The sequence below is a fragment of the Chroicocephalus ridibundus genome, chromosome 1, assembly GCF_963924245.1.
Source record: "Chroicocephalus ridibundus chromosome 1, bChrRid1.1, whole genome shotgun sequence".
In the NCBI taxonomy this organism is placed as follows: domain Eukaryota; kingdom Metazoa; phylum Chordata; class Aves; order Charadriiformes; family Laridae; genus Chroicocephalus; species Chroicocephalus ridibundus.
The window spans coordinates 198684455-198828633 of record NC_086284.1 but is presented as its reverse complement, the minus strand read 5'-3'; positions in this window follow the sequence as shown (position 1 = coordinate 198828633).

The window sequence follows — 144179 nt, the reverse complement described above, 5'->3', positions numbered from 1 at the left end:
TCACTACGATGTGTCTGAAATACACAGAAAGTTTTTGTATCTACCCTTTTAACCACGGAAAGTTTTTTTTAAAGTTGATATAAAATTTGTAAATGATAGGGAGAAAGTGCTGAAAAGTTGTCTTCCACCTTTGTAGGTTGCAGCCTCTGCCTTGTGTCAGTGCTACAGCTATAGTATAATCCTGCTTACACTATAGTTGAATCTTTCTCTTCAGAGTTTTATCTTTTGTGTTTATCTCCTACTGTTACCTTCTTCTCAGAAATTCCAATGAGCTTTAAAATCTACTTCCAAAGCAGAACGTGTATGTATGAATGCTGGAAGCAAATTAGAGGCTTACAGTTACATAGGACTAACTTTTTAATACAGGAAGCATTACGTAACCTATGGCCATTAACCAGATATCTAAACTAAACTCAGAGATGAGCTCTCTAGGCTTTTGTCAATAGCATCAGATAGGCTCGCTCAGTGAAAAAAAAAGAAACCCGGTGCCTAATTTATCCATTCTCTGTCTTCCTCTAAAGAAGCCAGTCTCTCTTCACTGCATCACACCTTATCCAGCAAAAATTAGCCTAATCTAGATTACGAATATGTCCCCTTGTGTTTCTTTGATGCAATCCTGGAAATCTTTGCAGTATATACTTAAGTGCTAGTCAAAGGGCAAACTAAGGCTTTGACCAATCAAAATATTGTCTAGGCATCACAAAGATTACAGGTCGGTGTAGGACTCATCTCACCTAACTTGTGGTTGATGGAAAGAACATGTACATCTAAGGAACTATCCACTGCATCTCCAAGTACACGTCTAAAGAGGATAGATTAATTGTACCATAGAAGTGTTGGGGGTTGTTTTGCAGAACCTAAAGATGCTAGAGATTGTAGAGGTCTGAGTTTGCCCAGAGAAGTTGTGGATGCCCCATCCCTGGAAGTGTTCAAGGCCAGGCTGGATGGGGCTTTGAGCAGTCTGGTCTGGTGGGAGGTGTCCCTGCCCGTGGCAGCGGGGTGGGAACTAGATGATCTTTAAAGTCTCTTCCAACTCTAATCATTCTATGATTCTATGAAGTTTGATCAGATGAATATTCCCTATCTTCCCCTATAAAGTACCTTTTTATTAGTATTTTCCCGGGTGCCTGGGAACCTGCAGGTCCCAGTTCCCAAACCCTAAAGATGTGCTAAGTGGACTTTCCAAAGTAGCCAGTGGGCTTTGGTAAAAATTAGCAAATCTCAGCAAAGTGTGACAATAGTTAACCGAATGTTTCTGTTCTAGGTGCTGTGGCATACAAGGAATTACAACTCCATATTCTACTGGAATCATCTGTCTCATGCTATTGCTAAACAGTGTTAAATAATACCAGAAGAAAGGAAAGGGAGACAGTCCTATAAATTAATCACGTCTGTAACCTTCTTTAAGTTTATACTGAATGCTATACTTTATTTCTCTGAATTGGAGCTGGGTTAAAATAAGAGGCAAGTCACAGTCAGGGATTCCAAGGTCACACAAGCAAATCTTCCTGCCGCATGGTGCCTATTATGTTAATTCAGCAACGTTTGTTTTGTTTTGTTTTCTCCCGTTATCAGCACAGTGAATGTGTTCCATTCAAAACTGTTACTATAGGAACTCTATGGTAACATTTAAAAATTTCATTTCTTTTGGATAAAAATATCAGAAAATTGATGGATAAGTTGTTTAGGTAGAACAATAGGACATTTGATATTTAATCTGCAAGCACTTAATAAGAAGTATTCCAAGTAATGGCACAGCGCTATTATCATATCACTTAGTAAAATGGCAGCAAATTATTGTATTATTCACATCTCATTGGGTCCATGCTATTATCACAGAGATGCCTTTAAAGATGACATTTAACATACTTCTTTTACGCAGTAAAGTGGTTAAAAGCACATTCAAATTTTAAAATGTTTCTGATCTCTTGACAGCTCACCGAAGCATTCTGTGGGCCCCCCTGCCTCTACAGTTGTTAACTACAGCTCTAAAACTTCTTATAATTATGAACATTGCAGTCACACTAAATTAGACTGACAGTTGAAATACTGATTACTAAGGACTTATTAAGGACTACTTTGCAACCAATTATGCTGACATTTGACTTGATTTGACAGTTGAATTGAGTGGAAGATTCCTCCAAAACAGTAGAGAAGAATTTAATTTATATCCTCATCATTTTAAGATAATTGTTCAGGACAGATTCATTAATATACCACTACAAAATTTATTTTTATTCCAGCTTGGAGCACCTATGATTCAAATGACAGCCAAATAGTAAAAGCGTGGGGTCTTTAACATGCATGCGTTCCCTCATTTTTTGTGATTTGTTGACTGCAACCATGGTATCTCTGGTGAAGAAAAGACAATTTAATGCAAGCTTCCAGGAATTTTCACTGACCATCAACTCAAGCAAAATGAAAATATGTTGTCAAGTTTTGAAATATTTTTCCTATAAAATGATCAAAATCGTTAAACGAGATTATACCAAATTTCCACTGTTGTAACTTTGCTGTACCATTACATGCAAATTCACTGTCATTACGTTGTTTCCCAGTAATTTCTCAAATGTTCCTGCAATTTAGTGAATTTCACCTGGAAATTCTCTGAAACGCCTACTCCATCTTTTTTTAATGTGCAAGTTAGAATTAGCAGAAAAAAATATTACCCTTTACTTTAAACTCAAATGGTATAATTTCAGAGCAGAATATATAGCACAAAGTTTGGTTTAGTACTAAGGTGACAAACATTGATTCCCAAGAAACCATCTTCTCTAAAAGAAGTGAATGTACACATATGGGAAATGAAGAGAGGAAATTTCAAGAGTCAAATATGGTACGCCAACTAAGTGAGCAAAAAAAAAAAATTAAAAACCAGAACCTTTCATCCACCAAAGAATTAATGAAATATTTTCAGTCTTTTTAAGGCTACTCTAGGATACAAGAAATGTCACCAAACTGTCACAAATTAATAAATTACTGGCAAATGCTTGAGGTACAGTTTATTTATTTTTATTTTCACATGTTGCTTTGTAGAATCCACAACAAAATTCCATAGAGAACAGGAGTTAAGTACGATTCAAAAAGTGATTCTGATTCTTATAACGTACTAACTCCCTTACATGTTTCCAGGACCAGAAAAACATCAGAAGCGAAACGAAGCCTGAGACTGTTGCAGAAATGAACAAAAATCAATATAATTGATACAATAAGCAGAAAAAAAAGCTGTCCAGAGTTTGGACTAGATAGCTAATAGTCTTCAGTTTTAAATCAACTACGATAACTAAAATCAACTGAACTTTCAAAATGCAAAAACAATGAATAAATTTTTCAACATTCAGCAAAAAATTAAAAATAAGATTTGAGAGGGGGAGGAAGGGGTATCATGCACACTAAATAGTTCAGTACTCTACAGAAAAATTCAAGTATGTAGGGCTTCTTCTGTCATAGGGTGGTGCCAAGTACAAATGAAAGATTCAGAAAGTAACATGCTAATATTTATTAGTGATAAATAGGTTTGCTAAAATTTACTTAGCTTACCTGAATTCACACTTAGCTTAAATAAACCCGCTCAAAGACAGACAGCTCTAGATCCACATTGTCTTTCTATTCTACTAAATGTAATACATCTAAGTCCTTCATCTTCCAAGCCCCATAATAAAAATCACTCATATACTTCTAATCATGGGAATTACATTAAGTATACTCAGGATAAGTTCTAAAATAAATTCTCTTTAAATGTTGGCACATGAAACTACATTTTCCACTGTCACTCATTAAGCTGCATGTGCCATATATTATGAAGAAACAAACCACTTTTAGATGAAGTAACTTATTTCAACTCTAAGTTATTTTTATGCCCAGTGACTGATCAGTTGAACAGCTTGCACCTTTCACGTTTCTTGTACATTTATTTTATACTGGATACTTTAATGTCACTTACTTCATATTAACATTTTAGAAGACTCTTATCCTGTGTGTTGAAGCCCTTATGTCCGTTAAGATAACAGCAAAATTTTTTAAAAAGCGGCAAATCCTTCCCCATCAAAGACAGCTAATCACAAATAAATAAATGAGAACACATCTTTTAGTTTCCACTTTTGTGAAAAATTTATTCATATCTCTGCCCCATCTGTACTATAAACATTGCTTGCATTTTTACACCTGGCTCAGCAAAATAGATGCTTTGTAATTTACAGGGATGTTGAGGATATTGATTAGAATCAGTTGAAGGAGACATTCCAGGGGTGATATAGTGTTTCCATCATTACTATATGGATTTCATACTAGTCAGGCTAACTAGCCTCCCTGTGAATTAGCCTATTTGCATGTGTACCAGGAAACATTTTATTATCCAGTTATGTGTTATTTATAGGATTAGATATGTCAGTTAAAAAAGCAGTTAACTGCGAAGTTACACTTAACTGTAAAATGAAGATTTAAGCTTTTTGAATGTGTTTCACAGCTATCATCTATTGAAGCTAATCTCCAAATCCTGATGTATATAGCTGGGTTCCCATGGGAGAAGCTGTGACAATTCCTTTCCATCGATAGTGAGGAAAGCTAGATTTCAAAATCTTGGGTAGATAGCACTCTGGGTGTGTTGTTGCTTTCTTGATCCTAAAGGTCTATCATAAGCAAAACAGATAAAATTGAGAACTGAAAGTGGACAGAATAAGACCCTTTGGTTATGCATTAAGCTCATCAGCCACCCTGCAGTAGGGAAGGTGGGATGTGACTGGTTTTCATTTACCTAATAACAATTTTCCCCTATCTTTGATTAACAATGATTTGGACAAAAGGTGGATAAAAGTCTTTCCAATGACAGCTTATCTTATTTCTTGTATTATTATTAGCTCTTGATGGACTGTTACTCAATGAGGATATGTCTTTACACCTCAAAGAATTATTTGTAAGTGTTTTTGTAGGGAACCTACACAAATTATACTTATTTCCATTCAATTTATGATCAGCAAGTACTATGCATTTATTTCTTTGTCTTTTGCCACTTAAATACCAGCTTAGTTGGTGGCAAAGGTGTCAATAATTGGCCTGGAGAGGAAAGAGAGTCTGTGAATGGAGAAGAAAATTCAAAATTACATATAAAAGCTTTTTGCAGATTGTTTAAGGCATAAAAATAATTTCTCTTCCCTGGCTCATCAGTGGGGCTTGAAAAAAAATACCCAAAACAAAACAATTTGGCTTGTGAACACTGAAAAATCAGCCAGGCATTTCAGGAGTGCTTCCAGCTTCCTCGGATGGTTTAACTGCACGGAACCTATGGTTAGAGGTGAAAATCAGAGAAAATAAGCAATAATTAAAAATGGAAATCTTGTTTGCTCTTCAGAAATGCTGGAATGAAAATTTCAGGTTAAAATACGTTTTGAAACTGTGCAGTGAAAAGCAATATAGCTCCTTTAAAAAGAGAAGAGAAGGAACAAATACCTAGTGATTTAGGGCTACAGAGATGATTAAGTGACATATGAGAGGCTGAGAGAGCTGGGATTTTTCAGCCTAGAGAAAACAAGGCTCAGGGGTATCTTATCCATGTGTATAAAAACCTCATAGGAGACAGCAGAGAAGATGATGCCTGACTATTCTTAGTGGTGAGCAGAGAAAGGACACGAGGGAGTGGGCACAAGCCGATATACAGGAAATTCTACTTAAACATAAGAAAAATATTTTTTACTGTGATAGCGGTCAACAACTGAAACAGATTACCCAGAGAGATTGTGGACTCTTCATCCTTGGAGATATTCAAAACCCAATTGGACAAATCCCTGAGCAAGGTGACCCTGTTTTGAGGATTCTGGCAACCTCAATTCTTCACTGTCTTAGTCTCACTTGCTGGTAAGAGGAATGGCTGTTTATCACAGCTGAAAAAAATTTCCGTGCGCTCATAGAAGGGAAAGAAAAGTGGTGTCAAGTGTGTTTTTCACATAGAAAGAACCAGATCCACAAAGGTATGTGGTGCTTGAATTCAGGCATTTAAAGTAGATACTAAAATTTGGTCAGCTGAATAACTCTGTACTCCTCTGGCTGTGATAACTAGAGACTTGGCTCAATTGGCTGAAAAAATTCATTTGACACATTTGAGATTCCCTGGCTTTCCCAAGACACTGGCAATATGTCGCTTCCTGCAGGTCTGAGTCCCTCCGGATTGTCAGCTGGAGTCTATGTGGGATACTCTAGGTCATCTGAAGCGGTACTTCATGTCCATATTCAGGCAGCCAATGCACAGAGCTAATATCCATTGATTACAGCAAGGTGGAGTCACTGAGGACATAGGAAGACAAGTACATGCAGACTTACAAATTCAGATGTCTTAATTTGTGAACTAAATCTGACACCTATTATGGATTCTAATGGAAAGTAAGCATCTAAATATTTTGTAGAACTGTGCTTAAGCTCCCTAATGTGAGGAATATTTCATGGACCTTTGAATAGCGTCTCTCTCAATAAAACCCTGATTTGACTGACTCCTGTTTCTACTATTTTATAAGTGTTATGTAATTTTAAAAAGAGTCCAAGAACTTCATCTATAATTTCATAGGCAGTAAACAAAATTATCCTGTTGTGTTGTTTGGTTTTTTTTAAGTAACTCAATAAGAGTAGACTATTCTTAACACCCTTAAATAAACTTTTCATGGAAAAAAATTGTTGAAAGCTGTGCAAGTGGTAGAAATCCATAGGCAGGAGGAAGTTTATCATTGAGATAAGTGAAGAATGTCCCAATCACTTCAAAATCTATTGCATCATGTGCAAATACCTATTCGTCTTGAGGAAGCCAGTTTGGAAGTGAAAGTGGATAAATTATGAAGAATGATCACATTCTAGCCGGCAAAAAATGCTTAATCATTTTCCTGTTGTCACTGTATGAGTTTGCTAGTATATCAAGTTGTAGATGACAAATAAGCTATACCTTAGGATGCAGTAGTTACATATCAGTCTATTCCAAGAAGGCACAAAAAAGAGTAAAAGCATCAACAATTTCCTCTAAAATGAGTAGCATTGAGCAGTTAATATAAAATAAGCATTTCTCATTATTTTTGTTGTAAACATTTCTCCATCAAAAGATTTAAAGCCTTCATTGCTATCATATCTGGAAACTTATCAATATTCTATCCTTTTTTCTTGGGTTTTTCCAGGTCTCATACTAAAATTCTGCAGTTAAATAAAAAGAGAAGGATTAAAGAAATTTTTCTCCGTTGAAGCCTACTATCTCTGCTGAATCAGCTAAATCAATTCCACAAAGGTGTACAGGCTTCACAAGTTAACACCACGTAGCAGGGAGCTTTTTCTGCATGATTGGTCGAGCTTTGAAAAATGCAGAAATTGCCTCCACTGAGAAAGATATCCTTTGGTACTAGCAGGTACTCAGCAATTGTACATAATGAAGGTTGCAGATTAATCAATATAGCCAATTAACTTCTTTCACAATCAAATTTAAACACTTTTACTAAGGTCAAACTGCTACAAAGCAGTTTGCCAGGTGTCTTGCCACTCCTTTTGATTGCAGTTGCAAAAAACGCAATTTTCATTTACACAGGAAAATCTCTATTTGAGGCTAGGCACTCACAGCTGTACTCTTTAAAAGCCTTTGCAGCTTCTGACACACGGAGTTTATCAGAGGCCAGCAGGAGAGAGAGAGAATTTCATGGGAGCCTTTCGTCAAAACATCACAGAGCAAGGCACTCAATGGAGAGAGTTGCATATCTTGCATTTCTTTGGCAGAGCCTGTGACACAAATAACACAGCACAGGCTGAGTGACAGGGACATATCTCTTTAGCCTCATCTGCTACAGCCATTTTAGTCAGATGCCAAACCCCCACTGAAAACTGACAAACACAATGTATATTTGGTCCACATGGCATACCACGCATAACTTGAGAAACTTCTCTGTTGAGCTGTCTCACTTAAGTAAAGGGTTGCTTATTTGGTAATGGACATTGTTATAGCCCTACACATATCATGGCTGAATGCTGTGTAATTAATGCACCAGTTGGTATTTGCTGACCACATTATTGCAGTAGCCAGCAATTTAAATGGTAACTGTGAAGTTCAATATGACATTTTTAAGACAACATTAAAGATACAATAGCTTTTCCCAACACCCTCAGCATTTACCTTTCCAAATGCCATCACTTTGTACTGTCTTAAAAAACTTCTAAATCCTCAACACACAGCTGTGATTTTGCTGTTTTAAAATTATCTTTGTATAAGATCAGTATTTTGTGCTAGTATAAACTCATATGGTTTTGCAGTAAATCACGTGTAAAATCATGAAATCCAAGCTAGGTAGAGCATACTATTGCATTATTCTTTGAAGAGATTGCAAGGAGAACTTTAATTCTAGAATTGGGAAGGAAAAAACAGCTACCAGTGTATCAAAGGATAAGATTTTTTCCTTAAGGCCAAGTAATTTAAGAGATATATTTAACTGTGCTAAAAGACATGTTCATGATTATTGCAACTGCATTCATGTATTTAGTATCTGAGCATGCAAACAGTATGTTAGAGCTAGGAGCTCTTGGCACACATAAATACAACTATGAAAGTGCACATGCCCTTTTACAGAACACTTGGCTCCATATAAAAAAATACAGTAAGCATCTAATTGAAATATAAGAGCAACGTAAACTTTGGAGAAACAGATTGCCGTCATTCTCATATAACAGAACACTACCACTTTCTTTTCCTTGGTTCAATGACCTACTTTGTTATGAAGTTATTCCACAGAAACTTTACAGTGTTCAGGAGGAGAACATGCCTCTCTTTGCATACAAGCAAACAGGATGTCCCAGGGCCTTTCAGCACAGTATCTGTGTAGAGATGACTTAAGATTTATATTTTAGAAAAACTTATCCAAGGAAAGATACAGGGAGTGATCATTTTGTGATAGATTTTTTAATCCTTTCTGAAGAAAATACCTTAACACTCTCTTCTTTTAAGATTCTAACTTTATTAAACTAACTCCAAAAGCACTAGGCATAATTGGATTTTCTATGGGGCCTGTATAAAAATCATTACCGATATGCTCAGATGCATTACTGTCCAATAAGTGCCATGCGATTTGATTGGTGTGTCATATACCAAAAAATGTCTTGAATTCATCTTTAAGGGATTAGTTGACTGTTCTATTTGATGGCTCAGCCTACGTGAGCAAAATAATAGAATAAAAATTGGCATGAGTCCTTCATGTTCCTGAAGCCTTAAAATATTTCTATTGTAGAATCTATCTCAGAAAGATACCAATAGCAAGGAAGCTAAGTAGCAGGTGGTTTTGCTTATGAACAAGACATTAAAGATTAGCAACTAAATGTACTGTTTGATGTTCAAGCTGCAATTTGGGGAAAAACAAAAATGTTTGGTGGTGCTGCAGTTTTCATCCAGTAAGTTTATTTTAAAAATAAAGCTTGTTGTGTTACCAGTATATCAGTGTTTAACCCCAGCCAGCAGCTAGATCCATGCAGCCACTCGCTCGCTCACTCCCCCCAGTACAGATGGGAGAGAGAATCGTAAAAGTGAGAAAAAAGATTCATGGATTGAGATAAAGACGGTTTAATAGGTAGAGCAAAAGCTGTGCACACAAGCAAAGCAAAACAAGGAATTCATTCACTGTTCCCATCAGCAGGCAGGTGTTCGGCCATCTCCAGGAGAGCAGGGCTCCATCACGTGTAACCATTACTTGGGAAGACAAATGCCATCACTCCAAACATCCCCTTCTTCCTTCTTCTTCCCATAGTTTATACACTGAGCATGATGTCACAAGGTATGGAATAGCCCTTTGGTCATTTGGGTTCAGCTGTCTCAGCTGTGTCTCCTCCCACTTTCTTGTGCCCTCCCAGCCTACTCGCTGGTGGGGCAGTGTGAGGACCGGAAAAGGCCTTGAGAGCTTAGCAACAACCAAAGCCACCAGTGCACTATCAAAAGTATTTCTCATCCCAAATCCAAAACATAGCAGTATACCAGCTGCTAATAAAAATGTTAACTCTATCACAACTGAAACGACAACACAATAGGAATACCAATTCTCCATAAAAAAGTATAAATGCTCCATGATGAAAAATTATGTAATAAATATAGACGAGGAAAATTTCTTCCATGCTTGAAAAGTTGTTTCTTATTAATTTAATCTGTAAATTAAAATAGTACCAAACCTGCCTCCTGAAGAATGCTGCCACAGAAAAAAAATTTCATATGCCTGCATTATGGATAGTTTATGAGCAGTTTTAATTTGTCATGGGCTGGAAGGGGCAGTAAGAGAGGGCAGTCAGAACTGCCAAAAACGTGAACTAACAGTCTTACTGCAGCAGGATTATGGGCGTATTATTCCCAGTTATTGCCTGGCACATTTTCAGCTACTTCTATGATTTACCATGCTTTTCCTTCTGTGAATCAGAGTGAGAAATGGCACACCATTTTCACTCATCACCAATGCCTCTCATATTATAAATACACAAGATGCAACAGACTCCGCTCTTCTACAGGGTGGCGTAAACAGTGCATTAAAGCATGGTAGCTCTCATTAAACCCCGGTAACTGTCTCTTGATTTAAAGTCACTTGACATGCCCCATTATAAGACCGCATCTTAAGTTGCTTAAAATTTTGACAATTTTTAACCACTGAGTTGGAAAATTTCCCTGCTGAGTGTCTGTTTTGGCACCAAAAAAATCAAATTTCATAACAGTACATCAGATATTTCTTAGAGGAGAAAAATATATTATTTTGCCTATGCTAAAATCTTTGTTAAACTCTGTCTTTGAGTACCTGAGGGTGATTCACATTTTGGATCAACAGTTTGTAATTCACTAAGGCGAGTAACAAATCGTGTTTTCTCCTGTTTCCCTGAAAACGTGCCTTTTTCCCAAGTTTCAACACTGAGAGCGGCCTAGAAGATGTTAGAGTCAAAGGAAAGCAGGTTGAAATCAAATTATGAGTCCAGCGTCTGGAGCACGGAAGAAAACCCAAAAAAATAGGAAGCAGGAGAACAAAGGATAAACAAGACATGAGTGAAAGAAAATAGGAATTGATGGGTGATCTCATAGCTGAGACAGGGTGGCAGGGGAGAGGGAGAAGACACTCAATTTATTATCTGATTAGGCATCCAGAGAAGGACAGGTGGACAAGGGAACTATGAGGAGAAGTGAGGAAATGGAGGTGGGAATAAGAAAGACATTGAAAGAAGTATGTCCCAGACATGCATTACAGCACTCTCTTCCCAGGTGCTTGCAGTCACACCTGGGTTTCCTAGTTTTTCCTCATGACCACACTCTTATGAAGATTTAGGAGTAGATCAAGTGGCAGATACAGCTCAGGGCTATGCTGTGAAAGAAACCTATTTCATTGCCTCTCATCCTATCAGTATGCACCTCTGAGAAAAGTTTGGCTTTATACTTTGTATACAGAGAAGATGTAAAAATACTTAACATCATTTTAAATTTTCTGTAAAAAGTAATAATTGTTTCTAATAGAGTTTTTGACAGAAATCTCCCTGATATATCCCTTTATTGAATGATCTTAAGACCTCAAGACTTGTCTTGTTACTATCTACCTTGTTTCCTGGCAAGAATATGTTTAGAGTTAGTACTTCCGATTAGCTCAAAAGTAATTTAAGTTACCTTATAAGATTTCAGGCATCTAAGATGAGATTAATCCCTTCTAATGTCTCCGCTTACTTTGGTAAACAAAACAGGCCCATTGTCTGACCCTGACACCCACTGGTAAGGTGCAACTTTCTTCCATAGAGCTAAACTCTCTTCTCCTCCCACCATAAGATGGCCTCTCTGGTGTGAACAATCCTCTGCCCTTGAGAGACCAAGCATTTGCAGCCAAGTCTAGCCCATGCTTGACTTTATATTCTGGTTCTGCTCAGTTTATTAGTACAGTCATGGGCAGTGGTGGGACATGAATGACAGTGAGTGGTAACAACCTCACCCAGATTCTTCTAGAAGGGCTATGATGTTTCCTGTTTTGTAGGAATAAATAGGTATCTTTCACATAGGAAGTCATGTACACTTCAAGGGAAATACAGAGGCATGGATACAAAACCGGAGGGCACACACTGCATTCAGGCCTGGCAATCTCAGACACAGCCCCTATGCTCAGCTTTTCATCCATGAAACAGAAAATAGCATCACTTCTCTCAGCACAGATACAGTGAAACAGACTTATTACGGTCTAGCAAACACTACATATCACATTGATAAGCACAACAGGGAACTCCAGAGGGGATTTTCAGTAGTGTGAAATAAATGAGAGGCCAGACATTGAAGAATGAAAACAATATACTGAATAGCTGCTCAGTCAGTGAGCGCTGAGTGAGATTGGGATCTTATGAAAACATAATGTGTTCCTATAATTAAGGACTGTGTAATGTGCACACAGAGAAAGAGCAGCAAAAATATTCAAGACAACCTTATTTCCGGCATTTCCTAACTTTTAAGTCTTTCCTGGCGTCTATTCGTAACAGGCTTCTAACACACATTTTATGTGTAATACTCGCTGCTAATCCAACACTTTCTTAAACTCAAAGAGCTAGAGAAAGAGCTGTAAACCATCTGGAACAGTTGCAAAGTGAGTAACTGCCAAGAAATCTGTTCTGAAGTACATCCTATCCCACTCCAGGTCTGCCCTGCATCGGCTTTAAGGCTGCATGAATACAGAAAGACACATGTCCTAATTATCCAGTAACACTTTATGCTGCCTCCAAAGTTTGGAGTCTTTCCACCTACATCTAAACATCCTTAATAGGTCAGCATTCAACCATTACTATGATGCCTTTAATGAAAACAGTAATAGCATTAACTCCTTTGCCACTTAGGGTCACCAGCAAAGAGTAGGTGAGCCAGGTGTATCAAAAGACACTTCCTAAGATCCTCTAAGATCTAGGTACTGACATAAATATCATACATTTATGACAATTAAGCTATGCTATATTTCCCTTTTACATTGTCATGTGAACTTTTTACTAAGTATTCCCAAAGAGAAATAAAACAGTGAAGGGGATTTTTCTGGTTTATATTAGTAGCTGCACTGAATTCCCAATTTACTGTAAATTATTCATGATTATTCATTTAATATATGATCTTTGAAATTCCGAAGACTGTTAAATATATTTATAAAAGAAGGCTACCTAAGCAGTTCCTTCAGACCACTTCAGATTGCTAGACAAACGTCTTTGACTGATGTATATTATATTGACATGGACAAATTAAAAACAGCATTCATATCTATATATCTCCCATATCCCCCAAAATCCAAAAGCTCAGAGCAGTCTACAGCTGATTGGATACTATATAAATCTGCTTATGAACAGTTAGCTAACTTAAATATAAGTTTTGATCCAGGTTATTCAGACTGATTTAGGGCTCATTCCTTGAGAAATTTCCTACTTGCAAAGCTGTATTAGTGCAACTGAATTTTATGAGCACAGCAAGAGAGCAACCTCTTTCTTAGCCAAGTCACCCTTAACTAGAAACACTCTTTGCTCTGGGAAATGTTTAAGTCATGCAGGGAAGGATTCACTTCATCTAATTTTTTGGTAATTAGGAGTTAAAAATCTCAGCTTGTCACCTTAGGCTAGTCCCATGGTCTATGGGAAGAAGCAGACCCTTTGAAGATTGCTTGTGACTTACACAGGAACACAGGGTATTTCACAAACATATTGCAGGCATCTGTAGTATAACGCGTAACATAATATAATGTAGAGGAGCCACAATGGATCAGCCCAAAAGCACATCTAATCCAACATCCTGCCTGTAAAAGTGGCCAAAATCAGATGCCTAAGGAAGAGTACAAGTAATCACAAATGACACTTGACCTAAGTGACCTCCAGGCCTCTAGCTGCCAAGGGTTCAATGACTTCCTGAGATAGATGTTTTTCTATGTGATTAGTAATTTCCTTTATTTTTTTCCCGATGAACTTCACCAGACTCCCCTTGAACTTCTGTACGCTTTTAGTACACCCGAATCATGTGAAAGGTTTTCCAGAGCTTAGCTAGGCACAGTAAAAAAACACTTTCGTTTGTTCATTCAGAGTTTGCCTCCTTGTAGTTAACTAGATCCTTAGTTCTTGTGTGGGAAGGGGAGGTGATTGATCCCGATACAGATTCTTCACGCCTTTTCTGATTTCACAGATCTCTATCATATTACACATGAATTTGCTCTGCTAAATCTCCAAACTCAGAAAATTAAGGTGTTTGTATTAACACGTATGCTAAGCTTGAACCATGCCTGTTAGCAGCATTTGTGAGCTCAGATGAGTTAACTTTCCAGAACGACCAAAGCAAGCTCTCAGATAGCGAAAAACACACAACAAAAGTATACTCCCAGACTTTGGGGGGAGAATTAAAAATGAGAAGTAGATAAAAAGGAAAAAATATTCTTTGAAGAAAGGATTTTTCTTTTTTACATGAAAGTATTGTTAATATATACAGCTTCATCTACTGGCATATAAGAGAACTGGTCACATTACTCATAAGTCCGTAGATACAAGACAAGAGAATAATTTCTTAGCTGTCCATGTCTCATTGGTCCCTTTATGCCAATTTGAGGACACATGCCTGAAAAGTCTGTTGATGTGAAACTTTTCTGAATGAGACAAAGCTAGCAGAGACCTCTGCATCTCAAAATTTCTACATCCATCATAAAAGATGCATCAAGAGATGGCTGGGAGACTGAAGGCTTGCTGATGAACAAAAACTATGACAGCTTTAGCCTCCAGTAGTAGCAGTTGATGTGGCATATGCTCTTACACCATGCAACGTGATCAGAAAAAACCACACAGGGCTGCATTTGCACCCTTGGCAGATGTCACTATTTTCAGCTGCCAGAACAACTTTTGGCAACCCAAGTGTAAATTAGATTAGCCTTGGAGTTGCTGTAACTCAGGCCAACCCTACCACCAGCCAGAGTGCAAATACAACAAAACACAAAGGTGGCCTAAACCCACACTTGTTCTCATTCATTTGTAATGACTGCATCTCAGCTTGAACTAAAAATCAAGCCCACAGCCTGCCAAGCAGGGGAGAGAAGTGAATTCACTACCAAGAGCTCAAGCCTGCTCTTTTCAAATCCCGAAACTGAGGCTGTTTTTTTGCCAGTGTACACCTTTCCTGCCCATTCTGCATGCTCATTAGCTATCATAACAATAATTGATTTGGATAAGAATAGGACATATGAAGCATTGTGTGTCTGAAAGCTCTCATTTTTCCAAGAAACATGCCTCTTCTTAAGACACGGTAATGCAGTAGCTCTGGCCGTGCATGGCTGTTTTAATATACCTCCGGGAGAACAAGGCTTCCCTGGCAAATCTATCTTTTATAAAAGAGCCTTAGCAAGCCCCTCTTCTTTCACTCAGTGGGAGGAGCGGGGTGCTCGGTGCCACTGAGACCCAAGCATCTCACATGGAGCTCAGACAGCCTGAAAAGTTTTATGGTTACTTTGCTCTCACTTATCACAATGAGCCTTATGAGTCTTATTCTATAGAGGCACTTGGAGATCATTTTGCAAGCTTTAACACTCCGTCAACATGGAAAAAGCCAAATAAAATACTTCTGTTTCAGGTAATAGTCTTAAATTAGAGGAGTCATAACAGACTCTAAGAAGCAGTGTGAGTTCTTCATTCAAGTAAAACAGCTACAGGGTGACCTGATTCACAACAAATCCTGGTTCTCTTACGGCAGAGGAATATATAATTATAAAAAAACCTGGAAGTAGCAAGGATTAAATTACGTTGCCAGAGCAGCTTGTTTCTAAAGGGCTTATTACAGGCATGAACCGCAAACCTGTGATTTTTCTTTTTTCACATGAATTGATGTCATAATGAGGTTTAAATGGAGACTCGGTGTCTACTTTGCCTCCCAAAGGAGAGGGGTTCCCCCTCTACCCTGGGCATAGTGCCTCCTTCTGCTGTGCTACTTAATGCAAATGTAAACAAAAAGGAGAGTCAAACCATGAGAGCTGAATTCATTTCCAACTGGCTGTCACGGGTTTTCACTTTGGTCTCCTCATGGTTCACAAGGGTACCTTTCAAGCCTGGTTTATACAGAAGATGCTTATATGATAAAAGGGTACAACCTAAAGCAGAAATACGGTACAGATTGCGAGGTGGAAACAAATCTGCTTATAGAAGTAATCCATGTGGAACCTCGATTGTAGAAATCTTTAACACTTCTGTTATTGGAACAGCAGAGAATATAGCAGGAAATCTCAAATGAACAGCTATTTTTTCTGCCAGTCCTGAGAACTAATGTTTTATTATAAATCTGTCCTTTCCGACACATATTGCATCCCCTCAGGGCTAGCTCCACTGTGTAGGCAGATTAAGTGGTTGCCTATGGCAGCAAAATGTTAGGCACAGCAAAATGTTTAGAAACTGTTTATTGTGTGACCATAAGCTGGGTGAAGCAGACATTTTCCAGTGTGTTGAGGGCTACAAAAGCCCGGGAGACATCACCAGCTTTCCCGGTTCTTCCACATACAAGTGAGCAATAAAAATGTGCAGAGTTTCACAGCAAGGAAATCAGTTTTGTAAATCACAAGCTCAGCAATAGGGAACAGTGAACCTTGTACCTTTTAATAAATTGATAAAAAGAATATTGAGAAATCCCATGCTGTAATGTACCAATTAGCATGTTTTGTACTCTAACCTTTAACAGAGTCAGAATTGTGTCATCTGTGTGTCAATCTATTAAGAGCCACAGGGTCATCACCTTGAACTTTTAGCCATGGAGTATTCAGGGAGCTGCTGAGTATTTTAGAAGGCATTTGCCAATCCCAAAGTGGAATGAATATAAGTATGAATGTTTATTCATGTTAAGAATCTGACCACAGGGACTTTTACTCACAACACTTCCTTTAAAAGAAAATTGAGTCACCCTTAAGGACACACATTAAAATATTATCTTAGCAGAGCAAATGTTAAACATGGAGAAAGGATGGCCAAAGATGAGAATACAGAATATTCCTCCTGTAATGGCACCTGTTCAGTCTCCAGTGCCATATCTGTTTATCACAACACACTCCACCATTGCTCTTTCTGCTTGGCTTATACCTGCAGTCTGGGCCAGATCTCTGTGGTTGTGGGAGTGCTGAATCAGTCTAAAAATAAACACTAGCCTTCAGCATGGCACCATACTTACCACTCTATCCACAACAGATATTTCTGTGCTAGTGCATACTAAGTATGTTGGTCATGACTTTTAATCAGTAATTAACAGGACGATGGCTGTATCAGCCAGTGCAAGTTACCAGACAGGAGCAAGGGCACTCAGAAGAGCCATGCCATTTAAGAGGGTGATGTGGGACAAGCTTGCCCACCAAACATAGCTGTAAGGTGTAATTAACTGCCATGAATCAGATCTGTGGGCAGTATCATTGCTGAAACTGTAGTTTCTATCATTATGTTCGTGTTAGTTCTCCAGTAGCAGCTGATGTGCCATGGCACAGACACTTATGGCACCACAAGGCTCAGTGCAGGGCCACTGCCTGAGGACTTATCCCAGCTGCTAAGCATGCTGAATGTGTGCCTTTGTGACTACACCAGGGGCACCACGCCGGCCAGCTGGCTTACACCAGCCTGAAGAGGCCAACACAGGCTGCGGGGACTAAACTACAGAAAGACATGCCAGTCTAGAAGCAATTCACACCTCTAGGAGACGGGGAATTTCTAAGCATCTTTCCTTCAGGCTGAAGTAATTAAATGCCCTCTGGTTTTGTTGGGAACTGGAGTCTGAAAGAAGCCACTGACGTAATGAGCCATAGGCAGGGTTGTGCTGTTTGGGCCAGGAGATGTCCCTAGGACAGGAATAGGGCTGTTCTAAGAGAAGAGGGGAGGGCAATTCTAAATACCACCTGCAATAGACAGGCTCCTCAGAAAGTAAGTATCACATGCTGGCTGCTTTCAAACTAATGTCCAGGCCTCTTGGACTTCATGTCTTAAATGGTACAGGTTGATGGCAACCAAAAGAGTTAGGGTGTGGGCTGGTGGGGAAGGTGATCTGTCTGCTTGAAGTAAAGTATAGTTTGAAGTATAAAGCAAGGAAAAGAGCAGTGACTCAAAACAGAGAGCTTTGAAGGGTAGAAAGGCAGACTTGCATTTACTGTCTGTCTGTTTCTTCTGCCTTCTGCAAATCTACTAGATCTTCCAAATCTACTAAATCTTCTAGCAAAACCACTAGAATTGCATTATCAATTAGACCACCCATCAAAAAGTACCAGTAATTCCAAAAGTAACATCTTCAGGCAAAAAGACTAGCAGAGCAAAGCAATGGCACAAGCACGCTTTCCCCTAAAGTTAATTAGGGTTGGCTGATTAGTAGCTCCTGCTTTGCTTGCAGTTTGCAGGCAACCCTTAGCAGGGCTACCAGGGCTGAACTGAACCACAGGATGTGGAAAGCCAGCAGCCTGGTGCACTATCCCACGATGGGACATAATCGCCTGCCCATCCTGTTACACATCGGATGTGGAACCCCGCAGCTGCCGATTTTCCCCACCCTGGCATTTTTTTAGTGAGTTCTCTGCATCCTGTGTGCCTGCTGGCTCCCTGCTGTGCAAAGATTTTAACGTGTGACTCTTGGAATCAATAAACCTACCATAGAAATCACCAGTCAGGTAACAAATGGCAGATTTTCTGTCATTATATAGCAAATTGGTTTATTAAAAAATAATTCCCCCTCCCCTTGACCAGGTCTAACAATCCGTTCTTTTAATGGAATTGTTTTTCCCCTCTCACCATCTTGATTATCGTGTATAAATTACTATTTTGGGCTCAGATGTGCAGGTGCAGTGGTAGGGTTAAAATCTGAAGTTAATCAGTGTTTTGCTATGGTCACCAAAATGGCCAGGATTTCACTCAAGGTTGAAGCCCTGGGAAATTCCAGTAATAACTACATGGATTTGTTCACTGCTTCAAATAAAGTTAAAAGATTTTAGAATATTATACCCAGTGATCAGAAATGCATTGTTTCTCTTCCTATAGATCACTTTCAAAATATTTATTTATCAGCGAATAAAAAATATTAAAAAAAAGAAAGGGATTAAAAAAAAAGAAAATTATATTTTATTATCAATATACTTTGTTTCTATATTCTAACATTTTCTAAATGAAGTTCTGAATTCTTATTTCAGATTTTTTTCCGTCTGGAAGTGTCATAAATCTTAAACAAGTAAAGGTTAAAAAGGGTTAAATAATTCCTACTGACAAAAAAATGTCCTTCAGCTAAAATTAAAGGTTTCAGATCAACTAAATTTAATATTGTAGGTTTTTGCCAAAAAAATTTCGCAATTTCTCTTTCAACACATCTTGGTCTGAAATTTATTCTTGCTGTTGGTTCATTTACTGGACTTAAAAATTATAAATACTTCTATCTCTAATTCTGAGGAGTCACAGATACTGCTTTGGACCTATACATGCTGCTCTGAATGCACCTCTTTGGAGGTAATAGAATCTTTTCTGAATGTCGTTAGCCTTCTCTCCATAAAATTCTCCCCCACAGATGGAAATTTCAGCTATAAAAAATATCGGGTGAAGGAAATTATAGTTTTATGGCCTAACTTTTATGTATCAAGTTCAAATTCACAAAATTGATTTATTTTTATTTTATCCCGCTCCCTTCACAGGATCCAGACCGCATATGCAGGGCACTTTAATTTCTCTCCTTTCTCAGAATCTGAACCCCCCTAGGAACGGTTCCTTTGCGCTCATTATGCATCTCCAGGGTACGCAATTCAAACAAGAGCTACCTTGTGCTAACAGAGTGTTGATTTGCTTGTGCTCACGAAAGCAAGGAGAGTGCTTTTCAGGACGGGAGCAGGGCAAGTGGGTGGGGGGATGCTCAAGTTTTTTAATTAAAATAATCTTTCAATAACATTGTAGAATTGTTGAATGGCTGCATATTTTTCTCTTCCATATTTTAATATTTCTTAGATGCCATTCACTTATGAAAATAGAAGTTTCTTTTCAACACATAACTTCTATGAAAGGGTTGTCTTGAAGGACACCACATTATTTATGGTTGAAAAATATCACTCTCTTCTGCTTTTCCTCAACATTTTTTCCTCACCCACAGCATACTGTGATTCTTAGGACTCAGTCCTTAGTCTCTACTCATGCATAAACATTTGCAGAACTATGGCCTTCAGCCCCAGTCTTGCAAAGATCCAGTCTGTTCCTAAGCCAGTAGATATAAAGTGGCTACTGTTCAGCACACGATTTAGAAAACCTCTAAAATTCTGCAGTGAGGACCGTATTTTTCAATTTCTCTGAAGCATCTCTGTGAAATGCACTGAAGTACTTTAAAGTAGTTCTCACTATGGGATATTTTTCACATTTATAATAATTCATAGTCTCTGTAGAGCATCCCAGCTTTCTGCTGTTCTTTTAAACAGTCATTAGACCACTTCAGAGGTGAATAAAAATTTACTTCTCCTTAATGCTAGTAGGAACACTGAAAAGTATGTTGTCTTTATGACACTTGTTACGGATTATTTCCCCGTATTTCTTCCCTTATTCTTCATTGCTAAAAACCTACAGATTTACTTTCTTAGACTGGATGATAATATCTTCTCCATATATAAAAATACTGTTTTATCTGAATTAAATACACTATTCCTTCATTTGTCAAAAATTTTCTATTTCCATTCCTAGAGGGGGGAACCCAGGGGCCTAATGAATTAGAGTTGCTGGTGAGAGTGGTCAAGGCAGGCAGGGTTGGGGGAATGAACAAATGTGGACCTGGATGGTCAGGGATGAGCCCTGAGAAAGGCTGTGGGAGCTCAGGGATAAATTTATCAGTAAAATTGCAAGCATCAGTCAAGCACTTAGCACTGAAATGATCTGCCAGAATATTCCTTATAATTTGGTATTGCCTGTTTTCAGACGCAGATGAATAATCCTTAGCAGGCAACGGTAGCCATGTTGGCTTCCTGCTTCCGTCTTCCATTCAGCTCTTTGATCACACAAATATTGCTTAGGCTATGGCAAGAAAGATCCTGGTGTAGGAGCCATGATCAGGCTTAATTTTACTATATGTCCTCTCTGATTCCCTTCAGCAGGCTAAAAATGTATTTCAACACCATTGTACAGATAGCATAAAAATAACACTTGAAGAGATTCTGGCAACAGTCCAGATTCCTGGCAAATAATTGCATTTGCAAGTGCATCAAGAAGTAAAGAGTGTCATCAAGGGCTAGGGGTAGACCACCCATCTTCAGGAGGTTCCATCAGCAGCAATGTAGTAACCTAAAAGGCAAGATCAGTAGAGGTAGGGCCATCAAGCAGTCAGCAATTAACAGTAAAGTAGGGTTTTTTTATCCCAATGGCCATCAGTGCAACAGAGAACCACCCCTTGCAAAATAAGAATTGTAAAAAGGCAGAGAATATGGTGATGACCCTAGCAACTACGGAAATCCCTGGATGATTGGTGTATGTGACTCTCTGATGCATGTGAGACACGGGAGGCATCAACCAAGAACATTACAAGAGGTAAATATTGCCTCCTAATTCATAGCGTAGAAGCCATCATTCCTACCCCAAATCTCTCTGCTGGTAAAACTGGAGTAGTACAAGTCAGGAGCTGCCATCTTCTAAATGAAAAAAGCTGTCGTCTTCTCCATGCTAAATTGAGCATCTTAGGATCATAGAATCATAGAATCATAGAATGGTTCAGGTTGGAAGGGACCTTCAAGATCATCCAGTTCCCACCCCCCTGCCATGGGCAAGGACACCTCCCACTAGAGCAGGTTGCTCAAAGCCTCATCCAGCCTGGCCTTGAACACTTCCAGGGATGGGGCATCCGCAACTTCCCTGGGCAACCTGTTCCAGTGTCTCACCACCCTCACAGTAAACAATTTCTTCCTAATATCTAATCTAAATCTACCCTCTTTCAGTTTGAAACCATTACTGGTTTGCCAGGTGCACTCAGCAAAGACCTCCATGAACATTGCCTTTTCACCTCGGCATTCTCCCTTCATTGGTGGTCTTCCTATATTTCCAGAATCACGGTCTGCACAGGCATTGTTTTTCCCATGGCTGCAGGTGTTACACGAAGCCAGAGCCACACACTTTTCAGCCTTGATTGTGTTGTTTCACGGGCAGAGGAACAAAAGCTTAGCAGTACATCTGGCGCTTCTCTTGCTCTTTCTTCTCAGCTGTATCCTTTGTCACTGCCTGCCTTCCTTGAAACAGAGGCAACGCTCCTCCCAGCAAAGCCTGTTCACATGCAATTTCATCACCTGGTTCTGTTACGAAAGAGTGATCCTCACAGACTTCACGGACTCCTGTGGCAGCGTACTGAGGCCTGGAGCTGGGAGCGAGGATGTGGCAAGCTGCAGACGCGGGTGTGCTCTGGACAGCAACGTGCTGCAGATGCAAACGCTTCCTCCTCATGCTGATCTTCCAGACAGCACTTTCAAAGATGGGGCTGCCTGTGGACATGGAGGGTCTGCCCCAGAGCTGTGTGAAGGCATGGGCCTGTGGGGCTCAAGCACATTGTTCGCAAGGGGCCTCCTCACCACTGACTGCCCAAGAGCTTGAGATGTCTGCTACATTCTTTAGCCCGAATGCATGCGTACAGCCTTGCAATTACACGAGCAACGAGTCAACCGAGTGAGCAGAAGTTAGGAGGTAACTCTATCTGGCGTATTGGGCAGCCAGATTATCAGCCAGCGTAAATATCACATCATGCACCCTGGCTAATTCAACAGAAATACATAGCTGTAAAAACATGTGCTCACACCTGACCTAAGCTTGTGGTCGCTAATGCTCAGTCTAGACTCAACAACTGTGTGAGCATGACTTTAGTCATTCCCTACAGAGTGCCAGGGGCAGGTGGGGTGGATTTACTTTCTTTCTTTTTTTTTTCCACATAAACCCAACATGACAGGACTCGGCGAAGTACATCCCCAAGATCATATACATAGGTAGGTTTCCTGAACACAGCTACACAAAGTAGTGGCATGTACTACAGTAGGTTACTTGGAACAAGCTGCGAATCAGCATTACATGGCTTTCAACACATTAAAAAAATGCAAGGTGGAGTAAAATAAACATGTAAGAAATATAAATGGACTCTTTAAGATCCTAGTTTACTGAATCCCCTCAAGTTAATCTCCAGTGTCTGCATCCTAATACTGTTTATAGCACTTAAATTTTGTTAGGATTTTCTCTGATTATTTAAGGACTAATCAAAATTGTAACTTCACTCTGGGAGATTTTGCACTTTCCTCTGATGACTAATGACATCCCAAACAAGTCTGAGTACAGACATTTTTCTCTGCTTTTTTTTCCCCTTAGATGGATTAGTGCTGTCATCAGCAGGTGTGGGGAAAACACAGAAGCCCAAGCACTAAGTATAACAAGTAAGCAGGAAGTGCATTTAAATTAATTTGAAATGCAAAGGTAGTGACTCACCTCCTAAACGGGATTTTGGAATGCTGGAGCATCCTAGTCCCTCACTGGGAAAAGATAACTGATGCCCAGACTGGGGATTGGCTCTCCTGGCCTGATACATGCAGCACTTTCTGAGAACTCTTCACATTTGTGACATGAAGATATATAGATATATTTCTGCTATCTAGCCAAATATAAGGTTCTGCTGTTGTTGTGTATAAATATATATATATTTATAATATATGTATAAAACAACAGCAGAACTGTATTATGCCAGTTCGAACTGTAGAGCTACAGTGCAAACAGCATCTGTGCTTTAATAATATTTACTGTTACCATATTCCTTGTGTGTTCCCGTAGCTTACGCTGGGTCCCATCCACAGTGAGACAATGCAGCATAAACAGCCTTTAAAAGCCCCTTCTATACGTGAGGCGCAGTAGCCTGGCTCTCAGATGATGCTCCTTTCATCGTGAGTTATACTCTTTCTACCTCTTACCTGCCACATTCAATTGTGACCCATTGATTTTGAGTGAATTTAGGGAAGGAAAATTATGTGTGACCTACTTTTTAAACTGATGGTATTTCACCTAACCAGGGGTGCCTGAGCACCGTCACCCTGTGTTTGACTTAGGTGCCTTTGATGAGTCAGTCCCCCGCTGCCCACCCTGCCAGGGGTGTGCTGGGCTCCCCGTCACAAGCAGCAGAGCAGGCGAAAGGGTGAAGTCAGGGGACTCATTAGCTGGTCATTAGCTAAAGATTGTAAATTGATCCACCAAGTCTGAGACAGCCTTTGCCTACTTGTATTAGGTGTGTCTAATTCGCCAAGGCAGCCAAGAGGATTATGTAAATTGAAAATTTACTTACCTTGGCGAGGGATCTCGCCTGCTGCCCATGGGCAGGAGCTGGAGGCGAGCTGCAGGCAGGCAGGCAGGCAGGCAGCAGCGTGGGGTCAGGGCAGAGCCTGGGGGCACCTGGGCAGAGCCAGCCCACCCAGCAACCTGTAGTGTTTTTTCCCAGCACCTACAACGCGTCTTTCAGCTCAGCACCTACAACTCACCTTTCCCACTCATCCCCGCGCTGGTTTGCAGAGCCTGGGCTCTCCCTGAAAACATCCTGCTGCTCGCTGGGTACGTCTCTCTGCTGTGCCCCTTCCTGTGGAGTGCAGGAGCAAACCTCAGCCCCTGTCTCAGCCCAGTTCCTTGCACCCCTGCGGTCCTCAGACACCCACCAGCAGGGACATCCCTCCTGCTGCTAACGTATCTCCGCAGACAGGTTCCAGGTGGAGAGGCTGCAATCCCGCTTCTCCCCATCCCTCCCCATGCCCTCTGTCCCCACCTGAGGTAGGGTCTTCTGACCAAAGCTGGGCTGATGGTCGCACACAGAAGCCTAATGACAGCTAGAGTAACACCCACAAAGGGACTTACGCCTTTGAGGCCGTGCAATGTCCACATTTTCACATGTATTTCTACACAAATAAGAGTTCCAGGGTTTTTCCAGCAGTTTTACATCCATGCCCTTTACCAGTGCCTTGAAAGTAGGAAAAGGTTCGAAAGTAACTGTTCGCTGCCAACGTGATATAGGGGGGCATATGGAAAATGAAAATCAGGGGCTCTTACATTTTGTTTTTTAATCAAAACCTTGCAATTCATCATTTGAAGTATTCTTATAACTACCAAAATATATTCCAAGTGCTTTTCACCACAACCGTTGATCATTATTTAAGCACTGCAAAGTTGATAAAGATTATACCTGCAGTTCCATTGACTGTATCCTGGGGATGTCGGAAATAGGCCTTTGTGGCGCGCACACACAAAAGCACAAGGACATCACAAAAAGCCACTTTCCAGGAGAAATTACAAGCTTTACACAAATCCTTTCAAGTGGTGAAAAATATTTAGACCACTGAACTGCAATAGAAACGAATGCAATATCATCAGAGTTACAAATTATTTTTTATTTTTGTGTTCTTTTTCTGTTTATGTTGTAAAGCCATAATATTTAAGGACTGCAGGCCAAAGTTGTAATAATTCTTTGAAACAGTAGGAAAGATTAAAATACAGAGGAAATAAGACTTCACAAAATATGAAGAAAATTCAGAGAGGATTTACACAGAGGAGCTGGTGTGTGTTCTCCTCTAGCCCTTGTGCAATGTATACATTGTGGTCAGATTCCCTAGTTTAATAAGTTTCACCATCCTTAGTATTTCTCTTTATGCCCTGGATTCTCAGCCAAGTAATTACATGAGAACTGCAGTTATAATTTCTTAAGAAAAAAGGTTTTTTTCTAGTCCTTTGGGATGACTAGTATTTCCCAAAAGAATAAACCACAAATCAACAGAAACACAAACTGTGTAATTTTAAAACAATTCTGCATTTTGTGCAGATGCACTCCTATGCTGACTGCTGTGCAAAACCGTGCTGTTACGTTTATCGCTTCAGCCCATGGTTAATTCAGCCAAAGGGCACAAGAAAGTGTGAGTTATATTGATGTGGGCTCTTTTACAACGTCTGTCAGACCGACTTGCACCTAATTACCAATGTGTGGCTCACACCATTTCGTAGCATCTCTTGTCTAGAGTTGCAGTTTCCCGAGCAGGATTCCTTCCTGAGTTGGAAGGAGATGGAGGAAGGAAAGGATGCTCTGTGGAATGTATCCATATAGATGACAATGCAAAATTGAGGTCTCAGTTCATTAACATTTCATATTGCTAAATTTCCCATTTATTTTCCTTTGTGGTGAAGACTTATTACAAAAGTAACGAATCATAGAGCAAAATATTATTACCACAATCCCATTTCCATTCATATCTGATGCTACTCCATATTTAGAAGACCCCTGTAGAGCTTGGGGTGTTCTCTAACTTTTTCTGAGATCAGTTTGTAGTCATGAATCTATTTCCATTATTCCATTCACTTCAGAGATATAGTCCAAAAGAAACAATGCATAGGTCAAGATTTTTCAAGCAAGTCTCTCACATTCACAGGCATTTCCTTAATATATTTAGGCTCCCAATAAAGAACTTTGTAAAACCTAACATTTCTTTGTCTGAATTTAGCAATTAACAAATAAAAAGTGCTTGAGTCATCAACAGCAAACTGATTATAATGTTGTTGGGTCCACGGTGTGCTTATAATGAAAGTTTAATCTAAATCTATGCTTAGATCAAATAAATAAATCTGATATGCCATGGTCTTGAAGCAACTTTTGTATGGAATCTTTAATATACATTCAGCTCTGAAACAGGCGAATTTTCAACACACTGCATTAATGAAGAATCCTTAAACTGCTGTTTAGTTAATCCTTAATTTCCATGTATGCCATTGAAGATTTTCTTGATTTATGAAATGTTTATTTTAAAATGCATTTATTTTTACCATTATGCAGTACCAAGGCAACTTCACTCATACTGAGTGGGGAGATAGCACCTCTCTGCAGTGAGTTATGTGGTAGCTGCCTTAACCATGCACATTTAATTACCTCACCTGCACTACATCTACTAATCATACTATACTTCAAACTCCTTAGGGCACACACTGTTATTTTCTTCTCATATTTCTCATCGCTTTCAGGTCCCTTTAGTCTTATTTCCGTCTTTTCTAATGTTTACAGCACCTTCCAATTCAGCATCACCTGTGATTTTTCTCAAAGTGCTTTTTATCCTCTCCTCCAGAATGCAAATTAAAATATTCCATACAATCAGTTCTCACACATGTACTTATACAGATATGTAAGCATACATTTCCAGAAAATCATTAGCTCTGTCTTTCTTCTGCAATGTACTACTGCTTACCACTGGTTTGCAAAGGAGAAATTTGTGCTGGGTTTTTTTTTGTTTTGGTTTTGTTTTGTTTTGTTTTTTTAATAACATTGAATTAAGCTATTCATTCTAAGAAACAGCAAGGAAAGCAAAAAACATCATTTTAACTCATTATAAATGACTTTCTGAAAAGAGTGTCTAAAATAAAGACTTAACTAGCATGTAAACACTTTCTGACACCTTCTTCCTGGACTTTGGTATGGAATTATTGCTAGAATGGAATGAAGGGAGAAATAGGAGAAAAACTCATTGTGAATCAGCACTTCCCTTGGTGAAGTTCAGCAGTAATTCTTAAGTAACTGGGTCACTAGTAAATGATGACAACTGCAGTCAGGTCTCTGGTGCTGTAATTAGCAGCTATTTGTGGAGCTCAAAACACTTCAAATCAGATAAACAAACTAAGGACCTAGGTTCTTTCTGTAGAAATAAATAGGAAAAAAGACAGATGTAGCCATATAAATACATGACAAGCAGGGAAAATAGCCATTTTAAAATGCAGAGCAAGTAATATCAATTTGTAAGTTATCTGAAATTCAAATTTTTGTTAAGAGCTTGCTGATTCCAAGAAAAGACAGTTGGCATTTCGATTATAACTGCTTCATTTATTGGCTTAATGCGGTATATAATCTTTCTAAAACAAATACACCAAATTAATAATTACACAAACTCCTGCAATGCTCCCAAAACAGGATTCACTGCAGCTCAGCGTGGTGTGTGTGTATTTTTTTTCCAAGCAATTAAACTGTATCCTTTAAGATCATTAAGGCTCAGGGTCAGACCGGGCTCTTTATTCTTTTAAACAGATGTTTGGGGGATCCTGGATGCCCTTTTTTTTTATCACCTTCTGCTAATTACTATCTGCCTATTCTCTCCACTCCCCGGCTTTCAAGCGGCCGGTGGGCCCCTGAATACCATCTGCTCAAAATTCTGGTCCCTGCCCTCTGTTAGACCTCACTAGACCTTAGTCTTTTTTCTTTTCCATTATGGAGATCATGCATGCATTAGGTGGGTCACGTTCCTTTTGCTATACACAGTGGCACGTGCCAATGCCCTTGAGGAATCAGCTGCAGGGCTAAATTTACAATTGGCTTGCTTCTCCCAAAACAACATTAAGTTTTTGTTCTCCCACTCACAATTCCATACAATTACAGAGATATAACTAATTGTCTGCTTTAGATTATAATGAAATTTTAAAATAGCTTTTTAAAGCAGCAGAGCATAATTAAACGGAGAAAGGCTACCAAAAGAAAAAAAAATCTGCAAACATTTACCATTTTTAACTGTGTACTTTGAATTTAGGCAGATTTCTCAGCTTCCTCTGAACAAAAGCTAAAACATGCCACTCATCTCAGGCACAAGCTACCTCTCTACACCTCTTCATTTCTGTAAATTTTTTATCTAAGAAACAGTAACTATCAAGCTGAAATGAAAAGGAACTTAGTCACGTTAAAGGATCTATGCAGCACTGCTTGTAGCTTCTAACGGTGGCAGAAGGAATTCCCCCTGTAATAAATAGAGTGCCCTCCTCGCTTTGGTTGTCACTGTCACTATACAAATTACTTTGTGTAGCTCATATACGGCAGACTACAGAAACAGATTTAGGGAGATTTGAAAACAAAGAGCAAAGGCTGTTGCTTCCTGTACCGCTGTTATGATTAAACCCTAGAGACCATTTTAAGACTATGTTATAATTTGCACATCTTTTGTATAACATATGAGTCTTTGGAGCGTCCAACGGTTCACAGTTGGTTGACTGTCTTGCTTGAACAATTATAAAAAGGCATTCTCTCCCACAGAAGAGATCAAGTTGAAAGAAGGCTCTGGGGAGGTCTTATAGCCCCTTCCAGTACTTAAAGGGGGCCTACAGGGAAGATGGGGAGGGACTCTTTATCAGGGAGTGGAGTGATAGGATGAGGGGTAATGGTTTTAAACTGAAAGAGGAGAGATTTAGATCAGATATTAGGAAGAAATTCTTTACTGTGAGGGTGGTGAGACACTGGCACAGGTTGCCCAGAGAAGCTGTGGATGTCGCGTCCCTGGAAGTGTTCAAGGCCAGGCTGGATGGGGCTTTGAGCAGCCTGGTCTAGTGGGAGGTGTCCCTGCCCATGGCAGGGGGGTGGGAACTAGATGATCTTTAAGGTCCCTTCCAACCAAAAGCATTCTATGATTCTATGATCAGCCTTCGAAAGCCAGTGGCAGCATGACTTCTAAGGGTCATAAAATCTTCTCTTGCACTCTTACACTCTGACTTATTTTGCAGGATTCATTTATAGAGGAAATGTTTATATTTAAATTGATCTAGTTTCAGCTGTATTATCCCTGTAGCATAGGCTGCTATTACTACCCATGCCAAAATGGATTGCTATTACCAGCAAACTTTCGATCATTTCTGACTGGCAAAAGTCACAGACACTCAAAGCTGATGCTGAGGGAATAAACAATGCTATAAATTGCATAAATGTAATTTAAACACAGCATACTGTATTTGCAGCTCCCCACGGGCCAGTCCACCTCCACCAGACTGATTTTGATAGTTCAAAAAACCTTCCTTAAGCAAAAAGCCCATCTCCTGGAAAAACATTTTTCTTTTTCTTCCAGTCTATGCGTTTCCTCCAAAATATAAAAACAATTTCTATCTTGTGACACAGAAGATCTACTTCTGGACAAACGTAATTTTCAAACTTGTGACATGTTTGTGATGATAAAGTGTAAACACTTTCCTCTGAGCCACAAATGGTTTGAAGTAAGAACCTATTCCAAGCCTATTGATGTCATTTAAAAGACCTGTATTGACTTCAGCAGGCTTTCAGTCAGCGCCTGGTAATCTGTCTCCACATACAGAGGGATAAAATACCCAGGATAAATTGTATGTACACTGCTTTGATTATGAAATGTTTGGAGTTTATGGTCTCAGGAAACATAGTGCTTAAGACAGAAGGTTCAATCAGAGCTTCATTGTTCGCCCTGTATCACTGGGAATTTTCTGGCATGAAACCAAAAACCAGAAACACCACAGACATACAGGTTTTGCTAGTTTTCTTTGTTTTAATCACAAAAAGTTGTCTTGGTTCCAATGCAAAAGTAACAAAATGAATGCCACAGCCTTTTCCCATCTTGGAATAAATGTTCCATTGTGTTATCTTCTCAGTGTTACTCTTCCTATTTTGAATATTAGTAATATGATAGCAGTAGATCAGAATGAATAACTTTATACCTTTTGGAAAACTGATGGAAACATTTTTCACAAAAAAAAGGTTCTGTAATTCCTAATAAAGTGTAGTTTCAGGTAATTTTGCAAACGACTATTTTTATTCACGGAAATTCTTTTGGATGTTTTTGTATTTCAGCTTAATTATTTTGCATATTAGGGTAACACTTAAAAATCATCCATGGTTATGAAAATAAGTTCCATTTTCAGAAGTGACTCAGCATTTCAATAACAATAAGATTCTTTTAGCAGTATTGTCAAAGTCTATACATGACAGGGACTTCTAGAAGAGGATCTAACTCATTTAACATAGACACTTAATTTGTCTTTAAGTTTTAAGTATCTAATGAACCGGATCTTCTGAAACGTTTGTTTCAGTGCCCTCTGTAGAGAATATAGAAACCCTGGCATCTCTGAAGGTCTCCAGGGAGAAGGTCTTATCCTTGTCCTAGGACGACATATTAAAAATCTCTAGGTTCAATGAACCTAAGAAGATCAAAGCAGGGTCCAAAATGATGAAGCCCAGCAAGAGTCAGAGTATATTTACTTAAACTGAGAACTATTTTAAGATTCCCTCAGATGGTTTTATTGTAGTTGAAAGTTGAGGCAAACTGGGAGAGCTTGCTCCTGTCTGCGTTCTCCCTATCCTGAGAGGTTACATAATTTCATTTATACATAGGAGATATTAACTGAAAAGAGCCTATAAGTCTGGGAATTTAGTCCCCTACTCTAACCACTGTTAAACCTGCCAGTCCATGAGAGTTCAAACAAAAGCTAACAAATGCTGAGTCTGCTTTTTCACTCAGCTCTAGCTATGCTCCATATTCGCCTTTAATATTTATGAAGAAAATTGAGAATATATTGCTTCAGAAATGTTTGTGTACCATACAAAGAGAACGAAAGAGCTCAAACACTCTCCTTGGGAATAACATCTTTTCTATAAATGAATGTATTCAAAGCGCTAAAGTATAATAACGTCAATCTGAAGGATGCGTGTGTTTTCATTAAAGATTTACAGCTGAATTTGTAATGAAAATGTAACAATATTCTGAGGACTATTTCCGAATTGTACTGAATTAAAGATCATATTGTAGCTTATTTACCTATTAATTTGATCTATGCTTGTCCTCAATTCTCAGTCAATTAGTTTGAAGGCTCATTCAAGACTTGGACTGTGTCTGAGTACTGATATGTCACGGGTGAATTTCCCATGAATCCGGACCCCTTGTCACATAGTGACTCTTGTCACATAATGAAAAGTTGCGGAGCCTTTTTGGTATTACCTCAACGGAAATGAACAGTCTTCCTATTTATAGCAATTGTGGCAGAGGAAGCCCACAGGAAGAGAAAGAGTCTTCCAAATATTAAGATTTTTAACACTTCACTGGATAAAATGCCAACAAATAAAAGAAAGCAGCTGTGAGAAATGGTCAGAGAAAGGGAAAGTGCTGGTCAATCAAAAATCATCTCATTTTTGTTTCCAGACATATCTTTATACCCATTATTGACTGAGTTCATGTACAAAAAGGGACTCTTGTAAATTAATGTTGAATCCTTATGCAATAACACAAGAAGGCTTTCACCTGCTCCATGGGAAGTTGGGGAACAGCACACATAAGCTATTCTTACACATACAGAGCATACACAGCTACATCAGAGCTAGTCATCATACATTCTTTTTACAGTTGGTGAAGGAAAATTAACATCTTCAGGATGTAGGTCACCTAATATTTATTAAACTGCTAATTCAGGATGAAAATAATGGTTGTAGTTGGCTAAAATGGCTAGGTACCCCTGGCTATCACGGAAGTGTAAGCCTATGTGCTGACGTTAAATGACTACTGGCCACAGCAGAGGATTATCTCAGGTGTCTTCTTGACAAGTCAAATTTCTTATTAACAGGCTTTCCAGAGGTATTCTATGCAGATAATGGGCAAAGCCTCTTTTAACTGTCATATGGCAGGGGAGGAAAAGCTTCCGGGTACGTTTCTGCTCCTGTCAGAGAAGCACTTTAGTGCACAGTCAGCAACCTATGTTCCATTTCTTACTTAGTCTTAGTCGGTACTTTTCACCAAATCTCATTGATTTCTATGTCTTTAAATGGAGCTTTAGAAGACATATGGCTTAAAGGATAGCACCGTTTGGGTTCCCCGTAGAGTAGTAATACAAATTCTGGACACATGGGTTGTTCTTTGATGACTTACTTTATTAGGTTTCCAAATCACGCTGGTGCCCAGAGGGTGTGAAGAGAATTGAAATAGCTTTACACTGCCACAGGAGAGTTGGGAAGGCCCCGTTTTATGAGGCCGAGGTTAACACTAAAATAACATGTGACAGATGGTCACTTTTTGCTACCCATCTTACTTGACCAGTATTTTTGTAGCAGACACAAGCAATCTATTTCTCTTTTCTCAACAGAGAATAAATCCGTAGAAAATGTTTTAACTGACGACTTATTTCAGCTTTACTGTTTCTAACCACAGCTGAGAAGAAAAAAATCATATACTGGCAGGTTGGTAACATTTACCGGAACATTTTCTTCATAAAAAACAGTTGTTGAGTAAAAGAATATTTGTTTCATCTCTAAGAGTTTTCTTTTCTATATTTAAAAACTTAGTCTTTTGAGGAAAATGTTTTACCATTTTTGGTTCTGATGTGTAATGAGTTTTATGGTCTTTAAAATCAAATTGTCTTTTTACTCCGGTATCCTGTTTCTAACCGTAGTCAGCGGCAGATGCACAGGAAAAGATAACGAGAAACTTGATAGGTAGTGAATGCTCCTTCTGCTTATTTACTTTCCCAGTTTCTGGAAATCAGAGGCTTATGAGTTCCTGACACGGATGTTTCATCTAGGCCTCTGTGGCCAAGATTTATTCCATAAATTTGCCTAATCCCCTTTTCAATCCATTTATGTGCTGACTATCACAACATGTTGTGGCAAAAAATTCCACAGTTTAATTGTTTGTTTAGTTTAGACTTGCTGGCTTATAATTGCGTTGAATAGTCTACATATTTTCATGTTACAAGCAACAGTGAATGACCATTCTCTGTTTAGCTACTCCATAGCCCTCACATCACTTAATAGGCTGATCATATTAACCCATGCCCATTTTAGTACATTTCTTTTTATTTCAAATTAGCTTGTGCAATTCTCTGCAACACTTTTTTTCTCTTCTCTTGGAATATTTAATTATTTGAAGTCCTAGTCTGATGGTACTAAAAGCCACAGCCTCATAAGACGAGTGATGAGAGACAGTCACTTCCAAATACATTCTCAATCAGATTCCTTGTATATCTCCTCTGAATTTAGAAGGATGGCATGTTTCTAATTACCTCTTGATAATAAACCTTCCACCCGAGTATACCGCCTATAGTATAGTTTACCCTAAGCCAGTTCCTGGGTAACGTCTGAAACACAAATTCCTATGGTTATGCCTCAGCACTTTCACAGTTTTCTGCCAAGATTGCTTGAATCATTCACATACTTCCAAGCAAACCAATAAAAACAGTCCATAGTTTCTTCATCAAAATTTTTAAGATTTTCCTCTTGATGAAGAGGATTTAAAAATCTCCCTCTGTCAAAGCTACTTCTGGTCCTCTTAGCAAGAAAAGGTTTCCAAATCACGTTTCTTTTCCCATGCCAAGAAATGTCCCATGCCATCCCTCCTCCTTTCACCACAGTTCTTGTTTCCCGGCTCTTCAGTGCTGCCCTTCTCAGCAATCCTTTATTACTCTAAACCTCTTTATTATCCTCAGATTTCTTCTCACTTCCAACCTCCTTCCCCTTTTTCTAGACCTCACCAAAACAAATTTTCCAGGATGGGAAATGCATGATATTCTCCCATACTCCCACAGGTATAACCCTTTACAGCATGTACAGTTCTTGCAACAGTGGTGAAACTTAGGTTATGGTAATCCTCCATTAGCATTTGTATAAGTCTCCATATTCCCACAGCAAAGGTGGGATCGCTATTGATACCTACAGCAAAATTTCCATCACCTCAGGATCTCCTCCTCAGTGAAGTCTATCAATCAATCAGATTTGTTTTCATGTCTTTGAATACTGCTACCCAGTTGTTTTCAGAGTTCAAGGTCTAAGACTTGCTATCAGATTCATTATCTATACTCCCCAAATTTTCTGTAACTAACTGAGTTATATTATGGATGGCCTATACTTTTTGACACCATTAGGGGGGAGAAAAAAAAGAAAGGGAGAAAAGAAGCAGATTTTGGTCCTAGCTGTGAGCTAGTGTATAAAGAGTGCGAATTACAGCAAGTGAAGTGAGTGAAATTATAGATATATATAACAGTGTGCAAATAAACTAGGCGAAATCACTATAAGGTCCTCGGATTTTTAAGAATTTCATTGCAATGAAAACATAATGCCACTTGAAAAGCTAAGACTGTGTCATGTCATGTCATATTCCCCATTCTTTTCCTTTTTATCACAGCGTTTTAAATATTTTTTTTTATTTTCATACAAATGCAGTCTGAATATTTTTATATCACAATAGCTCCTATTATTCCATTATTTTCATGCTGCAGGAATGAAAAAGTCGTAAAAAGTCAACAGGAAATAATTAGTTTCTCTTTGAAAAGGGGAGGGAGAGAAATATTGATATTAGCATGTCAATGTTTGCTATTTTTTATGAAAAAAATCATTTGTTTGGCCGTTACTAGGCTGTATTCGAAGGCATTCAATAGATTTTCTTTTCTACTGACTTTTAAAGTCAATCCTAAACAATAAACGAATGCACGAGAGATCTTATTTTAACAGGAGAACAGTGGACAATACAGAAGAGCAGCTGATGTCCTAGCCCAGCCATGCCAGGTTGCTATTAGCTCAGGTAGCTAATGGGCAACTTAGTTCAGCTGCTCAGAAGGAGACCTCCAGACTCAAACCCTAACAAAAGAAGCTGAGAGTGGAAAGACCTAGAATGGGATTCATCTCAACTGACTTCGTATATCTAACTACAGATGCGGTGGCTTCTGAAACGATCCAGCTATTCCAGACTCCCCCTTATAAGCAGTGAGAATAATGGGCATATTTCAGAGCAATTTTAAACATCCCTTTTAACCTAAGAATTGCAGTCTGGATTCTACTTGATACATTGCCTGGATGTCCCCTGACTAAAATGGGAGTTTGGGTGCATATTGGAGGCACTGATGGATCTCGCCGTCTCTGCTTGCCCTTTTTTTACATGCAAAAGCACAGGGAACAGAGGATAGTAAGCATTTTTGCTGTCGCAGTCTGTGGAATTAAGCATGGCTGAATGTCATTTTAAGTCAATCTATTTCGGACAAAGAAATGACAAAAAGGAGATGTTTTACACCATTCTATTAACTAAATATATGTAATTCTGTAATTAAATTTGGAGTAAAATTTTGACCTGTTTCTGGAAAAGAAAGTAGAAAGAAATGACTCCAGGTCTCAGCATGTTTTCAAAATGTATTTGGAGAACTCAGCTGCGGAAACATCCAGGGGAAAAAAAAAAAAACAAAAAAACAACAAAAAACAAAAACCAAACAAACCACAACGTGGGCAATGCAGGAAAAGGGGACCCAAATGGGTTCATGTACTCAAAAAGAAGCACAGCAGCCCACTCCTTGGTGTGTTAGGTTAGAGAAGTGTGAAGTGCTGTAAAGGCCAAGGGCTGAAGGCTGCAGCTGTATATCATGAGACATTGGGTCTCTCTGATTCAGGTCGGGATGAAGTTCAAAAATCAACCTTGCCCTACTGTGCAATCAGAAAATTCAAGGAACGAAGAATACAACCTGGCTTTAAGGCCTGGCCTGCAGTGATTGTGGCTGGGAATCGTCATACCAGCCCTCCACAGGCTGCGCTGCTGTCCTGGCATATGCAAGGTGTTACTGATCATCGCAATACGCACGCTCCACTCCTGGCGACCTGAGAAATGCCCTGTCATCAGCACTGCACAACAGTTAACATAAAGAAACGCATTTTCACTGATAGATAACAGCTATCAAGCTCAGGAAGCACCAGTGGAGAAAATCGGGATCCATTATGTGCAAATTTGTCTAGCAGAATCAGATTTTTGTTCAGTTGTTTCCAAGACCATCTATTTACTTCACGGTTGCCGAATGCTTGTGAAGGACTTTAATACCTGATTCCATTATGCTATGTATTTTCTTTTTAGTTAGAATTTGTGGTAATAAGATAAATAAAGGAAATTAATACATGACATTTACTGACTTAATGTTGTGGAAAACTGAAGATTTAGTGCCCTTCAAAATAAATGTAGACTTCAGCTTTACCTCAGCAAAATATTAACTCTCATGTCAGTAAGTCTTGATGTTCATTGCTTACTTTAATGGAAGCCAATTTTAGCTTAATCTGGTTTACAAAGAAAACTACATTCCTGCTACAGTTAAATAATTTTATTTCAGCATCATAATAAAAAGCAGCCTTTTTGGAGAATCCAACAGTGCAAATTTTCATGATTATATCTCAGCCCCATGAGAATTGTTTTTTTCTCCTCCTGGAGTCATGTTATTATGGTTATCTCTTCTCATCTTTGTTCTGTTAAAATAAAATGAATCATGCACACTTGTGGTTTCAGAAAAAATGCTTGAAAATATGATTCTTAAGTGCTCAAAACACAAAAGTTAAATAAAATGAGCCTGCAATTTTTTTATGTTTTCAGCTCATAACTTTTAAGCCAGTACCATCATTTTTTAATACTGGAGATTGCAAATGCCCTGTTTTAAAACTGTTTTTAAAAACAACAGTTAGGAGACATGCGGTATTTATCAACATATGATCATAAATGATCTTACAGATTAAAATATTTATTCTGAAGACATATATTTGGGATAAGAATATACATAACAGATTAGACCCTGACAATTTGGAATGTCCAACATACTAGAATTAAAATATTTTTCAAAGGAGTGTGTTATTCAGGTGCACTATTCTTTAACAGTGAAAATGCAGATTTACGTGACACTGACAAAATTCTAAATCTCTGCCATAAAATGTAAGTGAACAAAATCTCGAACACATCGTACAGCCTCTACTCAGAAATATTCTATTATATGTATTAGAAATGTATCTAAGAATACAAGTGACATCTTTGTATTACTAACTGAAATAAAAATAGTGTATGACGTGGCTGTATTCCAACGGACAGCTTCCGAGATATATCAGACTCATTAGCTTTCAGACTGTTGCATGTCATCGACCAAGTTACTATCCTCTGAATGCTCTGCTAAAAACTTTCTGGTTGGGCTCTCCTCGCCAGAAAAATGTTACAGAAAGAGTAAGTTCTGTGTATTAGAGAGAGTTGTCCCAGTATAGGTGAATGAGGGCTAAAACTCTGCCCTCAGTGGCTACTTCACCTCAAGTGAGAGTGCTAGAAGCACCGAACAGAGACATAAGGATGGGTACTAGAATATTTGTTTCAGCCATGAAGAACATTCACCCTTTCAGCCTTATACTGTGACGTAACAGTCAAATTCGATGAATGAAATGTGTCTTGGACAGCACATATCCTCCCCGCATGCATAAGGGATCAAACACCTAGGCTAGGAGTTATGATTTTTTCAAATCAACTTAGTAAATGAGGCATCAGGAAAACCTGGCATTAGAAAGTGAAATTTTGTAGCATAATCAGCTAACAAAGGAAAGTATAATAGTTAATGGAAAGCAGAATATGAAAGCGTAATTAAATCTGGCATGCCTATCGTCAAGTCAAATTATCACTTGGTTATGGAAAAGTGTGGTAGAGAAGCATTTATGAAGGGCATGGTGTAGCCTTAGTCTTCTTTTCAAGTGTTGTATAAAATTACAGCAAGATTGTGTTTTATTTAGACTGGCAGTGTTCCTAGAAAGCAGTAGTTGTGATGCATGGAGCCTGAAATAGTGGCTTTTTATTTGTACTCAAAGCTCTAGAGTATTGTCTGTTCAATCACTTATAGATCAGGCTGCTCAGTAGCTTTCATAAGCACTTGAACAGTGTGAATAAATTGTACTGACAATGCTGACAGCTCCATACCCTGTCTAAGAAAGGCCTGAAAGGCTTTAAACTTTTGCTTTTTCATTCATTGAAGGGTGGTCCTTGTGTACAATACATTGGTCTCCCAACTTTACAAGATTCCCCCCTTCTTCCCACACACACAACTTTTTGGCAAAATGAAATAAGCTTCCTACCATTAGTTTCTAAAGAAAGCATTTTAAATCAATCTGTCTCTAAATATAATTTAGAAGACCAAAGGAAAACTGTGCGAGCACAATAAAGTGTTGTTCTTAATAAATTCCCAGCTGGCAGGCAACCAGTTCCTCTGATATTTCTAACCCTTTCCAAGTTTGCTCCAGACAGAAATAAAAATACAATAGAATTTTCCTAAAATAGTATCCAGGCTACCAGTTCCAGCCAACCTCCATATTCAGACCTTCTTTAAAACAACCGTCTTTCAATTTGGGGTTTCACTTAATTAATATTTAATTCCCCACTAAACTATTTTCCTTCTCCCAAATAGAGATTGCTTGGAGATGAAGTTTCCACAGTTTCTGTGTAGATGACAATTCACAGTGTTAAAGAGGGAGTGACAAACTTAACCATAAAGACGTGGCAGTTGCAAGTTACTGCAATTAAGGAAATAAACACAAAAGTGTTAATGGCTCTGAGACAACTACTCCTTTTCACAAAAATTTTAGCCACTGGCCATTTTGGTACTCCAGAGGCAGATGCAATAGGGACACATGCCATACATTTATCACCAGATTACCTACCTGCCTTCTTTCTTTTCTTACAGACGTGTCTTGATTAGAAACATGTATTTCTGTATCTTTTAGTGAAAGGGACTAGCAGTAGTTTGAAGGTACATAGCATTTTGAAGAGCTTCCAAAGCCCCACAGTACGTAACTGTCACTCCCTCACACTTGATGCCGCAGGAATTCCCAAATTTTGCGCACAGAGGATTACACTCTCAGCTTCCTGGGGGGCAAATAGGTCAATTTAATCTGCATGCAAATTGAGAAAGCTTATTATGCAGGGATCTACCTCTACATTTTCGAAACAAGGAGAACAGTTTTATCAATGTAATTCTATTACAGAAGAAATGTAGGAGCTAATGTCGTTTTACTTACTCATTTTCCCTCCTCTCTTTTACTGCAAAGGACAGCAGAAGTTCATCTCATTGTCTAATTTACTCTTTTGGCCTTAACTTATTGCTACATTGGTGATCGGTACATTGATATTTCTGCTTTCTCCTAAGCTAAGCCTCTAGTATTCTGTGTGAATCTCCGTAACATCTGCCTCTGGGTTCAGGGTTTGCAAGCTTCTGGAAAGTAAATTGGCTTCCTAATTTTTCTGCCAACCAACAGATGATAGAGGTATTGTACCTCTTTGAAAGACCTCACGGCTGCCTATAAACAGAACAGCTAGAACATTTTTCCATGCACTGGAGTGAAAAAGAGGAAAGAATTGCGTCACACTGTGCTTCATCTGTCTTTTCACTGTGTCCACCGGCTTTTTCACCTTATAGCTTCATTGTGAAACTGTGGATGCATACATTGGCTTCCTGCAGTATGTATTTATAACCAGAAACATGTGCATATACATGTGTGTTTGCATGTAGCTCCCAGAACAACAGGTCAGTGGCCATAGGTTACCACCATTTTAATATTAAATACAAGGGAAAAGAAGAAATGAAGCAAAACGTCAGCATCATGAATGCCAGAATGAATTATTGCTGCCAGTTCGCGGACCAATATCTGAATAATTACTCTGCGATAAGAATGAAATACCAAATGTGCAAAGCCAGAGCTCCACATGGTCGTAAAGTGGAAGTGGAAAGAATTGTCAGAGCTGGAGTCTAAGGCCATAGTCTGTTGATTATTGTTCTATTGTGAAAAACAAACAGAAATGTAAGCTTGTACAGCATATGAAAACACACATCAAATTGCTGGCAGCATTTCAGCTTCCAAATGCAGCAAATGTTGAAACATATTCAAATTTCCTTCTCAGTCTTTAAATCCTGCTTTATCTCCTGTCATTTGTGTGACAGGGACTGAAATTTTTGACAGCTGAAATAGGTGCCAGTGCTCTACACCCAGAGTCTGATCCAACGGCAGCTGAATTCAAAGGGCGTCTTTCTCCCAACTTCAGTGGGAGCCGGGTGACACTCGGTATCAAATGAAAACCCAATTATGAGGGGATGAATATCTGAGTAATCATCTCACGAGTGCATTTACCTCAGATAATCCTCTGCTTCCCTCAACTCTCCCTTCAGTCAACAGTGAGAAGCCTGTTGTGAGATGCCAGGAAGCCTGCATCCCACAATGTGGCAGCCCACTCATGAAAGGAAACAGAAATATCGCCTTCATTAAGGCTTTTTGTCTGCTGGTAATTCACTCCTAACCTCTAAGTCATTTGATGTTGCCTCGGAAACTGTCCTCAGTGTACTTAGCAAAACTTCTTCGTAACGGTAAGGCATGAGCTTGTCCCTGTCATGCTCGCACAGGAGCAACCCGACAGCGAGGGGACAGCACACGCGCGGCCGTCCCAGCAGCATCTCCCCTTCAAACACATCCCCACCCTGCTAAAACTCTCCTGAGGGGATTTTAGAGGGAATTTTTTTATTATTTACTACCTGCGTGTTCACATCTTCAGGCTGCCGTGCCTACATTTTTGAGGTAGAAAAAGTCAATTTAATAGGGAAAAAAAAGAAACACCACCCTTTTGGAAAAATTCTGATATTAATGTTTTTCTCAGAGAGAATAATTATGAGAAAGGTGAAATGGTGAGTGGGTTTGTGTGTGGGGGGGTTTATAATAGAGTGGAAAAGTTAAGACATTCTTTAACTCAGAAGTATCAGGCATTTTTTGGTTTAGACTCCAGCGTTGTAACACCACCGTAGATCTGCAATTCCTGATGTGACAGGCTTCCACAGACTCTTCACCACTGCACATGCACAACTCAATGGCAGCTGTGTGCAAACTCTCCTTTTGAACCCAGCAACTCCACAACTTCAACCAGTGCAGGCATAACCCTTAGAAAATTAAAAAAAAAATAATAATATTCAAAAAGTAAAATATATAGGAATTGGACACATAAAAAGAACTTTAAAAATTACAGTTTGGGAAAATCCAAAACATGCTTGTGCAGCTGCCTGGGTGGGCCCTTGGCACCGCAGCTGCTGGGGAAGTGGAGACCCCTGGGCTGCCGGGTCCTCGTTCCCAGATACTGACCCCTCTCAGGGATCTGACACAATTGGCACAGTTTACCAAAAAATTTTTCACTCTACAGAGCAAGCATTGCCCAACCAAAACGTCACCAGAAAAGTTTTGTTCAGTTTTAATCACACGTGATGAGGTGCTGGATGGAAAGACACAAATGTACTTGCCAGAGATATGGGTTCATTCAGAGCCAGGAGACCCGGTACACAGCTCTCTCCTCCCTCCTCAGGCACAACCACGTGGAAAATAAACACAGTGATATTTTAAGAGGTTGTCTTTCATGTAAAGACAACTATTTTGTTAATAGTAATTTTTAAAGCTCAATTATTTTACCAGTAGGAACTTCATAAGAAGGATGAGGCGGGTCTATATTTCTGAGAACTCCATGCTGTTTCAATTGTGTCAGTAAGAAACAGATTATTCCATTCAATTGACACTATAAACTCCCTCACTATTCTTTTAAGGAAGAAATTACTGTTTTATAATTTAATAAACTTTAAATCTCTCTATTTTCATCTCTTCAGAAAGATGATAAGTCCGTAAAGTCTCAGACATTCCTTGTTCAGGAGACAGCAGAAAGCAAAAACTCTAAGGCTCACCAAAAAGAATGCACACTTAAAATCAATAAAGGAGAACGCAGTGAGTACAAGAGATCCATATGCAATATACTGATATGTTGTTGTGGGGGACAGAACTGAGAGAAGCACTGAGAACAAGCAGGCTCTATAGGATGTGGCTTATAGTATTTTGGGTGGTTATCAGCACACGTAAGTAATTGCAATGGTGGAAGGAACTAATTATTCAAAATATTCTCTTCTCAAGCTAGTTAATTTTATGGTTTAAGATGCCACAGTTAATTTCAACAGAATATGTGATGAACCGCTCATCACTGGGCTGTATGTATGACACTTACTATACAGTGATAAGACATGGGATAAGTTAATTAGCAACTACTGACATGACCAAATGACATGCATACTCTGCAGTCATCTCATTTCTATCCCTTCTTTCATCTTTGATATTCCACTTGTGTATGATAATGACAAAGTTATGAAAATGTTGTGACGGTCTGATTGAAGAGACTGGGACAAGGAGACAGAAAGACAGAATATATAATAATGAGGCATGTTAGGTCTCTATTTCCCTTTGTCTTTTAAAATATTTTTACTGAATACTTTCTGGAGTTTTCTTTTAAGACAGAAAACAAAACTTGTCATACAATTCACACACAGATGTGTCAACTTTTTGTGTAACTCCTTGGCTTGTTGTCTCATAACCCCTACGTCAATTACCACACAAGTGTCATCTTTGGATGATTTCCAATTTATGGTTTAATAAAAGAGACCAGTCTTCTTTTCTCTTTTGATCAGGACTTGTTCTGTAAGATATCCAATTCTGAAGAAAAAATGTTTATTATATTCTGCTGATAGCAAACATATATACACAGTTTATTTCCGTGATCATTAACAGAAGTAAAGATTTTTAATTACAAGTCACCCACTGTAAAATATGAGAAAGTGCATAGTCATTTCCAAAACCAAACAGACTGTATTGTGTTTTCTGGTATTTGATGACCTCCTCATAGAACAGAACAAAAATGGAGTGAGTCTGTAATGTTTGTGGTCTCAAAACAGGTGTTAGTTGCAATCATTATCCACCGATGTGTAATGCGCTGAGTATCTGTCTGTAACTTAATTTGCTTATCTCTCTCTGTCATCCGTTTCTTTCTTAAACCTATAGTGGCTGGAGCATTATTTGAAATTGTCACAGAGAAGCACCCCCAAACACCTTTACTTTTATTCTCTCAGATGTCTGGTGGGGAAAATATCTCTGCCAAATAAATTCGTTACGTTGCAGGCACAATAATATGACAAAATACTAATATGCAACAGCAGGTAGAGTAATGTCCTTAAGCCCTCCTTGGCCTGGAGCAAGCTAACTTATTAACGAGATTTATATTTTCTGTCTGATGCAAGTGATCATTTCTTTGATGAGAACTTCTGCTCTGAATACCACCACGTCTGAAAAAAGTCATTACGAATGTGATCCACTGCCAGTGTCAAGACTTTCAACACCCAAAACAGTAAGGTTGTAGCAGTAGTCCTTTCCATTAAAACTAGGCTTTTTTCTCCCCAACTAACCAATATTAAGAAAAATAATCTACAATTCCCTGTACTACGTCCCGTACTGATCTGAGGTTTTCAATTTCATGAGTGAGACAGTCATTTTAAAGTTGCTGAGCAATTACATTCTATTTAAAACAGGATGCCCACTTTTCCTTTATTATTTTCATCATTTTGCAATATCTTTTTCTAACACACTGAAACCAAAGTTTTTAATTTATTTCACTGCTAAACCCAAGGGTATTCTAGAACAGGGATGCACAGAGATTCTCAGGGGGTCATTTTTTGCTGCTTACTCCAGGATTCTGTCCACACAAAATGCAATCTAAGCACGCTACAGTATTCTCACTTAACACTTCTGCATCTATTGTTTTTATAACAAGATCAGCAAGTATATAACAAACCAAAACAAGTTCTTTTTCCAAGTGAGTACATTACAACCACTGAAGAAATATTATTATGGGTCTTTTCTTGAGACACTTTTGCAAATAGAAACTTTGCTTTCACTCTATGAACTGCATTTACATGAACCTACCACAAAGTTGAGATCAGTAACTGGTTCCAGTTGCGCCAAACTTGTGTCTATACCATACCACCTGTTATAAACAATCTTCTGGAGGGGTGATCTCTCTAGTTATGGTGTAAGGTTGGGGTTTTTTTCTGAGTTGATAGAGTTAAAATAAACAGTCAATTGGTGACATTTTTATCAGGAAGCAGAAAACTAGTCTTCAGTGCTGTATAATTCCAACACCCATGTCACGGAACAGACTGTGAGGAGTTAGGATGAGGGTCACTTCAATTAATAATTTAAAATTAGACCTTCAGGCTCAGTTTCATTGTCTACACATAGGTATGTAGCCCCATTTGAAATGCCTAGATCTGGCAGAGATGACACAGTAGCTACAGAAGGCCCGTGCCTTTCTGGTGTGGTGGCTGGCAACCAGACAAGATAGCTTTAGGTATCTCAAATGGCACTGAATGCCTGTGGGTGAGCGACAGAATCAAGTCTTTAGTCCAAGTGAGCCAGCTAGCCTAAAATGGGGGGCAACAGCCTATTTTAGGAATGAGAGAGTTCTCCTGCAAGACTGATTACTCCCTGTTGATAGCAAAGAGAGCTCAAGTGATAGCTTAGACTGGGCAACCAGAATGAGATCCATTTTAGTTAACTGAGCTTTAGTCTACGCTGTCAGCTCACTCTAAAACAGAAACCGACAGGTCAGCTGGTCAGCTGAATTGCTCTCAAGGTTCCCTGGATTGTATTGACTCGGTCTCTATTAAATGTAATGGAGACCTTGACATCTCACCCACATGGAGACACCTGAACATAGGTGCTTTAATGGGCAAGCTCAGTTCCTTTCTTCACCTTTACAGAGCAAAGTCTATCGTACCTCTGTGGTTTACTTTGTCTGCTAGGAAAGCTTTCCATTATTTCATATTTTGTGTACAGAACTGTTCTACATTGTGAACCTCAAATTATTATTCAAACACTTAAACTTGCCGTCATCTTCTTAGCTTTCTCCTGACACTGCTTGGTTTCACATCAGTCCCTTCCAGCCACTCAGCAATTCCATCATCCACAACACCCTGGCTGCATTCTGCAGCATGGTCCTTCTATCTGCAGCATGCTCCTTCTATCTACAGCATGCTCCTTCTATCAGCAGCGCTGTGCAGCACTCCTCCAGCCACAGAGGGACACCTCCTCTGCAGAGGAACTGGAAATTGTTTCTTTCTTTCCTTAGCCTCCACTATGAGGGTTAGTTTTGAAAAGCTAGGTGAAAAAAACATCCGCAAAACTCAATGAAGAGAGGAAAAAACAAATAAAGAAGTTTAGAAATCGTGCAGCTCTGGAAAAACTATGGACAGGAAGTGGTGAATTTGTCATTTTAGTAGGTGAACAAAAGGATACAAAGAGTGGGAGGAATTATTTTTTTTTCCCAGTGGTTTAGTTTGTGTTTCTGACTTTCACACGTTTCGGATACCAAGTACTTAGGTAATTACTATACCCATGAAACAGAAAGATGCATAGCAGCACTCTGATCTGGACCTGGGCCCAATATTTCTGAAAGGCCAAAGCTCACTCACTTTATAAGAAAGGGCAGAACTCATTTTATAGGAAAGCTTAGAGATTTTTACATGCAGAGGCAAGGTCAGTTCGGCTTGAGAATGACTTCACCAGTTCAGGTAGACATAGTCTCTCTAACCTCATTCTTGGAGCTGAGTTGCTTCATCATGATTACTGAGATTCTTGAAAGAAGGGACAGCCGACAAGTCATGTGTAAGTAACTCTCTCTGGGAACCAGAGAACATAATTGAAATAAGAAAGTACTAAGACTCTGAATCATTGATTTTTTTCTTCCCCAACAGGAAACTAATTTGACCTGCTAGTCCCTGCCATCTGCTGCTATTTGGTGGGGAAGTAACATTACGCTTTTTAACCCCTCTTCCACATGGTACAATGTTACTGAATCTTATGACTATGTGTATGGTTTCAACAAAGATTTTTTTTTTGCTGTGAACTCTGAAATCTTAGGTAAATGTATTCAATATATACAGATACACAGGCAGGGAAGACAAGATATGCTGTTACCAGTTTTGTGCCTTTACAAGACGCACTAAATGGCAAAAAAAGTCTGACCACTACCAGCTACTGTGTCCAAGAACAGAGGTGCAGATCCATGAATACAGGATTATAGAGACATAGGAGAGAAGAGCAGATTCTTTAGGTATCAGTATGTCATATCTTACTTCTGAATAGATGTGTGGCATTTTGCGCGTTCAGCTACAGTCGAGCAGAACCGCATTTTGTCCCTTCTTGCTGAAGGTTTCCCTGCTGGGAGAGAACTAAAGCCAGACAGGAATGGGGGACGTACAGCATCACATTCCCAGAGCTCTGCCCAGGAACCGCACAGGAGGAAACGCCTTTGCAAAATCATTATCTCACAAAACTTAACAAAATATGTCTTTGTTTCAAATATATTCTACAAAACAGCAAATCTGTCCTCTCATGGAGAAATGTCACAGAAAAATAAGACACATATGGCCACAGCTGATTTCTGCTTGACTCACATGTAGCTTTCTATATGGAATACTAAGACAAAGGAGGTGCAGCTTCGAACACTTGCTGTTCAGTCTAGTTTAATTTCATATCATATGATCTCTTCTTAACTGGATTTGTTGTGTAATCATTAGAGTTTACGTGTACTGTGTAGTTTCTGCTGCCCTACTTTACTTTATCCTATTTCTTTTCCCCAAATTAATCACATGCAAGTCATGCACTGGCTCATACAGCTAAAAGAAAGAGATGACACTTTTTTTATGAGCATCGTGAGCCTGGGGTAGGATTCACAGAGGGAGCCGAGACGCACTATTTCCTGACCTAATCAGGTGAAGCATCTACTGCATCTACACCTGATTCTCACTGATGTCAGCAATAGGTACAAAGCCAGAGTTAGATATTTTTCTTCCCAAACTGAAAAACACTTTCTATCAACATGGAGAATTGGATTCAATTGCCAAAATATCCAGAAGCCTGGCCTTTCTCTAGAGAACACAAAAATTCTTCAGATTATCCAGTGCTGTAGGAATTGCCAGCTAGTGCCGGTTATTCTCCTGTAGGTTTTATCCCCTGCACCAGACCTTACATATTTCAAACATTAACTGCTTACATAGCTAGAAGCGGAAAAGATTTCTAGTCTACTCTTCCTTAAGAGGAGAAAATGTACAAAACTGCAGTAGGAATAACATTCAGCCTGTACCACAATATGTCCTCAACAACAACTTTAGCAGTGATCTCATCAGAAAAACAGTCAAGCATTTTCTGGAAAGTAACCAAAGATCTGCTGCAAATGAATCAAATATTTCATCTGCTATTTGGTTGCAAGTGTTGAACACATGGTGCTCAAAAGCATTTTTCCTCCATTGGAATGCAATAAAAGCCTCAAACATTTTGATTAAAGCATTGATCCAGTCCACTGTCCCATCTTCACATGTGACTGCATTGCAATCTGTCTAGGTCTCTTTCTAAACTTACTGAGCAGCAGCAAATGAGATAGGCTGTTAAAAATTTATATGTATATATATCTTTCTTGTTGCAGCTACAGTCTCTAAATTCTGACACATGTAAAGGCCAGAAAAATCACTTAATGTACCTGATGGCTCAGTTCTGCCCGAAGGGGAAAGGGTGGTGCCTGGCAATGCGTGCAATGAGGCACGGCTTGCTCCTAGAAGTGTGCTGTAACTCCTTAAAAGTGCATACATACACTTCTCTAAATTCGTAAATAGGGCTCTATATTTGCTACTGTGGTTTCAGAGTCTGCTGCAGAAGTTCGAGACATCTTCTTTGTCCTGGCCCTCATTGCTAAGGGCTCCTCAATTTCCTGCCCCCTTCTGTGGGGACGTAACACCAGTTCTCAGACTCTGAAAAGGACCTAGATTTAGCTCACATTGCAAAGTATATCACATGGCAAAGTGCGAAGTACTAATCCCCAGGTCATATCCAAATTCCCTTCCTCTTACATTGTTCCAGTTGTAGCACAAGGTCAATAAGCCACCACGCTTCATAACTGGGCTCACAGGTAGGACAATGTCACTGACACAGTCGGCTTACTGCTTTGCAGTCTGTTTTGTAGACAACAAGCAGAGAACAGAAGCAATACCTACATGCAAAATGCCCAGCGCCAGTTGTACTCTCCACCCAGAGGGCAAGAAAGAGGGGAGGGTGTCAGCAGCCTGTTCCACCCTGCACTGTAATCCTGTGCTTGCTAAGGTGTGGAGAATTGCAAGGTTACGCAAGGTTAAAGTCAGTGGCCAAGTTCTCCATTTTCGTGTGATTAGGCTACCCTTAAACAAGTTCTTTGAGCAGGCTGAGAGTACTGCACAGAAGAAGAAGGGGATGGATTCACTTGAAGTTCTCTATGCTAATATTTGGCACTGAATGCAGTGAAGAATAAAGTTTATTTAAGGGTAGTAGGAGGAACCATGGGAGGACTTCAGCCTAAAATAATAGACCACAGCAACTTACTGCTTCGAATTTCAAAAGGTGTAATGGCTTGAAGGTGACTGAATTGAGCCTTTGACATAATATTCTCTTTGTCCACTTAAACCCATGGAAAGTCTAATAGTTCAATTTTATAGTTCAGTAGTTTTAAATTAAAAAATACTTTAGCTTTTTGTTCAATAACATTAACATAAAATCCTGGCAGCACTGCAAAATTAGCATCCACAGTAATCGGCAGCTTAAGCCAGCTACTTAGAATGCCTCTGCACAACATTATTGCTTCCTCCATTTAAGATTATATTTTCCAGATTCTTTGCATAAAAAGGCATGGCAGTCCTGCTATCAGCTTGCTTAGGCAGAGATGTTATTGCAAATACACTGTCAATACTTTCCTCTCAGAAGGGATACTGGAACTAATTGTACTAACTGAACACAACAGTATATATCAAATGACCGAAATTGAAAACATTTCTCTGTATTTTGTAGGTACTTATGTTTGAAACAAAATAACACCCCCAAGTATTTGTGGTTAGAAATATCTGATTACTGTTAACCTGTTGAATGATTTTCATGTTCAGCTGGCAAGTTCCATTAGAAGTTTTAATTACATTGGGCAACTTAATATTCGTTGTCGATTTTATAGGTGAAATCAGAAGGAATAGCTGTTGCCAAGGTTACCTGAAAAAGTCCAGAATAAAGACCCCTTCCCAGCTGCTTTTAATTTTGATATCCATACATATTATCTGTCTGGAGGGGAGGGGAGTTGTCACTGGGTCTGGGGTTTGTGTCTGTGGTTCTTTTTTCATGAGGGCAACAGGGAGGAAGAGATTAACTTCAGCAAGTAATTACTGAAGTGCAAAGGACTGACAGAGCTAAATTTTCACCATTTTATTGACAAGTTCTAGCCTTTCCCTCTTTGGATCACAGATCCACAAGAATTGTGGTGTTTGTGAATTGTCTGAGATGTTTTAAAGAAAACGTTAAAGATTTCTCCAGGTTAAAATTCTTTAAAATTTTCACAAGAGAAGCTGTAGAAGCAGACACAAAAGAAACTAGAGATTGTAAGAACTACACTGTGGTTCTTGGAGGTGTTTCAGCCAAGGTCAGCCATAAATAAGATTTTCTTTCTCATGTTAGGAAAAAACATAGCTCAATTAGACAGTTATATTGGACATCTTATTAAAATGCTTTAACTGAAAGGGGATGAACCAGACAGAAATATTTTTGATCATTTACAATAATATCCGTAAACACTTGTCCAGGATATTTGTATGTAGTAGCACCTACTTGTGTAGTTGGCCTGAGCTTTTTCTGGCAACACACTGCTTATTATACATCAACAGTCAGAAAATGGTGATTTTCAGAAACATATTTGATGTTATACCACAAATATTCATTGCTGTTCCAAGCACTCAAAGAGTAACGCTTCCATATGAAGCAGGTTCAGTTCCCAGGTAGAAAAGATGTCATTCCAAACCAGGAAGTCTGTTCCCTCCACAGCTGCAGTCTTTTCAGTCATGTCTCACATATTTCTCCCCTCTTTCACACTTTTCATAAGATATAAAAATGCCTGGTTTTACACATAACCCTGGCTCAGCTCTCTTGGTTTATTAGACATCGGCCTTTGTTGCTACAGGCATGCTGGAATTGCCACAGGGTCAGCCCAGCATTTGACAGACCTGGATGGGAACCATTCATCCCCTCCCAGCTCCCAGCTCAAGGCGGTGGGATGCCAATACAACAGAGTCAGGGAAAGTCAGACACAGACATCTGTGAGAAACATATCATAGCTTGCCAGCTTCCCAAGACTTTTTCTTTGAACTGCACAAAGCTTTAGAATTACAAAATGGCCTTGCTGCACGAAAACCCAGGGCTTGGCATGTCAGAATCAAGCCTTAAAAAAATTCTTATGTATAAATATGTGGGAAAAGATATCAGTTCCTCTTTCCAGGGAGAGCTGCTATACCTTGCTTTCAGCAGTTGCACCTACTGGCGGTCAAGGAACTCACAAGTTGCTGTCTGGAGAAGCTGGTTTTCTCGTTGAGGCAATATCAATAGAAGTGATATTGCAAAACTTATCTGGTCCTGCCAATCTACCAGCATGTGAAAAACCTGGGCTTAATCCCACACGACAAATATAGCTTCAGAATTGCCTATATTGGGGTCGGAAAAGCATATAGGGTCTGCAGTGCACTGACTAGTCTGTCAATGAGAACTTTCAATAGCGTGTTTGACAGATAAAAATTAAGACTTAACAGACAAAAGGGGAGCCTGGTCCTGAAAACAAACACCTTTTTTATTTCTGTGAAGAAAAGATTCTCCCACGTAAGGCAGTTCACGTGAGAAGAGAATTGCAGAAACCAGCAGCCCGGTGTTCTGATGGCAAAAAAGCTGTATCTTATTTCATCCGAATTCAGCAACATCGTTAAAGCATTGATTCCAGACATCTATAATTGCTGGTCATAGCTACATTTTACCATGAATTTCCAGAATCATGCCTGCATGCACTAAGAAACAGTATCTCCCATTGTTAATCTTCGTTACTCTTCCTTTCCATGTACTATTCACAGATGCATGTTTTTTTCTTTTCTCGCTTTCAGTTATATTTCACCACCTTTTCGTGGCAATAAGTACAGATTGTTTATCCGGAGCCTTGGTCTTGCATACTCCTGTATGGTGGCTCCACACTTCTTACATATTCCCGTAGAATGACGCTATTTAATATGGAAAATACATTTTAACTCTTAGGAGTGGAGAATGCAGTACTCTGCCAGGAAGGGCCAGGTGGCAATCCATCACCAAAAAAAGTAACACATCATTATGCATTGCTCAAGTAAACCAATATACTTGTTCTTAAAATCAAAGGGAATATGGTTTCATTTAATACTTATATAGGCAAGGATACAAAGATATAAAGGAGCACACTGTTTGTAAGGAATGTATCTAAACTCCATGCAGAAAATACAGATTAAATATATATCCTGGAAAGGCAACATCAAAATGGCTTGTTTTTAAATACGGCTGTATGATGTTCTTTGATTAGCCAAAAATTAACTTCAGGAAGCTTCCGGGGATTGACATGCTGGAGGGAAGGGATGCTATCCAGAGGGACCTGGACAGGCTTGAGAGGTGGGCCCATGCAAACCTCATGAAGTTCAACAAGACCAAGTGCAAGGCCCTGCACTGACGTCACAGCAATGCCACGCACAAATACAGGTTAGGTGGAGAATGGATTGAGAGCAGCCCTGAGGAGAATGACTTGGGGGTGTTGGTGGACAAGAAGCTCAACATGAGCTGGCAATGCACACTCACAGCCCATAAAGCCAACTGTTTTCTGGGCTGCATCAAAAGAAGTGTGGCCAGCAGGTCCATGGAGGTGATTCTGCCCCTCTACTCTGCTTTGGTGAGACACCACCTGGAGTACTGCGCCCAGCTCTGGGGCCCCCAACATAAGAAGAACATGGACCTGTTGGAACGGGTCCAGAGGAGGACCAGGAAGGTGATTAGAGGGCTGGAGCACCTCTCCTACAAAGACAGGCTGAGAGAGTTGGGGTTGTTCAGCCTGGAGAAGAGAAGGCTCCAGGGAGACCTTATAGCCGTCTACCAGTACTTAAAGGGGGCCTAGAGGAAAGATGGGCTGGGACTCTTTATCATGGAGTGTAGTGATAGGATGAGGGGTAATAGATTTAAACTGAAAGAGGGGAGATTTAGATGAGGTATTAGGAAGAAATTCTTTACTGTGAGGGTGGTGAGACACCAGCACAGGTTGCCCAGGGAAGCTGTGGATGTCCCATCCCTGGAAGTGTTCAAGGCCAGGCTGGATGGGGCTTTGAGCAACCATGGCAGGAGGGTTGAAACTAGATGATCTCGAAGGTCCTTTCCAACCCAAACCATTCTATGATTCTATGATGCTATACTTCTCATCATTTTCTTGCATTAAAGTTAATTCCCCTAAGATAATGACAGTGTTTAATTGAAAGACTGTCAAATTTAAAAGACCAAACTATTCTGCTGTCTGTCAAATGTGTCAGTGTTTACCTACTTCTGTAGCTTCTCACTAAAATTTATTGTGGGATATGAGTGAATATATTCCATGCTTGTGAGAGTAAAGAAAATAGGTTCATTTTCTGAATTCAGTGATTAATTGATTCCTTTAGGGAAAGCAAATATATTTATCACCTTTAGGCTGCAAGACTCCTACAAGAAATTGTCGTATCATTATAATGGATCAGAGAATGTACTGTGCTCTGATTCTGAACATCAGGACAAGGCGAGAGAGTCAAGATTGATCTATGACTGGCAGGTAAAGGATAATGAAGAGCTAGAAGTGCACTCCTACCCGTTCACCTTAGTGGCACACTCTCACTGTTCCCTTCTCTCTACATTATTTGGAGCGTGCACTTTGCAGTGCTTGAGCACCAACAGTTTCAGTGAGTAAACAACAAAATGGGAGGATGCAGCTTAGATCTGGGCCCAGTTTTTGAAGCCCATCCCTGTAAAAGATTGATCAATGCAAAAGAGAACCCTTATTTTTCAAAAAATTTCAGGGAAAAAATAAAAATCAAAGCAAAACCCTTGGCATTTCAACAGAAGTCGTTATAACTGACCAGAAGAAAATGTTTCTCTATATACCCTTAATGAATGCAGTTAGTTTATAGAAATTCCCAGCATTTGGAATTTCAGCAATATTCAAAAAACATCAAGGAAATTAAAGCCAGACAGATGTTTCACACATATATTTGATAAAAAAAAAACTCTCTTACTTTGACATTGCAAATGTCAATTTGCATTCACCATGTCAAATGCACAACGTTGTGTGAACATACATGTAGGCACATGAAGTGGGAGTCATCTGACCCTTCCTAGACATCTGAGGAGTGGGTGTCTAAATGCTTCACCTTACATTCCCCTGCAGTTTCCAGACAAAAATAGCTAAATACCCTCCACCTCCCAGGGGCAATTTATTACAACTAAAATGCTTATCTAAGACAAATCAGGTGGATCGTCCACCACGGGTAGCCACATCTCTCCATTTGTTACAAAAGGAGCATAGGGTGACCCATTAAGCCTTTTCCTGCAGCTTTCAACAACTAAAGGTGACTGAGGTGAAACCCACTCACAAAGTTTTATAATATAGACATTTTTCCTTACAGAAATGCAGATCTGAGAACAGGCATGAACTGGAAAGCATCAATCACGTGGCTGACAGCCATGCTTCCACAACTGCTTTCCAGGGCCCTGCTCAGCTTCACACAACCAAGCTTTTTAACTGCTGAATGGAAAACAGTTAAACTGTTATTTATTGGAACAGACTGATATAATGTGATCATAAAACACTCCACACAAGGAAAATTCCTTATTTGTCTCTTGAATTTAAACAAATTAAAGGAACACGCAAAACTAATAGTTTTGAACTTGAGTCCCCATTATGGAAAATGTCCCTATTTGAAAGAATATTTAAACAGATGTTTAATATTAGGTCTGTGCTTAAATCCTATTGAGATCAATGGGATTTAAATGCATGCTTAAATTTAGTCTTGTGCGTAGGGTCTTCCTGAATAGGAATTGATTCAGCATGTACTGAAGAGCTTCCCTGAGCTGTGGCCTGAGAGATTAACTTAAATATGTTTTCAGCTGCCCAACCACAGGCACCCTAGTGGGAAAATTTAGTCATAACCTTTATCTTGGTCTAGCTTAATGCATGTTGTTTATCGCCTTGCTGGTCTCACACTGTTCATCTAGAACTATATTTCAGGAATCTGTTGGGGTTTGGGTTTTCTTTTTAATAACTGTGGTCACTTTTTTCCTTCAGCCAAAGTATCACAGGAATGAAATTGATTCCAAGTGAGGGGCAACTCCACCATTTTCTCCACTGCAGTTTCACACAGCCTTTTTATGCTGAATAGAAGTGTCACACTTTGCTTAGCTTTGCTTTTCTCATCTATGCTCCAAGGAACCGCATTCGCTTTCTTTCTCCAGGCAATCTGTGTTGCTATTTTGGCATCTAGGTTTTTAAGGTTTTATTTGATTATTATAACATGGATATCAGTAGCATTCAATCACTATGGCAATCTGTTGCTTTTATTTACTTGCCCACTTTATACTCAACATCATGGCAACTCAAAAAAGAGGGATGCATCACCATTTAAATCTTTTAAGCCCTGGATCAAGGACCCTAAATGCTGAGAGCAAAAAATACAAAACCAGAAATTTTACTATTAGAGACATTCATCTACACAAGAACAATGCTCTGTGGTCTACATTAACTTTTTCTACTTCAGGCTTACTTCCTAGAAATCCAGTGGGTTTTTTTTAAAATGTTCAATATCGAGAGATAGCCCAGCAGTTAAATTTGTTGAAAACAAGACATAAGTGCTGTTAAATTTGTTATCATCTTAAAAAAAAGAAACAAAAACCTAAAACAAAAATCCTTTAAGTATACGATTCTCTATTACAAGTAAATGAGATTATTAAGCAGTATTCTCGATGTCACACCTAACTACTTCAGTGACAAGTCTATTTTTTTTGTCCTAGTTGTTCCCATAAGTGATGGTGAGATACAACCAAAAATATTTCTGATGCATCATAACCACAATTGCTTACTAAACTGAGAAGCCCAGTCAAATGAAATCTATACCACCTCTTTGAAAGCTTCAGGGTTTGCATGTTAACCAATGGCAGCAGAACCTAACTGCAAAGCTTTCATTGGGGATGGCATAAAATATTACCCAGGATAATTGTGAGTTAAGGTTTAATTTCTGAAAATAAGCTCAGCAAGTGTTTGAGTCCCATATAAGTAACTAGTATTTGATGTAAACACATTTTTAAGAACACGCTTGAAATATTTTCATTAATTTGTATCAGAACATTGTCATCGGATTCAAAGCCAGCCCAGATCCATCCCTTCCAGCATGGTCACTGGAGTTTGAATTGGGATGTTAGACTGTGTCTTTTACCCGTGCTAAACTCATTAGCATAGTAAAAATCATGAAGAAACTAAATATTCAGAGAGGGCTTTATAGATATAAGAACTATTTAAGTTAAGCACAGGAAACAGCATCTGAGTCTCTATGGGATGATTACAAACCTAGTGAAGTAATGTATCTAAAGACTAAGCAGTTTTATTTATAAAGTAATTGCCATTTTTCAAAGCATCTTAAAACCTCAGTGCATGCTAGGCCTTTGAGTAATCAGTTCATGGTATTTACCTAGCCTTATTGCAACAATATCTCCCATTGGGCCCCCACTAAGCCCCTGGTGTTTAGCAGATCCTTTATATTTTACTTAATGTTATAAAAGCGTTCTATAATATAAGGGTTCTGAATTATTTACTGGAAAATGGCGTACACCACATTATGCATTGATCTTAATTCTTTTAATGGCACAGATACAAGAAAGTAATATGAATACACTACAACTATATGAGTTCCAGAATGTTTCTAGGGCAGGCATAGTTCTGTTTTTGTTGCAAGATAATTCGTGTAAATTTTACAAGCTAGATATGAAAATCACTGATATTCCACCACAACTATTATATGGTTAAGCTACTAACACATGACAGTCATTTTCATTGGAATGTATCCAAGTGCCTTTTATAAACAGAGATTACATCTCTTTCCCTAATCTTTTATACTGCAAATCTTCACAGAACTGAAAGGGTGACTGAATTCATGCAGAACATATAGTAGCAAGGTGAACCATAAGATATGTGAGCCACATTTTTACTTGATGAATAGATAGGATTCATGTAATAGAAAATTTAAACTGCTAAAAAAATCCAATAATGTAACCACTGAAGATGATGGAGTTGAAAGCCTGTTCCTTCAATGACATTTAAACTAAAGCTAAGATGATATAAGACTGCATATTTATCAGGCTACCTTGTATATTTTAAATTTATGTCATGTGCTGTATTCACAAAAAGTACTAATAAAAATAAAGTAACTGTAATGAAATCCAAACATAATCCTTTTCTAAAAAATCAAAAGAGAAGCAAACGAAAAATTGGAAAATAATTTTATATTTTAATTACATTGTTCTCAGCAATCATCTTAAATTTCTTCCTGCACAGTTAAAATAAATTAAAACACTATCACCCTCATGGCCTTCTGGTTCAGCCAGCCAGGCTTGAGTGCATTTCTGCCTTTAATTAAGTATGGATAGATAATGTCCTTTGTTCTTTTTCTGATGTGTTTGACACCTGCTGTCTTTGTAATCAGGGAAAAGAGTCAGGAAGTTCCAGCAGAGAGGCTTTTAGTCAGAAGCAACACCTGGGTCCCCGTCTACGCCTTCACATCACGTAACACCGTCCTGCACTGATAACACAAGAGACGAAAAGCTGAACAAGTGGGGAGCTTTCAGCTCCAGTTATAACATAGACTCAATGGGCTGCCATTGAAATCAATGCCAAAACTCAAGCCATACGCTAACCCCTTTATTTGCTAAATTGATGGAAAAACTACCTGCCCTCCTCCCCTTCCCACCCACCCCACCCCCCCCCCCCCCATTTATTTTTGGGTCAATTTATGAGGGAAATGCTGCTGTATTCCAGTTAAAGCTAGAAGCTAGGGCCAAATCTACTGGGTTTTGTAGCCAGGTCTGTCACAGCTCCTTACAATGTAATCCTGGCCAAAATCACCATTTCTGTAGACTGTCTTCACTTCAAAGTTATCTTGAGTTATAGTAGTCCCTGCATCAAGTTTCTTACAAGCAGTAAATGCCTTAGCTTGGCAAGGTAATGCGTTTAACACAAGCTTGCTCTCCACGGAGGGTATGGGCTAAAACTCATGCTAACATGCCAGATCTTTAAGAGGTTATTTCTGCTTGATCAGTTTTTAGTGAAACCCCGCATTCACCATGCAAATTCGGGCTGGCTGCACAAGTCGGAGCCACGGGGCACAGGGAAATAACCTATAGAGCAAATCAGCATATGGCATCTGAAACAAGCTGTGGGACTTACCCTGCAGGCCTCAGAGGTTCCATACAGTAGTGGCTGTAGTCCCACTATGAAGACTGGTGGTATTTCACACTGTTTTCATTCAGACTAATTTCACTTGAGAGGAACTATTCACTTGTAAGTAAATTCAAGCTAGCTACAGTAAAGGTACACCTAACAACTACATTAAACTCCAGTACAAAGAAGCACAAGTAAAAGGGATGATGATGAGGAGACGGTCCCTTCCAGAATCAGTAACTTCAGTTAGAAGTTCATTTCACTTCATAAAATTTTGCATTTCCTCATTTTCCCTTTTGTTCCTGTCCACCCGGCCTGTACCCATATAAGCACATAAAAACTTTTGTTGTCCTCTGTCATAGATTTACTGAGACAGCAGATCTGAGTCCTCGGTGCTGCAGCAGGTCTTGTCCTTCATTAAAGGACATCGCAAGCTCAAAATCAGCCCTGGGCCTTCAGCCTCCAATTCAGTTATTCCGTTTTCCCAGTTCAGTCCCACTCCTCCACAGTGGTCACTCCCCAGCTTTTAGAGACTGACAGCAGAGATTTCCCCATCTTCCCATTAGCATCTGGGCACTTTGTAAGGAGAATAACAGTTAGTGGGCTGAGCCGCTCAAGACTGCTGGGCTCTTTCTAGTACTTCCCTCCTGCGTTTTCCTTCTTTCCCTTCAACGTGCTACCTGATTTTGAGCATCCTTGATTAGCTGCTCGACTGCCATGAAACAGGCAAGTGATGCAGGCAGCAGATCAGAGGACAGGTAGGACTGCAGCTGAGCGGGAGAGATAAAGTTTCTTCTCTTATCAAGGCCCTGTGCAAAATCCCACCCTTCACAAAACCTCTATGAGCTGGCAACCGTGACTTCTTCATGCAGTGTGGCTGCGGTTTGATTATTGCTTAGAAAACATTCAGAGGAAATTGTCTTAGGAAAGACACCGCTCCACAGAAGCGGCGACATCCGCGCCCAGCCTGCAGTTTGCCGTTGTGCTTTGCTGGGTTTAGACCCATGTGCACTCTCACACCCGAAAAAAGATTTTCTCTCTCCACACCGTGTTTTGAGATTTGTAGTAAAAGTTTTCAGATCTCCTCAGGGTGAGAGCATAGTAAAAAAGAAAGGCTGGTGGTGAGAATAAATTAGAGTCACAGCTCTGAACCGGGTAGAACAGGGTCTGAGCGCTGGCCTCCAGGTACAAATGTTAAAAGCAGCAGGTGGAGGCATAACACTGACCACACGCAGGTACTGAGGAACCAGAAAACATAGCTGGCTTGGAGAAGGGGTTAACAGCCTTTCCCCTGTAACCTTAATTTGTGAACAACACCCTAAAATGTTGTTAGAACACAGCATTTTTCAACATATTTTACATGTATTATCTAATTAGTCCTTTCGGTGTTGAAAGCGTTACAGCATTATTATCTCCTTTTCTTCAGAACTGAAGAGAATGAAGCAGAGGAGGTTAATAACTTATAGGAAATGACAGTGAAATAACACGGTACAGTTAGGTTTAGAATTATTATGTTTCCACTTCATGCTCCTGTGCCCCAATCTGTAAATCATGGTTTTCCTGGTAAAAGTTGAAAAAAAAATGTAAAATATAGGTATAATAAAATTATATTATTTCTCTAAATTGGCATTTTCAGATTTAATGCATGAACAAATGAACTATGATTGTGCATGCACTGTAAATAGAGGGTTATCACTGCCTACTTGGATTTTCAAACAAATTGATTATTCTTTAAATATAACATTTTATTTTTTTATTGTTGGTGATTAAAAGAATCCTCTGCTTGTGCATCCTCTTTCAGCTCTAGATGCACCAGCATCATTTTCAGTGTGTAAAATTCTCCAGCTATTCCACTTTGAAATGTATTCTCTGCTTTTCATAGCTTTCTGGATTACCCCAAGTGAAATTATGTCAACTTTAGAAAACTGCTGTAATGCTACAATGCCACCATCTGGTTACAGTCAAGGATCTGATCTTGCAGGTGGTGAAGGCTCTGAGCCTCAAAGAATTCAGCAAGACACCACTGACAATATAGGCTGGATATGGAACAGATGTATGCACCAAATTGGTCTTGTTTATCGAGGGATTTTGATTATCCAGAGATTGAGAGTAGTATTAAAGAGAGAGTAAAGCATCTGCTTTTCCTGTCTTTCTCTTTATTTGCCACATCAGTTCTGCCTAAGAGGCTCTGAATCCTGAATAAATCATACGTATATGTGTGATTGCGCATAGCATTTAAAGAGCAGTTCACATCCTTCTGGTGCCCCCGAAGCCTTCCTCTGGGAGCCCCAGGGAGCCGTGCTGGGTGGGGGGCAGGGACTGGCACCCCATGGCCTCCACTCCCCACCTCGGGGGCAGACCTGCCTCCGGGCAGGACAAGCAGACCCCGTCCCTAAGCTCCCAAAATCCTACACTAAAAGCTCACATTTACTGAGGAAATTCTGAATATTTCAACTATTGTAAACTTCCTTTTGAAATCATATCATGGGAAGTAATGTCTCGGAGCAAAATATAGCGTTTTCTTGCTTTGGAAACATCTGAGCAAGTGGGAAAGAGCAGAAGCTGGTATGGGAGCATGAAACGAAAGAAAACCAAGATAAATATGAAACTACACAATCTTTGAATATCAGTCACGGCCAAAAGAAGTGTCTATTTCAGTGTCTAAACCTGACTAGCTGGAATCTGATTTTACATATGTTGACTGCAAGCAGCACTGCAACATTTCTGCTCACTTCTTGCTCTATCGTAAAATGCTAGTTGGCGGGGAATGTTAAGCAGCCACATTTTACTTCTTGCAGCAGAGAGAAAAGGCATTAAACGGGTTTGGAAACGTATATTATAATTTGTTTCTGCACTACTATTCTGAGTGCTGGTCTTAAATCAAAACCATTTGGGGCTACTAAACTGATTTCTGATGAATGCAAGCAAAATGTGAGATAAAATGGAATAAGCAGCAGGAGCAAGTCATAAGTCAAATGGCAGCCTCTCATTGCAACTCGTTTTCATGGCTAAATGAAACAAAACAGTAATGTTAAGAGCATAAAGGCAAATGAAAGAGTTAACAGTGGTGTCTCAGAAAAATAAGTTTTTAAAATACATTTTGGAAGATTAAGTCATAAAACCATCTGCTCTTGAGAACCATCAAGGCAGAATTATTTGTTTTCTGTGTTTTTACTGGAGCGGGAATCAGTCTAAAGAGCAGAGTATGAAGGGCCTGGCACGTGGTATAAGAGGACCGGGAAATTACATCCAACAGAAAGTTAAGAGCAGAAGATGGAGGAGGTGGGGAGGGATCGTATTTTTCTATCAAATTTAACAAAGGACAGAGAAGAAGTTTGTTCCATACCATATCTAAAAAAACATTCTTGTTCCTGGGGTATAGGTGATCTTGCTATAATTTGATGTATAATACAAAATTATCAAAACATAGGCTCGCACCTAAAATATTAAACACCATATGGCAAATTTCTTCTAGGACCCTTGTTGTGTGAGCTAGAATTGTAGCAATTGCTAAAATTCTGTACTTAACATAAAAATAGTAAGAAACCTAGCAATGACCCAGAAGAAAGCATAAAGCTGTGGATAATGTTGTGTTTTAGAATGAATTTGAGCACAACTAAGAGGTAAGGAGTTGTCTTGACATGTTTTAAAAGTGTAATTTATTGCTGCTTTTTACCTTATGCAAATACGAACATCTCAGACACAAAGGTGTAAAAACACAGCTTTTTGAATGCGGCACAGTCTCCACTGTGTACATGAGAATATTGGGCCAATAATTTCTTGAACAAATACATGTGTTGAAGTCATATCTGTTGCCTTACCAAAACATGTGATCTGTTCAGCTTTTTTTGCTGTTGCAGAAACCATATTATTCCCACTCCATCACAACGGGACCTACTTGCACAGGCCATGTGGACCCAGTGATTTGCAAGACCACTGGGCAGGTGGTACATCAGCTGCCCAGAGCATCTGTACAGAAATATCTCTGCTTTGGGAAGGAGATTGGCTGGGAAAGAGGTCATTGATTAGCCATGAGGTTTGTTCTCAATAGTGCATTTCTTTTGAGCAATTTGAGAATGGACTCTGATGAAGTGCTCTGGCACAAGCCCAACTTGGACCCATCTTTTGAGATTGCTCCACCACATGACCTGCCTGCTTCCATATACAGCCCCACACCTCCACAGGGAATCCTTACCTCTGTAAGTCTTTTGTTTTAGTGTGTGCATTTTAACAGAAAGTAAACTCAGAATTTATAAAAAAATATTCTTAATTTTGCTTGAAGAAATGTTGTTGATATGATTGTTTCCACACTCAGCATTTCTGGGCAAACAACGTAATTGCCTGACACAGACACACTGCACTATATGAGATACTCTACTTTTCAGAGGGGCACAGGTATCCCATAGGCCCCAATGGCTTCCACCAGCAGCTTGTGGCTAACTTAGGGTATCTTAAACAGAAACCTATCTTTAAACAACTGAATAAAGCCCTGAGTATTTCAGAACAAAAATCTCTAGTGTTCAACCACAGGAAATTAGTGTGTTCAGAAAATGGAATGGCCTAATTGTTTCATTAAAAAAAAATAAAATCATCAAAACTAACATTTTTAAGCTGTACAAAGTTTGGGGAGTTTAATTGGGACATGAAGCCAAACTGCTGGAGTAGAAGATTCCTTTCACATCGTTCTTGAACCGAGTGCAGTCGTAAAAGAGAAAGACACCAAATCCAGCTACTAGCAATAATTGCAAATGATTACTATTTACAGAGTATTCATCAGCATACACTTCATCAAGACTGTTACCACAGCTTTCACTTGGAATAAGAGATTGAATCATGGTATTTCTGATGACACAAATCTAGTTTCAAGTCCTTATCATCTGCAAACAAATGCCTTCTTTTCTGTTTTCTGGGTTTCTACATTCTGCTAAATATTTGTTTTATAGGCTATTTTCTGTTGCATTCATTCACTCTCACACTATGGTTTTCTTTTATATTTCTAGTGTCTTTCTCTGCAGATCTCTTTGTATTTCCTAGCTGACACTAGTTTTTCTAATGCCTCTTAGGCTGGTACTTAAAGAGTTTTACTGTCAAAAATTTTATATCCTGCTTCTATCGTTATGATCTTTGTTAAACAACAGCCTGGCCCTGAAAATCCTTGCTAAACAATAGTCCTCATGTATACGCCTCCTAAAATCAACTATATGATTAAAGACTCCATAGAGGAACTACATCCTCCTAAGGAAAAAATACTTAGTGCTGACTTCATGGTACCCACTAGACTTTCTCCCATCATAAATCATTGCCACTAATCATTATATATTTTACTTTAAAATGGCTTTAAATAAGAGGTAATGTGAAGATATTCAAATCTCTCTTGATTTCTATTAATGTCGGAAGCAGTGTTTTATGAGATATTCTTAAATGATTCAGCACAGCCTAAATAATGCAGCTACATTTTCACACCAAATAAGCCTATATACTTCCACATATGTTGTAATACATATGTTAATGTACTGGTAGTCCTGTCATCCCCTCTAAATGGAGTACGTAGGATAGAAGCACCATTCTAGGGTTTGCTTGCTGAACCAGGGAAAAAATAGCAATCCAGTGATGGAGATTTGCAGGAGACAAAAAAAAATAATGAGATTCAATGTAAGATGAGCCTCTGGCTACAGGCAGATGCCCGAGGAATAGCCATCGGAAAGGGAAGCAGGCAGCAGGTAGCTGAAATCAGGACCAATAAAAGCTGGGAGCTGAACAGCAACACTGGGGAAGAGCAAGCAGAGGCAAGAGGCAAATAAGACTTATCAATGGAGGGCTCTTCCAGGCAAAAGAGGGATCTGGTATGAGCAGGAGGCCAGAAATTCTGGTACTGAACAGCAGCTGAGTGGTACCTTAAAACGTCTGGTCCCTTTGAGCAGGGATCCATGAAATCATACCCTTCACACCTTTCTGGAGCTGTTATGTACGGAAGGGCTAAGACAAAAAGAACTGAGATCACAGGACATTCATCTAGCCAGCTCACCCATTAAAGGCTTCACAAAAGCAGTCCAAGAGCAGGAATGAGAAGCCACATAGGACTAAGTTATTGATACTCTATGTGCTAATTTATAAACTACCCTCTATTGTTGTACTCCTCACTGATTTTCGACCCTCTTTCCACCAGTCAGCTCTCCAGTGAAGAGCTTTTCTATACTTCCTAATTCCTCCAAGCCAGTTTTTCTCAGCTTGTAGTTTGCAGACTGATGGCATTCAGAAAGTCAGAATAGCAGTCCACAAACAACTGAATGTACTCAGGTACCAACCTCATATGCATGGAAACATGTGAGCAAACACAAAACAAAAGGAAATCAAGTAAAGAAATGATATTTCAAGTCTTAGCCAACTTTTATTTCATGGTAAATTAAAACATCTGTGGTAAAGGATTTTGCCTGTGCAATCTACATCTCCTAAAGGTCAGCTGAAAAATTCTAATCCTTTATGGAAAAAAAAATAATGATTTTTTTTTTTTCTTTTTGGTTGTTGCCACAAAAAAATATCAGTAATTTCTTCTTTCTCTTTTGGAAGGCTAACTTCTGAAACTGCTCATAGACCTCTATTTTATACAAATTTATAAATATAGATTAATTCAAATGTTCTAGCCCTGGACAAAGTTCCCGTTTATTTATTCCTCTATTTTCAAACTCAGCCCAAATCCTTTCTTTTGTTTTGTCAGGATAGGCCCCTGCATCAGTACAGAAAAACATGAGGATTAGAGGCTTATTACTCAGAGCAAAACCTCTCTTCTTCCATAAAGTCAGAGCAATCTCTTTTGTTAAAAAAGGGGCTGTCTTGTGGAATAACATCTTCCGATGCCATTTAACTGCAACTACATATTTCCTATTCTGCGAGCACATACTGCTAGAGTAGTTAACAGAATTTCTGTCCACTACAAGACAATAAAGATAGCAGACGTGGAGTCACAAGACCCAGGGACCTCTACCGATTAAAGGTCAAAATCTGTCTCACTTCACAGAATGCAGCATTTGAGCGTGAGGTCTTGTATATATTTGTCATCTTGTTCAGTCAGAAAGATATGACAACAAATAGCTGGTCAAAAGCTGTCAGGGTCAAACTAAGCTTGATAGAGTGCCCTAGGTCACCTCTGTGATTCCAATAGCAGAAATCGCCCGGGTGTCAGTTTGTATTGTAGTCAAATAGTACACGGCACACAATAGAACTGTATTCCTCCACTAATTGCTTCTTTGACCTTCTTGTTAAACAAACATTTTGATTAGAAATATGTACCGTGCTATCATGTTCCACGGCAATGTAACAGCTGCCTCGTAATAGATTTGTAGTATTGAACGTTTTCTCACCTCACACCCAGAGAAATCGCAATTAAGGTTGTATCGGAGTATTAGATTTTGATTGAAGTAAGTGAAAATACAAGAAGATAATAAAGCATTCTACATAAAGGAGGGCATACTCCAGATAATTTTGGCATTTCAGTGTCTTGTTAAAATAGGAACACATTTAAATTTTTTTACAGTTTTCAAGGAGGGTTTTTTAACACTGATTTGGCAAAAAGAGGGATAATTGGGTAAACATTTCAACACTTTCTAGCCAAACGGTTATTTCTCACTTCTAGGAAAAACTGAAACTCCCCTGCACAATTTTTAGCATGTCCATAGAAATGGATACTGAATAAAGTCACTTGCTACTGCTTTGGAATTCTAAGGTGCGATTTAGTCATTATTCCAGTGAACGTGACTGCAGAGAAAGCTTGGACTTGTAAGGCGTCCTGAGGTTGTCCAAGCAGACTCGGTGAAACCCAAAGGGGGGCTGCAGAGCGCTAAATCCTCATCTCCAGCAGACTGGTTCCACAGCAAGTTAGAAACAATCAAAGCTTTCATGCTCCTCTATTCCAAATTTTCTCTTTAACAGACCTTTCATTGTCTCTATTTTTACACACATACCCCTCTTACTTTCTCTTTTTTCTGCTTCGCAGTTTTCTTCTGTTTTCCTTTTTATATCATTTTGCTCTAAAGCAGTAGACTTCTTTTCATCCAGTTTACAAGTTTCCACCCATCTCTTTCCCTTTTCTACTCCCCAGCTAGCATTAGCCTACTTAGAGTACAAAAATTTTTAAGTAATAACGCTACACTTTTTTTTAATGGGAAAATAAGCCTTTGTCTTTCTGTGCATGCAATAGCAAACGGATGTTAATGCATGAAACCGAAGACTTTTAATACAAATTTTGTCTTTACTCACCTTTTGCAAAAAAAGAACATCAATTTTGGCATAATTGTGTCAGATGGTAAGATTTGCAATTTAAAATCAGTCTTTTAAGTTCCTTCATTTATTAGCAACTATACTGACAAGAAACGCATTTGAGCAACACACATGTTATGAAAGCATTTGACAGCAAGCAAGAAGGACTGAAGCTCTTTTACCCTGAAATTTCTCATGTTTTTTACTTATTTTTCTGTTACTCCACAATTTTTCTTTAAAATTTATTACCAGCTGCATTTTATCGAGGTGGTCACATTTCGCTTGGTTGTGCCGTTGTGAGTATTTTTGAGAGCATCTGTTCAGCAGAATACACGTGTCATTTTGCACTCGTATGTAAGTGGACAGTGGCAGAAAATACATTTACATCTGGAGTGGCAGGAATAAGAAGCCTGGCAGAGGTTCTCCCCACTGCAGCCTACATGCAGGTAATGTGTTTGGCTCCCAGGTGCAAACCTCCGGTGGTGTGTACCCATGGAAGGAAGCTCCAAATTCCTGTGGTTATAACTATGGCAGCACCCTGGTGGGACTGGCCTGCGGCCAGGGACAGTTGTTCTGCAGGCCACCCTAGCCCTGGGAAGAGGTGCAAAAAGCCGCTAGACATTGCTGAAAGCCCTGAAGCGTTGTGCTTTTGTGGTCCAAGTGTGCAACTCTCTGTTCGCTATGGTGACCTCATTATTCCGTGTACAGTGAGGAAAATATTTTAGCAACTCTGTTTCAGAACCACTGGGGAACATTTTATTAATTTCCTTTGTGCAAAATGTTTACCTCTGTGCCTTCATAAATTGCTTTCCTGGCCCCAGGAACCTTTGCAATTTTAATGAAGGAGATCTATCTATCTATCTATGTTCTTGCATTGTCTTTTTACAGATCCCAAAGAAGAAAAATTAAGAATCACTAAGCAGTTTGATTATTTCCCTTTGCAAAAAGCTTATGCTATTGGGATGTTCTTTTGGTTGCTGTTTTACAAATTATAAACACTGAAAGTAAAGCTGTGGATAATAGCCCTTGTTATTGCTGCCTGTATATGAGCATCATCCTCATTTTCTTAATCCTGATGTTAAATGAACTTTGAGATAGGAAAAGGTAGAAATTATTTAAATTAAAACAAAAACAAAAGCAAACAAAACAAAAAAAGACACAGAGCAAAGTCTTGATTCTGAAAGAGATTTTCAGACATATTTAACTTTAAATATCTGATTAGTAAAATCACATTGAAACCATGTATTTGCTATAAATAGAAATCTGATGTACCTCAAAATCATCTTATTATACTAAGATAAGCACTAAATCAATCATCCACATGTTTTTCATTTGAGCTTTGTTCTTGGACACGAATTATTCCACCATTTCAGAAGTAGCCAGTGCAATTAAGAAACACTTTAAGGTGTATAAATTTTCTATTTAGTGGAAAAAATATAGGTCGATTAGAAGGTAAGGTGACAAACAGAAGAAGTGATTGCCCAGGCCTTGCTTCAGGCAGCGCTAACATGATGTTGTGTGTCCGTGTACCTGGCATAAGGCTCCCTTTAGGGCACCTCTGGACTGCCACAGCGGGAATAAGTAACAGCAACGATGGTAGGGGAGGTAGTACAGGACAAGGGGGAACTGACGGGAGCTGCTGGTTCAGAAATACACAGGCAAGATCCACTGTGATTAATGAAGGTACCTGGAGGTACATAAAAGTGCAGTTAAATTGTAGGTAACAATCCCAGCATGGCTTACAGAGGGAAGCGGTAAACTGAAGCTCTCCCTCGTGTCTCCCTGTCTGCCTCAGCCTGATCCAGGGTAACCAGTGCACACATCCATGTTCTCCATTTGCTGTTTATTCAGCAGACTCTTAAAAGGACATAAGATGGAGCCACTTGGCCATATGACAGCACAAGTAACTGGAGAGACCAGGGGGAGCTTGGACCATTTGTAGGATAAAGGATTATGCAGAGCGGTAACACCCCAGGATTAGGAGAGATTCCTATTAATTCAATAGAAACTGAAATCATTATGTTGCAAAGTAGATAGGCTCTAAGGAGCTTATTTTTTACCCTTGTCCAGCAACTTTTAGCCACCCGTGGTTACTCAAGATAAAACACTAGAATTAAGGTGTCTATAATTTAAGTACGGGCATAATCTTATGCTCAAATTACTGGTGAAATCTTATCAGGTTCCTGCCTCTTCTACTTACACTTTCTTAAAGAAAGGTCACAGAAGCTGTCTTGGTTAAAGGCAAAGTCTTCTTCACAAGGAAAGTGTGCAGAAATATACTAGATGTAAGAGCTTTCTGTCCTGATATTATTAATATTTTACTTTGTGTTTTAATTAAATAACCGGGATCACTCATATTTTCAAACTTTCAAGTTCTGGCCAGTGAAGATATATTCACAAGAGGTAGTGTCCTGGAGAAATCACTGTATCTGAGAATTATCCTTATTAGAGAAGTAGAGTTGGCTTGTTAATACTAAAATATATCGCGGTGGGAACAATACACTGAAGAGCCATTGTTTTAATGGTCTTTAATCCTGCCCATTTGTCAATACACTGAAGTTACTTAATGAACTGCCTTTTTTTAAATATCATTCCAATACAAAATATAACACGCGACACATAAAATGAAATTCACTCTTACGTAGATTAAAAGAAAGTTAGCATAACCTTTTGACACGCGGCTCGTTAAGAATTTACAACCGTTGCTCAAATAATGAAATCACTGGGTTTGCACTACCCCTGTCTAAGGTACAGTGTTTTGCAAAAAGTAAAAAGAATATCTCATAGAACTGTAGAATAAGGAAGAGGATATATTACCCCACAGCAGTGAAATCAAAAAATATTATCTACCCAGAGCCTTTGTACACAGGATGATTTCTAAAGAAATGAAACGTTATCTGTCTTAGTATTTTTAAAACCTATAGGTCAGCTCTTGTGCTCTAGAACCGGTATGAGTCTTTCACTTAGTTTGGATGCAAATTTGGTTGCTGTCTTAGGTAAAATTCAACATTCCTTTGAAAAGAAGACAATTAAATCTGCTTGCATTTTCACAATTCAAGCAATGGCAGTGTCACAATAATAAATGCCAAAATAATAATTTCCATTAAAAACAAAGTAGTTGTAACACTAAAGCTGTAATAGGAAACAGCAGCAGCCTTTATTTGATAAAATGTCTCTCATTGGCTTCCCAGCCAGGTCTCACAGTTCAGCCGTTATTCTCTATTTTCTCTTGTTTTCTTGCACCAGTTCCAGTCCACTGTTTCGCTTCCCAAACAGTTTCTTCATCCCAGTTCTACCATCTTTTCCACACCTTTCTATACCGGAGTTACGCCTCACTCCACACCACAACCAAATCGATGCAGCCACTAATAGAATCTAGGCAGTAATCCTGGCATTTATAGCCAACACATGTGACCAGCTGATTGACTGTATCCATCCATGAAAAGCAAACATCTCTCTAGTCAACTGATTCTAACACAGGAATAAGATACTTATTTCACATTAGTCACTTCCAAGTCACTGGGGCATCTCAGTCAAGCCAGCCGGTTTCCTCAGTCAAAACCAGACAGCAAAACAAATTTCGTGCAATCACTAGATTTTAGGTGGATAAACAGGAACATATTATTTGCCTATAGAGGCCAGGTGCTGTATATTTCATATGAACAGGAAGAAAAATTACTTTTTAATATTTAACCAAATATTTTTAATGCCTTTTTACTGAAGATGATATTTATTACAAATATTTTCTGCTCCATTATTGTCCACATTTGCATATGCTATGAAGGAATAAAATTGTTGCGGGTGAAGTTACAACCTAATGTTCTTCCTCTTGGCAATCTGCGCAAATGTGTTTTACAACAAAAGTTGTTGCACGGTCCATGCCTTCCCCCCACTCCCCCTCACCTGGAGCCTGAGATGGGGAGGAAAAAAGGCACTTTATTTTGCAGGTCCCCAAACCTGCGCCTTCCACTGAGGCCATCTATCAGATCTCCAAAGCTAGAGTGAGCTGAATTTGAAAAAAATTGATCTTTCAGAATTAAGAAATTATTCATAGCTTATTGGCGGACTACAGAAGTATCTTCTTCCGCATATTGATGTGCTTTTTCATATTAATAATAGCTCGCTAAGCCCCTCAGTGAAACACACCTTGTCAATCAATAGTTCTGTACTGCATGTAAAAAGTAGGTTTACAGGATATTTAATGCAATGAAAATAGGCTTAACTAACATTCAATTAATTATTTTGCCCATCAATTATGCTTATCGGTATTTAATGCATGTAGTAATAATCTATGAATACATTCATTCTTTAACAGAAGAAACAATATGGGTTTAATTAAACTACAGAACAGCTCACTGCTTTACATATTTTCTTTCCACTCCTCTGGTAAATGAATGTTAATTAGTATATGAAAGTATAGGATATCATAACATCGACCTTTAATCCATTTTCAGAAATGAATATTGGTCCGTGGCAAGATCAGCTGCAGTGGAATTCGTGTAAATCATCTGAACTAGTGAACAAAATCAGTTCATTAATCCTTCCTGACAGGTTAATTTCATTTCATTTCTAAGTTGTCAAGTTAGAACATGGAACAAATAATCAAAAACCTTTAAATCAAATATACCAAATCACGACTAATTGAATATGCTTCGAGTATGTCAATAACTAGATTCATTTTTCAAAATCTAATAGGAAAGCTTGTTAAACTATAAAAATACATGCCCTGCTAAGTCTGGGAGGGCAGGAAAAACGTTGGCCCAGCAATTTCATGTTTTTGTTAACTGTATTCCCTGAATGTGTGACACAACATTCATAATGCAAATACATATACGTCTCATACACACACCTTTCATATGCACATAGTGTGTGTATATCAAACAGCCATGCAAAGCATTAAAGCAAAATACATTTTTTCCATTAATTTCACGTTCTAAATAATTACACTGTTTTATAGAATCACACATTTCTGCCCAGACCATTAATTTGTCTAGAATTTGGAATGTCTTTCCAATGAAATGGGACTGGCTTTCAAATTATACTGAAGATTAATGACTATTAGTAAATTGAATAGGGCAAAAATTTCCAAGTATTTGATCTCCATTCTTAGATCTGATGTAAAAATTCTTTTTCCACTTAATCACTGGTGGCAAGAGAAGTTTAAGAGAATTCGATCAAAGGCCTGCTCAAGACATTTGCCCAATATTCCCAACTTTGCTTATACTACGTCAGATTTACTAGTGTTAGTAATGATGTCAGTCCTACTGCTGGATGAGAGTTGTCAAATATCACATGGAAACACTGGGTAGAGCAGTTTTAAATAAAGACTCACAAATCTAGGAGTCTACACGAGGTCCTGTCAGTTGAGAAACAGAGCTTTATTCTGCCACCCACACACTGTCCTGCAGCCAGGAAATATGGTACTGTAACAGCTCATACACTGCAAAAAGTTGTTCTGCTTCTTCTAGTTGTGAAGCAGTTAAGTTACTACAGTCTGGACCCTGTTGTCACCACCCCAGCTCCATTCACCCTGCTCAGGTGCTACAGGACAGCACCCTTCAATGAGGGCACGGCCAGACATGGGTTCACCTGTGGCACCTGGTTGCACCCCCTGGCAGAGCTGCTCTGTTGCTGCAGCTCCTCAACAGATATAGCCCGTATATCTTTATTCTTTACTGTGAGGGTGGTGAGACACTAGAACAGGTTGCCCAGGGAAGTTGTGGATGCCTCATCCCTGGAGGGGATTCAAGGCCAGGCTGGATGGGGCTTTGAGCAACCTGGTCTAGTGGGAGGTGTCCCTGCCCATGGCAGGGGGGTGGGAACTAGATGATCTTGAAGGTCCCTTCCAACCCAAAACATTCTGTGATTCTATGATCTTAAATGCATTATTAACTTCATCTCCATAAATTAAATTATTTAAATTTAACAGTTTGTATTACTAGCAGAAGTGTGTCAACCTGCTGTGGTCTTGTTTTACTTGGATTCACAACAAATTCTTGGACCCATATATAGAGTGTGCTCCTTTTTTTTGCAAATCACATCACAAATTTGAATGTGATCAGGCATCTAGGGTACCCCAAGACATTGATTAACGACAGGGCACATGGGACTGGCAGGTATGACATGGGACCTATAGAAATCCTTCTGGATCCTTCTGGAGTGGCAAATGGAAGCCAGGCAAGATACCGTAAGTAATCCCAGTCCGCTCTAGATATCTATTTTTGTGGTAAAGTAATGCAGTACCAAGTGTCTATTTCAGCATGACCTGAATCTCTTTTAGGGTCCATTGATTATCTGTCCAGAGACTACAGTGAGAGCTCAGATATCCAGCCCACGTGTAAATGCCATGTAGACTCCTACTATTTCATGCCTTCATCTGGAGCAGAATCCTACCCTTTGCATCTGTCATACTTACATTGACATAAACTGTGAAATAGTAAAGCCAAGAATATAGCCATCAGTGACTTTTCCCCTTGAGCTCCAGTAGACATAGCAGACACAGGCCTGAACTGGAGTCTGCGTAGGTGAAAACCTCCTTGGTTCCATTCGTCTCTGCTCCCTGTCTCCAGAGACTCATTCAAGTGTGTCTACACGACAGCATTTTAATGAGTTTAAATGAGGCTGCAGACTTTTCTTGGGCTTTGTATACAGGAGTCTGTTTCATGGCAACTCAATTATTAATCAGTGCTACTTTGCAATTAACCAAATAATCTCAGATATCACAGTAAAATTAATGAGCTCATTTCAGATTGTATTTTCTTTTATGGCAAACCAGACAGTTACATTTCTGTTTCTCTAATTACTTATGTTTTTAAATCAAAATAAATCTTAAAAATCACTTGTCAAACTGCGTTATTCCAGGAAGCTGACTGACTGACTTTTTTGATATTTCTGTTTTCTGAACTTTTTTTACTTTCTTTCTTACCAAAAGAATTTATTCACAGCATCCATTTTAGGCAGCTACAAGAACTCTGAAATACTTTAATGGCCAATCTATTTTGTGTTGCTCTGCAACTGCTTTAGATTTCACTTCATCTTATTTCCATCTTCCTTCATTTGTATCATAAAAATGGCAATATATTATGTAAATAAATTGAGGGCAATGAGTTAAGATTATTCTATATTTTCTTCAAAAGAAAACTGTAACTAAGGAACTATACATAGGCTTTATTTCAGCTTGCATTCCACGACTAAAAAGCAGACATTTAAGTTAGACATCTAAGTGGATCACCCTCAGCTTCTCATGCAGCAAAAAGGTGTAAGTTTGGCTTAGGTACTATAGCTTCTTGTAAGGTAGGCAATCTTACGTAGTTTACATGACTCCCAGGCACCTATGTGGTGATCTTAATAGCTCTCAGCTCTTCTGACCACAGTGGCAAGGGTTGTGCTGGTTGGAAGGCACCTCAGGAGGTCAGAGAAAGTCACTCAGGGCATTATCCACTATGGTCTTGAAAACCCCTCAGGGTGAAGAGAGACTGCATGGCCTCTCTGGGCAGCGTCTTCCAGTGCTTAACTCCTGTCATGATGAGAAAGTTTCTCCTTATAGTCTGAACCTCTCTTTGTTTCACCCCGTGCCTGTTGTCTTTCGTCCATGCCCCACAGTGAAAGGCCTGCATCCATCTTCTGGATAACCTCCCCTTAAGCAGTGGAAAATGCTGTTCGGGTGCCCCAAAACTGCGTCTTCTCCAAGCTGAACAGCCTCATCTCACTCAGCCCCTCCTCACAGAACAAGAGCTCCAGCCACCAAACATTTTGGTGGCCCTACACTGAATTCACTTGAGTTGATCAATAGATGTCTAGTGCCTTTGTAATGCCTTTGTGGATCCACACTGAGCTGGCAGATCATACAAATCTGAGACAGAGCTATAGGTAGAATTTAGATTGCTTTGATCTCACTTCTGGACCTTAAAAACACAGGAATATACTCCCTTCCAAATACTACTGCATAATAAATCAATTAAAAAATAAGTTTTTACACATTGCAGGTGGAGTTATTTATGTCATATTCTACATTTTAGAGCTGAAAAGCTGAATCTGAGTTTCCAGAAAGTTCTAAATCGAAAATCTCAGAAAAAATAGATGATGTCAAGTAATCACTCAGTTTTCATTTCACTTGTGTATAAGTTTCACAGCTCTGCTACAAATAATTTTTAAGTGGAACAGATACTTGAAGCATTTTCATTATTTTTAGTTAAATAACAGTTATTTACCCAAAACAAACTTAATGTCTTCCTTCATATGAAAACTCAGCAACATAACCATAGCACAATCCTTGCAATCTGTCAAACAGAAAAATGCTGGAAATCGTCAGCTGAAAAGTTCCTTTCTTCCCTATACATTCATGTTTCTACTAGAAACCATCTTTGGTTTCTAAAGCTGCAGCTTTCACTTCCATTTAATTAATATCTTTAGCTAATATCTGGTACCAAAAATGTCTGCAACATTAAGAGCTATTCTTAGTCCTTAATCCAACTCATGTCTATAACGATTAAATCTTCATTCTGAACTGGAGAATTTGAGACTTTCATTTATGTTTAGTCTTAAAGGTTTTTAATTTCATCTGAAAACATAATATATATCTATACAACTACATTTTTGTCTTGAAAAATAAAAACATAAATTATAGATAACTTTCAATATTTTTGAGTGCATAGTAAGATGTGGAATTTACAAGGTATGCATAAATATTTCCAGAAATAGGACTAAAAGAAACCGGGTGTGGTTTGAAACCAAGTCCTTGAGTTCTAATATATCTAAATATTTAAGCATCTAATATATGTGGATTTAAAGACATTTTTTAAATTGAGGAATTAATTATATGGTCTTAATCACGTACAAAGCTTCTAATCAGTGATATGTAAATGCTTACTATTTGAAAATAATTTTGTACCTTTGTCTTCCAGGAGCACATTAGTATATTTGCATAGTTATGGAAATGGTAATTGTAAATTGATTATTCATTTTAAGAGAATGAACAATACAATAGTACCATATTTGAATCATAAATCCAGGCATGCATTAATCAAGAATATGCACGGATTTTCAAGGATTTACATTAACTGCTCATCTTCCTGCTTGCTTATGTATGATGTATCAGATTACAAAGCAATAAAGGCATGTATGAGGCTTGCAAGTGGTTGAAGTCAATAACATCTACCCATGGCCCTATAAATTAAGTTGCTCAAACTTCAGTGATATTCCAATGGGAACTTGAAACAAGTTAAAAAACTTGAAACAAGTTTTTAAGACAAACTCAGTTTAAAATTACCACCTCTACATAGTAAGTGTTACGGGGTCTGTGTTCTTTTCCCATACACATCCAGTCAGTGACGACTACTGCTGGTGAGACAGCACACATTCTGGGGGCTACTGTGTAGGTGCAGTGTATTTCCCACGCCATGGTGGCTGGCTGGGTGCTGGTATAGCGCACCACCACAATTAACACAGCAGGGACCTAAGGCTCAGGATGTGTTAGAGGTTTATAAAGGTCTGGTGGGGATGAATCCTGCGACCTCCAGTGTCACAAATATCCTTGTTTCTACCTTTCAGATATTTAGATGTCTCCCTCTGAATTTCTTGTAATAATAAGTTTTTCTTCTGGAAACATTACAGCTTTCTTACAATGTTTATACACTAAAGTTTCCAAAGTATATTTTAATATTTAAATCCAGCATCTGAAATACAATATACATGCATAAATGTATGCATATACACATGAAATACCAACACAGAGGTGAGCATAAGAATATATGTTTAATAATGTTAGATTACAGAAACTTCTTTTCTTCAAATGAGAATTTTATCTAACTGACCAGATTTAGGGTTAATGACATTTCATTTTCATGGCTTCACTTCAAGAGTATCGGGTGTATTACAGTACATTCCTGATGGAGTGTGTTATCTTTTCAACTTGTTGCAATTTGCAGAGCACAGGGTACCTTTTGATTGAAAACTGCACGAAGGCATTCAAGCAAAAAGTTTGTCAAGTCAAATATCAAAAATAGCATTTTGTCTCCCAAAATGAATAAAGGCATATCATCAGCAATCTGCTCTTGCAGAACCTTACTGAAGGTAGTAGTTCGTACTACAGTGAAATTAAGAATACATTTCCAAACTGTGCTCGTTCTAAATGTATGTATATTTATATGATAATCACCATAAAATTCAAAGGAAAAACCCCAAAGTTCAGAATTCATGACTCTTAATTAAAAATCCTTGTGAGGAAAAAATGTTTTAATGAACTAATAAGTACATGATAGTTATAAATATGTATATGACAGTTATAAATAAGACCAGGTTTTGCCTGAATAAAGCTTCCATAATCTCTTTAGAAAGAAATTAATGCCAAATCAAGCTCACATTACACATTGTCATATTAGAAGTTATAGTTTATAAGGAGGTAACAGATTTTCTCAGTATTATGAATTATGTTATTTATGTCTCTAATTTCTCTTTTATGTTTGGAAACCTTTTTGTTTCTTCAACTCTGAAATTCTTAGCCTAAAAAGAGAGAAAATTTTAGGACCTTTTAGCTGTTTAGCCATAAAAAGGAGTGATAAAGGGATGAAAACCCAAACGGGATCTTTTGTGTTTGGGTAATCAACTGTAAGTATCTATAGGCAAAATATTGGAATACCCTGAGCTTGCACAATCTAATGAAGAGATCTTGTTACAAGATATCCATCCAACATCAGAGGTACAAACAGCAGCACAAAGAAACCAGTTCCATTCTCATTCAGCTCTACCCTGGCTGAATTCAGACTTCAGTGGAATTACAGCTCTTCCCAGTGTTTATGATGCCCATACTTTTGACGGCAGTCTAAGCAATTCTGTACCTCTAACGTTTGATGAGTTCAGCACGCATTTCCTGCAGTGAAGTCTAGTGACTTGAATTCAAATTTTTCAGTGAAACACTGGTGCAAAAACAATGCTATCAGTCCTTGACATGCTGAGGACAGCATTGTATCATGTGCCATTGTACCTGTGAGCTCTGTCTATGGCTGAGTAAATAACAGGACACGATGCTGCTGAAGCATCTTTGAGGAAGCAAAGTCTTGCTTCTAGTATCTATATGGAAAAATTAATCAATAGTTCACACAACACTCAGCGTTCAGAGAGTAATACAGGCTTTCTTCATCAGTAAGAAACCCTTAATTATGGAGGAGCAAAGACTCACAGTGCATACTGAGAAGGGTCAGAGGCAGACAGGCTGGACTGGTTCACACAACACTTATTTCATCTCCCTATGCCAAGGCAATGCTTCTACTAAATGGAACTTCCAATAAATGACATTGCAGATACTAGAATGTAGTCAGATATTCTGTATGAAAAGTATTTAATTTATAAACATTTTTTCTGATGCTTTCCTGAGTAAGTGGCAGAACAGAACAACATCTTCCAATAATATGCACTATTGTTTGTGTAAATCAATTTTGGTATAAGAGTCAAGGGAACTATTTTCAGTAAATTATTTATTCAGCTAATGTATCTCCTTTTTGTTCATGAACAAGCTGATTTTTGCAAATCTGCTTCACTTAGGTATTTATGCAGCCTCTGTTACAATAGTATCAGAGCGAGTCACAGTCTTCTAACACATATTTATCATCATAACACACTAATCTACAAAGCACTACATTTGAAATGGTCTTAATACATTATCAGTATTACCAGTACGTAGTATCCCCAGTGGTGGACAACAACCCCGTTTTACCAGATGCCATACAAACACAGCATAATGCAACAGTCAAAGATGTATTTTAGGTTGAGCTGAGCCATTCACAGTCTCCCTTTGCACCGTACTGACTAGGTGCTAAATTCTGTTCCCCAGACATGAGAGTACAGCTCCATCTAGATGGTCTAAGTTATTCTGCTTGGCCTCTAGCAGCCACTCCACAAGAGTGCAGCTTCTCTCATGTAACATCTGGACATGTCTTAGGTGGTTCAAATGTCAGTAGGCACCTGTGATCTGGTCTCCATTGACTGTAATGGGAGTTTTAACACCTTGGTCACACATAGGCTCCTACAGATATCATAGAATAGTTTGGGTTGGAAGGCACCTTTTAAGGTCACCTTGCCCAACCTCACCTGCAATAAGCAGGGACATCTCTAGCTAGATCAGGTTGATCAGAGCCCTGTCCAACCTGACCTTGAATGTTCCCAGGGATAGGGCATCTACCACATCTCTGGGCAACCTGTGCCAGTGTTTCACCATACTTATGGTAAAAAAATGTCTTCCTTATATCTAGCCTAAACCCTCCCTCTTCTAGTTTAATGACATTACCCCTAGTCCTATCACAACAGGCCCTCCTAAAAAGTTTGTTCCCATCCTTCCTGTAGGCCCCCTTTAAGTCCTAAAAGGCTGCTATAAGGTCTCCCCAGAGCATTCTCCAGGCTGAACAACCCCAGCTGTCTCAGTCTTTCCTCACAGGAGAGGTGCTCCACCCCTCTGATCATTTTTGTGGCCCTCCTTGTAACCCACTCCAAAGGCCCATGTCTTTCCTGCGCTGAGAGCTCCAGATGCAGCTATGCATGTAGGACATAGTATGCATGTGGCATTTTAATCATAAACCCTCTATCCTAAGCAGGTTTGGGGCACATTTCCATACAGATGGCTATCAAATTACTGTCCTTGGACAAGTGTTGGTTTTTTTATATTTGCCTGTTTAAGAAAATGCTGAGTTTTTATTGTCTGGAAATTAGCCATTAAAATGGAGACATCCAAAATCAAACCTTTAATCTATAACTGTGTTATCTCCTACTCACATTGAGCAACTGGTTATCTAAATCACATTATTTCCATTTAAGCCAGACTAATATAGAGGCCTTACACAAATGAGATAAAGGCTCACTCCAGTTTCCTTCTTTCCCAATCAATTAACATATTTTAGACTGATGAAGACATTTTCAAATTTTATATGGCTGCATTTCAGATACATTTGAAATATTAACATCCGAATTTTCATCTAATTTAAGGTAATTAAGTAAATAAGAAAAAAAAAAATCATTTCTGAATGCTTAGCCAATTCTAAAGTTGGATTTTTTTTCCGAATCTGTTTTTATTAGCCTAAGCCTGCCTGAGTGCTAGTAATCATAAGAGAGCATAGGTCAAGTTACAGCGGATGACAAACAGAGAGTGAAAGAAATCCTGGGTCTTGGACATATTACAAGAGGCAAAAAGGGCTTTGGGAAAGTCTCTAAAGTTTTACAAGGGCAAGTCCCATTGAAATCCATGAGAAATTTCTCCCTCAATCCTTTTGAGTTTTTTCTGACTCTGTACCCAGGGTTGCAGTCAATAGACACAAATTTTTATTCACAATTTGTGCAAAAGTGCAAAACAATCAAACAAAGGAATAAATTTGAAGACTGTGAAGAATCAATGTTAGAAAATGCCTTGTTAGCAAAACATCATGAAATAAGGAAAACCCAACCTGAAGTTGTTAATAACAAATAACAGTGATGGACAGAATAAAATGTATAATTTTGTATCTGCAAGAATCCCAAATAAAGTGCAAGCTCACTTAACACTTTTCTATATATTTCTATGGAGTTTATGCTTCCCTTGAACTATAATTTTGTGCCATGTCCACGGGAATGATCTGTCCTTTCCCACTTCAGTTTTAGATGTGGTCACCATGTGTTGGACATAAATCAAATGTCCCACCATTTGCAGGACTTCAGGAAGATACAATGCACCCTGTAGGCCAGAGGTCTTCAAAGCTCATGTTCAAAAATGGAAAAAATAAGTTGGGAAAACAGCTTTCAAGAAGAGCTGTGAAGAGTGTGCTGGTCTTAAACTGGCTCAGCTTAACTCCACTTCAGAATACATGCTCTTAAATTGTTGACAAAGAAAACAGTCCAGGAAGAGTCACTGCTTTATTCATAGATGGCTAGTGGATGCTGGTAGTGGATTTTGTTATGAATAGCTGAGGGTTAATAGTGTGCATCTTTCAAGATCATAACCAGTGAAAAGAAAATAAGGACATTACTAAGAGATAAAATAGTAGGGAAATGTAATATCTTTTGTACAAAGATTCCACTGACAACCATTAGCATTATTATCTGTGCCAACCAGGAAATGACTATCATTTTAGATACTGTTTGACAGCCCTGATTTATTCCTGGAGAACTCGACTTCATTCTCACCAATTAACATAGTAGATCCATAACCAGCCTTAGACATGCCACGTTTATTCACAGGGGATTATCTATAAGCCATTTATTCCACGTGTCTGTCCATTCAAAGTAGCTGTATTTTCTGCAAGATTACAGCCTCTCAACATTATTCTAAAAACAGTCATCAAATAGTAAAGCCATTCTCCCCTGCTGAAAAACTTGTAGAAAAGACGACAACATCATTTATTCAGCAAATGTACCTTTCAACAGCTACAAACATATTTTCTATACAGCAGATATTTTCAGATCTCTTAAGGGAAGCCATTTCCCTTCTCTCCTTCTCTCTCTGTCCCTCTCTCTTCTCCCTCCCCTCCCAAAACAAGCACCCACACACCCACATACCCCAAGAGCAACACCAAAGGAATTTATGAATAGAACAGAAAAATTTGAATCACTGCAATTAACAATACTGATTTGTATTTATAACATCTTTCACCCCAAAGAAGTCTGTGGTATTTTAAAAGACCTCGTTCTATATTAATAAATTATCTCACCTAACAAGCCCTGCTGTGACATCGTTCTTGGCAGACACATAACAGGATTCAGCAATATTATTCATCTTTTATAATACAAAGTGAAGAACATGATAGTCTATCTGCTTGAAACTTTAGGTAGATAGATTTTACATAGCTTCATTGGCGTTTGGGGAAGTCATTTATAAGATCGTAAGATATTCAGTGCCCACAGTCCTTTGCTGTGGCATAATAACTCCAAAACACCTTCAACAATGGTCCTGTATATCCTGGCCCCTTAAAACTGCCTATAGAGCAAAGAATGATTCCCTACATTGCTCCCTGTGTAGCAGACTTTTCCTGACAATTCATATAGACCTGTTTCATCAAAATTTGATAACATTGTCTACGAAGTTTCCCCAGGGAAACCCTCTCCAGTTATCATGAGTTAGTAAGTGTCACCTCTGGACCATGGGGCTGATCACCCTTGCAGGGTAGGCCCGAGAGGAGCCAGGTGAGGGGCTCTTGATGAAGTTCTTGGGATTCCCTCTCCTGTAGTTGTTCCTCTGGGCTTCTTTGTGTTCATGAAGATGAGCCTGTAATCACGTAATCTAGCATGCAGGGATGGAGTAATTTATCTTGGTTGATCCAAGGAGCTTTGTTAGAACTAAGGTTTATTTTATTTTTCAGTTACTGTTATTTTTAAGTAAATACAAATGTCATTTTGAAACAGAGTCTGAATACAGTGGTTCTTTGACATGGGAAACCTGAATGCAGGCCAGGGTAATTTGCATGTACTAAGGCCCTGTGGACCCAAAACTGAGTAACAACTTTCTTCATAGAAACCAAGGCAGAGCTAGCAAGGCTTTACCGTGCATGATTACATGGCTCATGAATTATTTGGTTCTTTCTTCATACTAGGCTATCATACTGCCATTACAAGCACAATACAGTCCCATTTCTGCCTCACATATTACTATCGCATGACGATCACCTTACATACACCTATAGATGCTATATTTTCATGCAAAGTAGCCATTTGACTCCCTTCATACTCAAACAATTAATATTCTTGCTCTGCTACTCTTGTAGTTGTATCCAATGTGTGTGCAGAAGAAGGACTAGTTTGGTTACTGTATTCATATATCAACAGAGAGAAAAAAGTTACTTACCTGTCTGCATGTAATTATTTACAGTATGTTATTAACATGCCACTTCCATGTAAAGGAAGGGGTAGAACAACACAACCCTGTGTCCTTTCACATCCAAAGAGATGAGGATAGCGCACCTGACTACACCACAAAAAAGGGCAGAGGGTTGTTGAACCCATATAGATAGAAGATCTCAAAGATCTGCGTTTATAAATAAGCAAGGAACTTCTCTTTATTCTTCAAGCACTTGCTTTTATGTTCCGTTCTCGTTACTAAAAAGGCACTTGTTAAAAGACTGCAGGCATGTGCTCACAGACTAATTGGGAAAGCAATTGCAATGCACTCGTTCCGAATCAAGCATCCAAACAGGCTGTCCTAACACCTTCTTCATATTTATTAAATGTCCCTATCAGAGAAACTACTGCATTTATAGATTAAATCCATTAGTGGAAAGGGAACATGGAAATAACTAGAAGGAAACTCCTGAAAATCCACTACAGCCAGAGGATTTGCACTTAAGTTTCATTGAGGTGGTACTTTCAGAGCACTTGCTGACTTTTTCAATGCAGCCAGTGGGGAGCAGGCAAAGCAGAGCCCTTGAAGGCCTCCAGAGGAAGATTCTCGAAGTTATTCCTGTCTGGGACCACAATCACCAAAAAAGTCATTATTAAAATTAATATTCCCTTACAATTTTTTCACATGTATGCTGAAAAATCCCCTGACAAATAGGAAGAGAGATAAGAACCAGTCAAGCTGTTTTCCTAAAAGGCTGATGAAGAGAGGGGAAAGAAAAAGAGGAAAACACTCTTATTTTTTTAAAAAATAAATGTCTATGTGACACTCACAGCAAGGGGTGAAAGAAATGATGACAGAAGAATAACTAAATCAAGCTGTTCTTACTTGAGATACTATAAAATTATTACTAAATACATTGCTTAAAGTTAAAGGTAGGGGTGAGATAGATTGTTCCAGTCATAAATCTCAAAATGCCAGGTGTCTGATTGGTTTTAATTATTTTTTTTAGAGGTAAATCAAAAGTATCTCTGTTTCAACTCCCTTTCTATTTGGAAAGGGTCATTTAGGAGCCTATATATAGCAGCACAATATATATATTGTGATTCCATGAGATAAACAAGTCTGGAGAGGTGTCTTAGTTTTGGACCTGAGCTACATGCAACCACAATGCCACTACAGTTCCAAAGATATTTTAATTTACAGATGACAAATTCTGTAATTGTTCAGCTTTTATCACCATCACACCTGACCATGAATCATGACCTCACTTAAAATATTACCTTAAAATATAATCACAACCTGACTTCAATTGCTACTAAAATCTGTATTGAAAGAGTTAGATCACTTAAAAACTTTCAGCTTTCAGGGTAACTGCAGGTACTGCAGTGTTTAAGAGTGCACCATGGCACACTAATTGAGCTCTACAGCTGCTTATGCCTAGTTATTAAAATACATAATAAATCCATTAGGAAAATACCGAGGCTTCTTGACAAAATTATAAACGTCACTTATACAACACTATATTATAAAAATGACAAAAGATTATTAAAGAAAATTGTTCAGTGAAAAAAATTGAACTTCCCTGTTGAAGTTATGATTCCTTCAAGTCAGACTCCAGAGCAGACAAAATAATTGCTGACACGTGTTTCTGGCATAACAAATAGATGTTGAGTTTTTAGCAAGTTTGTTTCTAGCAGCTTCAGCAAAGCGTTGAAGTGTAATAGGTTAACCTTAGTCTTTTTACAAATAAAAGCTTATATTTAACAATATCTTATATATAACAATAGTAAAAGCTAATATTTTCAAATTATCAAAGAAGATTGCTAACAAAACCAGTAAAAAGACTCCTAAGTACATCAAAATGCCACTCTAAACAGGAAGGCATTTTAGTTTGTCCTAAGAGCAACCCCGTTGACTTAAACAGGACTACTTAGTCACATGGTGCAGAATTATTTAAGAAAATCTAAATACATTGCATCTAAATTTTCAGCGGCATTTTGAGCAGGAATTAATAAATAAATCACAACGATTTTACCAGGACTGAGGTTTGCTCCTAACTCATTGATTCTCTTAAAAGTATTAAAACCATCTTCAGCTAGTGAATCCAGGCGGTCCTAATAGGTTATGCTGAGGGGTGAAAATCACTGAAATAGATTTCCCACTGCACTCCCGCTTCTTTAACAGGTCTCTCAGTAAATAGTGATGTACAGAACAACTCCCTGTTTGCTTACTCAACTCTCCTGCCTTTAGTGGCCAGCGGAAAGAAGCACGTCTATGCACCTTACGTAAACTCTGTTGGTCGTGGCCATGTGATTAGCAGAATACTGATAGGATCGCTTCTGTGTGTCAGTTGGGATCAAAGAAGGGAAGAGGACTGACACAACAATGGGCACACTCCACCTGTTCGCTAGTAACCTGGGATCACAGTGGAAACTGCGCATACTGACAAGCCTTGGAGTACTCATGTATGTCCTCCAACATGTCCTGTCTCTGGCCCTGGGCTATACAGGGCAGCATTCCCCAAAACAGACATCTGCCTCATATCTTGCCACCACTATCGAGATTTCAAAGGTTGCAGCAAAATGACTCTACATATGGATATGTAGAGTCTGTTCCACAGAAGTTCAATGCGAATGGAAGAATCCACGAATCTGCATTTCTTTATTGTATGGCTGCACAAACCTGCACTCGAAGTTACACTCAGAGCAGTGATCTCATGAAGGAAGACGGTCAGGGAGCCTGTGTAAAAAAAAATAAAATAAAACAATTGCAAATTTACCAGTCAGAGCAACCAAACTTGAGGTTAAATCAAAGATGTAATCGTCTGCAAAAGTGTGAATGGAGCAGTAGCTGGTAGCTTTTCTGATACCAGCAACTGGAGCATGTCAAAATCACGTAGGCAATGTTCCTTGAAACCCACCAAACTGAGATTACGTGCCTTCAGGTAATATGAAAGAGCCAGCATACATAGTACCTAACCCAATCCTCCTGGATAGACTGTAAAAATACAAACTATACTTTTCTCTTCAGAAAAAAAATATTAGAAAGGCTTGTATAAACCTCTATCTAAATTCTGACCCAGAGCTCTCTTATGTATGAATGTTAGATGTATTATACATGTGTGGTTTAGGGAAAAGCAAAACTGCCATTATTTCTTGGACTAAGAGATGTGCACTAAAAGGTATACCTTTTTCCACATGGAATACAGTTAAATTTTGGAACCCTTTGTCACAGGGTGGCTGAAAATACAAGGAGACTCCTCATCATTTAACAAATTGAGAGAAAACAGCACTATCAGCTGTTATTAAGCACAATGTTTCAGACTCAGCCCAGGGAGATCCTACACTGCCGCTGGACCAGAATCTGAGTCAGGGCCCCTCGGCTACTTTTTATACAGACATTGCTCAACATGAAAACCTGTAAAAAATTTTCATAGAAATCAAGCACATTTTAAAACTACTTTAGTTTCAGGGACATCTACCTGCAAAAGTTCTTCAGGAAGTGCAAGTAAGAAAAATCACCAAAAACACAAAAGAAAAGATTGTAAAAGTTTGCATACATTCTGCTAAGGGATTTTTTTAATCTAATAAAAGCGACTCCTGAGTGGGCACTGGTTTGTTGTTAACTGACATTTGACACAGTAGTTCATCTGACATTTGTACTTTCATTCATGATATCTTTACCCCATGCAATACGTAGAGAAAATTGGGACTGGAGCATTTAAAAGGCGTATTTTATTCTTTTTGGCTTACAAAAATGGTTCTCCATTCCTTGCTGTAAGTTTTGTTTTTTTTTTTTAATTTATCTCTTCCTAGAAGTTTGAGGAGGTGAAAATAATTATAGCCCTTTCCTGACTGACTTGGAAGCATTACACAACTAACCATAATTTCAGCTCTATTCCACCATTCTATTGTGTCCATTGCTTTGGAGGGCTGCTTTTAAAACCCAGTGAAAACATCTGATTTCTGATGCCTTTCTCCTGATTTATGAGGCAACTCAAACTTTTCCTGAGTTTTATGTGTTCAAAATAACCCATCAGACAAACTTATGCTAATGTTTTTAATTGATTAATTATACCTGTATCATCTTAGTACAATTAAACATGCAAATCTCTTCTTGAGTGATCTAGTACTAAGAAAAAAAAACCTTTACAACAGTCACAGGTGCATAAGAAAATATAGGACGTTGGTGTGCTGATGACTTTTCATTTCAGGAATAAGATAGTATCTTCAATGAAATTGTCTTATGAAAATGGATTAAAGACAATTTTGTAAACCAGCTCTCCTAAGAATAAAAGTGTATTATAAAGCCAAAGGTCATTAGCTGAAAAAAAAAAAGGTTTAAACTAAACAACAGTTATCATTTTTTTAGGCATTGTGAAGTTTTTTCAGTAAAGCTCCTTGCCTTTAAAATTCTCCAAGACTTCACATAAACCTAGACAAAGGCAAAAGTTTGCATTTCATGAGGCTGGCGTGATAGGGATTTGACAGAAGGAAAATAATTTCAGATCATTTGAATTATTTCAATTAAATATCTCTTCCTTAAAATGAGTGCATTCGTATGTGATAAAATTCTGTAACAGTTAACATTTTTGAATATGCTATAAAACACTAAGAACGCCTGAGCCAACAGGTCTACAGCAAATGTAGCATTGACTCACAGCTTGGTTAAAATTAGAGTTATAATATTGAGATAAATAGAAAGTTATAGTTGTAAGAGAAGTCTAGCAGTAGCCTGGTCCTCAACTTAGAGACATTGCTTAAACACCCTGGCATATCCCAAATGCAGAAGTGCCCCAAGAACTATGACAGTTCAACTCACTTTTCCACATCAATACTTTACTAGAGAGCAGTGAGAAAGTATGAGTACTATGAGCATTTCTCTAAGCAAAGCAAGGCAGAACAATTTCATTCCTCACAGCAGTCTGGAAACTGTTTTAGAAAAAAATTCCACAAAATGCTTATTTGATAAAATTCTCTATTTATGTTTGCTATATTCGTTATACCACTGTGGCATAATTATACACACCCAGACTACTTTGTTATGACACTACTGACCACTGTGCTAATAAGAGATAGCAAACAATCCGTTTACTCTCAAACTGATTTTGAGCAAGTTACAGTAATTTGGTGTTATAAATCATGTTGTGATGTTCTGAATGCATAAAACCCATGCACTTCAGAAGACAGCCTACACTTTACCTAAGTTACAGTTGATTGACTCAGTAACTATAAAATGGAAATGTACATCATGCAGAGCTGTAGGTGAATCAGTGCATCTTTTTCTAAGGGAAAGATCCCAAAATACTACAGCAGAGATAAAGTACATTGCGAGAACTTATACTGACATACTCTTTTCGACGGGAAACAAGCTAGCTAAATTCTGGGTGAAGAGTAAAGCATGCCTGTGGTTGTCCCCTTCCACAGGTATACAGAGACCTGCTCTCTGCAAACAACGTTCATCAAAAAGTTGCAGTCACTCATCAAAAAAGAAGACAGCCCAGCAGAACAATTATTTTAAACTATTTAAGCTAGCCTAGTTCATTTTTCTTGGAAAAGGTTAGGGAGTGCTCACGAGCAGTGCACAGAGCAGATCTAAGAGGGCAATCATCTTTGACAGCAAAACAAGGAGCTGAGGGCAGTAACCTTTACCACCAGCAAGGCCAGATGGTATGTCCATGCTACAAGGCTACAGAAACCTCTAGTGCTCCAGGAATGCAAACTTTCAATGAGGACAAATTTTGAGCAGTCAGGAGGAAAAAAAAAACCAAATACCACCAATGCTACTGGCAAGCAATAGTCATAATTCATCCTAGCATGAAAAAGGCAGATGGTTCAACTAACAAGAAAAATCAATAGTATTTGTCATACTTAATGTTGACATTTTTTAAACTTCTCTATATTTGCAGGGCAAAGGCCAGCCAAGCCATGCATATTTCATCTGCTGGAAGATATGATGACCTTACCATCTTGCCCTTTTTCAACCCTGACCTTTTAAGACTACAGTGAAGAATCGTCATTAAAGAAGGAATATATATTCACGTGAACCATAAACTAATTTTGACTCCAATTTGTTACCTAACTCTTCCATTTAAGGAGTAATAAGATTTTGGCTCAGTTTCCATCACCTAAAAAGCAGCTTTATGTTCGCTTCTTTGTGTGTGAATTTGCTAACCTGTCAATCTAGATTGTACGCCATCAGAACTCCAACGTTATTCCTAGAAAGTAGGAGCATTCCCTAGTGTTTACCCTGGCCGCATCAGGGCTGGAAATTCCAGATGAGGAAGCTGTACAGAGCACTGGAGATTCTCAGGAAGAACATGCTTACCTGATATGATTCATCATGAATAAGGCAAGGTAATAATAAGGTAGTCTCCTTTTGAGATTAATTTTTTCAGTGGTTGTATCAGTATATGGGCTTGCTACCAGAACACACAGCAGTTGTGTGTCTCCGTTGCCAAATGAATTACAACTTAGTTTTGGTGCAAGTGATCATGAAATAGTATTCTTCAACAGTTGCTAACAGACTTAGTCCTTTCACTTCAGTTACTACTTCTCCATATTTTATTTGCAATACATGACATGAGCTACTCATTTGCTCACTCCATTTTCCCTCTGTTCTTGCAATCACCTCTCTCTCATTCAACCAGTCACTTCTGCTTTCCTTAATTTTCCTTCTCTGGGTTGCTTTCTCCACTAATTTTGCCCAGCAGCTGACCACTTAGCCTCCCCTCCCCCTTTAATGGGTTCTTATTTAGAACTTTTATTTAAGGGGTGCAAACCAAAATATTGCCTTCAGTTTGCCTCTCCATTTGTCTCCAACAGCACCTTCCTACGATCTGTTGGGAATTCTGCATTTCGTTTCAGATACGCGCAGCACAAAGCAAGGTTTTGTGATACCTGTTTACGTGTGGGTTTTGGTAGCTGGGGACCGGTTCTACTAGGTGCACAATGCTGTTTGCTCACGTTAATCTCAGAGTGATCTGAAACTCTCAGCATCCAAAGGCTCTGGTACTGAAACGACAGGAGCCTCTGGAAAAAGGCAAAAACAAAATCCTGCTCCCCACTGAAGTCAATAAGAGTTTTGCTTCTTTCTTAAACTAAAGCTCACTCAGAGTCTTTATTTGCTGAGAAAGTCTCATCTACTGTATAAATAGTGACATGAAGGCAGAGCATGATTTACACCACTGTTGACTTTTACATAACCATAGTTACTAAACTACAGAATTCAGTGAAGAGACTTACATAGAAAATAAGCTGCTTTATTACCAAATTCTTACTCAATAAGAGATTTAACATGCTTACACTAAGTATCCCTTTAGGACTAACCTACTAACTCACATTTTAGCAATTTGAAAAGACTTAGTACCATATTGTGGCAGCCAGGTAGCTGAAACATTATTAAATGCTTTTCTGAAACGAACATAATACCTATTTGTACTAGTGTAAGTCTTTTTGACTTATTGATTGGATTCATAATATATCCAAATTGCCCCAGTTTTGGTGTGGTTTTTTTTTCTGTATGGCATATACTGAAAAATGAATTCATATACTTTATTCTCTAAAAATAGACATTGTCAAATTTATGAAAGTGATTATTCCTATAACAATTACTGAAACAAAAAACTAATTGACCATGACTTAAGGTCATTTATAATACGTTCCCTCTATGAACCATGCATGAATCTGACTCCTTAATTTTTCTTGTCTGTTGGCCATTCTCTGCATTTGCCACCAGAAAGCTGTTTTAAAATAAGGTATTAACCATGGAAAGTTCATGTAACAATCAATTTATTTACAATGATTTCCTTATTACAAACAAGGACTCACACAAGTGAATAACATTGTAGCCACTGTAAATTAGTTAATCTATCCTTCGACTACTCAGGAATGCATATAATAAGAAGTGACTCTGTCTTTCTGTATGTCGATTTCTCGGATTACCATTTTATTCAGTGTTTTAGAGCACACAGTAATAATAAAAATGCATTAGGCATGATTCATTTCCAATACTGTCATCTACATTTTAATAAGTCTCAAAATTACAGAGAAGAAAAATGACAAAGACTTATGATAGTTAATACAAATTCCAATCTATACACTTCATTTTAAACAATATTCTAGGCTGTTAACTAAGGGCAAAAAGGGTTTGTAATAAAAAGATCCCCTTCTTTCTGAAAAGAACCAAGGCAAAGAAAGACTGGTGCTATGTGAAATATACATGATGATGGACATAAAGCATACTTGTTCACACACAGTCAGAAAGCTTTCTCAATGCTTAGTAAAATCTCCAAAGATAATCCAAAAAAATCAGCATTGGTAAAATCAGTTTATTGATATCAAAGGTATAACCCTCTCACTTAATGTTATTAAAAAGGTTTAAGAGAGAGACTGATCCCTCGGGAGGCTGGACTCCCTCCTAGGTTGGATGTCTTAAGCCCGGTAGGATGAATCATCCTGGAGAGGTATCAATTACATCTCCACTGGCTACTGAAGGACCTGAGACAGCAAGCTTAGGTGAGGAGCTGACTCTCAGAGAGCACATTAGGAGAAATTAATGTCTCCCATCAAAGGTTTATCTGCATTGCAGATGAGGCTGAATTTGAATACAAGAAGACGTATTTGCTCCAAGTTTAAGTTTACTAGCACAAGATAGCAGTAATGAAAAGTTGCCAGCACAGGCTTCAGCCAGAGAGATACCCTTGCTGGCTGCTGGCCTGCATTCAAGGCAAGGTACCACATGATCACTATGCTGATGAGATTAAAGTCAGAGCAGGGGTTTTTATCTGTCGTATAATTATACCTCTGTTAGTTCCAAAGACTTGCCTGAAGCCTAGAGGTGACCTTTTCACCTCAGATTAGCACACACACAAAAAAATTTTCACAGAAACAGTGGCAACTGTTTCTACCTCTTAGACATGGAAAATGACAACCTACAGAAAATCCTGTATTTTAATATTTAGTTTTACCCATACAGGGATAAAAAAAAAAATCAGAATAAATCAACATTACCTAGTGGCTAGGTGGCATAAGCCTGACCAATATAGTGGCCTTATGCAATGGAGTGGCTGCATCAATGGACAAGGGAAGAGCTATGGATGCCATCTACTTGGACTTTTGCAAGGCCCTTGACACACTCCTCCACAACATTCTTCATGTTAAATTGGAGAGATACAGGTTTGAAGGATGGACTGTTAGATGGATAAGGAACTGGGTGGATAGACTATAAAGAGTTATAGTCAATGGCTAAATGTCCAAGTGGAAACCAGTAACAAGTGGTGTCCTTCAAGGGTCCATAAGGGGACCAATACTATTTAATATCTTCATTGATGACATAAATGGTGGGATTCAGTGCACCCTCAGCAAGTTTGGAGATGACACCAACCTGAGTGGTGCAGTCAGTTCACTTGAGGGAAGGGATGTCATCCAAAGGGACCTTGACAGGCTTCAGGAGTGGACCTGTGCAAACAGCATGAAGTTCAACAAGGCCAAGTACGAGGTCCTGCACCTGGATCGGGGCAATCCCCAACATCAATAGATTGAAGGAGGAATGAATTGAGAGCAGCCCTGCTGAGAAGGACCTGGGGATACTGATGAATGAACAATTGGCAATGTGCACTTGCAGCCCAGAAAGCCAACCGTACCCTGGGCTGCATCAAAACAAGCATGGCCAGCAGCTCGAGGGAGGTGATTCTCTACTCTACTCTGCCCTTATGAGGCTCCACCTGGAGTACTGCATCCATCTCTGGGCTCCCCAGTACAGGAAAAGCATAGACCTGTTAGAGCAGTTCCAGAGGAGGGCCATGAAAATGGCCAGGGGCTGGAACATCTCTCCTATGAAGAAAGTCAGAGAGACCTGTGGTTGTTCAGCCTGAAGAGGAGAAGGCTCCAGGGAGACCTTACTGCAGCCTTTCAATATATAAAGGGGGTTTATGAAAAAAAAACAGAGAAAGACTTTTTACCAGGGCCTGTAGGGACAGGACAAGGGGCAATGGTTTTTAACTGAGAGAAGGTATGTTTAGACTGGACATAAGGAAGAAATCTTTTACAATGAGAGTGGTGAAACACTGGCACATGTTGCCCAGAGAAGCTGTGGATGCCCCAGCATTGGAAGTGTTCAAGGTCAGGTTGGGTGGGGCTTTGAGCAACCTGATCTAGCAAAAGATGTGCCTGCCCAGGGGGGTTGTACTAGGTGATCTTTAGAGATCCCTTCCAACCCAAACCATTCTCCAATCCCATGAAAAGGAAAATCTGTAAAACATTGTTTGGACTAGCTCCGCTAGGGAAATAAAATAATTTTATTGACAAATTCCCGCTTATAATTAACATAAGATACAAAATTAGCGAAGGAAAACTGTGTATGAAATAACAGTGGATGAAGCTGATGCCTATTTAGACTTAGCTCCTGAAACAATACAGCTATGATACATTTACATTCCCCTTAACATATTTTGTTGCATTTTGGGAGTAGATGGGATCATTCAAGTCTGCTGTAATGGCCCTGTAGATATCACTTTGATGGGTAAGAAGTCAGTAAATAGGAGCTAACCAGAGAAGTCTGCAGCTGGAATATAGACAAAAAATTTTGCTATATGTTTTTCCTCTGTCCTCAAGCTAAGAATCATGTTTTCTTGCAGTTTGACACAAGTAAATAATTTGTTTCAAGGAAGTGAAGCAGCCCATTTGTATGTGCTTCGTTTCTATCCCTCTTATTTTAAATCACCCTGAGTTACTCTCTGCTGATTTCTTTTCAGTCAGAATTTCTTATCTGTCTAATCTCTGACTGGCATGTATGTAGGTCAAAGAAATTATACTCCTTTGTTAAGCAAGCTAGGCTGAAACAAGGGAAGCCATCTCCCTGTTACACAGCCTTAAGCAAAAATAAGCCATTCAAGCTGAAAAAATTCCTGAAGAAAAGCCTAAAAAGGAGATGAGGACACTGATTATGCACATAGGAAGCAAAAAGCAACCAGAAAACCCAAGAAATGCTCGAGCATAATTTCATAGAATGAGCTTGTGAAAGGAGAGAAATAAAGTATCATGATTCAGAGCTCACGCTGTGATTGAGATTTCTGACTAAAAATAATTTTCTCTTTGTTCCTACCGCCTCAGCAGAAAGATAACTCCGAGTGCACTCTTTGTTTAGCAACAGGATTTTACTAAGAAATGTTGCACCCAGAGCGTGTCCGTTACCTTTCAGGGTGGTGCAAGGAGGGTAGGCTTGGAGGTTGATTTGCTGCTATCCACTGGTTCTGGGCCGTTATGTCCACACTACGTATTAACCAGAAAAGACGCTTACTCCAGTTGTTGATCCTAGATGCACCCTATGCATGGGCAGAGAGCCAAGCACTCTCCAGAGGACCTCACCTCCTCACTGGAAGTGGGGTGCTCTAGATGGTGCCCTGTTGCATGACATCCTCTCTCCAGAACAAAAACTGGTGGGTGCTTGAGTATCTACCACAAAACACAAAGTATATACAATAGAAACTACCAGATGGGCACATCACCAGATTCATTTTCATGCCTACACATTTCTAAACTCAGATCTTTTGTTGAATTGCTGCAGGTTAGATTGCTGGTGGAAGACCTCACTTTATGTCATCAAGGAGTTTCCTGTAAAAACATTAAAAAAAAAATCTGCCTGACAACCCCAGCGATACTGTGGATCTATGATTCTGTAAGTATGTAATCTGATATAGTTGTGTCCTCACTTTCTTCTTTCTGTGATGTATCTGTGCTATTCCTTCTTGATTACCACTGCTTCAGGTGCAGGCACCCAGGCGCCAACAGCGGGGGCTGCGGGGCCTCTGTGAGGAGTGGACAGGGCTGCCCCAAGCCAGACACAGACGGTTCCAGCCGGCTCCAACCCACCCACCCCAGGGCACAGTTGAGCCCCTCAGCCAAGGTGGTGACATCCTGGAGACAACGTATTTAAAACAGGGTAAAATGCTGCATGGTAGTGAGAGGTGAGGTGAAAAAGTGCAAGAAACAGCCCTGTGACACCAAGGTTGGAGAAGGAGGGAGGTGCTCCAGGTGCCGGGGCAGAGAGATTCCCCTGCAGCTGTGGAGGAAACCACAGTGGGGCAGGTATCCACATTGCAGCCCATGGAGAGGCCACAGTGGGGCAGGTATCCACATTGCAGCCCATGGAGAGGCCACAGTGGGGCAGGTATCCACACTGCAGCCCACGGAGAGGCCCCACACCAGAGAGGGTGGATATTTGCTGCAGACCCACACTAGAGCAGAGAAAAATGTGAGTGGGAAGTAGTAACAGAGAGGAGCTGTTATGGATTGACCACAACTCCCATTGCCCACCCACCCTGTGCCACTCAAGGAGGGGAGGAGGTTGAGGAGTCAGGAGCAAAGGAGTGAGATTGAGCCTGTGAAAAAAATCGGAGAGGGGAGGGAAGGTGTTTTAATTTGTCTTTGTTTGTCACCATCCAAATCTATTTTAAATGGCAATTAATTAAATTGCTTTTCCCCACTTCAGGTCTGTTTTGTTGTGAGAGTTATTGGTGAGTGATTTCCTTGTCTTTATCTCGACCCACGAGCTCTTCCATCTGAATTTCTACCTCTGTCCTTTTGAAGAGGGGGAATGAGAGCGCAGATGGGTGGACATCTGGCAGCCAGCCAAGGTCAAACCACTACAATCAGGCAGTCTCTTAAATCGAAACAATACCTTGAGAAACCATCTATCTATGTAATTCGAATTATTAATCAGTCTTACACACTTCCTCATATATGACATTGTCCATCTGCTTTGATTAGAGGTTCCTATTGCTTCAAATACCTTTTTCCATAAAAAGACCTCAATGGCTTTTTAAATTAGCTTAAAACAAAGACAATGAAAACAACAATCATATTTTTTTGAAAGTGTTTTCTAAGGTGTGCACTGCAATACCTTGACCTTTCATCTTGCTTTACTTATAGCTTAAAACCAAAATTTAGGCAGTAACTGTTTCAAATAGCCTTTAGTAATCCTGTAATGTATTTTTATAATTCTAAAAGCTTTTTTAGTAACACAATTACTCTGTTATCCAATTACTGAATTCAGAATAACAATGAGGCATTTTCAGAGTACAATTCTTACACCCTGGATAGATTCAGTTTCTTAGAAAGCACTGTTTTCTTTCAAAAGAGAGCTGCTGGAGCAGTGATGCTGCTTCAGTTATAAGGAGCAGTCCTTGGAGCAAGGCCTACTGCTCTTCAACCATAGAGGACTTTACAGACAACCAATTTAAAAGCCAGGTGCTCTTTGGCACAAGCACTCACTTTCTTCCTCTTCTTTTCTTATTCTCACATGAATCTTACCTTCTGTTTTTTAAAACACTTTCTTAACTCCAAGAAGAGAGGTGGAGGCTGCAAGCTCTGAGAACAGATTGAAGCACGACATTTAGAGTTGATTCCTGAAAGACAGGAAAGTAGGTTTTGAACGCTTCAGGGCAAAAAAGATCAAACATGAATTTCCCACTTTCTGCTTGGGTATTTTGAGGACAGAGTATTGTATAAAAAAGTTCTACCATGCAGGTCATTGGTGGCTATGCTATGAACCTAAAATGACTGCGTTTTGAACTGTATGATTTTTTGAAATAAATCCTCATTCTCTTGATTGGGATTTATATTCCAAATAACTGCACTTCCTGTATTTCCAGTTCTGGTAAACTGCAGTGGAGCAGCTCTTGGGTTTCCAAAAATGAGGAATCGGAAATATAGAGAGAATTCTGTCTCTCAGATTCCATTTCATGTGAGGCTTATATAAATGTACATTTCCACATTGTAGATTTATGCTATGCCAATACAAAACTTTAGACTCTCTATAGACGCTTTAGTGTACATTTTTCTATGGAATTACAGACATACCAAGATGCCAGACTCATGAAGTATTGCAAAAGCTGCTTTGATCTCTACTGATAGAATATTTACTGCTCTGTTCCACATACCATACCAAAGTGCAAAATCAGTAAAGCCACAGTAATGGCACTTAACACTATAATGATACATGAATTTTTTTAAAAACGGCAAACCACGTAGCAATGCTATATGCTATAAAACTACAGACTGCTATATGTAATTCTGGAAAAATACCATTAACATCATTCCACTTTTGAATGCTACAATTTCATCATGGAATCAAGGAATTTCCAAAATTAATCTTGCCTCTTTTCAAAAACATCGATTTGATGCCTTTTCCAGATTCTGTTCCATAATGTTCGCATTTCTAATCTCCATGTAAGTGAGCAGATGTGTACTGGGCTGGTGCTCAAATACCCTGCAGAGGGAGAACTGGATAAATATGTTCTTGAAAGTTAATTTATTACTCTTCTGTTGCTTCTAAAGATCAAGAGTTTGAGTGAACATCTTGACAAATGAAACAGATGGACAGCTCCACAGAGTAAATATTTCCCAGAGGAATGTCCCTTGCTTTCCAGCTTACTCCACAGTTTCAAACCAGTGTTCATTCAGCCAAGTGATGCCTATTAAATGCCATACAAATAAATGATAATACAGAATTTTGGGAGCATGTATGAGCAGTCAGTTACCTTTAAATACTAACAGAAGTCGACCAAGAATTTACATTTAATATGTACAGCTTCATGCTTTGTTTTCTGAGTGAAAAATAGGGCAAATATTGCTTTGTTGATTACATTGTGCACACAGGTTGCACAATATCAAAAGATCCAATGGTCTTTATTATTTACATGCATTGAAATGCCTAATTATTCAGCTGTATTTATCTAGATGCTTCTATACGCCTCTATATGCAAAGAAATAATGATATTTGTTTCAATGTGCAGCTACACTAAAAATACTGAAAGCGCCTTTTCTCTCTCACACGAATAGCATATAAATTTACTGAAAATACTTTAAATGGGGCTGTGGAGATATGAAAAATCTCCAGATTCTTCCAGAAGGATAACCATTCTTTAAAAGTTGCATACATCAAAAATGGACTAATACTTAAATCCATCTTCAGCTAGAACTGCCTATAACTTTTCTATAGTAAAATGAAAGCTTGAGATCTCAGCTAGCTGATACATACATCCCACTCTGCCAAGTCCCAAATTATTCTGAACGGATTACCATTTGCACAAGCACTCGAAAATACAGCAAAGCAGCAAAGTCTCTGCCCCAAAATCTATGGTATGCATGAAAGAGTCTGAGACAATGAAGTGTTAACATCCTTAATTATAGTTAGTTGTAGTTAGATGTAACTCAAGCGACCCTAAGGGAGCAGTTTAAGTTGTTTTCTTGTAGTAATACATATAGATCTTATTAAAATGATTGTGAATTACTTATAAAATTAATATGCATGAACTCCTAAAGATTTAGTTGAGTAATAAAAATGATCAATAAATTACTGACCTATGTATGTAACTTACTTTCTCATCACAAAGCAAAGAAGAAACTGTTATCTACGCTACCTGAGGCAAATATGGTCAGTCATCTCGGTCAAGTATTAAACGAAGGGTAAATTCCATAAAATTGATTAAACTTGTACCAATATATTTTGGTACTGAGGTATACTTTATAAACTGAATTTCACCACTCTATTTATTTGTATATCCACCTACTTGGTTAGCATTCTTGGATGAAAGGAGTGATTTAAAACCTAACACAAAATCATTGATAATATTTCAAAGATATACAATAGTCTATATTAAGCAACTTTTTCCACACAACATGCGGAAAGACTGGGCCAATGAACAGAGTGCAAGACAGGTGTTTTACCATGCACATCTTCAACCTACCAGCAACTCAGCATGCCAATGAAGAAGTGGCAAGTGCAGAGTCTAGTTGGAGGCCGGTAAATGGCAGTGTTCCCCAGGGGTCAGTACTGGGTCAAGCCTTATTCAACATATTCATCAATGACCTGAATGAGGGGACAGAGTGTACCCTCAGCAAGTTTGCTGGTGACACAAAACTGGGAGGAGTGGCTGACACACCAGAAGGCTGTGCTGCCATACAGAGAGACCTGGACAGGCTGGAGAGTTGGGCAGAGAGAAACCTGATGAAGTTCAACAAGGGCAAACGTAGGGTCATAGAATCATAGAATGGTTAGAGTTGGAAGGGACCTTAAAGATCATCTAGTTCCCACCTCACTTCCATGGGTGGGGACACCACCCACTAGATCAGGTTGCCCAAAGCCCCATCCAGCCTGGCCTTGAACACTTCCAGGGATGGGGCATCCACAGCTTCTCTGGGCAATCTGTTTCAGTGTCTCTCCCTCACAGTAAAGAATTTCTTCCTAATATCTCATCTAAATCTCTCCTCTTTCAGTTTAAAACCATTACCCCTCATCCTATCACTACGCTCCCTGATAAAGAGTCCCTCCCCATCTTCCCTGTAGGCCCCCTTTAAGTACTGGAAGGCTACTATACGGTCTCCCCAGAGAGCCTTCTCTTATGCTATAAGGGCTCTTATAGCATAGAGAGGCATAGAGAAGAGAAGGCTCTTCTCTTCTCCAGGCTGAAGAATCCCAACTCTCTCAGCCTGTCTTCGTAGGAGAGGTGCTCCAGCCCTCTGATCATCTTTGTGGCCCTCCTCTGGACTTGATCCAACAGGTCCATGTCTTTCTTATGCTGGAGAACCCAGAGGTGGATGCAGTACTCCAGGTGGGAGAGCAGACCTGCACCTAGGGAGGAATAACTTCATGCACCAGTACAGATGAAGGGTTGACCTGCTGGAAAGCAGCTCTGCAGAGAGGGACCTGGGAGTCCTGGTGGTCAACAAGTTGGCCTTGAGCCAGAAATGTGCCCTTGTGGCCAAGAAGGCCAATAGTCTCCTGGGCTACATTAAAAAGAGCGTGGCCAGCAGGCCGAGGGAAGTCATTCTCCCCCTCTACTCTGCCCTAGTGAGGCCACGTCTGGAGCACTGTGTCCAGTTCTGGGCTCCCCAGTTAAAGAAAGATAAGGAACTACTGAAGAGAGTCCAGAGAAAGGCTACAGAGATGATCAAGGGACTGGAGCGCCTCTCTTATGAGGAAAGGCTGAGACACCTGGATCTGTTTAGCCTGGAGAAAAGATGACATGAGGAAAAACTTCTTTGCTTTGAGGGTGATAGAGCACCGCAACAAGCTGCCCAGAAAGGTTGTGGACTCTCCTTCTCTGAAGATATTCAGAACCCACCTGGATGTGTGCTCTAGGTGAACCTGCTTTGGCAGGGGTGTTGGACTAGATGATCTCCGAAGGTCCCTTCCAACCCTTACCATTCTGTGATTTTGTGAAGTGTCACAGCACCTCCAGGCTATTTTCTTCTGACGTATACACTGAGAGAGACAGCCTGGCAGATGGCCGACAAATGTTAAAAATCCAGCAGGAAAATCATGCAGGAGCATCAAGTGCTTATATTTATTGTCCTGCCCAGTACATGGTATAAGGCGAACTCAGGTAACTACTCCTTCACTTCCGTACAGTCCCACAAAGGACAATGAGTAGGGAATTCCTTCATTTCATGCACACATCACGCTTCCATGAATTCATGCACATGCTCCAGCTAGACTGCCACAGCAGAAAATCCACAGGAATCTGCAAAGGACTCTTCTCCTTGAGAAAATCTAACAATCTCCACACAGTTCCAAAGTAGACACTTCCTCACAACCTAAATTTTGCCCTCTCTGCCTCACCAGAAATTGAGTACAGGGGGTAAATACAACCAATGTATGCAATCCCCTTCTGTGATTTCCTGTTGTGGTGTCCTGGGTCGAAATGGTTTGTGTCACTTTGCCAGAAAAGATCAAAGGCTTTAGTCCACTCCTGCTTTGCCTCCATTTGTCAGAGGGGTGGTTTTACATAATCTAACATATCTTTCCTCAACGAGTTATTCCAACTGGGATTTATCCAACTGGGACAACAGGCACTGGAATGCCCCACTCCATACAGCAGCTCCAAATAACTCAATTTCAAACTGCTGTTTGGGTTTACTCTCTAAAACAAGACGCAATCCTAGACAGGTCTCACAATAACACGGAATATTCAATATGCACCCATGAAATCTTAAATGAAGGAAAAAGATCAATTGACCAGAAAACCTGACTGCAGCTCACCACATGCATTTGTAGAAAAAGAAATAAAATAGAATAGACTAAGCTCTTAAAAATAAAAGATGAGGGGGGAGTGAACTTGCCAGGTACTTTCTCCCTCTTAATTTTTGTCTGGTCCCAATCTGCTGTACTGAGGAGAATGCATAGGTATGGGAAAATCATTCTGCTGGGTTCTCCTTCCACCCCCCTTCCTTCTCATTTTGGTGATAAAATTCAAAAGCTAATAAAATCAGACAGATTATAGCAGCATTGATGAATGGCCATGTCTGGATTTCCTGTCTGGAGACCAGAGCAGGCAGTGTCTGAAAAAGAAGACAAGGCAGTCACTGCATAGAGAGAAAAGGAATATCCAGCAGATGGATTATGTCTGGCTGCTCCCATTATTAATACTGATCTGTATCAGGCAGTGATGAATACATAGAAGCACTCAGAAATACTAATGGTTTCACCCTTTAAGTACTAATTTCTACGCTTCTATCCTATTTAACATTAAAAATGCTCTCTGATCTTGTCATTGATGGAAATGGTTATAATGAAGAGGCAGGGCTCTTGGGAAGAAAGAATATACTAGATTTAATGAAAAATATTAAAATCAGCTTTAGAGGTAGAGAAACCATAAACTACAGTCACAGAATATCAGAGAAAACTCTCTCCCCCTAAACAATTTATATTCTTATTTAAATGCAATTTGTAAATCCTAAATCTAAGGATATTTTCAGTTATCAAGATTCTGGACAAAATACATTCTGAGGTATTAAAAAAACTAAGGAAGACAGGACATATTAAGTAACATAAAGACAGTAATATAATCAATTAAAGAGCATTCAGGCTGCACTGAATTTAAGATTAGTGTTACAAAATCTCTAAACCTCCGTTTCCTTAGATCTTTTACTCTTTCAGAAGTCTCCCTAAAAAAGTCAATGTGTATGCAGTGACTGCCAAACAGGGCAAAAAAAAAATCTCACCCTAAGGCCTGAAAGTGCCTAAATACCCACTAAATCAAAGTGGGAATGGAGGCAGCTCACAAGTCTGGAGGGGACAGCTGAAAAAGACCAACCAGGCTGTAGCACCTACCAGTAGTATTTACCCAGGATGAAGCAGTTGAGGTCATTTGGATTGGGAAGATTCAGGTGTTGACTCTCAGACCGCACAGTTCTTTTTGATTATTCTCCCAGGAGCTATTTGGGGTATTAATCTGAGACAGGGCAACAGGATCGGCTCTGGCCTAGCTGAAAACATTTTCTTGTGATCTCCAGCTGCTTCATGACACTCAAGCAATTTTCTCTTTTGGCATGAAAAAAAGCTGGGTGACATTTCCTCCTGAGACACACTGGGATCTGTGCGATATGTATTTAGGTACTAGCTCAGGTTTTTAAGACCTAGTTGTTGAAAAAGAGTTGCTAAAAGAGAATACAAGCTTGACTTGATGGCTAAGGAGAGTGGGAAAAATGTAAACAACCACAAATGTAATGGAGGTGGCATCTATCAGCCAAGATAGAAATTAAGTAACATAACTGAGAGTGACAACAAAATTTCACATAGTGGCTTGGTCTGAGGATTGTAGGCACCAGGTTCCCAGCCATCAAGTGGTTGAAATCTGTAGATCTGCATTGTCATGTGCCACACCATCTATTTGTATTAACCAAGAAACTTCTCCTGGTCTGACCCTTCCTTATGAAATGCCCCACAGACAGATGTATAAGGAGGGAAGGAAAAAAAGGAAGGAAAAAAAAAAAAAGTCATTTGTCCTCCCTCCTCTTTTTCCAGGAAATACAGGTAAGCTTTTGGTCTGGGTCGTGCGATAGAAGCAAGGAGAGCAGAAACTCCCATAGATGGTCTGGTTCCTGCCTATGCCACCAATACAGTGTTCCCTGACTCCTTTCTCTGAGTCTGAGCTCTGATCCCTCAGCTGAAAGTGTTTATAAACTTAGTTGTGGGCTAACAGAGGACATAAAATTGTGGAGGTGGGTCACTAACTTTATAAATCCTGCCAGCTGAAGCATTTCTTTCTTTTTTTCTAGCCAGCAGATAGTTCTGTTGCACTTTGACTTCCTTTGTTTAGGAAAACAGGCATGGTCTTATAAATCTGTATTTCAAATGCAGGATAGTCTTCTAGCCTATTTTATTCCCAAATAATCTTATGGACTATTTTATTTAGAGCAACGTCCTCAACCTTATTTAGAGTACCTGCTCAAGTACTGTTTTGAACACAGCGTCACTAACTCAGTGCCCCAAGAGCCCTCTAAGAAAGCCTACTCCAACCACAAAGTACAACTTTTCAACACAAATTTTCCCTGAAGTGAGACTTCATTCTCTTGAAATACAAATAAAATTTACTTTTTCTTCCTTTTGTCTGTCATTTACCACTTCTAACCTCAGATTTCAATCACACCAGAGAAGCTGTGGTTCCATGCCTAAAACCAAGGACAAAAAATGAATAGTTTTGGTTATTTTCATTACTCTGCCAGTGACTTTGTGTGTAACAACAGTAAATTAGTGTCTGCTCTCTTATTCTTTCTTTTTTCTGTGAAGTAGAGGTAGTAATACACACTTATTTTTCAATGTTTAGCTGCAAGCTTATGTTATACGAGCTTTTATAAAATGCTTTGATGTTTCTGGGAAAAAAAAAATCAGTGTGTAAATGCCATCTCCATGTACATAGATATTTGACTGCATCATTCTTTCCTTCCTTTTCTTTCACCCCTAAAAATAAGAGTTTTATTTTTCTTTCATTAGCAAAACTTCATTTTTACAATGAAGTCTTTATTATTACACATACAAACTCCCAAAGAGACTGACTATCATTTTAAGAAACTTTGTCTCCTTTCCAACAACCCACATAAAACTTTCTTTAATTTTTCATTTTTGAGGAAAAAAAAAAAAAGGAAGAATATCATAGAACCTTTCAGTGGGCTTTCAGGATACCCAGAGCTCTTTTCAATTTCCTGAAAAAGGAATTAAACATTGCAAGCCTTTTTCTCATATGAACAGTCTTTAGTCACGCAAGATGTTGTACACAATCATTGGAGAAAGCTTTGATACTCTTATTAATACTGGGTAATACTTAACTAATAGGTTACTTAACTAATAGTATTACTCAATACAGGATTCTGAGAAAGTTAGACTATTAGAGTCAGAACTATTTATGTAGCCTTTCCAGGATAATTTATCTGAAACTGCTTTTAAGTCTAGGCAGAAACAAAATCAAAACAATGCACATTATTAATTCCAGAGGAGAAAAAAACCCCATAAATACTTGTTTTTACATTTCTGTTTTCCTGCCTTGTAGATACTATCACAATATCATTGCATACACAGGTTTTATCTTCAGCATTTCATCCTGATTTTAAAAGCATTGGACTTGATGTATCAATAAATTTCGAACCACTACATTAGAAAATTGAGGGTTTCTTTATACATTTGAGTACGAAATCAAGTTATTGAAATAACTTGAATAACTTGGGAAGGGAGGCCATATTTTAAAAAAGATAGCACAAGCCATTAGTTAACATAAGTATTTTAAAAACAGCTCTACCAATGTGGATGGAATTTGTTTTAAAAGCCTTGAAAAGCCCATGATTTATGATCTCTGTCAAGAGGCATTATGCATTTTTACAGTTCCTATTCAGCTCAGCATATTTCTAATCTCATAATGTAGTATGGAAATTAACTGCTTGGATTTCTCCATTTTGCATTTCTATTTGCAATCCAACACATTCCTTTAGGAACATGAAGTTCCATATGTCTCCCTTCATTAAGTCAACAGTGAAGCAGGATATGTTTGTCTAAAGCCTTTACAGTTGTCTTCTATTTCTAGATGTTATTGTACTATTGGGTAGTATATAATCTCTGAAGAATGAGGCCTCTAAACAGTTATTTCAGGTGTGTACACCATTAAAACCAGTAACTATACTAAATACTCAGGAAGGTCAAGGCAAAAGCTAAAGGAACTTCTGCAGGCTTTGGGAGTTTCAGTTATAAATCAACAGCAAATACATAAAGGTACTTCTTATCTGCAGCTTATGCTAATATATCAATAACATCCTTCTTGTTGTAGCTGAAACCTAGGGTTGAAGTTCCGATTTTTCTCAAGTCAATATCAAGCCTCCTGACAGCTTTACACAGAACTGCGATTAGCAGAACCCACTAATTCCAGCATTTCAGAGAGGTCTGATATTTAAGTACCTGTACAGTTAGTAACCTGTAACAGCCACCCATACATACTTAGCAAGGAATAACGATGAGCTGGTTAATCACAGGGAGGAGTTTTATGGAAGTATTTTGTAGCTCCTACAAATAGTTCAATTTTGGCAGATATTTGCCTGCTTATCAATTTCATGCTTGCACACAAAGACAGTTACAGAGAGTTTCAATATGGAGCTGCTTATGGTGTTAACATCGGCCTTCACCATAGGCTTCACACCAAAGGAAGATTTGGAAAGTGTGTTCTTTGTAAATTCCTTCTGCACTACCTAGTTTGTTTCAGATGGTTTTTTACTGTTTCAGCTGCTGCAATCAGACATGGTTCCTGGTTTTTTTGGAGGATCCTAATGTTTGTTTCAGTACTATTGCATAGCTCACCATGACAGTGTTTGCTACAGGTGAGGCATGTGGCTTGTGGCCATTCTCACGCTTCCCAAGAATGTTAAAAGGAACAAGTCCACCACAACCAAGGAAATAAAGCAAATATTTTTTAAACAATACTTCCTAAAAGTTTCTTTTAAATTCTGTAAACTGTGCTTTTAATTTTCAGACCTCTCCTCAAACAGGAATGCTTTGTCCAAGTCTGGAATGCATCTGCGATACTTTTCTCCGGAAGGCAACCACCCGTGCAGTATGTCAGGCACTCTGGTTTGGCTTTGACAAGGTTAAAGAGGGGCAGGAATCCAACTGGAATGAAAGCTGAAATCAGACTTGGTTGAAGTTGCCTGCTGGGAAGAATGCTGTGGGTGAAGAAAGACCACCCTCACAAGATGGTAATCACAACACGACATTAGCTAAACACAATAGTTATGCAGGGTGATAGTGCTGCTGCCATCCTAACAATGGCAAATCCAATTACTTCTATGGAGCTCTCATTAGGACTTAGGATAATAGAAACAAGTGCATGCTTTCAATGCACTTTCACAGAGCATAGACTGTAGTTTAAGCCAGTTTATCAGCCTGAATAATGAGGATCCTCACTGTAGTCAGCACTGTACTTACCATTTTTCTACATGGTCCTTTCCACTGTGTCAGCCTTAAAGGCATCCTTGTTTCTTTTTTCCTTCTTTTCCAGCAAAGAATTTTCTCTCCTTGTTGCTACATCAATCATTCAATTTATAAAAGATCCTCCAAAAATTAAACTCTCCCCCAAACTCAAAAGTCAATGAAACTTGAACACATCCACTTAACTAAAGTGCTGATCTTAACTGTGCCAAGAGCAACAGTGGTACCCAAAACAGCAGGTAAGAATCAAACTGAAAAGAGGAGGAGGTAGCTCACAGCATCATTTGTGGCTCAAACACAGTCTCCTCTCAGCTCTGCTGTGATTCACAGAAGCCATCGACATTTGGTTACGCGGCATTTCCAGCCTTTACCCACTAATGGAAGAGGTGCATTTAGCAGCTCCATTGTCTGGTTTGTCGCTTTTGGGTTTAAATGCAAGATTCATACCTCACAGAAATGACCTATAATAAAATCAGACAACCTATATTAGCATAGCTTTCAAGATGTCTTCCTAAGTGACCCTAAGTCAGGAAATGATAACACAAGACTTTGCGAGGACAGTCAGGCAAGCTGGGAGTCGCGAAGGAAATGGTGGAGAAGGGTTGGATTTCTGCATCATTAGAAGTTCCTATCAGCAAAATTACAAATGCTGTCACCACAGAGATCCAGCATGCACAGAATAGTGAAAAGAGCGCAAGGGAAAACACAGACTCCTCAGAAGGTCAGTTCAATCAGCAGTGAGAAGGCCAGATAAAGGCTTCCCTGCCTTTCCCCACCCACAGGGAGAGCTCTAATTCTGGAGTGTAATAGTCTTCCCCCCACTCCATACCTAGTCACAGGGCTCTTCGGCTTTCTGTGGTTCACTGCGAAGGCATGGAGGCCTGACAATGGGACACTCTTGTCCCTGAAGATAAGGGACAATAAAGAGCAGCTAAATCATAAACAATATCCTCCATCCATGGCTTGTTGCCAAGATACACATGGAAAACTCCTGGTCTCCCAAAAGAACAGAGCGAAGGCAGCAAGGGAGAAGCAGTCCTGCCTGAGAAACCTGTTTATTACGTATCGGGTTATTATTTCATTGGACAGGCCACGACTAAGGGATAGTGACTTTGTCACTGGAGCACAAGGAGGAGGGAGCACAATGGGGCAAATGAACAACAGACTTCAAAATATGTGCTGTTAATGCAAAGAAGATAATGAGCTCATCATATAATGTAAGCATTTCTGGAAAAGGATCCCTGTTAACAGATGTTCTTCTTTTTCTAATTTAGGATTGCTAGTTTTCAATCAGTCAACGCAGTTGAAGCTGGGAAAGTAAGCTATATGAAACCTTAATAATTGTATAATAGTTATAACCAATGGTGTTTCCACCTTTCCTTCCTCCTTTGTCTTACTTTAAGGAAATAAAGTACACGCACATGAACAGCTGTACCTGCAAGTCGTTACATTTCATTTGTGTTGCCTCTATTCACAGGGTCCTTGCTTACAAGATAGAATTGGACAGGTTTACTCTGTTAGAATTTTATAGGCAATATAAATTTTTAAGTCTTGCCTCTACCGTAAGCCCTGCCTTGAAAATGCAATCTGCATTAACAGGATTTCGCAGGAAGGAACATCTAAATCAATAAGGTGAACCCAAAACACACCGGGTTTTGTGCATTCATTTTTGGATAAGTAACTGGAGAGCACAGCAAAGCTTTTTTTGCATGCCAGCCTCTTTTATCTTCAAACAGATCCACAAATGGATTATTTATAGATGTGACAGCAGCCCTCTGAGTAAAGCATAAAGGGCAGAGATTACAAAAGATTGATTTCCACAGCTCGTTACTGCCATAAACCTATAACCCAAGCAGATGCACAGGGGAGAATTCTCTTCCTTAGGTCAGCTGTTTATTTCTGGCACATGCTTACAAATCTCTGGGGAGGACTAAAAGGACATCCATATACTACAGTTTGAAAGGGCCAGTAAAGAAGTCTCGTGGCTGTAGTTTCCTCCAATGTTTGCCTCCATTTCATGAATCCTTGTGGTTAACCCAGAGAAGAGTTACATTTCTACCTGTAGTGTGAGCCATGTGCACACTTGTATGTGCAAACACCACCACAAGCCTTGTATTCGGTGTCTGCTCTACTGAATTCACAAACTTCATGAAAATCAGCAGAATGAATTTACAGATGGATTTCAGGTTATCGCCCAATTCAGTTCGGTGAGCAGAACACAGACAGGAGATTTTCCTGTTTCAGTTCCATGAACAGTGAAAATACATAACACAAACCACCCCTTAATCGAAAATAATATAGGTTTGGACATAATTTCAACTGCTCGCATCGTATAAATTCTTTTATGAACCTGGGACAGTGAAGTATACAGGCTAGGGTCAACTAAATGACAGTCAACAGTGCTGCGTCCTGCTGTAACTGTACGTGCAATGGAACCACCTCATGATTATATCAGTTCAAGTCCTCATTTTCATTTTTTTAGAATTTCTCATCTTTCCTATTTGAAGAAGAGCTATAAATACACTTCTGATAAGACAAGCATCCATTCTGCCCATTTTAATTGATTCAACTTTCCAAACAGGTTCAATTCCTCCCTTTGCCCATTTGTTCCTTAGAAGTCAAGAAAGCTAAGGGTAAACAACAGCAAACTAAGCTCCTGGCCGTTCATAAGATAATTCTTCTACAGAATCAAAATAAATATCACTAAGTGTTCAGACTGTTCTGTCAGCTGACAAAAAGATATTTCAATTCCCTTTTAAAAATGAATCCTAAACAGGCTGCTTTGTTCTTGCATTTGTGACAGTTTTCTTCAGTCTGCTCAGTTCAGGCATAGATCCCAGAATGCATAAGGTATGGTTTTCATTCATTGTATCCTAAACATAGGAAGAAATCAATACATTCAGCTTTCCCCTTCTGAGCTAAAGAAGCAGTGCCTAATTGGTACAAGCAGTCTTCTGTCAGTCTGCTGCAGAACCATCACTCTGCAATGCTACAAACACCTCAAACGCAACCCACTCAGCAACACAAGCAATTATATTGAAAGTTAGTAGATATTCTTCCACCTCCACTTTGAATACAAATCACAGCTTCTCATTTAGCAACTAGCCTCTTGAGACACACACACGGGGCGGGGCGGGGGGGAGGGGGGGAAGCCCATAATGGCAGCTGGTTTTGTGGCCAAAACTCTGCAGCACGCATTCCTATGGAGAGCATCAATCCAGTATCAGCAGGGCTCTTCTGCTTCACACAGAGGCCAATTCTTAGTTATAAGTGTTTTCAGAACAAAACCAGTCAGGATGCTCTACTAAATATAATGATCTAGGCCCTACTGCATTCTGGCCCGTATTTCTTGTGCTGAGACAGCACCTCATTATTATTTCTTTTTTTTCTTAAGAAAAAGTTTGTAGACTTTGAGGGGGAGTAGGGAGACGGAAAAGAGGAAGGGACTGTGATATCACCCCAATCTGCCGATATGTGACAGCTGTGAATTTAACTCTCCTCTTCGTGTAGTAAGTAGGCATTCAGCAGTTGTGGACATTAAGCCCTCCACAGTCACTTTCTTAGCCTAAAAATTCATGACAGCTGCTACTATTAAGCAAGGTACCTTCAGTAGACATGCTTAATACAGTGTCTAGGTGGCTTTGATCAAAGATATTTGTATTTCAAGTGACTAAAGGTACCCAGTGTGAAGAAAAGCATTAGCATCTTGATTTCCATGGCCATGTGCCTTAACATGTATTAACTGGGTGAAATTAACTACTGGCCCTCCCCAAAATTTATCAACCAGTTAACATGTAGTAACATACTAACTTCTGCTTGTGGCCTAGATATCTACAGGCTGGATAATAGTCTTCCCCCTTCCCTGTTTCCTTCCATTCCTGCCTTATCTGTGTCTGGAGACGCAGCTAATAGGACCTTGAAAGGATAAAAGCAAAAAGTGCGCTCAGGGCAACGGGTAGCTGGTTCATTCCTAAACGATAACTGAGTCCGGAAATCCAAGTCATATTATGGCAGAAAAGGGCCACTGGTTTATAAGAAAACTTGGATCCCACATCAATAAAAAAACAGTAAGGCACTGTTCCCAACTTTTACATTGGTACTTTCTTTTCTGACATTGTCTATAAAGGGAATATTTAAAAAAATATAATTCATATTTTAAGAATTCATTGGCCTGAATTGAATTGATAAAAAATACTTAGAATTGTCTTTAAAAATACATTAGATTGTATTATTGTGGTGACAGTTAGATACTAAAGGCAAAACTATTGTTAATTCCAAATACTCCGTCTAATGGAAACCTTTCAAAGATTACTATATGCATAAAAATACGGTGAGTCAAATTGCTCAAGTAATTTCTCCATGTCAGACTTCCTAAATAAGCTCTTGTACAAAGATATAATGAATTTTAATTGCATACAGAAAATGTCTGAAACCTAACCACGGGTATAACATGCTGTGCCAGCTATTTTAGACCTGCTTTTTTGTCCCTTGCATTTCATTTTGATCACCCTGTTAAGAATATGCTCATATGCACAAAGAGAATCATTTTTCTTTTAAAATATTAATTAAAAGATTAACACACACCTTCAGATCTCCCATAAGGGCAGTGCTCCAATATCTGGATAGCTTTTGATGAGGTGAGCATGAGAAACCCAAAAACTATTCTTCTCTGTGGTCGTATTTTCAGTGTTAATAAGAAAACTTAGCATCCAGTGAAGCACTAGCCTCAAAACCTGCTACAAAGTACCACATAGACTAGGTTGAGGTACAGAAATAGCCTGTTAGAGAAATGCAGAGAAATGGCTAGAAATCAGGACTGCTCTGTTGGACATCCCAAGTCTTTCAGAGTAACTCCTTTGCTGAGTAGTCAAATCAGGAAGAGATTGCTATATACTGCTGCCACTCCACACCAATCCCATATTTTACCATGGGCTCATTGTTTCTACAGGAAAAATTAAACAAATCCACATAATTTCAATTGATTGGATATGCAAAATGCCCCATTTGTCTCAAGAGGTATTAGGCAAACGTTTTGGAGCAAGACTCCCAGTTCGCGGCAACTGTAACTTTATATGTCCACCTTCAAAATGCCCAAGTAGCCGAGCTCTGCCAGTCTTGCTATGCCAACTCAATGGACAATGCTAAATATGCACTTTTTAGTTTTATTTGTGGCTTCTCTTTTGAAACATATACCCATTTCACAACATCCCCAGGGCCATCCGGTATCAGGTTGCTTTTCTAGGCATATCTGTCCAACCCCAAAGTATTACCTGGCTTGAGCTTCAGAGGCTAGGAAAGCTTACAGACAGAAAAAGCCAAATCAGATGTTAGACAATAGAGAAAGACATAAATAAGTTTTTAGATATATTATATTACACTTCTTACACTGCTGTCAGGACTAATTCCTTTTCCCCTCATTTCTCTAAGCCAATGTTTTTGGGTTGTTTAGGGGTTTTTTTGCAAAAAAAAAAAATTAGTCTTTTTAAAAAGACATTTTAAACTGCAGCAAAAACAAAGAAGTCATTGAACTCTCTTTTTTTTCTTTATGCATTACAATTACAGGAAAAACATAATATCGCTTTGGGTCAATCTTCTGTGAAAATTCAGAGAGTATTAAATAGCCTTACTTTCAGCATACATCATTTTAAATTGCATAAGCAACAGATAGAAACAAAGGGTTCTTTTATCCATTCTAGTGTGTGTGTTTTTTAAGTGTTTTCTCATTGTAGAACCCCTAAAATTGAGGCTTTATGTAAGAAATTACACAAAACAGCAGATAGTTAAATTCACCACAGGAAAGAAAGACAAGAAGAAATAAATATGATAATAGGATGATTTAAAACAGCATGATCTCTTGATTGCAGTCTAAATATTAATACCTCTGTGTTTACTGTCCTAGTGGATGGAGAGAAAGAGAGGAGTCAGGATGCCAGACTGCAGCAGGCGCTCCTGGTGCTTAGCTCCCAGGGAGTAGGGCCACTACTAATGAGCTGTGGACCGGATTTGATTTGCCCATTCCTGCCATACAGTAAGGAAGAGGACTTAATTAATGACAAATTATCACTTATCTGATAATGCAGACGGCTCCTTGCCGTACTCTGAAAATTACTTTTATAGTCTTAAGTTTCTCTTACTGTTGTGGAAGGTGAGAGGTGTTATATATTGGCAAAAAAAAAAAAAAAAAAAAAAAAACACAACCATAAAATCTTGGTTTTAATCTTATTCTATAGTAGAAAGCAAAAAATAGCAGGGAAAAAAAAAGTTGGTTTAGCAGGTAGATTTTTGGCTGAATTCAGATTTTCATTTAGTTTCAGCTACAAAGGTTCCCTTCTTTATGCTATGCTATATGAAATTCCTATTTCGCTGTTAAAGCAGTCTGGTAAACTAGTAATTAGAGCTATAGCCTTAAATGTCCTTTGAATTTTGTACATTCAGTCAGCACCCATCCCAAATTGCACTTTGATCTTTGATGCAAATGTAAGAAGCAGCCTCACGTCCTCCCTTGAGGAGCATAGTCCTGTCACTTTAACTTTGTGGTTGATGCTGCCTGGGGTTAATATGGTATTGCTCCCAGATGCAATAAAGGAAGAGGCCATGTTTTGCTGAGAACAAGAATTAGACTCACAGTCCCTCCAAATGCTTGAATTCTAAATGTCTTATTTGGTATGTCAAATATTTTCTTTTGCAATTTATTATAAAAAGAAAATTATTTGAATATTTTTTATTGTCTGCAGGTAAAATGCAATAACTCACTCTGCCACCGAGTCCCTTTTCCTTGGCTTTATGGATGACTTATTTTGAAGAAATCCCTTAGAGAACATTTTGTAAGACAACAATTGTAAATTAAAGCACAATTATAATTTATATTGAGTCATTCTGGTCTTTTATGGTCTGACTCTTTATTAGAGCTACTATTAGCAACTCCCTGCAGAGCCTCTCTTTGTAATCAAAATGACAACTCATATCATCAGTGGTAAACATTGTTTGAAATGTAATACAACACTTCTTTGACAGAGGCACAGGCAATTTTAAATTTACAGCCTAAGCCTATGCTATCAAAATCACTGGAAAAGCTCATCAAATTCAGAGGGCTTCTGATTAGGACAAGAGTCATGTAAATAAGTAAATGTTTCAAGTGGTATTTTTATACTGATAAGAAAATCAAATCATTCCTTTGTGGATTGACTGTTCTGGGGGGTGATCCTGCTTTCAAGTGCTGCTGATGCACTTCCAATAAGTCCTTCACACAAAACACACAGGCAACCCCAGGAGCATCCCTTCTCCTCCAGTATCACATGAGTGATCATACCTGGGTTTCTACTTGCTCTTCCGTGATGTCTCTAGCCCATGATTCCAGTGCTTCTTGCCGCACAGAGGAACTAATATCGTCACAGGTGAAATTTTTCACTCTGTCAGCTTAGACTTGCTTGTACCCTGGTGGCCGTGGCATTCTTTTGTGAAGTGGGAGTCCAGAACACCTTTCTCTTTAACAAAAGTTATGGATTCAGACCTAGGTTTCCACTGCTAAGCGCTCTAGCCATTATGTTAGTCTAAAGGGATGGTCAGTGTTTCTTTACTATGAACTGAACTCAGCATCCTTGCTGTTTAATTCATTTACTTAATAAATCAAGTCCTCGCAAGGACTTATGCTTAGTTTACACGCTTCTCTTCCTGCCTCCCAGATACGGCAGACCTTGGATGGGCACTTCATATTTCTGAACAGTGACATGACAGACAGTGAACAGCCCATGTGGCAACTTTGGCCCTTAGTCACTTGTGGGTTCAAACACTCCCCGTGTGCCTGCTCTCATCTCAGTCCCTAATACATTCTAGTACCTTCTGTCGATGGCCACAAGTGCTGCTGTTTAGTGCTTTCTGCACAAGTGCTTTGTATCTGTCAGACAAATGCAAAAGTGATTAGTCCGTAGATACTGTGCACTTGATTTTTAATACAAATGCCTGCAACTAGCAAGGCATTTCCAATTCCAATTTCTATAACTACGTAGCTAGATCACACGCATCTGCAAGAATGTCAATTTCTCCCCAGTGACCTGAAGAAAGTAGTTTCATAGCTCAGTAAAACACATTAAAATGTGAGTACAAAGTGAAAACAAAAGGGGGAAAAAAAAAAAGGCAAGAAGGACCACTGTTATGAAATCTGTGGGGGATTTTATTTTTTCTCCTTTTGGAAGTCAACCCTTACTGTTCACAATTATTTTGTTCCTTACAAGCAAGGGGCTCCAATAAATGGAATTATATTTTCCCTGAACATAGTGCCTCGGTTCTAAAGGTAACAATTTTGTGTATAATTTTAATAATTTGAATTGTATGAACTATGTATCTTTTTAAAATACACACATTTAATACAAATGACGAAATTACAGTATTCTTGTATATGGTGTTAAAAAAGAATTTACTGAAAAGCATTTATACATTTTGTCTCACAATTATATAATTCTTCTACTAACCCTGTTGCCTACATCTTCACATTTTCAAGAGGTGTGAATTTGACAGATCATATGTCAGCTCAGAAAAAGTATACTAAAACTTGCAAAAGGTTGGATGCCATTCTGGCTACACCGATTAAAGACTGACACATATTTGGAACATGCCAGTTCAAGATTGAAGATGACAACAAAGGAAAGTATGAAGACATGGAAGTTGTGATTGATGGGTGGTGCATTATTCTAAATTAATACTTAAACTGGGAGCTGACATAGTGGAGCAAAACAAAAAATTTTGTATTTTGTGTGATACACTGCCTCTCACAATAGCATATAGTGCAAGTTCAGAGAAAAATACACGCTATTTATAGCAAACACATAAAATATCATCTTAACTCTTTATAAATACCTCCTTTATAACGCAAATCATACAAGCAAATGGCGTCTTGATTTTTATAGTTAATTATGTATTACCATTTACCCTGTCAGACCTAACCATATGAATCTGACAGCTTTAGTATCTCTGTAACCTCGGCAGAGTTATCTGCAACTCAGTGACTGCTGTATTTTAAGGGTGCCAAAACCCAAATATCTCATTCTTCACTTCCATACATACTCATTTCATTTTACCCCAGTGTCTCTAACTTCCCTCCTAGCACTATCTCTTCATCTTTATTTCCCAACATCCACCCCCTTGCCCACATCCCCTATATTTCTATATCACCTATTTTCAGTTTTCCTTCTCCAGCATTTTGACATCAGCACCAGGCTGCCTAACCCAGGCTTGTCAGGCAGTTTCTGATGCAGGGCTGGGGCGAGCTGGGAGGACACGTGCGCTGGCAAGGGGACTTCATGTGTCAGTGACCATCTGGGCAATCGGACCACCTTCCCATACCATCTATTTTTCCTTGCATCCTCAGATCTTTTCCTCAAGGCCAAGAGACCTGACCAGCAGGCTACAAATTTTGCAACCTTCCTCTTGGATTTCTAGCTGCTATGTAGAAGTGCCTGATAGGACAGATCCACACTGCGTATCGGCAGTTGGCCATGTCTGGTATGCAAAAGTCAGTATTAATGTGCTTATAAGCATCTTTATAAGCTTATAATTTCTCTCCTTTACAGAAGGAGAGAAATTTACCCACCAACAGAAACTACTAATGCCTCCAGCCCCTTAGGACACTTCTATCTGCAGTGTCCTGTGACATTTTAAGTTATGCTCTGTCTCCAGTGCCAGTGTTGGTCTTTCTAAGAGAGAATACGTCTCCCTAAAACAGTCTAAGGTCTCTTAGTCAAGTCTAAAACAGAAGAACCCAAGGCTTTAACTTAGAGAATTCACTATGGATCATAATGCTTACATCCCATTTCTTCTCTGAGAAACACCCGTTATTTCATATTTCGGAACACAAAAGTTCTATTAGAAGTAAGAACCTAAAACTTCACAAAGAAAGGAACAGACATGAAAAATACATGTGCTTTGGCCTGTCTGTGCAAATGTTAATCAGAAAGTAATAAGTAATGTTTTGTGTGTGTTTCTTTACTATTACATCACATGTTCAGTGCTGAGGCTACGTGTTTTCAAGGGGAATACAGACCACTACAAAATCAGAACAGCGTATTCTTTTTGCAATGCAAAAACTGTGAAATTAATTCCCAACCACGCAGGTAGTACAACCACTTCCCTTGATAAATGGAAATGAGCATTAACGCGTGATGAAGTATACTTCCATAAAAGACAGAAAATCTGATAGCCAATTTATCTGTTTTGGTAAGGTCTGTTTTAATATTCCACTATTATTATCTAATGTAGGAATTTTATGAGGGGAGTGAAAAAGTAACTGTTAAGATTCACTTACACTGTGAATTACAGTGATTACACTGCAATGAGGTGCAATGTAGATGCCCCCAGTTTTACGTGCAATTGTTTGAATACCATCGTAAGTCTAACCATAGGTTTGGAGAGAATTATATAAGCCATTTATTTCTCTGATGAGTACATATCACTGAATTAAAAAAATTGCAGAGTGAAGTCACTACCAAAAATGTAGTTCTGCCCTTTATCTACCCTGACCGCATATTTCCTCCTTTCCTTGCATCAGTGCTAGTACCCACATGCCCATCAAGCCTCCTCACCCAGCTGGGAACTAACTTATTTTTATTTTGCACTATCAGTTTCAGTTAGATCAGCAGTTTTATTCAGGTAACCATAGGGTGCCAAAAGCCAATGCCGATACAAAGGTGGAGTTGAAAATATGCTACCAAGGACGGAGCGGAGGGTCTTATCACCCCTTTGGGCAGCATCATGACCTGAGTATTCAAACTAAGCTCATGATACTGCAGGTTAGCCACAGGTACACACAGGGTGCTTCTTGTGTCCACAGACAACGAGTATTAGCTTTGATGCCCTCTCATACAAGACAGCGTGTAACAGACACACCTTTTGAGGAACCGCCAAGCAAGGTAACAGATTTTAAAGCCACCAGGGAAATTCCTCAGAGCAGCATTCTGCCTGCAAGGAAACTGTTGTGAAACCCCCTCTGCTTTTGGAAGCCGAGCTCTTTCCTGCAGAGCAGTCATGGGTGTCCCAGCCCCAGCATCAGAATTGGAGAGTCACAATCACAAGTGTAAGCCTGTATTTTGAGCACTGGAAAATGAAGGGGTTTCCTCTACTTTCAAATTCTTTCTCCAAGAAAGAATCAAAGCAACTCTTTAGCAGTATAACATACATTACTACCATGGTTCCTATCTATTCTCTACCAATCATAATTTCAGTAAAACCCCTATATGTAAGACAAAAACTTTTACAACTCTTTTTTTAGTCATCTCCTACAATCTAGTTCTTCCAAGACTGTCTTTTTTTCATTCTGTAAGTGACATTTACAGCAATTCTTCATAAACCCCTGAGAATTGGATTCCTTGCTCCTGGAATCGAATAAAATATGTGCACAGCCTGTCAGCAGGTCACATGTATCCTGCCAACCTACATCTAATAGATTTTTCACTTTTCATCAGTGGATTTCAAGACAGTATGTAGTCTGCCAAATTTACTAAAAAGCTTGCTACAGTATCGCACTTTCAAAATGTGCAATCTGTCAAAGCCACAGCTCAAAATGTCTGCTACGATGAGAGTCTTTGAAAAATCTGCGACGGTGTTGGCATTCATTCAGAAAATAATGAGTATATCAACAGAGAAGGAGGGGAAAAGAAAAAAGTTGCTGGGGGGAGGGGGAAGAAGTGGTGAGGAAAGAAGATGAATCCTAAATGTAGTTTGTTAGCATCTGAAGAAACTCCAGGAATTCTTCATGCAAGCGTAATCCCGTTTCATACAAATTCCTCCAGGATGACAGCCTGTTAATAGATAAATAGTCTATGAGTGCTATATTTAATAACACTGATGAAAAGATAATTTATCATAGATTTGACCACAACTGTACATAGCAAACCTCAATATTGATTCAAACACTGAATACATTTAGCAAACAGTAGAAGACAGCAAAACTGCTTGCACTGCTACTGAATTTTATGAGATGTTATATATGGAGAGTATCATAAGAGACAGCTGGACACAGTGGGGTTTAATTTATTAACTGAAATATGAAGGAAACAAGTAATTTCAGGAGACTTGCAAGTAAAGAAAAACTTCGGTTTTAAGATAAACAACAACACTAGCAACAAAATATCCAAGGACCGTGAAATGCAACTCTGAGAACTTGCCTTGTCTGTTTTCCTTCACTCTGTATTTTAGAAAATCCACAGTTACATTTAAAGAAGATAAAAAGAGGCAAAAAGAGGGTGAAAAAGACCATTTAGAAAACAAGAAAATATTGCATATTAAAGACAAGTTCTTGTGTACCTACTTGAACAGCTGACAACACTACAGAAGAGCTGCTTTTCTCCATGACACGTATCTACAAAAACAGGGGGTTGCGGGAAGACCCTTGAATACAGGAAGTAAAACAATCCTTAACCACACATAGCATTAACACATCTGAATCCAATCACTTCTAAAAGCAAACAAGGAACTTGATAGTAAGAATGTTGAACAACAACAAAATCCAAAATCACACCAAAAGAAAAATCCCACAAAAAAAAAATCCCAAACAAACAAAAACCCAAAGAAAATCCTCCACCTTGAAGAGAGCCTGTGCAGAGTTTGCTGCAACCAAGGCAGCTACTGAGCTGATTGAAGCCAACCAAACAGGCTTACAATGGGCAGAAGACAACTAGGGTAAACTCTACTTGTGCACTAAGTGCTTGTGAACTAAATTGCATTGCCAATTTGAGTTTTGTCTATTAAAAAGTTAAATATCCATTTTCTATTCTAATAAAATCTGGATTTGTTGTTTATTTTAAGACCCTTAGGTCTTATTTGGGAGTCTCACCTGCAATATACCAAACCAACTCTTGAAAGGCATCTTTACTGAATTCATTGTTATATTGAAATTGCTCCTAATTTAGAGAATAAAAGTACTTCAGTCCATTTTTCATGCAAAAGGAGAAAAAAAATTGAATTGAAATTATGGTTTTATGTTTAATTTTCATGTTCCTAAAAGCACTACACAGTGTCCCAGGTGACTTTGGCGATGGAAGCCATAGTCTTTGGTTGCCTTTAAGAGACAGAATTCAGAAGTGGCTTAACATTTTTTAAAAAATACTAAAAATATTATGGGTCTTAATACTTAGTGTTTTGAAACATCTTTAATTAGTCCCTCTTTCTTTTCCCCTTCTTGCTTCCATTCAAATATCTTTAACAGGGGTTTCACATCCATAACTTTTGTTTGCATAAGCGTTGCAGAAGAGTCCAGTAGAGGTGATGAAGTTGAATAAGTACTTCATAATTTAGCATTATGGCCATAAACTCAGATTCTGTTCTGTAGGCTTCAGAACAGTGATTTCTTTCCTAATTTAAGTATGGTAACAATGTAGAAAAATTGGAGAGTTTGTCCTGTCATCTGTTAAACAAATGCAGACAGAATACACTAAAAATATGTAATTTTAATGTAGTCAGCATCATGGAGCAACATCACAGCCAGGTCTCTTGAAGCTACTTCAAACATTCTTATTTTCCAGTCAAGCTTGTCTATAAGGTCCCTCTGTTTTCCCCATGTTTCTCCTGCAAAGGAAGTTAGGAAGTGCGTGGTCTTCAGTTCTTCTTTCACCTGCATTGCAGTTTTCTCTTGGCAAACTTTGAAATCACATTTAAATGTTTACAGGTTCTGCCCTGTGGGATCTTCAGAAGGCATCTCTGAATTTTGTTAAATTATGCCCTCAGCATAAGTATTGCAAAATTATTTCAATATGGGGGGAGGGGATGGGGAGGAGAGAGGGAGAAATCATGCATCAGCTTAACATGATTTTGAATTTTGTTCCTCCTTCTCTGTGGAAGACCATCAAAACCAGAAGCCTTGATGATCCAACCTGCGTCCTGCTTCCAGGCTTATACGTTGTTCTATGTTACATTTTTTTTAACTGATCGCCGCCCACTCAAAATGCAGAGACTTCAGATTGCAATTAAGATACTATGGTCTCAAACTTTCTTACAAGCATCACAGGGGTACAATAGTTCACTAATCAGTCAAAGCTGCAAAGATTCAAGCAACTTTTGTGTGTGAAAAATGTCAGCAGTTTTTGTTAACTTTATTAAGTCAGGACCGTTCAAAAGTTTGCAGATTTAGGCTCAGCAGCTGCAACCTTAAAGCATATGTCTGCATTAAATGTTTGAGGTTTGACCAGGACTGAGCTTTCAAAGGGAATTTCCTAATCATCTCCATTTACCAGTCTCTGAATCACAGTACACAGCAGTCCCAGTGTCTAAACTCCACTTTCACATAAAATGGGGTTTGCCTGTTTTTGAGACCTCATAAGCTTCCATACTGATGTGACCAACTGTGCTCCATCGCAGCCTTTCCCACTCTTAAATGGTTTGTTCTCACTTGAGATTTTCCTACTTGTCTATAAGAGGGCCAACATGTATGTTGGTGTTCTTTGCAAGACAACCTCTCTGTGTTTTACCTTTAAAGCTCTAGAAAAGGAGGTTCAATTTGAGAATCACCTCTTATCTTGGAATGTGGATTATAAAAAAAACCAAAACAACCCCAACAAATCATGAAAACAAACAATCAAAAACTAGGAAAAGCAGACTTAGGTCTTGTTCTTTGGAAGACAAAGACCACATCAAGCCTTAAGCAATTCTGGGCTTGCCAGAGGACTGGAGACTGGGTCTGCTGCTTTCCTTTTTCCCAGAAGAGGAATCCCATCCAAATTAATTTTTGATGATGTATAAGATTAGGGGAGAAAAATATACACTTCAGATTACAAAGTCACCTCTCTAAGGCGATCTTTTGTTCCACTGGCTAACCCCTTAGTTTTAGTAAAACTATTTGGTTGCATACTGTGGAAGCAGAGAAATGTAGCTGAGCTGGCCCAGTTCCATCATAAGGAGTTAACAGAAGTGGGATTGTATCTGGGTCCCAGTCTGGGAGGGACAGAAGTGCTTTTGTTTCATTGCAGTGGAATCCTGCAGGAAGGTTAAATAGCAGACAGAACCAAACAACAGAGAAGTGATAATGCTACATAGGCTGCAACCCGTGCAATCCACAAAGATGTACGTACACACCATGGAGATTATTAACATTCTCCAATTTTAGGCACCTAATTTAACCACCTACTCTCACTTTCAGCCAACAGGAAGAGAAAGAAGGCTTTTTCCAGGGAGAAAAAAGAGATTCCTTGATCTAAACTGCCCCTGGAGCTGAATCCCTCTTGCTCACTTTCTGCACTGACTACAGAGACCAGACAGCTACGTTAGGTACTGAGAAATTTGCTGATGTAAATATCCAGGAGTGTGCCTTTTCCAGCTTCATAGATGCTGAGGATTTTGAAGGCAAGGGGTCTGTTTTATAACTAAACTAATCATTCTCTGCTGGCTTGTCAGATAAGTCAGTCCTATGAAGTTTTACAGAACAGACAGTTGTTTTGAAAGCTAGGATCACCCCAAAAATTAGGAGACTGAAGGCTTTTAGGAATGCCATTTTATTTCTCCTTTCTTTTTCTGAAAGACAGACCGTACATAGTTTCTTGAGGAAAAACACTTCTAATTAAAAAAAAGGGGTTGAGCTCTTTGGTTGCAACAGCCTCAGCCACAGACTGCGCAGGGTTTTAAGAGAATGGTAATTACAGTAGAATGATTAATTCAGAATTCAATTGAGGTAACTTCACTGTTTTGTAAGTGCCTACAAACAAACTGAAGTTCTTCGTGTTTTCTGAGGATTCAAAGGAAATGTTTACATATAACGATTACAAAAAGTGATATGGTGAAATTACTGAAAGATTGAAATATTTGTGGAAGTTCTGCAATGTTCGTTCAGCTCTAATGGAAAACTCCCAAACATTTCTAAAGTTGCACTTTACTGAACAGTCTAAATTATGTAATTGAATAAATAAGAGATCTTTAAACTGATTATGCAATGCATATAGTAAGAAATGACCTTGCTGTACATGCAGAAAATATTCTAAGCTACTATTACGGCCTACTACATGCATTCACCATTTTCTTCTTAATTTCTTAAATAAGTATTTATCTATTAGACCAAAACAAATTCTTCTTAGCTGAATGAGCTTCATACATTATGAGAAGTAGAAACATCAAATACGCAGCACATCACAAGACCACTGGTGCACTTCATCAAGTTATCTATATCAGACAAAAGATCATACTGTTGCTTGAGCCCCAGCTGTGCAGTAGGACGTGATGGGATAAGTATGACTACGGAGAAAGCCCACTCCTAATTAACTGTACCTCATTCTCTGGAAAAAAATATTTAACTAAACATTTTATTTCTTCAAAGCAGGAGAATTTCACAGAAGCATCAGGAATGAAGAGAGGGAGATACACCAAAACAGGCTGTGGCAGATCCATCTCCCTTGCCTGGACTGCCCAAGAGAGGAGGCAAGACCCTGCCAAGCCGAAAACCCACCATGCCTACACACACACACACATATGTTACGTGCATAGTGTTACGCTGCACATCAGTTTCAAGTGATAACCTTGTTATTATTAAATAGATAGGTAATAGATATTGCACTACTGTATTTGCCTACATTTCACTTTCAGTGTAATTTTTTTTCCTAATATCCAGCCTAACCCCCCCCCAGGCCCAACTTGAGGATGTTTCCTCTTGTCCTATCGCCTGTTACGTGAGAGAAGAGACTGACCCCCACTTCGCTACAACCTCCTTTCAGGTAGTTGTAGAGAGTGATAAGGTCTCCCCTCAGCCTCCTTTTCTCCAGGCTAAACAACCCCATCTCCTGCAGCTGCTCCTCATAAGACTTGTTCTCCAGATGCCTCACCAGCTTCGTTGCCCTTCTCTGGACATGCTCCAGCACCTCAATGTTTTTTCTGTGGTTAGTGACCCAAAACTGGACACAGTACTTGAGGTGGGACCTCACCAGTGCCAAATACAGGGCAACAATCACTTCCCTGGTTCTACTCACCACACTGTTCCTGATACAAGCCAGGATGTTGTCGGCCTTCTTGGCCATCTGGGCACGCTGCTGGCTCATATTCAGCCAGCAGTCGACCAACATGAATGCTTTATTTTTCAGTATAAACATTTTGTCAACTGCTTCCTTTCTCACTTACGCACACAGTCATGAAGTTCACCCCGTATTGCCCCAAAACACACACACCTCACAAGCCACCTGGCCTGTATATTCCCCTTATCTACTCGCGGTTCATTTCACTTATTATACTATCTATTGACACAAGTTTCAGTGCAGTGGTTCCACCGGGCACCCTCACGTCCCCTACTCGCTCGCAGGGCTCAGCGCCAGCAGTCACAGCAAACAACCCGGCACAGCAAGCGACTGGCTGGCAGCTCCCGGACGCACTTCCCTGGGGCAAATCCTGCGGGATGGGAGCTGGCGCCTCTCCCCAGCTCCCAACAAACGCTAGAAGCAACAACCTCCTTCCCAGCCTACAAGCCTCACTTCTAGCACTACAATATTACATTATAGGGTTTACAATATTTTCCCTTCAGGGGACTTTTTAGACTTAGATATGCCAGGAATTTCATTAAAACGCAACATTGACTTAGCAACTCAAGTCTAAGGCAGTTTTCCCCGGAAAAAACTGGCAGGATGGATTCCAGGCTGCTCTTCCTGTTACACACCACCATAGAGATTCCTACACACACCACTGACTTACAAGGATGCTTTAAACTTGTGTTACTCTTCCCACTCAAACAAGATGTCAGTTTTAACATCTGCTGGTAATACAGAAGTATTTTGATGATTCAGAGTGTGGCGGCTGACTCACAAGTCGCTTTGCGCTGCTGAATCCAATGCACATTGCCAGAGAGGACAAAAGTCTTGAGAACTGGAAGAAAAGGTTCCCCTCTGGGAAATGCTTAAGTTAGGAAAAAGCTTACTTGAGTAATTTCTTTTTTTTTTTTTTAATGAATATGTTGTTAATAAACATTCCCTTTGTCAAGGAGCCATGAAGGCTGATGGATTCTTCGGGTTCAGGCACTGGGAGTGGCGAGGGCTCCCCAGGAGACCTGGCCGGGCAGGGCCGGGCAGCCAGGGCCTGTCCCACCCCAGCCAGGAGCAGGGCAGCCAGGGGCAGCCCCAGCCCCGGCCACCTCCATGGGCACGGGACACACTGGTGCCAGGCCATGGGTGGGCCCTGGCTTAGCAGGGCCCATGGCCGGGCAGGGCAGGGCTGTGGGGAGCTGGGACCAGCCCTGCTGTGGCTTCCCTGGGGCAGGGGCTGATGGCCCCGGTGGGCCGACATGGGGTCCTGGGCTGTGGTCAGGGTAGGAGAAGTCCCAAGGGGCTAAAATGGAGCCCCGGGCCATGGGCAGAGGAGTGCATGTATGTAACAGCTCACAGGAGGGAAAAAGGAGGAATCGGCCCTTCAAGACTACACAGCAACTCAAACTCTCTTAAAAAAGTTTACCCAAAAATTACTGACAGTGCCACATATCTGGCTGCCCAGAGTCTCCATTGTATAGACATCAGGTAACAGCAGCAAAGGACTTTCGGAATACAGAACCACAACACATAATATGCTGAAATTGGAAGCACTGCCCAAGAACCTGAATTTTGCATGGAAAAGCAACGTACACGGATTTGGAGTGATATTATATGTGCATACATAGTTGATTCAACAAACCTTGTTTTTCAATGGACAAAAATCTTCTACACAGTGTTGATATTAGCTCAAATATGTTGATATTAGCCTCAGAGTGCCTCAAAAAATATGCAGCTTCACAGATTACCCCCCCAAAAAAAACTTCATTTGAAGAGCATTACCCATCTATGCAATATTCCATGAACTTTCAGAAGCATTTCCCAGGTCTTGTTGGAGTACAGACACAAACCCTTAGGATTAAAAAAAGGGTTAAGGGGCTTGAATGGTAGTACATCAGCAACATTGTAGCAAGGGTGTCACTGTTCTGAATTACTAAAAATATTGAAGGGGTTTCCTAATATTGTTTTCCTGATACACCAGAAAGCCTGCTGTGATGGAAGACAATGTTTCCTCAGCTAAGACACATGTTTTGTGGTTTCCCAGCTCTGAGTCCTTACTGTCTGTCCTTGGCAAACCCCATGCGATGACAGGAAAATTGAACTCTGCCATCAATTAACATTCAGAATAGATGAGCACGTGCCCTGGTAAATATTATTAATATGAAGAAAATCTTAAAAACAATTGCTTGCACTCGAAGGGAAAACGTAAACATCAGTCCAGACATTTCGTGCTTGAAAGTTTGTCTACATAAAAATCAGGACACTCATTTTCAGAAAAATGGAGTGGTTTGTTTCAGGAAGGGTCAATTTAAAATTAAAATACTTTTCCTTCTCTTAAAACTTAGTGAAAAATGTGATATGAAATATAATAAGTTCTTTTATTGTCTTTCCCTAAAATAGAACGATAGGAAAGAGGAAGACATTAACATCTATATAAAATATAAACCATTAACTGTAAACTAAGAAACAGATAAAAAAATGCACAAACAATAGCAAGCAGAGACGACTCACCGTTAAGTTGGACACAGCACATGATTCACAGAAATGGACACAGGGATAGGATAAAAAAAATTCTGATTTCTGTTCACTCAGTTGGAAAAGTTGGGCATAATATTCACATTTAAGATCCACCTTTCTCTCTTTCTCCTTTAATAAAATCTGAAGCTGAGAACTTGACCCTATTTTAACATAGATCACAACTATCCAAAACCAATACACGTGAAGGGGCAGAAGAGATTCTGAAATTCCTTCTTCTCTAGCAAAGTCTTTGAAACAAACAGGTACGTTTACTCAATTTTTTAATGTAGAATTACTTAGCGAAGAACAATCTCTATGCCAATTATGCAGACCTTTCACAAACTTAATTAGATATTTTAAACTAGCAAGGGGTATCTCCATTTAACATTTATCCTCCAAAGTTCTGCCATCTCTGCAGAATACATGTTTCAAAACAGTGACAATGTCACGTTGCCATTCACAAATCCCACCGTTCATAACTGCAGCAAATCTTTGGCCAAATACATCCCCAAGTGTTTTCAGTTAACCAGGACTCTACATGCCAACAACATGTACATTCACAACAATAATATGAACAAAATGCAGATATTTTTGCTTTAGAATTATTTCTACTGCTTAAATGTAAAAAAGAAAAAGCTCCATTGTAAATATCAGCAGTTAAACACACAGCATCTATTTGATTTTATCAAATATTTTTCTCTCTTTACTCAACAAAAAATGGTCACCCTCTTTAGTCAATGCATCATATCTAGTCTAAGAATTTCCAACAAATATAAATATTTCTGAGAGAAACAGGTGCACAGATTCTCTTTTAGCAACATTTATTTACACCAGAAATGAATCGATGCAGATTAAACCTACAGTTCATCTTAAAGTATTTGGACAAACTATTGCCAAGATATTCCACATTATTTTCTCATTTATTTTAATTCATTCTTCTAAGCTCAAAACATGTGAAATAACCCATAATCTTACATTCTTAGTGACTTCATTTCTTAATGACTTCATAAAACATCATCAATATAAAGCATATGGAATAAAAGACTAAGCATATATCAATGCTGCATTAAAGGAGAAGGGAAAAGTGCACTTTCAAACATTTCTACTTTGACATTCTGGCCTACCAGCCATTTAGCCTATAAATAAGTGGATTTACTCTTTTATAGACTCTATTCTTTCCTTCAAAAATGGACTGATTCATCATTGTTATTGTCAAAAACACTATGTTCATTGGCTATGAGTGTCTTTCTGCGGAGACACGTCAACTCAAAAAAAAAAAAAAAAGCCAGGCAAGTAGACCACTAAAAATCCCAAATTCAGATATAAAAGTGTAACACTAATTTTAGTTGAATTGGTGTTGGGTTTTGTTTTTGACTGTTCCTTACCTCAATACAGAACCACAGTTGTAAATACACTTATTCTGAAAATATTTGATGCACTCATGCAGACTAACAGTTCTTGGAAACTTGGAAGTAGCATACCTTTGTGCTCACGCTTTAGATTTTCCTTGAAGGAGATGTGCAAAGCTCATAACTGATACAAATAAAATACATACACACACACAAAAAAAAAAAAAAAAACTAAAGGTGATTTAGGTAATTTATATATCAGGTGGACTTCATTAATCAATACTATCTCCTTCAATTATGCAAATACTACATGCTTAAATCTGACCTGCTGTTGTATAACATACTTAGCTATTGTAGGTGCGAAGTTAAACATTTCTGAAGGAAAACAGTTTTACTATCTACTACTAGTTTCACAAAATTTTTAGGAATCAGCTCTGGTTTTGACAACATTAGATGCACAGCAGCTGGAGCAGCAGGTGATCCGAGCCCTTTGAATGTAACACCTACAAATATACAGGTGATTTATACAGGTTTCCACTAAATATTTTCAATTGCTAAGTTCACAAAAGGAGATTTTGACTGTGATCAAAGGTTTGACTTAGTTTTAATGATTACTTCCTCGTTAAACGTTAAATATATTCAGTAGCCATTATGCCGAAAGACCCCTTTCAGCAATTATGCCTTCCTTTTACCAAGAGCTGATACATAGGCAAAAGGCTCAGTTTGAAACAGGCATGACACTAATAATTGGGAAGACATAAAAGCAAAGGGAAAAACACAAAAGCTGAAAATTAGCCTTTTGCAGGAAAATAAGGGAAGGTTTGTGGACCTAAAAAGAAATATGTGTAGCACCCATGCATTCAAGCAGACGGCAGCTATTTATTAGTAACCCACGAGATTGTGGTTTCCACATTGAACTTGCAGCTGATTTATCCTTAAAAGCATCTACAATATCACTAATTCCCCTGTGCAATGAAGCACACTTCTCTGCTGTGATAAGAGGGATGTCACTGTACCCTTCTCTCTCTGTAAATACCTTGTGTGTACGGCAGTTCAGATGACCGAGGGTTTCAGAGTGAGATTTACAAAAGGAAGTTAGGCCACAGGAGCCCTAGCATATTCTAATATTGTTATGGAACACAAAAGCTGCGGACAGCAAGCTGTAACGTGAGGCAGCTGGAGTGAGACTGACTTTAAAAGTATATTCTTACCCAAACCTATTCCCTTGAAATTTCAGAACAGAAGAACATGTATACATTCATTCTGGCTGCTTGACTGATGAAAGGTTTTTCAAGACAGAAAAATCTTGCTTTATATGAAGCTTTGTGTAACAGAGTTGTGCTGGTCAGATAATTCAGAGCAAGTGGAATAAGCTTGCTTGATGGGATTGCTGTGTGTGTGGAGGTCACCCGTTGAGGAAAAACAAAAAGCCAAACCGTGAGTCAGCCTCAAAGGATGCTGAAAAAGAAGAGGCTCCTGCAGACTGGTTTTGCATTTTTATCCCCTAAACAAAGCTTTTTCTAAAGGAGGCAGTGTGATTCCTCAGCCTTTTTGGTGGCAAAAGAAAAGATAAGAAATAAAAATAAGCTGGGAAAACAGCTGAGTTTCCCAAGGCACTGCAAACATCATGTAATTTTTGGCATTTACAGAGATGAGCTAACTTCTTTAAAAACATACATATATTAAGGTTGCTTCACAGATGACCAGTTCTCAATTCCTTTGTGTAACCATGCCAATGAAATTCTCAGCTAGTTGGATTAAAGACTCTGAAAACTATAACTCATTGAAAGACAGATTGTGCCATGTTCTGAACCAGTGTTTTGGGTTTCCAAACCTTTCCTACATGTCTTTTCAATTTCTAGCTGTTGGGCTTCTAGCAGTCATTGAGCACAGGTGTGGAAACTAAAATCACCCAGTGAGGATCAGGAAACCTTTCTAAACACTAACCGCAATGTGTGGGAAAAGGGAATAGAGAGAAGAATGGAGGGAAATAGGCATTAACAGCATTCAGTTGTCCCCATGCTGGAGAAGAAAATGGGATTGCCTGGATTCCAGCACCTCCAGAAGTTATGGATGAGAAATACGTGGCATCAGCTATGGTTAAAAGCTTGACAAATGTTACAAAATGGGCTGTGATATTCTATTAAACACAAGGAGCAGCAAGTTACTGACTGAGGTACTGAGAAACATTTAAAGCTCTAGTAGGCAACAACAGGGCAAGTGCAGGAACGAAATTGTGAACAGAACATTCAGCATCTCCACTGTCCCCCAGTGCTCTCCTTACACTTACAAATCTCTCAAAAATCTGGGAGATTTTTGATCCTTCCTCTTCTGAGTTCTTCCACAGATGGGCTAATGCAATTTCTTGGGCAAAGAAATTATAAAATTAGAAAAAAGCTAAATACAAACCAAAGATACAGTTGGTTCAAAATTTCTTCATAATCTCCTCTGTAACACACCAGTGAAATATAGCAGTAGAAACAGACTGTTTTTCTGGGGACAGCATCAGTGAGATCAGTCCTTGGACCATTTGCTCAAATCCTGAGAGGTGCTGCAATAAAAAAAAAACTGAGATGCATTCAGCATATTGCAGACAATTTGGCTACTGACAAGAAGATTAATAACTTAAACAAATACAGTTAAAAAGAAGACAGAAATCAGGCTTAATCTTGCTGACAGTGACACAACTTACTCTTTATTCTGAATCGCTTTTTGATGATTCAGAAGTTAAGCTCCCTCCTGAGCGTGTATGCTCAGTTGCTTTGATGGAGCATTCCCAAATCGCTGCACAGGGCTACTTGCCCGAGTCCTTCTAGCCAGATTAGGAACAGCTGTCAGATTCCTCTGCTTATAAAGATGGGGCATGCGCTTTTCAGTTGTTCACCGAGTGCTGTTGCTCCTTCGCCATGGCCACCTCAATGTTCCATATTCCTTTCCTCCTGGTGTATGCCGAGCCCCACAGCCAATGCTTCTGACTTGCTGAGGGTGTTGTTACTGCTCAGGTAGACAGAGAACTCCCTTTGACTTCAGTGATTACAATTCACTGTACACTCATGTTTTTCAGTTGCTGTAAAACGCAAATGGTGAGCTCTTATTTGCTCTAAATGTGACAGAGAATAAGTCAAGTCATCAATGCTTCACGTGTTGAAGCTACATACTTTCAACAAAGCTGGCTGAGGATGGCACTGTCAAGGGAAAAATTGATTGTATGGTTGTGTTTCCTCAGCAATTTAAAGATACAAGTGAATCCACTTGTTACTTTCAACACTCCTCAAAATTCTACCAACTGTGCAAACAATATGTCTAATGGCACTAGACTAGCAGAGCCTGCTTGAAATTAGATATGTGCTCTGAATAAGAATATCATCAGGATGCCTGTAACAAAAACTCCCCTGAAACTACAACATGGCGTGAAGCACAATATGTCCCCTGTTATCCCCAGTGGAATCAGAGCACCCGTGAACCCAGATCCACAACAGCATCAGCTCCAAGGAACCTGAACCCAGTCCATGTTTTGTAAGAATTCACAACCTGGGAGCTAAACCAAAACTGAATATCCCAACACACTCATTCTGACCTTATGATATACTGTTACATGAGAGGTTAATAGTTCATGTAATTATAGATTGTATGCGTAGATTAAGATGCCAGGCTGTAGAGCAACATCTACTTTGAGCAGGATTGTGACTTGGATTACATTTCTCTGGGGAAAAGAAGCATTACACATTACTGCAAGCGGAATATTTAGGGCATAAATAGAGCACCCATTTACTCTGATAAGACACAGGTGGGGACACCTTCACTCCCCAGGGCAGGGAAATAGTTGACTGTTGGTAAGCATAAATCACAGACCATATATATCTTGCAGCACTACAGAAAAATATGGAAGAGAAATAATGAAGAAAATACCTACATTAGTAAGTAGAAAACGCTAATAAATGGGATCCCACCTCTCCCAAAATTAGAGGGATCTTCCTCCAGCACAACATGCATGCTGTGTGAAACTGCATGGACAATCCACCCTTCCTGGAATCTGTATCATTCCCACAAGCAAACAGAAAAGAGCAAGTCGGTTACCCATACAAATGGGGCATGACATTGCAACAGACTAAGGGTTAAAATTCAGTCCTCTCTATATTGGAGAAGAAGCGACACTCACCTGAAGCCCTGTGCCTCAAATTATTTCTAATGAGATGGCACATGCTGCTAACCGTGGCTCAGAAATCCCCTTTAACCCTCATGGTCTGACAAATGTAGAGTGAGCTGTGGTCTTAACGTACCCCAAGTAGGAAAACTGGATACAAGGCATTTCTCAGATGTTTTGCTTTCTCTAAAGAGTGTCCTCACAACCGAGCCTGAGGTTACAATGAAGCGAGTAGCACGCCCCAACCCTGCTGTTGAAACAGTTGTTCCATAAAGAACAGATGGACATGTTTAGCTTGGAGAAGAGGAGGCTGAGGGGAGACCTCATTGCCCTCTACAACTACCTGAAAGGAGGTTGGAGAGAGGTGGGTCTTGGCCTCTTCTCCCAGGTGAATAATGACAGGACCAGAGGAAAAGGTCTGAAGTTGCGGCAGGGGAGGTTTAGATTAGATGTTAGGAAGAATTACTTTACTGAAAGAGTGGTCAGGCACTGGAACAGCCTGCCCAGGGAGGTGGCTGAGTCACCATCCCTAGAGATATTTAAGAAACATGTAGATTTGGCACTTTAGGGCATGCTCTAGTGACAGAGATTCTAGGGGGGGTTTTGTGTGCGTATGGTTGGACTTGATGATCTCAAAGGTCCCTTCCAACCATGAAGATTCTATGATTCTATGATTTGGAAGTCCAGAAGAAGAGATCAAGGAGGACCCTAATGGTACAGAACTGTTGTTCACCTGCTCTAAAAGAATATGAGGTTCTGTCATTCCTTCCCAGCATAGCAGCTTTTACTGGAACCATTACTGGGTAAAATTGCAGTATCGGCAGCAGGGAATATCAGCTATTGGCTGAGCTTTTTGGAAAGAAATAGGTTAATCACCTTTGAACATCAGCGGGAATGCGACCTAATCACAAGCTGTGAGAAACCATCCTGATACAGCCACTAAGCCCAGAGAACAACTGCAGCACTAGAAATGGAAAATAAGGTGCTGTGAAGTCACGGTTGATGGCAGACATGCTAAGCAAGGCTTGTTTCCTAGACCAGTGACACAGATCTCTCAGTGAAAGAAAAGACTGAGAAAATCATAAACTATATATATCATCATGCCATCTCTGATGGGAGACTCCGCGTCACTTGACAAAAGTCTCAAGGTCGCAGTTAGAGTTAGTCTGGGTTAGACTGATCACAAAAAGCCAATGCCAGGGAATGTTACACCCTGCTGCCAGGTGACTATTGGTCTCTAGGTGCAGTGAAAGCTGTGCCTTATTTGAAGAGAATCCATGGAGATTTAAGAACCCCAGTAGCACAGACAGAAGTTCCAAAACTTCTAAGAAAACTCTGACGTGCTTATACCTAGTAAGAGAGCCAGGAAAGCCAGGATTCACGTCATCCTACATATGCAGCAAGGTGCTGTTACTGGAGTGCAAATTTGGAAGAACATAGGTCCCTAGTTTTTCATAAAAGAATCTGAATTCCCTACAAAGAGGTGCCTCTGAGAAGGCACGCTCTTAAATCTGGCAATAAAGCTGTCTTCATAAAGTAAAACACAAACCATGAGGTTTTATCCATGGTTTAAAATACCACGTATTTCCAAGGATGTGCTCCTGAAAGAAATAGAAACAACCATGATCATCCATGGTGAAAAGCTTTAGTAGGTTAATTCCTGTCTCTCTTTCCAATGAGGAATATATTTGATGATATTTGGGCTGAATTTTGAAATGCTTATCACGCTTCTCCAAATATGAGATTCACATTTTCTCATGCTGTGCACTGGATGTCTGTTTGAAAGAGAGAGGCAAGAAATATTTATCAGAGTGAATTCATAATATGGACATGTTATTCCAAAACCTGCAAGGAGAACAAATATATTACTATAGAATTAAATGCGCTACCCTAATCAGCAAGCCACTTCAAATTAAGTCTAAGAATATCTGTACTTTCAGTCATCTCCTGACTTTTCAGTTGTTTAAAAACAAGTACTATCTTTTATGATGTCTGCATTTTTAAACTAAAATTGAGTTTTAAATATTTAAACAACAGCTCAACAACATTGATATGAGCTGATGTGGAGGAATATTCACATTTGGGAACTGCCATCATTGTGTCAATAATAGTTTAAAACACCGGAGAACTTGTCTTGCAAGACATAAATCTTTAATCAACCTATGAACAGTTTGTTATACATTAATTCATATTGAAAATGGCATTCCTATGTCAAAACCACACAAAGACAGGCCTACCACCACATGGAAAGCATCTGCACATAATCCAGGTTACCATTGTTTAGCAACAGCCTGATAAGCTAGAGGTCCACTAAAATGTGTGTAAGAGTCATTTCTTTTCATCACATCCTAGTTCTGTCAGACTGACTTTATGACATGAAGAAAATGTAACAAGATTATGCAGCACAGCTGGACAGCCCTTCCAGGCTTCCAAACAAAACACTGTGTAAAAGTTGTTGTCAAACACACCTGTCCATTCCATTTGCTTATATGTCAGTGCCCAGTCAGTCTCTACAAAGCTCCTACTTTGTAGAGCACCTTGAGACACAAAGCTGCTTTAGACAGACGGTTTCTATTTCACATGAAGTTGATAAGATGATAAAAGCGCCTTTCCTTTAAGGAGGTTTGTAGCTATTAAAGCAGTGAACAAAGACAGTACTTGGTCTGAATTTGCTCAAGATCACATACCGGGAAATAAAGAACCGCAAGTCACATTCATGTGCAAATGCCCACATTAGTCTTTGTAGTTTTGAGGATTACTCCTGCTTTCTTTTACTTTTCCCCATTATAATTACTTCTCATTCAAAACGGTAAGTATTCCTGCCAATTTTACTTGATCTCTCATCAGTCTCTGATGTGGAGGTGCTGCTGATATGCCTGCAGGACCTGCTAAGGCTGAGTGAGATTACTTTAAAACAGCCTGTTCACTCCTGTTTGGTTTCTATCAGAAGGCTGGGATGGGCACTTATGTCTGTTCCCTAAAGGCTTCCGTGAGTGCAGTTTTACATCTTTGACGATGAGGTTTTACATCTTTCGCTCTAGTTCTCTCACAGGTGAACATCCTTGAAGGAACCATCAAGCAAAGTATTTGGGCTTTAGTACTTGCAATACAAGAGGAGGCAGATTCGAGGAAATAAATAATGAGCCCCTCCTCCCTATATCACACACACTAACAGTGCAGTGTTACGAGTATTTGAAAGATATGGGACATTTGGAGTTAAGATTATTTAGAGGATACAGGGCTCCTACACTTCCTAGGAGCAGTTAAAACTCTTGTCTCCCACCTCCCAGGGAGAGCTTGAACCACTCCAAGGTACACTTGAGTGCTGTTCTAAGTCTCTCCTATTAGAGTAAATCCACTTTACATGAAATATCCATCAGGGTAAAGAGAGAAAAAACAGGCAAGACAGCTAAATTCCTATCCTTTACCCACCAAAAGGTTTCGTATGCAATGCTAAACATCATGAAGAAGAGTATTTGAAAGAAATCCACTCTGGAGTAACACATACAATAGTGGTTAGTGAACTGTATTGTGAGGTACAGGTTCAAATCCCTTTGAATTGCAAGAGAACTGAATCTTGGTTTCTCACCTCTTCAAAAATTCCAGTCCAGAATGGCTGGGTAGGAAGAAGTAAGAAAAGAGTGATTTTTCTGTCTGTCTGCTTAGTAAATAATGCATGTCACTTCTTCATGCTTTTACCACAAATTTGCCAAAATACAGGTCAAACCTTGTCTTTTTCTTTCAAACTCAATGTTTTGATAAGTTTAGGACTAAATTTGCTGATAGTTTTGACAACTGAAATAAAACCCAAAAATATTTCTCCTGGTTTCATTTATCGTTTAAAAAAAAGAGCATGCAATGGTTAGATATCTCAAGTTTTATTTCTACAAAAATACATACGAAGGCAAGGATACTGGACACATGCATTACAGAAGATTCTCACTTTTACTCCCTCCCCAGCCCTCCTTGAATCTCTGAAGCATTGAGTCTCTTCTTCCTTTGCTGCCTAACAGTTTGGGACCCATTTCACCAACCATTTTTGCCAGGAAGACCTACTGATGCACTCCAGCACCCACAAGTGTATTTATCTTGGCCCCAGCCTGCTCCACTTTTCTGCCACAGCTAAAAGAGTAAGTTTCCAGCCCATCACAGCCCTGGAGTGCAGAAGACATGGAAGTTAAAGCTCATTCCTGCTCCTCAGTTCACAGTTCTGCTATAGGACTGGGGCAGAAACAGCCCCAGAGTGAGTTTAAAATGAAGCAAGCAGGCTCCAGGAATCCCATCATTTCACCTTTCGTAATTAAAGCCTCCCCCACCTATTAACCCCAATCTAGATAGACTTCACAAGAAACAACTGTGTGCTGTGCAATATGCATCATTGAAGAGCAGATGCCAGAAGAAAGACTTCCAGAACACATTTTTTTAGTGTGTGAAGATTTCCTCTTTCATCAATCAAACTGTTACATTCTACAACTTGTTTTTCCTTTGCAGAGTGCTCTCTGCAAGGCACCAAAGAGAAGGCTCCTCATGCTGGGTTGAAATTCAACCTTAGTATGGCGGGTGGCAACAGTATTTGTCATCATGATGATCCAGGTAAAATCCAGATTACTTTCCAGAATTCCTTTGCCCTCCCTGGCTGGGGGCGGGCTGAGCAGGGAAGGGTCTCACACCCAGCTCCCACCACCATGCGCTGATATATTGGCCAGCTGGCAAGGGGTATATAATAACTGTTTGGGTACTGCTGCCTCTCAGCTCAGGGGGAAATCAGTGAAACAGCTTCAGAAACTCTTCTGCCCTCTGACGGCTCCTCCTGCTGTCAGTGGAGCAGGGACCATCCCCACAGACTATGTACTACAGCCAAGGCATGCAGGGAGGTAGCCCATTTCTTTATCAGCTATTTAGGACCAGGGTGAAGACGGACACTGAACTGAGAATAAGAAATCTCATTTTTCTTATGCTTGTCTCTCCCAGCTGCTGGCAACCAGACAGTTTTGAGGAGGAAACCACTAGATTTAAATATTTTGCAACTTTGGTAGTATTATTACCTTTTTGTATGCGTAGTTTCACAGGATTGTTAACAAACACAACAATAAGCTCCATCGTTTAACTCCGTATCGAGCACCCATATCAGGAAGGTTGCCCTACATGTTTTGAAGTGTGCATCGCTTTAAAGCTAGTTGACTGCTAGCCACCTTTTCATTCTGTATAGGGGTCAGAGGTATCTGCAGTCTTTGTACTCCCAAATGCAAGATAATCTCTAAAATCTATTTTCCCATCTTACATTTCTTTTGTTCAGAACAGTGACAAATAGACTGCAATAAGATTTAGTACTTACTGTGAGTGCTACATACGTTATGTGAAAGAAACAGGTTTAGCCTGGATCTGTGACTTCCATAATTTTATTTCATTGTTCTTGTCTTTGCCAAGGCCCCTAAACAATGTAATTTGATTTCATATCATTCGAGTGACTACCAATATTACATGATTAATATAAACGAACAATGTCTGAGGGAAAAAATAAGACCAGATGAGCATAAACACCAGAGGATGATTCATTCTTGGTGTAATTTCTGTGTCAATGGAAAATGCACCAGGGATAAATTTGACCCTGTGACGCAGAACTTCCAGGAAACATGAAGCTATTGTAACTAGAGATCTCTGCTGACGTATGAATTGAAAAGCAAAATAGAAATGAGGCAAATTCAGCATGGGCATAAAAGGAGTGAAGCCAGCTCTATTAATTACCCAACTGAAAGAAAATAAAAGCCGGGATCAAAATAACCTAATGTACAGAAAGAAAAGGATGAAAACATCAGGCAAGAACAACAGCACGATGACAGATTTAAGAAGCGGCACATAGTAAATAGGATGACTAAAACGGAAAAAGAAAGTGTTTTCCATGACATTCAGCACAGAAGACGAATCTTTGACTTCTGAGAAACTCAGTTCAGAGTGTTCAATGAACTACATCTTTCAATAAACATCCTTTATTTGCATTAATAACCAGAGTAATACAGCTTTTGCCAACACCACGCTCATACATAAAATTGTGAAGAGATGGCTTTTGATCTGATGAAATTAGGGTAAAGGTGATCTATTCCTACATAATTGGTACTGTCACTTTCATCACTTCACAAGGGGCACAAGTACCAGCTCATCTCAGGAGATGCCCCACACTTTCAATTTAAACTCTTATTAGTGTAAAATATAGGTGGTAGAGTAGGGTGCAGAAGAGCAAAGGTCAATACACATTTTATTACAAATAAAACCATCTCATTGGCACGTTTCTTTTCCTAAATTTGATAAGAGTGTCAGAATCATCATGAACCCTGCTGTCCCAATCTTCTGCCCTGGGGGAGCTATGGGAACATGTCACATCTCCCTCCTTTCCTGCCTGCCCTCCCTGCCTGGGTTTGCTGCCTGTGGAGGATGGGAGAAGGGGGCTACCTACATCTTACTGCAGTGTAGAGTCGGACACAGTCAAGACATGCACTTGGTGCCCAGGACTGCCTGTAGCAATTATCCATTAATGTGCACAGATTCTACTGTGAAGAGAAGATAATTCAGGTCAGAGAACAGTGGTGAAATTTTGTTTGTGGTTATTTTTAAGAAACTGGCATATTTTATTACAATATCTAAGGTTGTTCCTAAACCAAGTGGCTAATTAATCGTGTCACCAACTATACTATAAACCCTTACGTTCCATGCAAGCTGTGACAAGTCAAAGTGTAGATTCTTTTTTCTGATAGTTTATTAAAGGCAAGAAATGGTATCTTTAAAATCCCATGTTGACAAGTTCTCCAAGAGTAGTGAGGAGAGGTTTAGGCTCACTTCCAGTCATGTATTTCTTCTCCTGAGAATTAACAATCAAAAAGGGATGGGACAGAGAAGAAGGAAAATAAACTCAGATCTTCAAATGGCCTCTCTCATCCTCATGACAAGGCAATTAAGTTATGGGTTGAGAATTTACCCTTGTTAAAACATGAACCTGTCCTTTCTGGTGAATGCTGAGTGCATACAAATGATCTCGCCAAGCTGTATCCCTAAAAAAACTACACCATGTAATCATGAGCATAGCCACTGTGTGAACTTCACAAGCGCAAATTAAATTTCCACAGACAGACAATCCCAAAGACACAACCGAGATGCAATTTGATTTCTCTGCGTTCTCCAGAATGGGACTAAGTCTTATCATTTTTGACAAGTGAGCTTTTTTCAGTTGTATTATTTAAAATAGTGTCATCAGAGGGAAGCAGTGCTTCGTGATAGCCCTGTAGCAGACTAATAGTTACTAGATTGCCAGTCTGTAATCTGAAATCATTACCAGCCCAATCATGACTATCTTTTGGCCCATAAAAAACTACTCCAAATAGACATATTTGAGGAAGATTTTGGCAATTATGAACCTATGCCTTTCAAAGTACTAAAATTGCAGTTGCTGCGAGTTACTTCTCAAATAAAAGATTTTCTAAAAGATAAGTAAAACAAAGACACGTACAGATAATCCTTACTGAAATTTTTATCAGGGAAATATTTCCATCTAAAACAATTAATAGTGTTCTTGCTTGGCTTTACTGTCATGAATTATCTATCTGTTATGGCTGTCTGAACTACAAAAGAGATCACAGTGTTTAACAAGTAATGTTTATCTCTCTTCATTTTCCATTATCACATTACCCTTACCTAATTTCTAAAATATTAATAAATAAGGAAAAGAAGATGCTATTCTTGTCAGTCAATCCAAAATAGGACATTTTTGTCCAACAGAAAAACATACCATCTGTGTGTTACTAGTTTGGTTGGTTTGTTTTCTGGATTATGTTTTGCAAGGATGACTCGAGGTGTAACAGGCAGGGATTTAGTAAAAACCATTTTCTAAATAAATAAAAGTGAATTATTTCCCTGTGGCAACCATGCTGAAGAATATCACACAAAGAATCCCACATAGTTTGATGCTTCTTTTTACATGATAAATGATGACCATCTGCCCAGGCAAGGATCAGTAGTACAACTTCTCTTACAAAGTAAAGCAAGGTCAGAAGTTTATGCATCGATGTTTATGTGTCTGAGATGGCAAATAGCAGCCTCAATGTATTACAAGTACATCAGTTTGAATCTCTGACCCAGACTCAAAAATTTGGTGCAGATGATGCTATTTACTGCTTGAACCACATGAGCCAATTTCTATAACAATGACTTGATCCTGAAATCTGTCTTCATGTAGACTCTCAAAATTTCCAATGAGGTACTTGTGAAAACATGAACTATTAACTTCAGCAGCTAAGAATTTAAAGAGTATTGCCCTTCTGAAGACTTCTATCATTGATACGACTAACTAACCAACAAATAATGATCCTTTCTATTTAATAATCCCTAAAAACAGCAGCTGAAAAACAGGGGAACTGGATAGGAAAACTGAGTCAGGTGGTTGGGTAAGAGATAGACATAAAGTGACAATTTTAGGACTAGAAGGAGTTAGAGGATGAGTACAGGCACATATTTTTCATTCAGAAGGGGAACAGAGATAGGAAACAATTTTCCCATCAACTTCCCTAATCTTCCTTCCCTTGTCTGGTTTCCCATGATCTAAGAGAGAGAAGGAGAGGAGGGGGAAAGCTGAGCAGAAGAGAAAGGGGAAAACATGTTGCTAATTCCTTCCCCTGCTCCTTCCCACCCATGACAGGCAAGACCACAGGAAGACTGAACAAACCACAGCAGGTACAAAGGATCAGGCCAGAAGGACCAAGAGAGAGGTATCATGGGGCTACAAGGGATCACCAGATCCCTTATTATTTCTAGGCCCTGAGAAACTCCTTAGCCACCCAGTCTGCATATGAACATCGTCAAAATGTTTGGATGTGTCTCTGCCACTGCTAAATATTCAAGGTAAAAACTATCCTTTCCTTTTGTAACAATTTTGTACAGATCCTTCCATATTTGAGTCCTGGCTTCCAATTTCCCAGTACAGGACAATATCAATAGCTTCCCTACTTCTGCTTGCTCCAGAAAATCCTACAAGCATAGGGATAACTTCTCTGACTGACTGTTATAATTTTCTTCCTTTTTTGTATACATAACTGGAAATATTTTTCCCACAGTGAATTAACTTGCAGTTTTCTAATCTTCCTGTGGTCAGAGAAGAATGTCTTTCATGATTTGTGTCAATTTCTGAACCAAGAAAAACATAATTTGATCTTTGCTTTTAATTGAGATGTAGTGTTACCACCTTCTGGTTTGGATATAGATTAGCCTGTTACATTGATAAGGGCTTGAAGTAGTGAACTTCAAGTGAACATCAAGTAGTGAACTTGAAGTAGTGATTTAGAGTCCAGTGGTCTGATTTAATAACGTAAATCAGCACAGCAACATTGCTGCCTTTTTGTATAATCTCTTTCTCCCCCATCCTCACTCCAACGCACTGTCATTGCTAGATATGTTCAAGGCATTTGGCGTCCCCAAGAAGAGAAAATATCTTTCCACCATGTCTTACCCACATCTTCAGCTCAATAATATTAAACTTCATAACTGGGCTATGTCGATCACAGCTGGAGCAGAAGGAACCTAGAGGATTTGAGGAGCTATTGCTCTGGGTCTAAATAGCACTGTTCTTGTCTCTGAACCACCAGGTATTTTTTTTGTCTGAGGTCTCCTTGCTTTTAGTTACCACATCACATAACCAAGCTTCTCTTGCCTGAGATTATAGTATAAACCTATAATGCAAGAGTCTGTCCTACACTTTATATCCCTGACATCTAGCAAAGGTTTCTACAGAGTACTTACTAACTCTCTATTAACTCTATCCAGATACACCTGCTACATCACTTCGCAGGAGATGTGCTTCGAGAGATGGGATGCACAGCAAGCAGAAGATAATGGAATGGTCACATTAAATTTAACAACAAAAGCACCTCTCAATTATAAAGCAATAACCCATATTTTCAATACAATTTTATCTCCATTAAAAATAACTATCAGTCTGTGTAATCATTATATGAGTAGTGCTATATGTGTAGCTATGAAGCTACCCAAAGGGCTATTTTTTCTGTATCTTGACTAATGTATTTTGCCTACTTCTAATATTCCTAGCATATTATCTTGCCAACAGAAATATGGACATACTGTTCCATACAGCTATGTATGAATTAGTGACCTTCTTAAGAAGTTAGCGATATATTAGCCCCAGCTCCTGTGGTTTTGTCATCTAAAGAAATTTATGCCACACTAGTCACCTTACCAAGAAAAATATAACATAGAGAAATTGAGGGAGAAAATCAAGGCAAATGTGATGAGAAAGAGTAGGGATATTGGTAGAAATCATAAAAATATGAGCATTATTTTTCTAAGAAAACAGGTGAATAAGAGGCTATGGGATTAAAGAATACAAAGAACAAGACTAAGAGATTCATTTTCTCTGTGTCAAAGCACAAAAGTAAGAGGATATTCAATCAAAACAGAGTATCATCTCACATGATATTTACTCAAACTCTGGAACTACATTTCCAAATGTCATAAGCATCAGAACAGCAGCAATATGGAAAAGGAGATTACATGTTCAGAGGTATCAGAAGAAAATATGGAACAGAGCTAACAGCATTTCAGAGGAGATTAGTCTTCATGTTTCAGGGTGTAGTAGAAAAAGTGTCTTAACTTTTCTGAGGTATCTGAGCTGCCACTTTCAGAGTAAGACTGAATGGCTGATCAGGCCACTTAGCTAGACTGCCGTGTTAGATTAACTCCTAGACTAGTCTTTACCTGCAGAGTAGAAATGTTGAGACTGAGCTAAATTATCTTTTTCCTGTAAAAAGCCAGCCAAAACCTACAAATGCCTTCACTTTTCCTCCCCAGTGTTATATCTGTCTACTATCCGCACAGTGAGAGATTGCATTTTCCTTCCATTTGAATTGTTGCAAAAATTCTGTTAAAAAGGAAAGTTAAAAGGACAAAAAGACTTTGAAAGATCAAAACCACACGTGTACACATATGGAAGAAAGATGCCTACCTTCACCTTCTGAAACTGGATTTATGTTAGACTCATAACTTATGTAGGAACCCAGGAAGAGCTATGTATGCAAGATATGGGACATAAAATGCAGTGCTTTTCATCTCAGATCCATTTGGTCTGAGAAAATCAGCCTTGCATTATCATCACAAAGAGCTGGAGGGACATCTAGTGGACTTGAGTACAAGTAGGAAGGCCTTTGTGCTATCATTTTACCGCACTGCTCCACATCAGAGGTGTTAATGTTGGTCTTTCCACTAAATGAGCATATGAAGTGCCAGAACAGTACTAAAATCCAAGCCGTGCAAAACAGGCAGCCAGCCATAAAACATACTGTCATCAATTCTAGATCTGTAGCCCGATTCTCATATCCAAACTGAGGTGCAATTTAAAGCCAATCTACAGTTTACTGGCACTATTAGATCAGAACTACATGTTTAAAATACAGACCTGAGGCATTTTAACTATAAATATGTATAGCACACATTCTGCCAGTATTCCAAAAGGTGTTTATGGTTTAACATCTATGAAAATCCCTTTACAGGCTGCAGGCAAGAGATCATTCCATTTTAAACATCACCTTTAAGACTAACAGAGAACTATCTTCCAACTTTACCCTAATCTTATTGGCTTCAAGAGGAGTAAGGCATTTTGGAAAGCAGAATGAGAGATTCCACAGCATGGATTTTATAGAAACTTTATTCTTATCCAAGCTATGAATATTTACTTCCACTGGCCTTGCTCAATAATTACCTGAACATTTCCAAGATTCTTAGGAATGGAGTTACAAGTGTACTTAGGGAAGCAGACAGAGCAGAGTTGGGGAATGCTTTCATTCTGGGGAGTAATCCCACTAACTTCAAGTGCCTTTGAAAAATCCAAGAGATACTATATTTGAGAGTCTAAACACTTTTGGTGCTTGAGTCCAACAGATGTATTCCAAACTAGTTCATCAGTTTAACTTCTGTATCTTTAAGAATATTTTTAGGTGATCTGGTAATTCCCACAAATTTTAATTTGAGATTCTTGATCTGCAAATGTAGTGTGACACGTTCCAGTTTGTCTGGAACTTTGCTCCAGGCATGGGAAACCAATTTTTCTGTTTAACTGAACTCTTAAAGTATTCTAGTTTACAAAGCAACTGAAGGAGAATCAAGTAAAAGCCATCTCCCTCTTGCCTACACCCGAGGGAATAGCTGAGTCTCAATTTTTCTCTCTCTAGTTTTCCCTCTATAGTTCTCTATAATTGAAACTATAAAAAACGAAAAGTCCTCCAAATGGTGAATTTCAGTAATATTTTCAGCTTTTCAAATTTAAAAGTTATTTCGTTCTATGATATGTTTTGATCAATGTGAAATGGGACAATATCAAACCAGGCCTAATTAAAAAAAATTAGAATGGAAATCATTTCTGTTGAAGCTAATAACTGAAAGGAAAAAGCCAGCTTCTCTCAGATATAAACTTCTTAACTGAGCCTTCCCAATATGCAGAGTTATGCTAAACCACAGCTCTTGAAAAGCCTGAAAGTCTCAGGAAAATGGAAACAAAGACTGGCAATGAAACAGTGTCTGGTTTAACCCCAGTTGGCAACTAAACCCCACGCAGCCGTTTGCTCACTCCTCCCATGGCGGGATGGGGGAAAGAATCAGAAGAGTAAAAGTGAGAAAACGTGTAGGTTGAGATAAAAACAGTTTAATAGATGAAGCAAAAGCTGCGCACAAAAGCAAAGCAAAATAAGAAATTCATTCGCTGTTCCCATGAGCAGGCAGGTGTTCAGCCATCTCCAGGACAGCGGGGCTCCATCATGTGTAATGGTTACTTGGGAAGAGAAACGCCATAACTCAGATCATCCATCCTTCCTTCTTCTTCCCCCAGCTCTATCCACTGAGCATGACGTTACATGGCATGGAATATCCCTTTGGTCAGCTGGGGTCAGCTGTCCCGGCTGTGTCCCCTCCCAACTTCTTGTGCACCCCCAGACTACTTGCAGGTGGGGTGGTGTGGGGAGCAGAAAAGGCCTTGACACTGTGAAAGCACTGCTCAGCAATAGCAAAAACATCCCTGTATTGTCAACAGTTTTCAGTACAAATCCAAAGCACAGCCCCATACTATCTACTATGAAGAAAATTAACTCTATCCCAGCCAAACCGGCATAAACAGGTAGGGGGGAAGAAGAAATCTTTATTTAATTTTTTTTTTAAAAATCCCTCATGTGTCTCTGTCATGATTTTTCTGGAACTTAGCAGATGGTTCTTCAGCCCCTGACAATGAAGAGCCTACAGGTACAAGCTGGAACTGCCTGGAAACCAAGCTGTCACCCATTTGAGTTCTCAGATCCATCGTCTGTGTCCATCTGCAAGTTTTATCCAGGCAGCCTGTGAGGACTTCGGGGATCTGAGTCAAACTGGTGGTCATTCAGATGCAACTCAACAGCTGAAATACAGTCATCCTGACACAGACGGGATTCAGTAGATCCTATTTTGTTTATACACTTCACAGCAATCTGCATGCCTCGGATCTGTTGCGACTGGCTTGCTCGCTATCCACACCCATATTCCAGTCTGGAAGACGAGACAGAAACACAGCAACCCTACACTGAATAATAAAAAGTTCTACAAGTGTCTGCTTAAGCTACAGTCCCTGGTGGGGATCTTTATTTTCCTCCAGTTCTCACAGGCTTAGCTCTGGTGTCTCCCAGGTGTTCATGATGCTGCCCAGAAGAGGGAGGGCTGCCCGCGACAAGTGATCAAAGAATTTACTCGTCCTAGTCCGAATACAAAATTCACATCACGTAGGCTAACTTCCAGCTGGCTGTCCCAGCTCTGTGCTGGGACACCAAAACGCTGTGATTGAAAGGCCAGTCCTTGGGACAGAGACTGACCAGACTCTCATCAGTTTCTAAAGGAACAGTCTGTCCTGTCCTAGCAGCACATGCCAGATCATGCAAGATCAGAAGGTCTTTATCTGAATAACGGTAATTTTTCATCGCATTAGTGAAAATACAATGAAAAATGCTACTTTTAGAAAACAATTAGTTTTTCAAATATCTGCACTTTTCACTTCACCCTGTGGCCCAGAGTTCTTGGTCTTGGCTTTGTAAAAAAAAATCACTAGGATTTCTCTCAGAAGTTCCTGTTCTTGCAAGGGGAATTTTCTACTTTTCTAGAATCAAATATTTTGACTTCATAGTGATAAGTGAATAAAATCAATGCAAC